This window comes from Delphinus delphis, chromosome 10 (genome assembly GCF_949987515.2).
Source record: "Delphinus delphis chromosome 10, mDelDel1.2, whole genome shotgun sequence".
Taxonomy (NCBI): domain Eukaryota; kingdom Metazoa; phylum Chordata; class Mammalia; order Artiodactyla; family Delphinidae; genus Delphinus; species Delphinus delphis.
This window is the reverse complement of record NC_082692.2, coordinates 18,328,826-18,473,004: the sequence shown is the minus strand read 5'-3', so window position 1 is coordinate 18,473,004 and position 144,179 is coordinate 18,328,826. Positions and strand designations below refer to the sequence as shown.

The 144,179-nt window shown below is 36.9% G+C and overlaps 1 long non-coding RNA gene across 1 annotated transcript; it reads right to left on the bottom strand.

The window, feature by feature from the left end:
• Positions 1-39,848: 39,848 nt before the first annotated feature.
• Positions 39,849-127,871, bottom strand: LOC132431796 (uncharacterized). The gene is made up of 4 exons (XR_009520797.1): positions 127,839-127,871; positions 120,644-120,802; positions 75,707-75,750; positions 39,849-39,889 (listed from the first exon to the last, which is right to left on the bottom strand). It is a non-coding gene; the product is annotated as an uncharacterized lncRNA (long non-coding RNA).
• Positions 127,872-144,179: the final 16,308 nt, after the last annotated feature.

Sequence of the window (144,179 nt, the reverse complement as noted above, 5' to 3'; positions counted from 1 at the left end):
GCACCGTCAGTTGTTACTTGCCTTCTTCATTTCTAATTCTATTGATTTGAGTCTTCTCCCTTTTTTTCTTGATGAGTCTGCCTAATGGTTTATCAATTTTGTTTATCTTCTCAAAGAACCAGCTTTTAGTTTTATTGGTCTTTGCTACTGTTTCCTTCATTTCTTTTTCTTTTTTCCTGATCTGGTATTTATGATTCCTTTCCTTCTGCTAACTTTGGGGGGTTTTTTATTCTTCTCTCTCTAGTTGCCTTAGGTGTAAGGTTTGGTTGATTATTTGAAATGTTTCTTGTTTCTTGAGGTAGGAATGTATTGCTATAAATTTTTGCTGCATCCCATAGGTTTTGGGTCATCGTGTTTTCATTGTCATTTGTTTCTAGGTATTTTTTGATTTCCTCTTTGATTTCTTCAGTTATCTGTTGGTTATTAAGTAGTTTAGCCTCCATGTGTTTGTATATTTTACAGATTTTTCCCTGTAATTGATATCTATTCTCATAGCATTGTGGTCTGAAAATATTTGATATGATTTCAATTTTATTAAATTTACCAAGGCTTGATTTGTGACCCAAGATATGATCTATCCTGGAGAATGTTCCATGAGCACTTGAGCAGAAAGTGGATTCTGTTGTTTTTGGATGGAATGTCCTATAAATATCAATTAAGTCTATCTAGATTAATGTATCATTTAAAGCTTGTATTTCCTCATTTATTTTCTTTTTGGATGATCTGTCCATTGGTGAAAGTAGGGTGTTAAAGTCACCTACTATGAATGTGTTACTTTTGATTTCCCCTTTTATGGCTGTCAGCATTTGCCTTATGTATTGAGGTGCTCCTATGTTCCTGTGTTGGGTGCATGAATATTTACAATTGTTATATCTTCTTCTTGGATTGATCCCTTGATCATTATGTAGTGTCCTTCTTTTTCTCTTGTAATAGTCTTTATTTCAAAGTCTATTTTGTCTGATATGAAAATTGCTACTCCAACTTTCTTTTGATTTCCATTTGCATGGAATATCTTTTTCCATCCCCTCACTTTCAGTCTGTATGTGTCCCTAGGTCTCAAGTGGGTCTCTTGTAGACAGCATATATACGGGTCTTGTTTTTGTATTCATTCAGCCAGTCTATGTGTTTTGGTTGGAGCATTTAATCCATTTACATTTAAGGTAATTATTGATATGTATGTTCCTATTACCATTTTCTTAATTGTTTTGTGTTTGTTATTGTAGGTCTTTTCCTTCTCTGTGTTTCCTGCCTAGAGAAGTTCCTTTAGCATTTGTTGTAAAGCTGGTTTGGTGGTGCTGAATTTTCTTAGCTTTTGCTTGTCTGTAAATGTTTTAATTTCTCCATTGCATCTGAATGAGATCCTTGCTGGGTAGAGTAATCTTGGTTGTATGTTTTTCCCTTTCATCACTTTAAATATGTCCTGGCACCCCCTTCAGGCTTGTAGAGTTTCTGCTGAAAGATAGGCTGTTATCCTTATGGGGATTCCCTTGTATGTTATTTTTTGTTTTTCCCTTGCTGCTTTTAATTTTTTTCTTTGTATTTAATTTTTGATAGTTTGATTAATATATGTCTTGGCATATTTCTCCTTGGATTTATCCTGTATGGGACTCTCTGTGCTTCCTGGGGTTGATTGACTATTTCCTTTCCCATATTGGGGAAGTTTTCAACTATAATTTCTTCAAATATTTTCTCAGTCCCTTTCTTTTCCTCTTCTTCTTCTGGGACCCCTATAATTCTAATATTAGTGTGTTTAGTGTTGTCCCAGCGGTCTCTAAGACTGTTCTCAATTCTTTCATTCTTTTTTCTTTATTCTGCTCTGCAGCAGTTATTTCCACTATTTTATCTTCCAGGTCACTTGTCTGTTCTTCTGCCTCAGTTATTCTGCTACTGATTACTTCTAGAGAATTTTTAATTTCATTTATTGTGTTGTGCATCATTTTTTGTTTGTTCTTTAGTTCTTCTAGGTCCTTGTTAAACGTTTCTTGTATTTTCTCCATTCTGCTTCCAAGATTTTGGATCATCTTTACTATCATTACTCTGAATTCTTTTTCAGGTAGACTGCCTATTTCCTCTTCATTTGTTTGGTCTGGTGGTTTTTTACCTTGCTCCTTCCTCTGCTATGTGTTTCTCTGTCTTCTCATTTTGCTTAACTCACTGTGTTTGGTGTCTCCTTTTTCAGGCTTTAGGTTCATAGTTCCCGTTGTTTCTGGTGTCTGCCCCCAGTGGCCAAGTTTTGTTCAGTGGGCTGTTTTGGCTTGCTGGTGGAGGGGACTAGTGCCTGTATTCTGGTCGATGAGGCTGGATCTTGTCTTTTTAGTGGGCAGGACTGTGTCCAGTGGTGTGTTTTGGGGTGTCTGTGGCCTTATGATTTTAGGCAGCATGTTTACTAAGGGGTGTGGTTGTGTTCCTGTCTTCCTAGTTGTTTGGCATAGGGCATCCAGCACTGTAGCTTGCCAGTCGTTGAGTGGAGCTCGGTCTTAGTGTTGAGATAGAGATCTCTGGGAGAGCTTTTGTTGTTTGATATTACGTGGAGCCAGGAGATCTCTGATGGACCAGTGTCCTGAACTGGGCTCTCCCACCTCAGAGGCAGAGGAGTGACACCCGGCCGGAGCACCAAGACCCTATCAGCCACACGGCTCAGAACAAAAGGGAGAAAAAAAGGAAGAAAGAAAGAAAAAAATGAAGTTATTAAAATAAGAGATAAAAAATAAGTATTAGGGCTTCCCTGGTGGTGCAGTGGTTGAGAGTCCGCCTACCGATGCAGGGGACATGGGTTCGTGCCCCGGTCCGGGAGGATCCCGCATGCCGTGGAGCAGCTGGGCCCGTGAGCCATGGCCGCTGGGCCTGCGCGTCCGGAGCCTGTGCTCCGCAACGGGAGAGGCCACAGCAGTGAGAGGCCCGTGTACCGCAAAAAAAAAAAAAAAAAAAAAAAAAAGTATTAAAAATTAAAAAAACTTAAAACGTAATAATAAAAACAAGAAGAGAGCAGCCAAATCAAATCCACCAATGATAACAAGCGCTAAAAACCATATAAAAAAAAAAAAAAAAGGACTGACAGAACCATAGGATAAATGGTAAAAACAAAGCTATACAGACAAATCACCTACACACTCACAAAAAAAGAAAAAGGAATAAAAAGTATCTATCTATATATATGGAAGAAGAGAACAAACAAATCAATAAACAAATCTACCAAAGATAATAAACTCTAAATACTAAACTAAGGTAAACATAAGACCAGAAGCAAATTAGATGCAGAAAGCAAACCTCGAGTCTACAGCTGCTCCCAAAGTCCACGTCCTCAATTTGGGATGACTCGTTGTCTATTGAGGTATTCCACAGATGCTAGGGTACATCAAGTTGCTTGTGGAGCTTTAATCCGCTGCTTCTGAGGCTGCTGGGAGAGATTTCCCTTTTTCTCTTTGTTCTCACAGCTCCCAGGGGCTCAGCTTTGGATTTGGCCCCACCTCTGCGTGTAGGTTGCCTGAGGGCGTCTGTTCTTCGCTCAGACAGGACGGGGTTAAAGGAGCCGCTGATTGCTGATTCGGGAGCTCTGGCTCACTCAGGCCGGGAGGAGGGAGGGGCACGGCGTGCGGGGCGGGCCTGCGGCGGCAGAGGCCGGCGTGACGTTGCACCAGCGTGAGGCGCGCCGTGCGTTCTCCCGGGGAAGTTGTCCGTGGATCCCGGGACCCTGGCAGTGGCGGGCTGCACAGGTTTCCCGGAAGCGGGGTGTGGATAGTGACCTGTGCTCGCACACAGGCTTGTTGGTGGCGGCAGCAGCAGCCTTAGCGTCTCATGCCCGTCTCTGGGGTCCGCGCTTTTAGCCGCGGCTCGCGCCCGTCTCTGGAGCTCCTTTAAGCAGCGCTCTTAATCCCCTCTCCTCGCGCACCAGGAAACAAAGAGGTAAGAAAAAGTCTCTTACCTCTTCGGCAGGTCCAGACTTTTCCCCGGACTCCCTCCCGGCTAGCCGTGGTGCACTAACCCCTTCAGGCTGTGTTCATGCCGCCAACCCTAGTCCTCTCCCTGCGCTCGGACCGAAGCCCGAGCCTCAGCTCTCAGCCCCGCCCGCCCCGGCGGGTGAGCAGACAAGCCTCTCGGGCTGGTGAGTGCCGGTCAGCACCGATCCTCTGTGCGGGAATCTGTTCGCTTTGTCCTCCGCACCTGTTGCTGTGCTTCTCTGTGGCTCCGAAGCTCCCCTCCTCCGCCACCCGCAGTCTCCGCCCGTGAAGGGGCTTCCTAGTGTGTAGAAATCTTTCGTCCTTCACAGCTCCTTCCCACTGGTGCAGGTCCCATCCCTATTCTTTTGTCTCTGTTTATTCTTTTTTCTTTTGCCCTACCCAGGTACGTGGGGGGGTTTCTTGCGTTTTGGGGGGTCTGAGGTCTTCTGCCAGTGTTCAGTAGGTGTTCTGTAGGAGTTGCTCCACATGTAGATATATATCTGATATATTTGTGGGGAGGAAGGTGATCTCCACATCTTAGCCCTCCACCATCTTGAAGGTCTCTCCCTGGCAATGTCCTTTCCACACTGTGATTATTCAAACCATCTGATTTTCCTTTACAATTCCAATCTGAACACAGCTGCATTTATTAAGTGTATTTGTCTCTAAACATGTGTACATGTGTTAGGGGCTATGGCATGGCGATGTGTTAGGGGATATGGTATGAGGAATAAGAAGTGTAGGCACTAAATAGCCCAATACACATGAAAACAGTAATAACAGAAAATATACTATTCCATAATCAGATTAAGTTTTGATGGATGTAAGCACATAACTGATGACGTTTTCGTAGAACAGCAGAAAATCATTTGTCCTGTTGGACTGTAATTATGAAGACTGGCAGTCAAAGTGGGACACACAGAACCACATGAGGCACTGAGCTATTGGTTCATAATTCTATCTTCATATAGCCAAGATTGCACTTATTAGCAAGAACAGATTTCCCTATTTATTTATGCATGTCCCCGAAAACACACTTTCTGCTGGTAGACAACAAACAACAGCTTCTGTTATAACAGACACTTTTGAGCTTTTATGAACACTTCTAATTATTTTTACTGTAAGGAAAGGTGAGTCCGAATACATAAATGATATGAAGAAACTGTGGGGAATGAACTATTTTCCTACTATTTCTATCTCAGTTGTGTAAGCATGCTCAAATAGGATGATATTAATGTATTTTCCGTGAGTTACAACATTGTATTCACTGCATCTTCAGAAAAAAATACAAAAAATTAGTTAGGAAGCAATGTTCTTGCCCATATGGAGATTAATTACTGAATTGGGCAGATTATGCAGGTAGGAAAAGGACAAAAACATTGTGGAAGATTTTTGACCAGACTTCCCACAATGAGAATACATTCTAAAGAAGAATAAGAACATTGTGAAGGGATTCAAAATGCAAAGTGTGCTAGTCACCTTCCCTGTGACTTTCTAGACATTTCTCTTTCAGTTCCCTCCCCTATTACAAAATGATGCTTAGGAGAAGAGAAGGAGAGCCACAGAAACCAGGGATTAAACAGAGTTTATTGGGACAGAGCCTCTTGTGTGAGTGTCAACAGCCTTTCTTCATGGCAGGCTTTACAGCAGCCCAGCTACACGTCCCTAGCTTGTCTGTAATAGCTCTTTTCCAGCACAGTTCCTCCTTTTTTATTTATACGCGAAGAGTTATGTCAGGAGCAGCTATGGCCAAAGGACCTAGGAATTCATTTCAACCTATCATGTTTTGCATTCTTTGACATCACATTTACAGTCCAAGGAAATCCATTTGCTTAACTGATTTTGGCGTTCCTGAATGGAGGCACAGATTTGACAACAAACCAGATTTAGAAGCACCATTTTAAAACACTCTGTATCTTGAAAAAAATATAAAAAGTGCATGGTAAGAGGAATAACAGACTCTCCAAACATGTTCACTTCTAATCCATGGAACATGTGCATATGATGGCAAAGAGACTTCGCAGATGTGATTAAGTGAAGAATCTTGAGATGGGGAGATTATCTTGCATCACCTGAGTATCCCCAATGTCTAATCACAGGAGTTCTTGAAAGTGAAGAACCTTTCCTGGCTGTGGTCAGAAGGACATGTAACGATAGAAGAATGTTCAAAGAGATGTTATGTTTTTGGCCTTAAAGATGGAGAAATGGAGCCACAAACCAAGGAATGTGGGGGGCCCTCCTGGGTGGCAAGGAAATATATTCTCCCCTAAAGCCTCCAGGAAAGAACATAGCCCTGCTGACACCTTGATTTTCAACTAGCAAGACCCAAGTCAAGAGTTCTAACCTATAGAACTGTAAGATAGTCCATTTTTGTTGTTTTAAGCCACCAAAGTATGATAATTTGTTACATCACCAATAGAAAACTAATAGAGCATCTAATAGAATGACCATCATATGTTATCAATGACAATTTCCAATGCCGTTCCATCAAGTCTTCTTTCATACATCTCCCTCCTGTAATATTCAGTGATGAAAAAATAACCCCACCTACCCACCTAACTTTCAGTCAGGGATTGTCCCATTTAAATTAGCCAGTGGATTATTTTTTTAACAGTACATCAGCTCCTGTTTTAAAGTTATAGCATTCTTCTTTCCCCAGATACTCCATCTCACCCCATCCCTTTTTAATGTTTCAGTTAGCACCAGGGATGGGAAGAGTAGTTGTCTCAAAAACTAAACTCAAATACTAACACTTACTTGAAAAGACACATACATTTCAAGTGCACATGGAATAGTCTCTAGAATAAACCATATACTTGGCCATAAAACAAGTGTCAATCTATTTAATAAGATGAAAGTTACACAAACACAAAAAATATGCTCTCTGATCACAATGGAATTAGAAATCAATAACAGAAAAGATATTTAGAAAATCATCTACTATTGGGTAATCAACTAATTCAATTTAAATAACCTATAAGACAAAGTAGAAATCACAGGGTAGTTAAGAAAAAACTTGAACCAAATAAAAATAGAGACTGTCATACAGAGTGAAGTAAGTCAGAAAGAGAAAAACAAATACGGTATATTAACGCACATATGTGGAATCTACAAAAATGGTATAGATGGTTTTATCTGCAAAGCAGAAATAGAAACAGACATAGAGAACAAACATGTGGACACCAAGGCGGGAAAGGGAGGGTGGGATGAATTGGGAGATTGGGATTGACATATATATACTATTGATACTATGTGTAAAATAGATAACTAATGAGAACTTACTGTATAGCTCAGGGAACTCTACTCAATGCTCTTTGGTGACCTAAATGGGAAGGAAATCCGAAAAAAGAGGGGAGAAATTTACATCATCAAATGTTTCCTGAGAACAGAAAATAATGATCTGAAGCTAATTACCTAAGAGATTACCTTAAGAAGGTAGAAATAAATGAACAAATTTAACTCAAAGCAAGCAGAATAGAGAAAATAATGAAGATTAAATGAGAAATTAATTAAATGAAAACTTCTGCTTTCTAGACTAAATAGAATAAATCAATGAGAGCAAAACTGATTTTTGAAAAAATCAGTGGAACTGACAAACTTCTGGCTAGACAAATCAAGAGAAAAAGAGAGGACAAAAATTACTAATATCGGAAGTGAAATGAAAGGTATCACTATAGATTCTACAGACATTAAAAGTCAATAAAGGAATATTATGAACAACATTATGAACAATTGAGACAATAAATACAATAATTTAGAAAAAACAAATTCTGTAAAAGAAACAAGCTATCAAATTTCATTCAAGAAGAAATTGGTGATCTGAATAGTCCTATAGTTACTAAAGGAATATAACTCATAATCCAAAGAAACCAATGCTGCCCACAAAAACTATGCAGGGGCGGCCGGCTTCACTAGAAGTTCCTCCCAGATATTTAAGGGAGAAACAACACTACACTGCACTTCTAAACAAACGCTTTCCCAAAAAAATAAAATAATGGAAGAAAATAGAACACTTCTCAAATTATTTAATGAGACAGAATTATTCTGACAAAATCAAATACATTGCAATAAAACTACAGATATCTCTCAGAAATAAAGAAAAATATTTTAAGAAAATACAGTTAAATTGCATGCAGAATATAAGATGATATAAAATGATAATATAATACATCATATAATACATCATATAATAAAATGATAATATAAAATGATCAGATGGAGTTTATCCCAGGAAAACAAAGTTTGTTCAATATTTGAAAAGTCAGCCAATGTAGTTCACCATATCAATAGACTAAAAGTAAAAATCATATGATTATTTCAATAAATATGCAAAAAGCCTTGATAAAATTCAATATCTATACTAGGAATAGGGAACTCCAGCAACCTTATAAAGGGTATCTATGAAAAAAATCTACAGCTAACTCCATTCCCAAAGGTGATAAATTGTATGTTTTCCACCAACAATTGAGAAAAAGGCAGAGATGTCCACTCCTACTATTTCTTTTTAACTTTGTACTGGGGGCCTAGCCAAGGCAATAAGAGAAGAAGATGAAATAAAATGTATACAGATTCTAAAGAGAAATAAAGCTGTATTTATTTGCAAATAACCTAATCATCTACTAAATAAAAGCTACTAGAACTTATAAGTAAGTTTAGCTCCTACTAGAACTTATAAGTAAGTTTAGCTATGTCACAGGATATAAGCTCTCTATATAAAAATCAACTGCAGTTCTATTTACTAGTAATGAAAAATTGGAAACTAAAATTAAACGCATTTATAATGGCATCACTACATGAAAATTTGGGGATACCTTTAAAAAATGTGTGATACATGTATCTTACAATTTTAAAGTATTACTGAGAGAAATTAAAGAAGATTCAAACCATTAAACACATAGACTGTGTTTACGGATTGGAAATCTCTGTATTGCTAAGATGACAATTCTCCCCATGGTAATATTTATATTCAAAAAAATACCAATCAACATCAACACATAATTTTTGCATAATTAATTGACAATTTGATTCCTAAAATTACTTGATAATACAAAGAACATAGAAGAGCCAAAATAATTTTTAACGAGGTCAATAAAACTAGATGCTTTGCACTACTTGATTTCAGGACTTATGATAAAGCTACTGTAATCAAGACCATATGGTATTGGCATAAGGATAGACACATAGATCAATGAAACTGAATAGTTCAAAAACAGACCCAAATGTACATGGTCATTTGATTTTTGGCAATGTTGCCCAATAAATCAATAGAGAAAGAGTAGCTTTTCAACAAATGGTGATGGAACAATTTAATATTCACACTTTATATTATATGCAAACAAGTCAAAATGGATCATAAAACTAAACATTAAATTCAAAACTATAAAACCTGGCATTTGTTTAGGCAAAATTTTCTTTTATAGCATAAACCAAAAGAGAGAAAATTTGATTTTATATATAGTGTAGAGAGTTTCATTATTTCCATATTTCCAGCATTGAAGAAGAGACAAATAACCAAATTAATTAAGATTTTAGAGAATATTGCATTTCAAAATAACCACTCATTTGGGATTTAATCATCAATCTCATGGTTTTTACTTTTATTTATAACTTCCTTCTTGACTAGATATAAACTCCTTGAGAGTCATCTTTGATACATCTTACTGATATGATTTATTAGGTGAAGGAATATATAAGTAGACTGCCTGGCATTTATCCATTTTTTTATTCCAGGATATCTCTCCGAAAAGCGTAGATCACTGAAAAGATAGGAAGATAGGGATGAAGTTCTTATCAACAGATAGGAGATATGGGGAAAAATGAGAGCACAGTGTTCTACCTCCTCTGCAACATTTTTTCCTTTTGAAACAGTGATGGTCTGGCACAAGCAATGCCCAAGTGATGCTTGGGCTCTGTTTGAACTACCTGGCTCCTTTCACTTCAGCAACCCAGGATTATAAAAGATACTCAAAGGAATACTGAAACGTTTCAAGATGGTGATGGTGACTTGTCTTTTTCTTCATATGCATATTGATCTCTTATAATTTTCCTTCTTCTGATTTCTGTCATAGTCCTTTAACATTATCTTCAAATACGAGTTGCTTACACAAAGAAATTTTGTCAGAGATCTTAGGACTGACAAAATGTCTTTGTATTAGCAATTGACTATTAACTCTGGATTTTACGACAATGGAGAGAACACCCAGTTAGAAAAAATAACTAGTATTTACTGAACTTCATGCAAAGCCATTTGTAAGCTTTATCTTGCTAGTAAAATACTGAAGATTTAAGTATTATTTCAATTTTAAAGATGAGGCAGTTGAGCCTCAGTAACATTAAAGGAACTTGACCAAACTCAAAAAGAAAATAGGCAGCAGAGTTTTTATTTAAATTAAGATCGGTCCGAGTTCAGAGGCTATGCTTCTTTTGCTACTTCAGCCTACATCTGGGAGGATCAGGAACCTGGACTGTCTTCTCTGGCTCTGCCAAAGAATAGGGGCAAAGATGGTGTGTTAGTCGTCTATTACTGAAGAACCACTCACCCCTGAGCAGCTTAAAATAGTAGTAAATATTGATAATCTCACATAGGTGTTGTGGATTAGAAATTAGGGAGCTGCTGGGTTAAATAATACTCAACGGGGTTTTCATTCATGGAGGTGACTCAGTGACAACACAGAGAGGCTAACTGAAAGAAGATTTATTACTTTGATTTCCCAAGAGAAGTGGGGTAAGTCATTCCATGCAGGGCTACATGGAGAAGCTCCAGATTTAGTTAGGAGGCAGTAACAGGACAAGGAGAAAGTATGGTATGAAGCCTTTATTGTATTTCCTGTGGGAAAGGCAGGGGATACGTTTAGGATTGACTAGTAGAATAATGTCAGTGGGCTCTGGACTGTAGAGGTAATCTCTAGTCGTCTGGTACCTAGCCCTGGGTTGATTTAGGACAGAGGAAATGTTGGCTTGGGGTTTGAGAGTTACATGAAGGAGGTAGTTAAAGGGGAGGGAATTAGGGGTATGGACTCAGGATTGCTTGGTTTGCATATGAAATGTGTTCGTGTTTGCAGGCATGTTGTTTAATATCGCTAGGAATTAGCTAGTTTCTCCCCAGCCAGCCAGGGCCCTCAAGATGCCAAAACATCAGAAAATGTGAAAAGCATGACTAATATAGCAGCCTAGCCTGGGTGGTTCTAGCTTAAGGTCTCTCATGAGGTTGAGCAGGGCTGCACACTTGACTGGCATTGGAGGATGCGCTTCCGAGATGGTTCACTCACATGATACAGTTATTGGCAGAAGACCTCAGTTCTCTTCTGTATTAGTTTTCTATTGCTGTAACAAATTACTACAGGCTTAATGGCTTAAATCAACACAAATTTATTATCTCATAGCTTCCATGGGTCAGGATTCAGGATACAGGTTAGATTGGGTCCTCTGCTTAGTTTCTCTTCTGAAGCTGAAATCAAGGTGTTGGCTGGGCTATGTTGTCATCTAGAGCTCAGGGTTTATCTCCAAGCACATCCAGGTTGTTTGCCAAATCGAGCTCCTATGGCTATAGCAATGAGGTTCCTGTCTTCTTGCTGGATGTCAGTCAGAGATCTCTCTGAGCTCCTACAGGCTGTTTTCAGGTCCTAGCCACATGGCCCTCTCACAACATGGCACTAACTTCTTCAAAGGCATCAGAAGAATCTCTCCACTGCCTGCTATGACAGGCTTAAATAACATGATATAATCATGGGAGTAACTACCCATTCACCTTTTCCATATTACATTTGGTCATGAGAGTAATATCCAAACATATTTCTATGTCTTGCCCACACTCAAGTGGATGGGATCGCACAGGATGTGTACACCGGGGGTGGGAAGCTTGGAGGCCATCTTGGAATTCTGCTCATCACATTCCATTGACTTTTCACTGACACAGACTAAGTGGCTGGCTTGTCCCAGAGTAAGCAATCCAGGACAGTAAGCACAGAGGAAGTCTCACTGCCATTTGTGACCTACGCTCAAAATTCCTGTACTGTTACTTCAGCCACATTCTATTCTTTCAGAAGGTAGTCACTAAGTTTGTTCTACTCTCCAGTAACAGAACAATTAGGCTCCATCTCTTGAGGGAAGCTTACAAAACATAAATTATGGATGTATTTCAGAACCACCACAGACGGCACTTAACATTTTTAGCTCTTTGTCTCATCATTTATGAAATGAAGGGTTTAAACCAGTTGGTTACTAAGAGTCTTGAAGTATATGTGTGTGCATGTTTATAGGTTTGTGTGTAAAGTAGCTTCATTCTTGTGCCTCCAGAAAGAATATTCACTGGTAAGGGGGTGACTCTTTCTAAGGAAAAATATATGTATTTTTAAATCCGTTGTCTTGAGTTCATATTAATGCTTTTTCCTTCAAAGTTAAGATTTTTTTTCTCATTTCTGTAATTGAATTAACAGATAAGAGCTCATATTAATGGTTTAAATGTGTGCATGTGGAGTGGAGAGGTTGTTACAACATACTTTGTGCCACATTTCAAACTGTCAAATTGTTGTTTTTCCTTTTTTTGTGGGAAGAGTTTTATAAATGACTTTTTCTTCTGAAATAATTGGTAGTGTAAATTTTGTCTATCTTTGTGAAAGAAAATGGGAAAAGAGAAAAAAAAATGTTTTAGTCATTCTGACTGCCCTAACGTACAGAGAAATGCAATAGTCCACGTCCAGTTTTCCCATCAAGAAATTTCTGTGGTTTATGGCATGTATTTCAGACCCATTACCTCATGGATTTAGTGGATCATGGATTAGCCAGCACGTATTTCAGGAACATTACCTCATGAAGAAAACATCTTTATTATAAGACACCCATGTTTCTGAAACATAATCTGACTTTGTAGTGGCTCCATGAGGCTGCCTAGAAATATACATTAATAAAAAACCTTAATCATTAAGACACCTGATCTTAGAAAAAACAGTTTCTTATGGAGGGCCAAATGAGCTAATACTATTTCTCTCTGACATTGTGTGAAATTAAATGGTGCTTTGCAATTCCAGAGTATATTTGCCAGAGGAAAATTTTCCATTGGAGAAAGCAATAGCCACTTTTTTCCTCCTTTGCAGAGTTTCTAAAGCAGCAGCAATCCAAAATGAACCTCAGAGATTATGGTCTCTTCAAGAGTCCATCTAACTATCACTTGATTTTAGCACTGTTTATTAAATAAGTTTAAATTACCAAGGATTTCCAGGTTCTTACGGGCTAACCAAAATTAAAGGGTAGAAGTCCAGGCACTTCCTCAGGGTGCCACCGTCTCAAGGATACTAAAAGTTATAGCGGCACAGAAATACCACAAGAAATATAATGGACTCAAGAAGAAATCTGGATGAAATATTCTGAAAATTTCACCTGAGGTAGAGGTAGAAGAGTTATAATCATGTTGCGATTATCTAATTTTTAAACAATTTACTATTTGCCAGGAACTGTACTAAATACTTTATTTACATTATCAAAATCTTCATCATCCTATGAAAAAACTACTATTGTTATGTGAAAATGGGAAAAAAAAAATAAAGGTAGGTCTAGAGAAGTCAAGTAATTTGCCCAAGGTTACCTGGTGGGAAGTGGCAGAATTGAGGTATCACTCAGAGAAGGTTGACTCCAAAACCTCTACTTTTACACATGGTACTAAGTCTGATGACTTCTATCGGCCAAAGCAAATTATGGTCAAGATCAAAGACAATAGGGCAGGTAAGCCATGGCAAGGGTGGGGAGCAAACAAAAGAATTGTGAACAAGCAACACCATTCACCATGGGCTTCATTAGCTTGCTTATGATGTTTAAGTGACTTTATGGGCCTTGCTTCCAGAACAGGCAGTCATTCTTCAAATGGCATATATTACCTATTTTCTCTTCCAAAACTGTAATTTTTTGTTTACTAGGGCTTCTCTTATTCATTCATTCATTTAGTGGTTATTTAGTTGGTTCATACAGGATGTATTTCGTCCATATGAAGCCATACCATTGACTGCCAGTCGGGCATTCTCTATCTATTCTCTATCAGTTTCTCCACCACACACACACACACAATTCCTCTTCTCACTCTAATGATCCAGTGACTATTTGGGCAGAGTGTGCAGTCTGCTTCTAATGCGAAGGCTGTTAATCTTATCATTTCAAAAGTTCAGAAAGTAAAGGCTTCTCTTTCCCGTAAGTAGGTCACACTAATGCCATCTTGTCTAAGAAGGCTTCCAGCTCCTCCTGAGTTCTGATGAATTGCCCCAGGCCCTTGAGCAAACTCTCCCTTAGCCCTCATCATACTGTACTGCATAGGCTCATTTTCTCACCTGTGTCCCCACCAAATTGTAAGTTCCCGAAGGGCAAGGACTTAATATATGCAGAATGTCTAGATTACTGTCCAGCACTCTTAAATAAATGTTAATTCTTCTTATTCTTATTGCTTCACAGTTATATCCCTAGCACCTAGCACATTTTTCTAGCACAAAGTGTGTGCTCAACATTTGCTTGTTGAACTGTTTCCTATTTGTGCCTTGAGACCAAGTGTGACTGATTTCCTTTTTTTAATGTGAAATCGGTGTTTTTATTTATTTATTGTCTTTCCCCCTCAGCCATATTAAGGTATTTCTGACATATGACATAGTGTATATTTAAGGTATACAGTGTGATGGTTTGATGCACATATATATTGTGAAATGATTGACACAATAAGGTTAGTTAACACATCCATCACATCACATAATTACAATTTCTAAGCAGGGTATAAGAACCAACAGTCTCATGGTCCACATTGGATCAGGACGTCACATATTGTATTATATCACATTTACCAACCACAAAAATCATGCTGATAAGTTTCATACTTCACAGATCAGAGAATAATAACTTCTTCAGGATTTGACAGCCTTGGATTGGAACCAAGGTGTACCCCCTAAATCTGAGCTTCTACCGAAGAGTCTACATACATATGATGGTTGTGAGAGTCAAGGCAGTCATAATAGTAAAAATAGGTGTGCATCACTCAATATGGGAACGTGAAAAAAGCTTTTCTCCTTGTTTATGATATGTAGCCTGCAGGACTTTTATTTTCTCTCCTTTATAATATTGGCATACTCCTGATTTTAAAATAAATAATCATAGGTATGAACTCCAAAGTTATTTCCAACCCTAAGATTGGGTAATCCCCAAACACTATTTACCAGGCAGGAGCTTTGCCAATTTGATTTTCTAGTAAAGACAGAAAATTCTATTGCAAATTCACCCTGAGGTTTATAACCAGTAACTACTGGCAAGATTTAGGGAGACAAGCACATAAAATACATGCTCCGCAGCAAAGCACCCTCTTGAATTGCCTCCATATTTCCTAGCAAATGTACAGAGGGCTTTTATACCTGAAGTATATAAAACTGCGAGCCCAACTCATATGGTTCAGCACACCAGCACATGTGTTAAGATGTATTACCTTTACCTTGTATCATGTTTGCAATTTCCCATTGGATTAACATTCATTTTCAAGAATCCAGAAAGAAAAATCTCTAATGCTTAGAGTGATTTTTTTTTAGCGTACTGATGAAATAAAAGCTAAATGTACAATATTTTTTAGCAATATCGCTGAAAAATAATCATAAATTAATTGTGAGGATTGTAGTTTAAAAACCTGCATTGTCTTCTTTTATGAGAGGGGGTGGGGGCAGAGAGACCAGGAGGGAAGGAAAAAGAAGGAAAGAAAACATAAACCTTGAGATTTGAGTTTCAAGCTTGGGCTGTAGTCATACAATCTCATGTATTATTTTTCCTTAGTAGAACCTTGATTATGTTTGAACAGATCTTTAATAGCTTATTCTTATGTTAAATAGGATTCTTTGTATATGTTTTAGGTTATGTTCTTTTACCCCAAACACAAAATTACTTCTGCTAGATAACTATGAATAACTTTAATGAAATGCTTCCTGTTGCAAAGATTTGAAGGTCTGACACTGAAGAAGCAGGGTTTTCCCTTTCCCACTGAAGTGACTTTTTCACTTCTTGGGCTCTCGAATGGATGTGGAGAGCATTGCGATAAATTCAGTCTTGCTACAGAGAGGCTACATGTGTATGTAAACTTCCTCACCTTTCCTTCCAGAGGCCCCTGGAGCAGATGTTTACCTATTGATTTATGCTCCGTTATATTTAGCTGTCACTTCACCCAGAATCCTCTGGAGAAAAAGTGGCAGTGGTTTAATGAAATACATGAATACTGCAGTGATGGGCAGGAAGTGAAGGCTTGTTTGAATCTCAACCTGTTATAGAAACGTAAAGTGTTTTTTTGTGTTAGGCATTACGTGAACAAAGTTGGAAGGTGGAATTAACGTTCAGAAGGGATTGTCTACGTGGATCCCTTCTGCCTTCCTCAACTCCCAATACACAGCCTTCCAGGGCACCCAGGAGGCCACAGACACCCACCGTGTTCTGACCCCCTTATGGAAACCTCCTCACAATTATGGCTTTCAGGTCAATCTGGGGTCTTGCTGCTTAAAAATGGTGGAAGCAAATTCTGTTGAGCATTCAATGGCTTCATTTTCCCCTTGACCCTTACCCTCCTTCCAAGAAAGCCAGTGCCTTTTAGCAACCAGCATTACAGGAGAGCACAGGGCTGAGCTACGTCTGGAGAAGCAGCCAGTTACCCATGGGCCATGGCAGAAAGTGTTCTGTCCCAACCTGTCCTTCACTCAGAACCATTGGGTTTGTGGAGATTTATGAAGTATCGTTTCATTTCATTTTCCATTCCAGTGGTTCTTCTTATACAGTACAAATTCTCCCTGGGATTAATTCTAATCTACCTGACCTTACAGAATAGGTTTCCCTTCAGATCGGAGAGACCCAGGCAGGATACAAATGCAGGCATTTGTTGTCTAGGAATTCTAGGTGAAAAAGAGAAAAAATTAAAGGGATAAAGGGAGTAAAAATGGGAGCCGGGAGCACCAAAGACACAATGGAAATGACTGCGTAGGACAAGCTCTTTTCTGTGATGTTGTGTCTCCATTCAGTTGCTCCAAACTCTTAATTCTTATTACTCTTGAACATCTCCCTATATGTGGACCTCTGCTCTCCACACATAATAGCATCCAAGAAAAAGCCCAACCTTTCTCCTTCATTCTTTATCTCAATGAACAAATAAAACTTTACTTATTCTGTTTCAGCATAAACTTTCTTTGCATTGTACAATATTATGGTAAACATTTATTGACATACATACTCACTTGGTTTTCATATAGTCCTTGCACATAGGAAGTATTCAGTCATTGTTAGTAAGACTGAATTACATTCAATTAAGCTTTGAAGCAATAACTCTTTTTTCCATTTTTCCATGCAAACTCTTCTCTTGGTTATGGAAACAAATAATTTCACGAGTCTGGGGAGGCTCCTTGGGCTCTGAGTGGCCCAGTATGACACTGAGAACTCAAGGTCAGATCTGGGAAAGACTCTTCTTACCTTGAGATAGAGTAGGCATTCTGTAAACACTGGATCAGGACTTTAACACACTGTTTGGCCTGGGCTGGTCACCTTTCTCAGCCATTGTCCTTCACTTTTGTCTCAGTTTTGTCCAGAAAGAAACATGCTTCCCAATATTCATTCATTCAGGTTGAATTCATTCAGTTTTGATTCTACAATCATTTATTGAAAGTTTACTGTACTCCAAGCTTTTGCTAGACACTTCACTATGCTAAAGCAATTTAATGGGATTAGCAGATGCAAACTATTATATATAGAATGGATAAACAAGGAGGTTCTACTATATAGCACAGGGAACTGTATTCAGTGTCCCATGATAGACCATAATGGAAAACAATATAAAGAAGAATGTATATATATGTATAACTGAATCACTTGGTTGTGCAGCAGAAATTAACACAACATTGTAAATCAACTATACTTCAATAAAATAAATTTTAAAATAAAGCAATTTAATCTTCACAAAACCACTCTGAGATAGGTATTATTATACCATTTTACATCTGTGAATACTGGAGTTCAGAGAGGTTATATGAGTTGCTCAAAATTAAGCATCTAATAAGTGAACCAACTTCAGACTCACATCCAGATCTGCTGATACCATGTCCAACATTCTTTTTACTTTAAATCACAAGTGCTCATCCAAACAGATCAGGTTGTGTCCAGTCTGATTTGAGTACTCCCACCTGCTTATCATTTTCCAAAAGTTTGGCATTAACGGTTTGGACTAAATCTATCAGCTCAGATTTGAAGTGCTGCTTACCACTCTCTGGACAAATCATTCTGACAAATGTGGTCTAGTTCCATGAATGGACTCCAACACACTCTTTTTAAGTTCTGACTATGTTAAGGTGTATCCCTGTTGAAAAGAAATCACAATACACTCAAGACATCAAAATATTACTACAGTATAATAAAACGTTTCAGGATACTTCTCTAAAAGAGAGAGGTACTGTGAGCCTGACTGAGGTAAAAGAAACATTTTATTTTATTTGAATCTATTTTTTAAGCTGATGTGTATGTCCTTGGAATGATGCTGATGTAGTGCTATCTTCACCTGCCTTATTGAATACTGATACCAGCCCAAGCATATCTTTATGTTTGTTTCTTTTGGGAAAAAAAAAAAAGCAAACCTCTTTTCCTATATCATTTGCAAATAAATTTACTTGAGACAGGGCAGAAACTAGAGCTGACTCTTAGACTTTTGACCCCGCATGAGAGAATAACACAGTATATTTAGTGAAGAAAATGGGTAGGGGAGCAGCAGTGGTAAAATACAGTGCTGACAGCTTGTCTTGATCAAGAATATTCTCCATGTGTGCCTTGCTGAAACGTTTCAAAGCGATTTTTTCCTCTATTCTGAAAGGTGTTAAGTATCTCAGAGTGCCAGAAACACATCATTCACAGCCAATTCTAGTGAATTTTCTGCCAATATTGCATTTCTTCCTTCCTGCCTTTAAGGTATGAGGCTAACTGAGAGTTAAGGAAGTTACACATCTCAAGACGGAAAGCTTGTATTTTATTTTTTTTTAACGTAGTTTATACGCCTTTAACAATTGCAAGAGTTCCCCATATACCTCTGGTTCTCATTGTTCACTTGTGAAGGCAAGCCGCTATAACTTCGGGAAGTGGTTTGATCACAGACATGCCCTACATCCATTTGGTAGACAATCAGAAGTCAGTGTTTGTGTTCTGTAGCCATTACAATTCCCACGGGTGGTTATTTATAGGAGTACAATAGAAGAATTTCAGGTGTTCTGTGAACAAATTAGGCATGTGAAATTAGCATTCAGAGGGGATAAAGCAACGCAAGAAGAGAGGCTGTATCTCTCTCACTCCACACCTCTTTCCAAAGCCCCAGAGAGTTCTGGGTTTTGAAAGATGAATAGGAGTTAATTACATTGAGAGGATGGAGTGGGGAAAAGCATAGAGAGGAAGATAGAGAAGGCAGAATAAGACACAGAAAGGCTCTCAAGCTCCCAGAACAAAGTAAACCTATGTCCTATGTGTAGCAACTTTGCCTAAGGGGAAGGAAAATTACACTATCCATGTTCCCTGTTACAACTGATTACCTTGCTTGACCTGCCTCTTCCTTCCAACTATGTTTCTTCAACAGTTTTTTGTTTTTGCTTTTGTGTTTCTTTGTTTTAGGAAAAGCTTCATGCTATGGCAAATAACACCCATCATGGTCTGCCCAGGTACAACCCTTTAGCCTCATCTGCTATCACCCCCTGTGTACTCCTCTCTCTCAGAATACTAAGTTACTTATAGCCACTTCCTCCCAACTCCCACACAGGTACACACCATGCTGCTCTGTATGCTCATTCCTTTGCTCATGCTGTCCCCTTGCTGCATCAGCCTCTGTCTAGAAAATGCCCTGTTGAGTTTTCAAATTCCTCCCCAGAGACCAAGTGCTCAGAGTAGTCTTTGGCAAACCTCAGAGTCTCAGACGTAATCTTTCCTGTTCATTGTGATTTTTACATATGCTTCTACTATTACAAATGCTTGTGAATATTGTGATTATAAATGTTTCCGTATCTTTTCTTGCACATGAGTGTGCCCTTCTGTATGTCAGGGGACCATGTTTGTTCACATGTTTACCTCTAGAGCCCAACATAGTCCTTGGTACAATAAAAATGTGGAACATTTTACCGTCTTAACTTATATTAAGTAGATCTTTACTGGGATAAATTTTAACTCTTGGGATCATATTTTTATGAAGATTTGGCTTCAACAGATTGTCACTGCACTTAGGATAAAGGGCCAAAGTCTCACTATCGTACAAAGGTCTGCCTGATGGGTGACCTTCCTTCTGCTCCGTGGTTCTCACTGTGCTTGTTCTTCATCCGTCTCCTTGGTCTATTAACTTCTATTCTTCCTTTAAAACTCATTAAATCACCACTTCCTCATTGATGCTTCCCCGCCATCCTCAAACAAGCCTATAACTTCTGGTAAATGCTTCCAAACACCCAGTAATTTTCCATAAACTATCCTATATAGCTCTTATCATAGTTATAATTTAACATTTATTTGCATAATTATTTCATACGTTTATGTTTTCCTGACTATGATCCATGAAGGTAAAAACTATATTTTTCTTTCATTTAAAAAATTATATTTTTTTAGAGCCTAGAACAATGCCTGGTACATAGTAGACACTCAATAAATATTTGTTGAATAAACAAATGATTGTTTTCATTTCCACATTTAAGTATCTTAAATAGTAAGTCAAGATGTATCCATTTTTTTCCTCTTTTGGGAAAATAATCTTCTACCCAGTAGAAACTTCAGATATTAGTCAACTCAAAGGCAAGAGAATGAATCAAATGGTCTATCCAATTGTATTATTTATTATTTTATCTGATTATTTTAAATGGGCTGTGGAGGCATATAATATGCAAATAAAAATGGCAGATGATAGAGATACAAAGGGTCAGGAAGGCCTACTCCCATCTTCATGTTACCACAGTTTTATGAGGAGGCAGAAAACATACTGATTTAATCACAATGTGATGAGGATTAATATGCGGATCGTAAAAGATGTAACAGGGATACAGAGGAAGGGGCAACTCAGGGCACACCAGGCTTAATGGATTAACCTCATCACACTTCTTGTTCCGCTTATAGTGGTCACCAAAAGAAGCTCAGGACTGTAGATCACCCCTCATCCCCTGAGATCTAATCCTATTACTCCAAACTTAGCCTTTTCTGACCACTTCTATCATTTCCCAAACTGTAAACTCAATTCACTGAGCTTCTGGAGCCCTAAGTCAGTCATGAGTAAAAATCCCATGTATCTTTCACCTCTTCTCTGAATATTCATTCCGTCTTCTTGCTCTAACTGATACCTGCCTCTTTACAAAGCTTCTTTCCCTACAGCCTTTTCAAAGCTTCTCATGGTTTGTGTCCCATGTCACTCGTACCTGTGGGGTCTACTGGTGGGACAGGTGTCTTCCTTGCTGCTTGTTGCCACTTTCAGACCATTTTCATTCTCTCTTCTATGCAGTCACTCATCTTGGACTCTCCTGCCATCAGACAATACCCACCATTCCCCTACTTTGCAGACATATACTCCCTCTCAAGTTACTATACTTCAATCCTTGAGAAGTTGAGCTCCTTTCTCATTATCTTTATGTCCCACGTCTTGCCATCATACTTGGTGAGTTAAATATCCAGAGGTGACTCTTTTAGGCTGGCCTTTCATTCTTTGACTTCCAGATATCTGTCCTTCACCACTCCCATCCATGCAGTCTCATGATCTTGCCTTGATTTTATCATGAATAATTGCAACTCCTTGTAATCTCAACCATGAACATCCCACTCAGTACACATGTGGTGACAAACTGGTGAGGAAGAAAGGAACAGGACTCTGTGTTCCCATAAGAAGGGTCCTAGACCTCCATGACCTGTCAGGGAGGTTCACCCCAAGAACAGTCCGTTTGAGCTGAAGGCTAAAGAATGTGTACGTGTTTATTAAGTAGAGAAGGAAAAAAATCTATGTAGGGAAGTAAGGGAGAGGGGTTGCAGAGGGAACTCCCCACGTAGAAGGAAGACTATGTGTCAAAGCCCTGGGGGTAAGAGAAAGCACATCTAAAGAGCAGCAAATAAAACAACAATAAACAAAGAGTCGTGCAGTGTGCAGAGCTGAGACGCAAAGCCCTTGAGGGAAGGATTTTCACATCTAAGTTGCTCCTGGCAATGAATGCCTAATATTCCATTACTACCATCTTTTCTATTGGTATCAGGACCTCTGGCCTATTCCTGGATATAGCGACCATGAACTTGACCCAAGTCACTGCTAGTTTATACAGTCATAAGATGCCCCTTTCCTCAAATAAAACATTTTTAAGTTAGTATATTATGGATCACCCTCAACAGCTCTGTGCTGGGGTCACTTTCAACCTTGGGGATAGCCACCATAAGTTCTCACAAATGATCTTACCTGATATCTTACCTGATATCTTACCTTGGATATCAGGGCAGACAAACGATGGGTGGTAGGATGCTTCTGCTGTACTCTCCCACTGTCCAGTGGAGACTGGGCTTTGGAGAGCGGTAGACAGATGCCAACAGGGAGCACTGAGAGTATGTGGCAGCACAGGGCACAGCCATGCCCCGGCAAGCACTAGTGTGTGTGTCTGAGCATCCTCTCCCATATGTGTGCATGACCATGAGGGCCAGCGTGGGTTTATGCAGAAGCAGCTTCTCTCCTTCCCTTCCAGGACTTGGTTGGGAGGCTCAGAATCCCCATGTCACACAAATCCCTCTATGTCTGCAAGGCGAATGGCTCTCTCTCGTGCAGTAGACGCGGGGAACACCCGTTTGTTGTGGCCTGGACTTGACTCTGGTCTCTGTCTTCATTCTCTGCTTTCTGTACTGAAGCTCCCTTCGTTTTGGCTCTTTGATAACTGCTGCCTTGATTTCGTGTCTGTTAGCTCTTTAATTCACTTTTGATCACTCTCCTTCCAACTGTAGAAGTTTTTAACACCACCACCCGGCTAACTGACCCAAAACAAAGTCTTTTGATCAGTCCTCCTCTTTGGGTGCCTGGCACACTAGGCTGAGTCATCTGTTTGACCAGAGAGACACCAATCAAGCAAATATATATTCATTTTTATGCCAATGTGAATAGCTTTGATTTTATCCTTCTTTGAAGCTGATGGTTAATATGATGTTTGAAGACATTTAGTTTGGTGTATAAGAAGTACTGTGACACTGTATTTTGATCAGTGTTCTTCAAACTCTTTTACTTCCTAGATATACATGTATGCAGTACACGAGTAAATTCCCATTGCCAGTTGCTGAAAATCATAAACTGCATTTTATGATTCCCTGAAAATGAAAAATGCATGGGTGTGTGAATGCTAACCCATACTTCATCATTTTCAACAGTAAAGCTTTTGCTGCAGAAGTTTTTCCTAGGCAGATCGGTAGAGTTTTAACTTTCTATTCAAGAATATTGATTTAACAGAGGGGCAGAGAGTTTGGCATCTTTTGTCAGCTCTTTCCACTTGAAGACTGATCAATCCCCCTGAGCCCAGCATGTCTGGACTTATTTATATAAGCAAACCCATTGTCAGAGGGTTGCAGCAGTAAATACAGTCTACTGTTTTGTTAATACAATTACTCTTGCCATCTCTACACAATCAAATTGAGCAGCAAGTTTAGATAATAACTGAAGTTTAAGAATATATCATTAAAAAGAATATATATATGTGTGTATAACTGAATCACTTTGCTGTACACATGAAGCTAACACAACATTGTAATCAACTATACTTCAATAAAAAAAAGAAGAAAAAAAGGATCTATCCTTACAAAGGACTTTTACCTAAATTATATACGATAGTATCATTGATCAACTTCATCTAAATGTTTGTCAAGCTGTACTTCACCTATTCTGATTTAAACTAAATGTGCTTTTAACAATATTTACCAGTCAGAGGTTCTAAAAAGAAAATTGACAGCATGAGAAAATGATTGTACTAAGATGTAAATCATACTATTTGATAATTTATGTTGTTTTGGTTTTCAGAATAGAAATAATTTTAATGAAATATTCATAAAGATTTCCCAGTTGATTCTTTGGGAAATGATTTGTTTCCAGAGTATTTTTTTTCTAGAGTTAAACCTATATACAAATAAAGATTCAGGAAAACAAACTAATATAATACACAATATGGAAAGGGACAAGTGTCTTAAAAATCCATTTGAATGGCTGAGTGATTCTGATAAGGCATACAAAGGGCTGCCGAATTTTTTTCTGTGTTCAGATTAAAAACAAGTTGGGAATGAACAGTGGCTCACCATTTACCATGAAGTGTATCAAAACAATAAGAAACTCAGACAAGTAATGAAACATCATACTGCTTAATTCACTTTCAGAAAAAAGATAAGCCACATTGGGAATTTTGCTCCTTGCTTGTGTATATCATGTTATATCACACAGTAAGAAATCTGCTGTGAATGCAATAACAGAGAAAGGCCACTTAAACCTATCTATTGTTGCAGGCATGTAACAAATGAACCTTTATTGTATCCTCCCTTCAAGCTGGTCCAGGAATAATAGTATATAGGAAGAGCGTGTCGATACTGATGGCACGTCATTTTTCTCCACTCAGAGTGGTAGGAGGGAAAATCTATTTCATAAATGTCTTTTAACAATATAGTAATTTTATATCATAAGCCTCTTAGGCCAGATTGTCCTAGCGTGACACAAATAGGAATTAGTTGGCAAGTATCCTGTGAATTTTGATTTCACAAAAAGCTGATCTGGATGAATCAAGACAAAAAGTGAATTTGCCCTAAGCGAACTGAAGTCTAGGTACATTTATGAAGAGACTTACCTTTTCATTCTTTTGCTTCAGGCCAGGCTGTCCTTTGTGGAAGGAAGACGGCTTTCAGCATGGCTGGGACTGGTTATCTGTGTGGCCTTCGGTGAGTTACTTACTTTTTTGAGACTCAGTTTCCTCATGAATGAGGAAATAACTATCTTACAAGATTGTTTTGAAGCTCAGACATATAACTTGTGATATTAATTTATGTTAATATACTAAAGGCACAAAATATTTAGATCTAGTAGCAAGTAAATATGAGAGAGATGAAACAGATATAGATAGATAGATGAATACATAAAGGAATAGAATCCAGAGGATGTAGCATTTTTGTTACTGAAATTTTAGATATTTGATTCAGTTTGGAGTTTCAACCACAACTTACATACACAACTCAAGGGTATGATTTTATTAATATACACACGTACAGTTTTCTGCTTCAAATTACCTACTTTTTCAACCCAGGTTTGCATATGTGAGATATCCTTCCTGGAAAGCACACCTATACTTCAGGAAAGATAAGAGGTTTTAAAGGCAGCCCTCCCTATGTGTCAATGAAAGGATAATTTTTAGCTAGTCATAACTCTGTTCAAAACCTGAGGATTAACGGGCAAAGCTGTCCAGTGCGAGGTATGGCTTACAGTTTGCAGGCATTTGTGCAGTTAACTCCTCAAGATATTTTTTTTTCTTACGACTTTATATTGATAGGGACTGGCTGAATGTCAGTAAGTTATGTGGCATCTACTGAGGCTGTGTAAACAGCCAAATTATCCATATTCATTATTTACACTTTAAACACCTTGAAAACTGACATTTGCATCGGCGTTTTTTCTCTGTCTTCCTTTCCCTTTATTTCTTTAACCTTCCTCGCTCCCCAATATCTCAAAAACTAAAACATGGTAATGCTGTCCCTTATTACTTCTCCAAGGGACAGCCAGTCAACACATTTGAGCAGCAGGAACTCAGCCCAAATTCAGTACGTGGAATTTACCAACCAATGTGACCTTTGGACCAAGTTACTGCCATACTCAACACAATCAAATGGTTTCTTGAGCAAGAGTTGACTGTATTTGCATCTCACCACTGCATGTTCAGTCCAGTGGAAGGGCATAACTCCAAGGTCTTGCCCTTTGAGATTGTACAGGCCCATGCACATGGACCAGACCTTACCTAGGTAATAAATGTCTAACATGCTAAAGACGTGGGACTTCCCAACACAAAATAGTGAGTGCAGTGGACAAAACCAAAGTCCACACAGGGCTTCTTTAACTATACCCTGAATTTACTGCAAGGGAGGAAAGTAATGAGTAATTTGCAATGAAAAAAAGGACATCCAGAATTTATCTTGGCCCATCACTAATTTTTACTACTGTTCAATACATCTTTTCTAAAAACAACGTGGGTTTTTGTTTAGCTGGTGGGGGATACATTAGGAAATGCAAGCCCCCCCTCTCAAGAAACATAGGATGCTTCTGAGTATAGACTTTACTCTGGAGCTTATGCAGATGCTAAATCTTAAATAACTACTTTAAGGCACTTTTATTTTATCAATCTGTCTTAGATTTAAATGCCAAGACATTTTCATTCTATGTTAAAGAAAACGAAATGAAATTATATGAACACAAGTTTGCTATGTTTTTCTATGCTCCTGATAGCCTATGCCCCCAAATATTTTCCACATGAAAGAAACACTGGCATCCTTCTTTACCTGAGAACATGCCATTGGATGAATTTGTGGAATTACTGAAAGTGTACTGTTCACCAAATTTTACTGTTTGTTCTAGAATTTAAACTTTACAAATAGAAATGTAAATCTTGTACAAAAATTACTATCCAGGATACAGATATGTGACTTTTGCCTCAACTCTGTAATTGCCCCTATTTCTTAGACTGTACGTCAATATCACTTTAAACATTAGTTTTTGGATGTCCTTCATAAAGAGCATCACACATTTAAAATATCTGAATCTTACGTACACACTGAATATAGGTCAATAACGAGTTAAGGAGAATGGGAGAAATGTACACTATGTAGTATCTGTAAGTAGTTTTAGAAATGTCAACTCCTCTGGAGGTCATAAAAGAGAATAACATAGTCTAAGCCATTGGGCATAACTATATCTTTCTTTGGATATGGAGGGAAAAAAGCCCTGACCATGAATCTATTTGATTTTATAGAACACTCAAAAATTGTCTTGACTGCTATAGAATTTTCAAAGGAAACTGACAATGGGTCTGCATTTGGATTTAAGAATGCTGGGATAGGTACTATCCTAGAATGCTAAAGAATGGTACCATCTAGGATGTTCTGACGTGGACTATAGATAGATTACTTACTACTCAGTATGACATTCTATCTTACTTGTTAAAGCCAGGTTTAATAAATTACTCATAGAACCATCCATGCTTTAATATTTGGTTAAACCCTCTCTGTTTAGACAAGCAGGAACATAAAGTTTGCTAAGCAATTTAATGAATGGCCCTCAATCATAAAAGGTCCAAATGTCACATCATCTCATGTGACATGACATGTCAGTCAACTGAAATGCAACTGGGAAGGCATTAAAGCTTTTTCAAAGATACTTAAAGAGCATTTTAATCTGTGTGGTAGTCTGGTTGGGACTCCTGGGGGATCACCAGTGAAACAAACAAGAAAACCACATGTAAAAGTGGATCAGCTATTTTTATCTCCACCAGAAATATTTATTTATTTATAGTGCTCTTCCCATGAATCAAGTTATCGATCATTCGCTCACACAAAGATGACCACTGGTAGCGCTGCCTAGCACAGTAATTGAACACAGATGTTCACTTTTCCTTTCCTCTTGGTTTGTGTGTGTGTGTGTGTGTGTGTGTTGCTCCATAATTAATTCTGTGAGACTCTTGACCTTTTACTTCATGTATAAAAAAATTCACAACACATTTAATAGGATAGAAGTTTTTCACTTTTACAACAGTGTTACTTGTTTGGAATCTCCCATACCCTCCTTGCCCACAGTATCATCTTTCTTTCCAATGCATTTTAAAGTCAGTAAATAAAAGGGAAACTCAATGTTCACAAAAGGGTCATTTTCAGGACGTATATAAATTTCCTCTTTTCTTTCACTTTGGGTATGTCATTTAGCAAGTGACTTGAGATTGGAGGATCTAGCTAAAATGCAACTCAGCTGTCCTAGTACTGCAAAAGGGAAATCTACCTTATCTAAAGTTGAGGAGGCAAAGAAAAGTCTCTAAATTTATTTATAAATAATGGAATTCAATTCTGTGTGTGTATGCGCCATTTCAACTCTGTAGTAGGTAGAAGAATGCGCTTCCCCCCCCTACAAAAGATGCTTATGTCCTATTCCCCAGAATCTACAGAAGACTTATAAGGTTTCAAGTAGAATTAAGATTTCCAATCACTGACCTTGAGATGGGAGATAATCCTACATTATCCAGGTGGGCCCAAGATAATGACAAGAGTACTTAACAGTGGAAGAGGGAGGCAGAAGAAGAGGTCAGAGTAATATGATGTGAGAAGAACCCAGCCCATCATTACTAGCATTGAAGGGGGCCAGAAGCCAAGGACTATGGGCATCCTCCAGAAGGTAGAAGCAGCCAGGAAATGGATTCTTCTCTAGAACCTCCAGAAAGGAATGCAGCCTTGATGATACCTCGATTTTAACCCCATGAGACTGATTTCAGACTTCTGACTTCCAGAACTATAAGATAATAAATTCATATTGCTTTAAGCCACTAAAGTTGTGATCCCTCACAGCAGCAGTAGGAAAATAATACAGCTTTCCAGTCATTCCATACTGTCACGTTTTTGTATAATTGTATCGTACTTTATTGGAACAGGGGGTCTCAAACACATTGTGGAGTGATATTGGGGTAATAGTGGAGAGAGAGGAAACAAAATCCTAAGTTAGCCCAGAAAATTTTCACGTCATTAAAGAACTGTCTCCCTAAACTCTAATTCAAACAAATATACACACCCCAATGTTCATTGCAGCCAAGACATGGAAGCAGCCTAAACATCCTTTGACAGAAGAATGGATAAAGAAGATGTGTGTGTATGTATGTGTGTGTGTATATATATATATATATATATATATATATATATATATATATATATATAATGGAATATTACTCAGCCATTAAAAAAAGAATGAAATAATGACATTTGCAGCAACATGGATGGACCTAGAGATTATCTAACTAAGTGAAGTAAGCCAGACAAAGACAAATAACATTTGATATGGCTTATATGTGTAATCTGAAAGAAAAGATGACATATATCAATTCACAGTACTATATATAAAATAGGTAATCAACAAGGACCTACTGTACAGCACCAGAAACTATACGCAATATTTTATAATAACCTATAAGGGAAAAGAATCTAGAAAAGAATATGTGTGTGTGTGTGTATATATATATATATATATATATATATATATATAAAAAACTGAATCACTGTGCTGTACATCTGAAACTAACACAACACTGTAAATCAACTATACTTCAAATAAATAAATAAATACGTTTTTTAAAAAAGAAGAGACACAAGTGAGATCTCTTGCTCTCTGTTGCCCATGTGAGGATACAGCAAGAAGGCAGCTGTCTATAAACCAAGAAGGCCCTCACCAGAACGTTCCATGCGGTTCCCTGATCACAAACTTCCCAGTCTCCAAAACTGTAGAAATAAATTTGTTGTTTAAGCCAAAAAAAAAAAAAAGAACTGCCTCCTTGAAATTTTTCTACTTCTATGCCCTTTGCAATGTTAGCTATTGCAACAGATTGGTATCATATAAAATATGATCTAACTTTAGTACAATCTAAAAAAAAATTTGAGTCTCATTTCAAAGGTCTTATTTTAATGTGATTTTCTTTTTGCAAAATAATGTACTTCAATATCCCATCTAACTAAAATAAGATTAAAAGCCATCCCAAACTCTTTGTTACAAATCCATCTACTGAATGTGCGTGTGTGTGTGTATCATCCAAATCTGCATTTATATGCCATAAGTCATTTTCCTGTTAACTCTCTCACACATAAATTTCTTTCCATTTTTATTTTAACCAATTTCTGAAACAGTAGAGATCACTCAGTTTCTATTTTCAAGTTAAACGACTTTGTACTGGATTCTGCATATGATTTACTGCTTTTAGTTTAAATATGTGAAGTCATAAGAGATGGTTTAGCCTCAAGATTTTGCATTTTAAGTCAATGATAGTCTAAATTCTAGGAAGGGAATTCAGAATTCACTGCCTTCTCTTTATGTAGACATCTACATTAGTGTTCTAGACTGATAGTGTCTTTTTTTCCCTTTTGCCTTTTCCAATTCTTCTGGGAAGACATTTTCATAGCACATTAAAATAACATGAAATTATGTTTCAAATACATTACACTGTATTTTGTTATGTCTAACCTAAGTCCCTCCTCCCTCCTGATTCTTTTCAAATTCGCTTCCTATTCTGGTCTTAATAGTAATATGTCACCTCTCTACATCTTCTGAATCATCTTCCTTTACATACTTGAAATTTTTTTTGGTAATCACCATACTCCAACAATAGTTTTGCCCTCTCCAGGCTTAACAGAGGCTAAAGTGCTTTCCTGAAAGATAAGGGAAAAAAATCAACAATTAATCACTTTCATTTTTCTACCTTGGTTGTACTCCATAGGTCAATCTTGGAACCAAAACAAGGTACTATACATTAATTCAATTGTGATCATTAATGAATTGAATGATATTAAGACATTCCAGTTAATGTCAAATTTCTTACATATCACTGTATTAAACACTCATTGTCAAATTTCTTATAACACCACATTAAATTTATCTTAATTCATGGCCTCCAAAGCCTGGTGTTTTAATCACAATTAAAATCAGAGTTTATTTCTACCCCCAAATGCTGTAGTTTATTTGCCTTCTATTAAAGAAGAAGTATCGTTATAGTCCAAAGACTACTAGACAGGGAAGAAGGAAACAAATTCTACACAAGACCCTTATCTTAGCTGGGCCTTAGTTTCTTCTGTAAAATTTAAAAATTTGAACTACACAGATTTATTGTCCCATGTTCCTCCAGCTCCTACCCCTTAGATATTTTTAGCTTAATTGATGTGCATTCATGGGACTCATAGAACAAAAATATCCCATGGCTTGCTGTGAAGTGCTACTTGATTTTTTTCTCACACAGGAAATTCCTCTTGTCAGTTAAAACTAATGAAATTAGTGAACGAATCCAAAAATCAGTTGTTCTCTAAGCTATCATCTTCTAATGATTTGACAAAATTTTCCAATATGTTTTTAGGGGTGGTAGTTGAGGTAGCAAGCCCCTAATTTCCAAAGCTATTGTTCGGGTAACTTAGAGATAGATTTTATTTTTTTTTAATTTTTGTCTTATATTGGAGTATAGTTGTACAACAATGTTGTGTTAGTTTCAGGTGTACAGCAAAGTGATTCAGTTATACATATATGTGTATCTATTCTTTTTCACAGTAAACTCTGCTCAATACTCTATAATAAACTAAATGGGAAAATAATTTGAAAGGGATAGATTTTAGATGTGTTAGTTCTTATATGGGGATATTTATCTGAAGTTCCAGAAGTTGCTCAAGAAGATATGGAATGCATATGTACAAATGTCCTAATTGCCAAATTATCTATACTTACAAAAAAAAAATGGAAATCAACCTACTGTCAGATAAAGTGAAATACTAGGCAGGTACTCCTTAAAATAATTTTCAGCAACTCTTAGGAATAAAAAAATATATTTAAGATACAATCTTAAAATGAACTAAAGTAAGATGGAAGTATCATTTTAACTGCGAATTTATAAACATATTAAATACATTTGCTGAATATGTAAAAAGAAAAAAACTAATGATTAAAGGGAAAAAATAATACTTTTCTAATTGCAAATTTGTCTTTACTCATGCTATATATTTGAAATTATTGTAGCTTATATCCTGGAGATACCTAAACAAATTTCTGAAGAACTATAATGAGAATATATTGCATAATATGAAAATAAGAAATCTCAGAAAATGTAGCTAAGCATACACAGCTTCTTCCTCTTCAGAATGCCCTCTTAGCTGTATTTTAGTTAGTAGAATACTTCTAAGTTTGGGGTAAATGAATATGTCATGAAATAATTTAAGTTCTATCCCTTTAATGTTTTTGATTATAATTTTTTCTTCCTTTTATATTCCTTTTATGTATATTTTGCAGTCTTTAGAGATGGGGATAGAATGGTAGTTTTCAAACAGTAGCTAATACAGTCTCCCAGTTATAACCCAGAACACAATTCCCTTCAAGGAAAGTTGTCTCTCTTGGCAACTGCACTCTCTTTCAAAGAGAAAACCCTGAAGGCTGAATAGGTGTAATTGAAGAGGAATGAAATGTTTTTAACTATTAAAATTTATTTCTGGCTTACAAGATTTAATTAAATGTTTTTGCACCTCTTCAATAATTTGTTCCCAACGTTCAGGTTGTCAGCATTTATTCTACTAGAAATTGGCAGCCCAACTGTCCCAAGGTGGGCAAACTGAAAACTTGTATATTCTTCTAGGTATTGGAGAATCGAAATATAAAGAGAACACACACACACACACACAGCTTCCTTTGACCAATGGTGGCTGTATATCCTTTGTTCTCTTCTAATACCTGATATATTAAGAGCTTCTTTTTTTGGGTTTGTTCTCAAATGCATTTGTCACAGAAAATTGGCCAATAAAATATATTAACATCCCTGTGATGAAGCAGCTACTGACAAATTCAGAAGACGTTCTTCCAGGAAATATAGTTGAGTAATTGAAAGATGTGATAATCTTTTCTCACTCCCAGTTTGCATGAAAATTGTTCCAGGAAAGGTGGGTTCAGGTGTAATCATGCCTGTCAGAGTCTTCCCATGGGAAGTGCGGATTCTTAGTGACATTCTGATACGTGGGGGGACATGGAGATGGATCGCAGTCAGACCTTGAACTTCAAATTAGTGGACAATGGCTCTGTGGAGATACCAACTAATTTTCTCCCTACAGGAACATTGTGCAGGCTGACAGGCCAAACGCATCCATTATTTTTAATTGGAGAGAAAAATGACACAGTTAGAGTGACATACCACATATCCACGGCGTAACTTTGTGATGGAGAGGAAACGTGCTAGCTAAGTGGACTTTCGTTTTGTATTCAGTTCCTTTTCACACCAGTGGGAAGAGGTGAGGGGAGAAATGTCTAAATGTCAGACAGTAAGTGAGGAGGAGACTGCTGTTTCTCCGCAGAGGTAATTAGGTGGACCTTTCTCAACCCTGGACCAGGGAGTGAAGGAAGGTGCCTTCCAGGTAACAGTGCCCTTTGTTCTGTTTTCAAGAGTTACAGACCAATGTATGTTCTCAAAAAAGGAACTTCCCCCTCTGTGATTAAATATTTATCACAGCAAGAAGCTAGTAGTCAGACCAAGAACTTCCAATTAGCCACAACAGAGGGTTATAAGTGACTACAGAACAAGTATCAATATTGTAAAAGGGAGGAGCAGGTCAGAGCAGTGAGGACGCAACTCTTTATTTCTCTCCATAAACCCATTACAAAGGATATTGTTTGTTGGTAAACATCAACACTCACTAATCTTCTGAACTATTAACAAGCTTTTGGTGGTGTGTGTCAATTAAAATATAACATGTATAAACTCTCTTGGTTTCCAGGTGGTCTTATGAGTAAAGTGCAAAAAAAAAAAGAAAGCCTTCTAAGATGAGACCCATCAATTTCAATGCTACAATATTTAGAGTTGTTCCTCACTAAGGAAGAAGTTGGCTTAATTTCCAGGCAAAGATAAGCTCCTTGAAGGTAGGTGTTATACTTTTTTATGGATTCCAGCAAGTACTCAGTGCCTAGATGAATGAGAGTTTTAAACATAAGTATAATGACAGCATTATAGTCAACCATCCTGAGTCAAAGAAAAGGCAATATTCATTTTCATGAAAACACCATCTTTACATTCTTCAAGGATACAAAAATAATAACAGGACAAAATGACCAGATAGTGCCCAGAAAAGAAAAGTACCGCAGAACCCCCCCCCCCGCCCCAGAACAGAACTGGCAATTTCAGAGTTAGAGTACAACTGCATTTACATGATGGAAAGTCACTAAAAACTTATATTTTAAGGGAGAAATCCAGATGTTTCACACCCCATCTGTCAAAAGTTTTAGAATTTAATTTTACAGTATAATTGCTTGGTACATGTAAGTAGGTCTATCTAGCATAAGTCACAGTGTATCGTCATCCGTAAACATGAGAATAATATACCCTACCTCACAGAGATAGTCTAAATAATAAAGATTATATGTGGTCACACTAGTACTGTGTCTGAAACATAGGCATTCATGAAGGTTCGTTTACTCTCCATTCTCCTTCCCATAGCACAGATCTTCTTGCTTGGATGTTTCATTTTACAAAACTATTTTTCTATAAAAATGAGTTACATTAATGATCTATTGATATTAGCCTGCCCGCTAATTGCCAAAAATCTGGCATGTCATCTTATTTGATAACTCAGCAAGTTTTTTTCTCAATTTTCTGGACTTTTCTATATAATATTGGGCCTAGCATGACCAATTCAGATATAAAAAGTCACATGTTAATAATAAAGTGATGATAATAATATCTAATTCATCTAGGTTCAGGCCCCAGTTCCAAATAACGGCCGACACTAGAATTGTGTTCTTCATTCTATTTCCCCATGTTGTAGTTCAGGGTTAATTTTGTTAAGTCTTGGGAAACAGTGATATGTCACACAGAGAAAACATGAAGTCTTAAGGAAGTTTATTTTATTTATTTTCATTTATAGTATGCTTCTCACAAGTTAGATGGTAACTCCCGGCTATGTTGTCAAACTATGCCCCCGCATGAAAAATTTCAACTTGGAACTATTATGTCTCTGGTTATTTATGTTAGAATAATCGAGTGTTATATACGTTACTAAATATGTAACTATCAGAATATATTAAATATATGTATTAAACATATTGCTAATTAACGCTAATCTATGCCAGTCAGTTATTAGTTATTCTTAGCTGTTAGGAATAGCCATTCCCTCAAGGTGAAGTCCCATGCACCAAGGGCAAAGTCTTCTCTAAAGTACAGACCAGTTTATATGACTCTTCTGTACCTGTTTACTAATAAATGTTACTACATTTGGTAAAATTTATAATAAGAGCTCCTTTCTTTAATAAGGCACTGCCCCTCCTTTTAACTCTGGAGTTTACCAGCATCTACCAAAAACATCAGATAAAATTTTTAAAAATGGATATTGGTCAGTCAAATTGACTTAGGTTAGTGTACAACAGAGACAAAGATATATTTCCTACTTCTTTTGCTTTTCTTACTCATCAACATTTTTTCCTGTTTATTTTGTGTAAAGAGCAGCACATATATTACAGTGATGAGGATTTTTCCTGTTTAAATGGCAATACAATGGTTAACACAGTTCCAACAAGCACCCCTGTTAATGTGCAGTTGGCAGTTTTGTTCATCAGCCAGTAAGTCAGTGAGTCAAGGAGGGGGCAGTGGAGCTTAACTGCCGCATTTGGTAAACAATTGGAGGAACAGTACATGTATTGTAGAATCTGAAATGTCTCGTTACCAGTCCTGTGTTCATGTGATTCTTGCCCTCCGCGCATGGAACTTCACCTTGAACAGTAGATGAGGCTGAAGTTGAGATGCCTTTCAAGAAAGAATGTACAATTTAAATAAATTTAAATAAAAAGTCTTGAAGTCACAATGCATTCCATTTAACTAACAAGTCACTATTGATTCCCCCCCCCAAATTTATATACATAGTATTTCATGGAGTGTATAAATTGAAACGGAACTGGACATATTTATCATTACGAAATGCTGCAGGTTGGAATAAAGCTCTAATATTTCACCTGTTTCCTGGTTATTTGAAAATGTGAAGGATTTGTATGAGTTACAAGATGAGCTCTCAGGATCTTCACTTAGGAACGAACCACAGTGACTGTCAGAAGATCATTTATAAGGCCCCCTCTCCTTCTGTTACTGCACTTGTCTGTTCTTTATAGTCATTGTATCTGAACAAAATGTTTAAGGTGGGTAGCATTGCTTGAATTTAGGGACGTCGTCAAAGTTATATGAACAAAAGAATAGCTGGAAGACCCTGATAGAATGTAAAATGTGGATGTGGAATTTGTTGTGTGTGTATGTGTTCTCTGAGTGGGTGGCCCCATAATAAGCCATGCAAGACCCGTGTTAAGCCGGCTCCCAGAGATCAATGCCATGACTGCAGTCATCCATCATCTCTAACTCAGGCAGGATGCAATCAATGGTAATCCATCTCTTTCCCATTGGATAATTGATTTTTTTAAAAATTTGTGGGATTGATCTTTTTTCATTTTAAGACACTGTCATTGCATAATACAGTAATTTTAAGGATTGAGGGGAAAAGGGTTTACTTGTTTCAATAAAATTCTAACGGCACTAGGTTTAATCATACTCTTACTCATGATTAGCCCTGGGAAAAATTATGAAGCTTGCATCTTGGGTATTTTCCTGTGTTCCCATTTTGGCTACTTCTCCCTCTTATGAAACCATGCATAACCCCTTTTAGATGCTTACTAAGTGTTCCATTTGTATCAATTAATTCACATTAAGTTATTTGCTATTAAAGATGTTCCCAATCCTGGCGACTCTCAATTTCCAGACCTGAAGCCTCTGATTTCTCTTTGCAAACTAATCTAGTCCTCAGCCAAAGACCCAAAGGGTACCTCCACAGAGACTGCCCTGCTCCCCACTTCTCCATTTTCTTTGCTACCATACTCCACAAATTCAGTGGCCCTCCACAGTCCTGACCTCAGATTTCTGCCCGCTTAACTTAGGTAGACTTAGCTTAGGTACCTTAGTTAGACTCCTGATTTCTGTGTGGGCCCCATCTTCTTGTGCCATGGTCGAGAAAGTTCCCCAAGACAGGAAGTCCTATATTAGTTAACTGTTTTTGAATAGCCATAGTAGCTGCCATGAGGTATAAAACTTTCTGCAAGGACAATGGGCTTTGATTTCCTTTAGCAGGAGGTTTTAAGGGAAAACCTTGTTTCCATTTTGGGGATGGAGATATATATATATAGCTCAGATACATATGCATAGACAGATTATATATCTCAGCTCTCTGTCTATAAATATCTCATATCTAAATTGCAATATTCTATTTGTAAGTAATTAGTAAAGTAAGGATAATGCAAGTATATCGGTTAGGATATCTTAAATTATCTCAAAGGTATCTCCTTCCTTAGCATAAAACAAAAATCCCAATGGTTATATTGATATAATCAAGCTAAACTCTGTTGGCTAGGGATATCAGATTACCCACAAATGATTTGGACAAACCTCTGGGGCCGAAGGGGGGCCCACTTCCTCTGTATGTACTCCCTGAATGAGAAATGACATCCGAAGGAGAGTTGAGGTACTGGACGTTGGCTTGGCAATGATGTTTAGTACAGAGAAGTGTGCACATCTTCACGCTGAAGAACTGAAGAAGTAGGAAGTGTTTTCCTGATCTAGAGATAAAGGAGCAAGCATATTATTGTTAGCTTATGTATTAAAAAAATAAGCATACTTACTGTACTTAACAGTAAATGTCATGTCATTAAATTGAATGCTTGAGTTGACATATATAAACACTCATTTACTACTACTATGAATCACAGAAGAGAAAGTAATTGTTAATTAAGATGACATTGTTATAGGTGTTACTGAATTCTTGCAAACACGTTTAATGCTTATATTATTATATAGACAATGGCATTTATGCCCTTCTTGTTAGGAAATCCATATTTTTTCTTCTTCAAGAAATTACTGCCCAAAATTGTGAATTCTATTTCTGTTTTAAACCTAGAAGTAGAAACACAGATTTATTAGGTTGCAGAACAAGAGATAGACATAGAGTACTGAGGCAAGATGATAAGAGTTGCAACATCAAGAAAAGAGACGTCAAACTTATTCCTAAGGCATGAAGCAAAGCTGGCAGCCAACAAATTACAGACCATTCTAGAGAGAAAACATAACTTTCTTGAGAGATGCAAAGGTGACACATAAGTAAACTTTGAACGTACTCATTATCAGAGTTTGATGTAAATAGAGGAAGGATTGTGACCTGGAAAATTACAGGATAAGCACAAACTTGGATAAAACAGTCATGGTCTTGGGACCCCACTGTTGTTTGAACAAATGATTTCATTCTCAATGTGCTACTCTGAATTGAATTAATTGAATTAAAACTGAATTGAATTTGTACAGTTTTCTAAGGTACGTTTGGCACGATCGTTCATAGATATGGACATATGTAAATGTACTCAGTGGCGAAAGTCATCCATAAAGAAGTTATTGAGCACCTATGAGCACACATCTCATGAGTACACTCAGTGGAGCCAATTAGTGCATCCTAGAGGAATACCACCACTGCTAATATCTTACAAATACCTACTAGATTCATTTAGGTTGACAGTCGCCCAGAAGGGTATGGATATTGAGGGTATGGATATTATTTCATAAGACAAATTATTCCAAAGTAATTATATTTTTAACGTTCCATTTCTGCCTTATTCTGAATACATTCAAGTACCTGCAGGATGCTGGAGAGCTGTAAGACACTCTCTAGTATATTGAGGAACAGAGCAAGATGGTGTTGATAGGCTCAGAAGCCATTTTATTAATGCCGGATCTACTCCTCCTCTAGCTTTCAACCCCCCTCTTCCGAAGTATTTGTGGTCTTCCTGTGAGAGTATCATAGTGCCTTTGTTTAGAAAACATTGTGTGTCATTTATTTCAATATTTAGATCTGCTTAGCTCTGTGGAAAATTCTCTAGGCACTCTCTAACTCCCTTCATAAATATTTAACATTAATTTTACCTCTATTCTCAAAAACTCTATGTTAGAATTCAGCAAAACCTAGCCTAAATTCTCCAGCTGCTGCCCTATACAGCTGCTTTTACCTCCATAGTTGTGTGATCATTTGAAATACAATCCTTGGGCTTCTGTTTAATTTAGAAAGCAAAAATAATTTTACTAATTATCTTATAAGGCTGTTGTACAGTTCAAAGAAGTTAATGCATAGAGAATTCAGAATATTACCAGTCATGTAATAAGCGCTCAACAGGGATTAACAAAGCAGTTATATTATTTATCATCCAAATGGAAATAACTTTGAGATTAAAGGGGTACAGTTCATAACATAGAGGGACAACAGGTAAACTGTAACCACGCAGAGCAAATGTGGATATATGGTCATCCTTTTTATTTGCTATACTTGTCTAAGAAACCATGTCCTTCAATGTAGCATTTATGATTCAGCACTCCCAATTCAACTTGTTTGAATCTATCTAACACCTATTTTCTTTCCCAGTATGAATGCCTATGAATGGTAGTCCTTCTAACTTGCTTGCCAATAAATAGTCACCTACTACTTAATGAAACCCGTATTACAGTGGGAGACTTCAGACAGGAGGTTTGAAGTAGCCATGGAAGAGATTGGGCATAGTCTGGGCCTCCAAGCCTGGATTTGAACATATTGAAATCCAGAATTTGAATTTATTGAAGGAAAAAAGCATTTGGACATATTGAAGGAAAAAAGAGGGCATTTCTAAGGAAACAATGCCTTGGAGTATGTACTGATAACAGTGCACATTGTATTACAGAGTAGACTGATAAAAGTAAGTTCTATGTTAGCAGGGGGATATGTTTTTCCAGGGGGGATATGTTTTTCCAGGTAAGGTGAAGTTTGATTACAAAGGGACTTAGTAATGAAACAAAGTTTGGGATTTAGTGCAACAAGGAACATATATTTTAGGTGTTTGGAGAACCGCATCATGACTGTGTTCTAGAAAGTTGCAACACTCTGCAAGAAGACAATGATTGAAACAAGAAGTCTGTTTCTTATTAAAAAGGCATTTTGTTACCTCAAATCTGGAATCAAGGGCACTGGAAATTATTCTTCTTTTGTGCATTTTCTCATAATCTACTTTAAATTAGTTTTTGCCCAATTATTTTGGGGTTATCCTTACTGCTTATTTTCATGTGTCCTGTTAACTGATACAGCACAAACGTTGTCCTTAGATTCTCAGCTCTGCACATTCATGTCAGGGAAGAGTGCTAGAAAACAAAGACGTTAATTTTATAAGTTCAGTGTAGCTATTTCTTCAATATTCAACTTAGGGAGAGAATTTTACACGAAAGTACTGTTTGAATATCCATCTGGTAAGTCTTTGGCATTATCTAATTTCTTTCCACTGTGCATGGCGCTGCTGAGACACCTCAGGGACTGTTTGTATAACATCGTTGCTACAGGCCATGGAAAATTCTGTGCACTGCTTTCCATACATGTTTGGTTACAGCTGGTTCTGGTTTGTGTGTTTTGGGGTTTTCCAATGCAATTACTGCCAACTTCATATATACCAAATGGATCTGCCTCTTTCTGTTTCAACTAAAGGCTTTTAAACCATAGTTTTAAATGTGAATACACTGATGAAAAAAAAACAAATGCCCAGATAGACTCAGAAAGACATAGGGAACCTCAGAGTAATGTTTTCCCAAGCAGAAACTACCAATAATAATAATAATAATAAGGAAAAGAAAAACAAATTCTTTTCCAAGTTCAGGGTTCTATTAGACTGTTTTTTGAGTACGTGTACTTTCGTCTCAAGTGTTTCATTGGAGGGAATAATTATATCCCTTTTCTGCGGAAAGAACTCTCCCACCAGGAGCATGATGTATTCTGCTCTGACCTGACAGATCTATCCGGTTCTGACTAGATCAGTATGGGCCTCAGTCTTGCAGTCACTGTGGCTTTCTTTCGATCTCAGTAATTCTCAGATTGACTTCCCATAAGTGCAGTGGGGAAGAACCAGTTATCCCACACGGCCACTGGCTTGTGATTACGTATACAATTATTACGAGAGGTGTGCAGCATAACCCCAGGGATGGCACTGAAAGAAGTGGCTTTTTTCATCATTATAGTCTTAATAGATAGGACTCCATCAACTGGCTTTTGAAATGAAGGTTTATATCACTTTATGGAAAAGATGTGCAAAATGCATGGGCACTGACAGAGAAAGTCTATGCTTTCCATGTATGCTAGCACGATATTCCATACATGACTCTATTCTTCCCTAGGTTGAAGAGATTGCTGACAGCAAGTGCAATGCTACTCACATGTATTGGCCCTTTCAATGCTTTTGAAAGAACACCTGCAGGCATAATGACAGATTTGTGCTTGGGACACATTCTGTACTGTTTTTCTTACATGCATGCATGTAGCACAAGCAAATGCTAAACAGTTACACATTACCAATCCAGTTAGCATGCCAATGATACTGTCTCTCTCTAGCAGGCATTAAACCTGCTCACCTCCAGATTTCCAAATAAATATACCAACTGACTATAAAAATAGAAAGAAAAAAACTTTGAAAAGAAAAAAGAAATCCAAATGCCAAGAAATTTAAAATATTTCTGCGGGATCCACTTTGTTCAAGACAGTGTTGAACTGAGAAGTGGGCTGTGGCTCTTCTTATGGGAAAAATCTGTGTAGCAGGGAAGCGAGAGGAGGAAAACTCAGGAGAAGGAGAATGCTACTGATATTTCTGAACAATGATTTTTGAAGGCTTGAAGTGTAAGTATGCGTGTGTGTGTGTGTGAGAGAGAGAGAGAAAGAGAGAGCGATGTCAGGAGAAGCTGTGTCCTGGGGACACGAGGAGGCGACTGTTCTGAGGAAGAATATCTGGGTCCCATCAGGGACTCTGGAAACTAATTCTGGTTCTAGATACATCAGGCCTGGAGGCTACGGAGGCACTTATCGCATGTTTACACCTGCCATGGCTCTTTATTTCAGGCAAACATAATGATTTTAGCAGGGCTGGCTGTGGATGAAGGAGGCCATGCCAGGGTAAGAAAGAAAAGAAAAAAAGACATGGCGCCAGTCCAGAGAAGAAACGTTTCCGCACAAGAAATAAAAATTGACAGCATGTGCTTTTCATTAGGCTCTCCCTTCCTCCCTCCCTGCCTCTCCACTTGCTGGATCACTGACCAGGTACAGGAAATACTGTGTTAATTCTAAACCTCACACTTCTCACATCATTTGGGACTGATTTAGGTTTTATGTAAAACCTAGCTCAAACCTTCCTAAGAAAACAAAATATTTTTGAAGTTGACTAAATACCTAATTCTGTGCATCTAAAAGCTTCTGAAGTTAACAAATATTAAGCTACTTGGAATCAGCTGATAATTTTTTTTAAAAGTTACATTTCACTTACATACAAAAAATAAATTCCATACAGGTTAAGACATTAAATACAGAAAAAACAATAAAACAGCAGGGGAAAATGGAGATTGATACTTAATTTGGGGGAGGAAAAAATCCTTTGTAAATATGAAAGTGAAAGGGTAGACCAATTGGCAAATATTGGTAGATAATAACTACATAATTGTAAATACCATAAATCATCTCAATATCTTTCTCCAAACTAGGAAATATTTGCTCATATCTGAAGAAAAAAATAATTGATCCCTTCAATATATAAAGAACTGGTCCAAGGTGAAAAACAGGAAATGCATGAGAAGAAATACTAATGGCCTCTAAACACACACACACACACACACACACACACACATTCTCCTAACATGTAATTAAAGAAACAAACTAGAAGTAAAAAGTATATCATTTCTTAAAGTGGCAAAGATATTTCCTAAATTTCAGTAGGGTTGGGCAGAGTGGTAAAGGAACACTTCTGATGGGTACCATTGGTATTATTCTATGGAAAACAATTTGATCCTATCATGGAGGTCATTACAAATGTGTACATTTACTCAGGTATGAGCACAAAATTTTTTGTAGCAGGACTTCACCAAGGCATTGTTTATATATAGAAAATTTATACCAGATGCTGATGGTCAGAGATTTTCTATTAAACATTGGTCAGAAATCCATAAGGAATATTTAATTATTAAGATCATTTCTTAACACAGGTTTTGATGGAATAAAATTATGCTCAAATTCTGAAATTAAAAAATCAGAATAAAAACAATTTTACACCAATTTTTTAAAAGAAGAAAAATATGAAAAATAAAATTGCACAAACCTTGCAGGGAAATAGAATAGTACTGTGTGTTAGTAATGATGACATTATAGATTACTCCTTTGATGTTAGACATACTTATTGAGGGTTTTTTGTCACTCAGAGTCTTTGGCACCATGATGTCCAGTGCACCAATGTGTCCAGGAGCCACAGGTGGTCACTGAGCATTGTAACGGTGACTAGTCAGAAGGAGATGTGCTGTGACTTAAAAATATATGCCAAAAAAAAAAAAAAAAAAAATGCCAATTCCAACGACAAAGCATAAAAAATGCAAAGTATCTCTTTCATAAAAGTAAATATTGACAATATTAAAATAACATTTTTTTACATGGCAGGTTAAATAAAATATATGATTACAATGAACTTCACCCACTTATTTCTTCTTTCCATCTGGCCATCTGAAAATGTACAGTGACTGGTGTGGCTTGCATTATAATTCTACTTGACAGCACTGTTAGAGAATTTGATGATGTTTTCTGCTCACCTGCCACCTCTATCCTATACCATCTCCAACATGTTGGCATTCAAAGTAGCTTTCGCCTAAGGGCAGGCTCTGCAGCTAAGGAGATAGACACAGGGTGTTGGACAGGCAAGGGTTTTTTAAAATTACTTTTGAGAAGTTGTTCCCCCCCCCCCACCTCAGTATTAGGAAACATTGTTTCATGGAGTTGCTCAAGTAGAAAATCCTGGAACAGAAGCATCACTCTGAATTTACCTCCACAGTGATTCATGACTTCATGAATTTTTACTTTTTAATATCTAGCTTGTCTGATGCTGGGCAAGTCAAATGCCTCTGGAACTCAGGGTTTTGGGGTTTTTTTTTCCTATCTCTAAAAAGAATTTTAAAAACTCCTCATTTGTAAAACAAAACAATGAAATTCACATAGTTGCTGTGAAAACTAAATGAGCAAAATGAATGTGGATGCTTAAAAGAGTGATTAGCATACAATTAAAAAAATTATATTGTGCTACCTCTTAAATTAAATTAAATATACTGATATACGTTGGGAACAGACTGAACATATTAAATAAACTGATCAAAAATTAAGAGTAGGGCTTCCCTGGTGGCACAGTAGTTGAGAGTCCGCCTGCCGAGGCAGGGGACACGCGTTCGTGCCCCGGTCTGGGAAGATCCCACGTGCCGCGGAGCGGCTGGGCCCGTGACCCATGGCCGCTGAGCCTGCGTGTCCGGAGCCCGTGCTCTGCAACGGGAGAGGCCACAATAGTGAGAGGCCCACGTAACACACACACACAAAAAAAACAGTTGAGTATATTTGTGGTATCAGAGCAATAGCCTAAGAGACTTTAACAGTTGCAGGCCAAGGAATTGGACTGCCTAGTTCCGAAACCAACTCTGGATCTTAACAACTTGCATCTTGAGCAAGGTATGTAAAGTCTGTGTTTCCTCTTCTGTGCGATGGGGTAATGCAACTCACAGGGGAGGTGGAAAAATGAAAACAATAAATGCACTTCAAATACTTAGGACAGTTCCTTGGACAGTTACATAGTTTAACAATTGTTAACTATTATTATCACCATGATGGGGAAGTTGCCAACAAATTCTGATACCTTCAGATAAAACAAAAAAAAAATCACAAAATATTTGCAAATATCATATACTCTGTGCCAAAAGTAAAATTCTTTTTGGGGATTAATGATCCTCATAGTGTTTCTGAAGGCAGGAAGTCAGTAGCCTAGAGCAGTATTTCTCATGGGTTACATTGTGCAGATAAATGCCCGGGGACCTTGTTAGAATGCAGACTCTGATTCAGTAAGTCTGGGTGGAGTCTGATTGAGATTCTGCATATTTAAATCAGCTCCCATGTGATGCTGAGGCTGCCTGTTTTCCCACTGCATTCAGAGTACCAGGGGCTAAAGCAATATTAATCTGCTTTGACAGCAAGAGTAATTGAGGTGCAAGATCACAGAACCGATATCAACGTAGGTGTATGAAAAAACAATCCTTTTTGTTTTTTACATAGACTATGAGCATAGGCATAGATTAGTTTCTTTCTCCTTTAATTGAATTCATCTCATTAAGTTTGACAGGGGTCAGGCAACATCCCCTTTATAGAGATTATGATTCTGAGCACAGACAATTTATGACAATTGCTCTGCGTTTCGTGACAAATATAAAGAATAAACAGGCCTTTCAAAATGTAGATATCTAGAATAAACAATTGTCCTAACACAATATTTTGAATGGTTCCTTCTGTATTGAGGTTTTAATAGGTACTAGTTATTTGGTTAAGAAAATTCCTTTTTTTTTTAAATACATCTTTATTGGAGTATAATTGCTTCACAATACTGTGAGCTTCTGTTGCACAGCAAAGCGAATCAGCCATATGCATACACGTCTCCATATCCCCTCCCTCTTGAGCCTCCCTCTCATCCTCCTTATTCCATCCTTTTAGGTGATCGCAAAACACTGAGCCCATCTCCTAAGCTGCTGCTTCCCACCAGCTAACTATTTTACATTCAGTAGTGTATACAGCTCGATGCTACTCTCATTTCGCTCCAGCTTCCCCTTCCACCCAATGTCCTCAAGTCCATTTTCTATGTCTACCTCTTTATTCCTGCCCTGCAACTAGGTTCATCAGTACCATTTTTTTTTTTTTTTTTTAGATTTCATATATATGTGTTAGCATACGGTATTTGTCTTTCTCTTTCTGACTTACTTCACTCTGTATGACACACTCTAGGTCCATCCACCTCACTACAAATAACTCAATTTCGTTTCTTTTTATGGCTGAGTAATATTCCATTGTATATATGTGCCACATCTTCTTTATCCATTCATCTGTCAATGGACATTTAGGTTGGTTGACGTCCTGGCTATTGTAAATAGAGCTGCAGTGAACACTGTGGTGTTAGTGTGCAAGTAATTCAAATTAAAAATAAGTACTAGATAGTAACTAGACAGTATCAGAGGCTCTTTAAGCATCTCCTTTAATCTTTTAATATGGGGAGTATAGATTATTCTAATGCTTAGCCTCCCTAGAATTCTTTGGAAAAACTCAACTTGTTCACAACATACGTACTGCTGAATTCACCTTGCCAGTATTTTGTGTGACCGACAAAGTACTTTTTTAGTTTTGATATCAAGGTTATAAAGACCTTATAAAATTATTTGGAGGTATTTTTCTCTCTCTGGATGAATCTGTACAGGATTACTCTACTGACTGTCATCTTTCTTGTCCTTTTCCCTTGACAGGAATTTCTTCAGTGTCCTAGAATACTCTGAAGTTCACAGACTTTTGTTAAATTCTCTACTTTCAGAAAATTTGCATTCCTAATAAATTTCAGTTACTAGTATGTGTCAGGTACAGTGAAACTTCATACCAAGGGTTGGCATGATCTCATGTCAATGAACACATATGAATGAACTTTTAGATAAATATACATTTTGTAAAGTAGTAAATTATAATCATAGAGTTTTATTTCTCATTATTGCATTGATTTTAATACCTGCATGATTGATCTCTGCCCTTGTGGATGTTACATGTCAGATCGCTTAAATATACCAGAGAAACCCTCACAGACGCAGAATTGTCATATCTCAAAAGGAAAAGGGGAGATAGCGGAGGGGAAGATGGCGGAAGAGTAAGACGCAATCACCTTCCTCCCCACAGATACACCAGAAATACATCTACACGTGGAACAACTCCTACAGAACTACTGAATGCTTGCAGAACACCTCAGACCTCCCAAAAGAGCCGTGTGGATGAAAGGCTCTTGGTGCTACAGCTAGGAGTCAGTGCTGTGCCTCTGAGGTGGGAGACCCAACTTCAAGACACTGGTCCACAAGAGACCTCCCAGCTTCACATAATATCAAACAGTGAAATTCTCCCAGAGATCTCCATCTCAACACCAGCACCCAGCTTCACTCAACGACCAGCAAGCTACAGTGCTGGACACCCTATGCCAAACAACTAGCAAAACAGGAACACAACCCCACCCATTAGCAGAGAGGCTGCCTAAAATCATAATAAGGCCACAGACACCCCAAAACACACCACCAGACGTGGACCTGCCCACCAGAAAGACAAGATCCAGCCTTATCCACCAGAACACAGGCATTAGTCTCCTCTACCAGGAAGCCTACACAACCCACTGAACCAACCTTAGCCACTGGGGACAGACATCAAAAACAATGGAAACTATGAACCTGCAGCCTGCAAAAAGGAAACCCCAAACACCGTAAGATAAGCAAAATGAGAAGACAGAAAAACACACAGCAGATGAAGGAGCAAGGTAAAAACCCACCTGACCTAACAAATGAAGAAGAAATAGGCAGTCTACCTGAAAAAGAATTCAGAATAATGATAGTAAAGATGATCCAAAATCTTGGAAATAGAATAGACAGAATGCAAGAAACATTTAACAAGGACCTAGAAGAACTAAAGATGAAACAAACAATGATGAACAACACAATAAATGAAATTAAAAATACTCTAGATGGGATCAATAGCAGAATAACTGAGGCAGAAGAACGGATAAGTGACCTGGAGGATAAAATAGTGGAAATAACTACTGCAGAGCAGAATAAAGAAAAAAGAATGAAAAGAACTGAGGACAGTCTCAGAGACCTCTGGGACAACATTAAACACACCAACATCTGAATTATAGGGGTTCCAGAAGAAGAAGAGAAAAAGAAAGGGACTGAGAAAATATTTGAAGAGGTTATAGTTGAAAACTTCCCTAATATGGGCAAGGAAATAGTTAATCAAGTCCAGGAAGCACAGAGTCTCCCATACAGGATAAATCCAAGGAGAAACACACCAAGACACATATTAAGCAAACTGTCAAAAATTAAATACAAAGAAAGCATATTAAAAGCAGCAAGGGAAAAACAACAAATAACACACAAGGGAATCCCCATAAGGTTAACAGCTGAACTTTCAGCAGAAACTCTGCAAGCCACAAGGGACTGGCAGGACGTATTTAAAGTGATGAAGGAGAAAAACCTGCAACCAAGATTACTCTACCCAGCAAGGATCTCATTCAGATTTGATGGAGAAATTAAAACCTTTACAGACAAGCAAAAGCTGAGGGAGTTCAGCACCACCAAACCAGCTCTACAAAAACTGCTAAAGGAAGTTCTCTGGGCAAGAAACACAAGAGAAGGAAAAGACCTACAATAACGAACCCAAAACAATTAAGACAATGGGAATAGGAACATACATATCGATAATTACCTTAAATGTAAATGGACTAAATGCTCCCACCAAAAGACGCAGATTGGCTGAATGGATACAAAAACAAGACCCATATATATGCTGTCTACAAGAGACCCACTTCAGACCTATGGACACATAAGACTGGAAGTGAGGGGATGGAAAAAGATATTCTATGCACATGGAAATCAAAAGAAAGCTGCAGTAGCAATTCTCCTATCAGACAAAAATAGACTTTAAAATAAGACTATTAGAAGAGACAAAGAAGGACACTACATAATGATCAAGGGATTGATCCAAGAAGAAGATATGACAATTGTAAATATGTATGCACCCAAGATAGGTGCATCTCAATACATAAGGCAAATACTAACAGCCATAAAAGGGGAAATCGACAGTAACACATACATAGTAGGGGACTTTAACACCCCACTTTCACCAATGGACAGGTCATCCAAAAAGAAAATAAATAAGGAAACACAAGCTTTAAATGATACATTAAACAAGATGGACTTAATTGATATTTATAGGCCACTCCATCCAAAAACAACAGAATACACATTTTTCTCAAGTGCTCATGGAACATTCTCCAGGAGAGATCATATCTTGGGTCACAAATCAAGCCTTGGTAAATCTAAGAAAATTTAAATTGTATCAAGTATCTTTTCCGACCATAACGCCATGAGACTAGATATCAGTTACAGGAAAAGATCTGTAAAAAATACAAACGCATAAAGGCTAAACAATACACTACTTAATAATGAAGTGATCACTGAAAAAAATCAGAGGAAATCAAAAAATACCTAGAAACAAATGACAATGGAGACACGAATACCCAAAACCTATGGGATGCAGCAAAAGCAGTTCTAAGAGGGAAGTTTACAGCAATACAATCCTAACACAAGAAACAAGAAAAACCTCAAATAAATGATCTAACCTTACACCTAAAGGAAGTAGAGAAAGAAGAACAAACAAAACTCAAAGTTAGCAGAAGGAAATAAATCATAAAGATCAGAGCAGAAATAAATGAAACAGAAGCAAAGAAAACAACAGCAAAGATCAATAAAACTAAAAGCTGGTTCTTTGAGAAGATAAATTGATAAACCATTAGCCAGACTCATCAAGAAAAAAAGGGAGAAGACTCAAATCAGTAGAATTAGAAATAAAAAAGGAGAAGTAACAACTGACACTGCAGAAATACAAAAGATCATGAGAGATTACTACAAGCAACTCTATGCCAATAAAATGGACAACCTGGAAGAAATGAACAAATTCTTAGAAATGCACAACCTGCCAAGACTGAATCAGGAAGAAATAGAAAATATGAACAGACCAATCACAAGCACTGAAATTGAAACTGTGATGAAAAATCTTCCAACAAACAAAAGCCCAGGACCAGATGGCTTCACAGGTGAATTCTATCAAACATTTAGAGAAGAGCTAACACCTATCCTTCTGAAACTCTTCCAAAATATAGCAGAGGGAGGAACACTCCCAAACTCATTCTACGAGGCCACCATCACCCTGATACCAAAACCAGACAAGGATGTCACAAAGAAAGAAAACTACAGGCCAATATCACTGATGAACATAGATGCAAAAATCCTCAACAAAATACTAGCAAACAGAATCCAACAGCACATTAAACGGATCACACACACCATGATCAAGTGGGGTTTATTCCAGGAATGCAAGGATTTTTTAATATACACAAATCAATCAACATGATACACCATATTAACAAATTGAAGATTAAAAAACCATATGATCACCTCAATAGATGTAGAGAAAGCTTTTGACAAAATTCAACACCCATTTATGATAAAAACCCTGAAGAAAGTAGGCATAGAGGGAACTTTCCTCAACATAATAAAGGCCATATATGACAAACCCAAGCCAATATCGTCCTCAATGGTGAAAAACTGAAAGCATTTCCACTAAGATCAGGAACAAGACAAGGTTGCCCACTCTCACCACTCTTATTCAACATAGTTTTGGAAGTTTTAGCCACAGCAATCAGAGAAGAAAAGGAAAGAAAAGGAATCCAAATTGGAAAAGAAGAAGTAAAGCTGTCACTGTTTGCAGATGACATGATACTATACATAGAGAATGCTAAAGATGCTACCAGAAAACTACTAGAGCTAATCAATGAATTTGGTAAAGTAGCAGGATACAAAATTAATGCACAGAAATCTCGGGCATTCCTATACTCTAATGATGAAAAATCTGAAAGTGAAATCAAGAAAACACTCCCATTTACCATTGCAACAAAAAGAATAAAGTATCTACGACTAAACCTACCTAAGGAGACAAAAGACCTGCATGCAGAAAATTATAAGACACTGATGAAAGAAATTAAAGATGATACAAATAGATGGAGAGATACACCATGTTCTTGGGTTGGAGGAATCAACATTGTGAAAATGACTCTACTGCAGAAAGCCATCTACAGATTCAATGCAATCCCTATCAAACTACCACTGGCATTTTTCACAGAAGTAGAACAAAAAATTTCACAATTTGTATGGAAACACAAAAGACCCCAAACAGCCAAAGCAATCTTGAGAACAAAAAACGGAGCTGGAGGAATCTGGCTCCCTGACTTCAGACTATACTACAAACCTAGAGTAATCAAGACAGTATGCTACTGGCACAAAAACAGAAAGACAGATCAATGGAACAAGATAGAAAGCCCAGAGATAAACCCACGCACCTACGGTCACCTTATCTTTGATAAAGGAGGCAGGAATGTACAGTGGAGAAAGGACAGCCTCTTCAATAAGTGGTGCTGGGAAAACTGGACAGGTACATGTAAAAGTATGAGATTAGGTCACTCCCTAACACCGTCCACAAAAATAAGCTCAAAATGGATTAAAGACCTAAATGTAAGGCCAGAAACTATCAAACTCTTAGAGGAAAACGTAGGCAGAACACTCTATGACATAAACCACAGCAAGATCCTTTTTGACCCACCTCCTAGAGAAATGGAAATAAAAACAAAAATAAACAATGAAACTTCAAAGCTTTTGCTGCTGTTGCACAGCAAAGGAAACCATAAACAAGACCAAAGGACAACCCTCAAGAATGGGAGTAAGTATTTGCAAATGAAGCAACTGACAAAGGATTAATCTCCAAAATTTATAAGCAGCTCATGCAGCTCAATAACAAAAAAGCAAACAACCCAATCCAAAACTGGGCAGAAGACCTAAATAGACATTTCTCCAAAGAAGATATACAGACTGCCAACAAACACATGAAAGAATGCTCAACATCATTAATCATTAGGGAAATGCAAATCAAAACTACAATGAGATATCATCTCACACCAGTCAGAATGGCCATCATCAAAAAATCTACAAACAATAAATGCTGGAGAAGGTGTGGAGAAAAGGGAACAGTCCTGCACTGCTGGTGGGAATGTGAATTGGTTCAGCCAGTATGGAGAACAGTATGGAGGTTCCTTAAAAAACTACAAATAGAACTACCATATGACCCAGCAATCCCACTACTGGGCATATACCCTGAGAAAACCATAATTCAAAAAGACTCATGTACCAAAATGTTCATTGCTGCTCTATTTACAATAGCCTGAAGATGGAAACAACCTAAGTGCCCATCATCGGATGAATGGATAAAGAAGATGTGGCACATATATACAATGAAATATTACTCAGCCGTAAAAAGAAACGAAATTGAGCTATTTGTAATGAGGTGGATAGACCTAGAGTCTGTCATACAGAGTGAAGTAAGTCAGAAAGAGTAAGACACATACTGTATGCTAACACATATATATGGAATTTAGGAGAAAAAAAATGTCATGAAGAACCTAGGGGTAAGACAGGAATAAAGACACAGACTTACTGGAGAACGGAGTAGAGGATATGGGGAGGGGGAAGGGTGAGCTGTGACAAAGCGAGAGAGAGGCATGGACATATATACACTACCAAACGTAAGTTAGATAGCTAGCAGGAAGCAGCCGCATAGCACAGGGATATCAGCTCGGTGCTTTGTGACCACCTGGAGGGGTGGGATAGGGAGGGTGGGAGGGAGGGAGATGCAAGAGGGAAGAGATATGGGAACATATGTATATGTATAACTGATTCACTTTGTTATAAAGCAGAAACTAACACACCATTGTAAAGCAATTATACCCCAATAAAGATGTTAAAAAAAAAATAGACTTATTGTGGTGGTGATCATTTATAATATCTACAAATATCTAATTATGTTGTACACCTGAAACTATAATGCTATGTCAATTATACCTCAATAATAAATAAATACTTTAAAAATTAAAGAATTCAGAAAAACATACCACTTTCAAAGGAAAATGGTCAAGAATGGCATTGGCCTGGTTGCTGAAAACAATAGAGAAACGCTTTCAAAAAAAAAAAAAAAGGATAAGGGAAGTCAGCTGCTGAAGGGAGAAATAACCCAGGATTCTCGGCTCCTGGACCTTTTATAACACTTATATTTGCCATTATTTATGAAATTGGCCATGTTCTACAGACTTGATGCTCATTAACAATCTTATTTAATCCTCACAATAACCCTGAAAGAAATGACTGTCATTCTCATCCTACCAGCTGAACTTCTGAACAGTAAGTTTCCTAGGATCAGGTAATGTACGAATGAAGGAGTCAGGTTTCCACCTCAGGTCTGGCTGACACCAAAATCCAGATACATTCCAAGGTGGCGTTCTCGCCCTTATAATTTTAGTTTCCAATTCAGTGCAGACAGCAGTTCAAGATTCTCCCAGAAGCCCAGGAATCTCTATCTTGTCCCAGATTCTGGAGAAAAGGATCATAAACTAGAATTTTTCATCAAGTCTCTTAATTCTTCATATCCATCTGCGCAGCCTCACAGTTCATCTTATAATCATTGTTCTTGATCACTTTAAACCCACAAACAAGTGAATAGATTGCTTAAAAGCAGGTCAGTTTGCTCATTCACTAATTCAAGTTCATGTTTGTTCATTTCGCACACATTTCTATCTAACAAATTCTCCATGTTTAAATCCTACAGTCTTCCCTCCTTTATCATACTTAAAATGTTGAAAGCTGAAAAACACATTTCTCTGAAATGAATAACAGCTACATATGAAATGACAAAAGAAGTTGCGCTAGAGAACTAAAATAATTTCAATATGTAAAACTCATTTAGAATATATGCTTGATCAAAATGAAAAAAGGTATTGGTTCTACCAAGAAAAATGGCTTTAAACACCACAAATATTTAACCTGCCTTCTCAGTATTATGTTTTCTAATTTCAAAAGCCACTGCATTTGTATTCCAGCTAATTTCCATACTATAAATGTCAGTCAACATAGGCAGATTATGCCTAAGAATGATTTAAAAAGAATCTTAACAAGAGTAAAAGTCATGTCCATATTTTCATTATGCATCTGAGCCTCCGGATTGTAAATATTCCCTCTGAGCTAATATTTTAGAATTCAAGGTCATATACAGAAGATTTTTTTCCTTGCTAATTAGAAAATAGATTACTCCACTTGAAATAATGTAGGTGGAAATTCTTCCCTGAGGAATTTATCTCTTTCAGATGTGTTTGATCATGTTCAATATTTTTTTTAACTATATTATATTTGCTTTTCCCCTCTCACCTACCAAATACGATGTATAGAATGCTTAAGGATTTGACTTATTATTCTGACATTACTAATAAAGTTATAGTAAAAAGAATGTACTAGAAGTCTTTCACCTGCATACAATTTTGCTTATTAGATTTGCTTATTTCACTTGTCAAATTTCACATCTAATGTTCCCTCTGTATATTTATAAAAATACTTTACTGCAGATGAGCCTAATCACTATGTAAATTAGGTAATTATTTGGTGAATATTAACGTTCTTTTCCATACAAAATAATACATATATTTTGAATCTTCTTTCCTTGCTTTTGGGAGGATATAGCAATTAAAATAGTTATTGAACCCTTATTTGCATGCAAATGAGGCAAGCACAGTAGCATATCAGGATGTGCAAAAGTATATTTAATTTTCAAGTTCAAACGTATCTCTTATTATTTAGACTACATCATTGTCAATGCAGTTTTCTTCTGGCATGTTAGAATCATGTATCATGAAAAGCTTTTCTGGTAACTACTTGCTAGCATACATGGGCCTTTAATCTTTCTGGATTCTCCTATGGCAAGACAAAATAAGGAAAAAATGAACATGTTGCTGAATTATATGAACAATAGATGGCATACAGTAGATATTTAATATTATATTGAATGGATGGTTTGAAAGGTAACTTAAAGTAATAATAAAGTAAGTATAAAGTAATTATAAAGAAATATGCTGATGTTTCTCCTACAAAAATAATCATAAAAATATTGTTGAACATAGAACTGTATCTGAAAGAAAATAATAGATATGTTCCTGGGTAAATTGTGAGACCATCAAATAAGCTAAGACTTTTCTGGTAAAAATGAAAACTGATGTTACTGATATGTCTAAAAAATATACATGATATAGAGACAATAAATAACTGTTTAGATTCCAAATGTTATAACTGCATAGGAATGAAGGTAACTCTTGATAGTTAAAGAAAACAGTTATGACAGGAAATAAACAAAAGTAGTACAATAGTAAATGAGTGATGATTTGAGAAATGTTATACCCCAAGGTATAGTGAATATAAATATATTCAAGATGGGTATAATTTTTAGATCTAACTTTCCATAATTAGCTACTAAGGGAAAGTTTCGGGTGTGTCCTTCAGTCTTTAAGGCTGATGGCGTGAACACACCCACACACATTCTGTAGCCGTAAATCAAACATCAAAATCTGGCTATTGAAGTTCATTGTCTGGATTTAGTGCAATATTCTTTAGATTCTTAGACTGAGACAAAAGAGTAAGCGTTAATAAAAAATAAAAATATGTTTCAAACTATAATTTTTTTTTGGAAATTGGGTGTGTGTTATGATTAACTCTCATTGTAATGGCAATTACTAAAAAGGATAAGAAATTATTTCCAATAATCAGTCATAGATGTGTCCTCTGTTTTGTGTCAAACTAAACATCTTATTCATTCATTCATTCTTTTACCTCTTACATCATTCTCTGGTCCTCTTCTGTGAATGGAATGCTTTTCTCTGACTTAGCTACTCTGGTCTTCCATATGACCTTATTTCTGCACCCTTTCTTAATTTCTGTGGCCAATCAAAGCCTGATTGATACCCCGCCTGTTCAGGTTAAATGTGTCTGTCTTTCCACCAGCTTCTGGAAGGCAGGGTTAAGTCCAAGCTCTGACTCTTTTTGCTCACTTTTTTGTAACCAGAGCCTGGCATACAGTCAGTGTTGATTGAATTAACTGCTGAATTTCAGTTTAAATCAATTGAAATCAGTTATGTTTAAGTTTGGTTCAAGAGGTTAATAGTTGTGTGATCCTAGCTAAGTCATATAACTACTTAATGTCTGTTTATTGCTTTGCAAATGATTATGAGGGGCAACAAAAATGCACAACTGAGAATAATATAGAGATGTTATTTTAATCCCGCAGTAGTAATGCACAATGTAAAGGTGGTTATGAAAGTGATCAAATGCAACTTACTTATTTTCGGTTGGTCTGTTTGTTACCTATTTTCCTTTTTGCTGCAGTGAATTTGAAATAGAGCCAATACCGTGCTTTTAGCTCTGCATAACTGCAGAATGTTCGAAATGGTCGTTAACATCAATGCAACCATACTTATTTCTTTCATGTATATAAGACTGTTTCACAGAAAAGAGTCAACAAATTGATACTACTAGTGTGCTGGTACAAACAAAAAGTTTCATCTCCTAGATGGGATATTGCCCAACAGCTCACTCTATAAAACCACAGTTGATGGTCTAATTATTGTGGAAGGACCATGGGCTTGTTAGACAAGTGCAAGGACAGCAGGGGATGCCTTGAAGCAGGATTCCCAAATTGAGAACCTGGAGAAGGACTGGTCTGTGCAAGAAAATAAAGTCTACGAAAGTTGGAGGTAATGAAAATCTTCAAGACTGTTGTTGGGTCTATCCCCAAAACTTCAGTTTTTCAGTTATAAAATATGTTTGGAAAGTTTAGAGACAAGAAAGAAAGAGCTAACCTGGGGCAAGCTGAAAGAATAGGGATGAAAAAGGAATGTTCTCTGAAACAACAAATGATAGCAGAAAATACCATATAGGAATGGAAATGATTTGGCCTGAATTGTGTCCCCTTCAAAATTCATATGTTGAAGCCCTAACCCCCAGTGTGACTGCACTTGGAGATAAGACCTTTAATGACATAATTCAGGTTAAATGAGATCATAAGGATGGAGCTCTAATCCAATAGGATTGATATCCTTATAAGAAAAGGAAGAGACAGCAGGACTATGACACACAGATGAAAGGCCATGTGAGGACACAGCAAGAAGGCAGCCATCTAGAAGCCAGGAAGAGAGGCTTCACCAGAAACCAACCCTGCCAACATCTTGATCTTGAACTTGTATCCTTCAGAACTTTGAGAAAATACATTTCTCTTGTTTAAACCACCCAGTCCCTGGTATTTTGTTATGGCAGCTGAAACAGACTAATATAGAAAAATACAATTTAAATTTTCTAAGTTTAAAAATGAAGAATTCATGTTTCTGGATAATGCACTAAGAATAACAACTTATTGTCAGGTGAAGGTAAGTAAATGAGGTAATACATTTCAAACCATTTTATATAACAGTAGAAAGAAAGAAAATATTGGCGTGCAAGAGGTTTATCAATTTTTTTTCCTCAAAATATTGAGCAGAGATATTTTTTCTGTTTTTCTATAGTCTTCCCTGATCTAACATACAGCTCAGTCTTTTCACAAAGTTTTTAGAGCCCCAGGATGCACTAAGTTGGTAATCAACAGATCTCAGGTCCCGTTTAGGCTTATGACAGAGTCAGAGAGATTGCGGTCATTATCATTTACCTTCTTGGGTCTCAGTTTCCTCATTTTGAAAGAAGTGGGATTAGATTAACATTACTAACGTGTGAATGAATTTTATTTCCACCCGACAACAAAAAAAAATCTATAATATAGTATATTTGAGGGAGGGTGGGCCATGCAATGTTGAATAGAATTCTCTATTGCAGAACTTCTCAAAGTATTTAAATGCTAATGTAGTTTACAAACCTCTAAGAAGAGGATACAGGATGCAGTATTCCTCAGTGTTCTTTTCTCAGACAACACTGGAAAGTGCTAAGATCTGTCCCAGGTCTCAGATTGTAAGGTCCTTTGACCCTGGTTAGGTTCACATAAAAAGCCTCCTCGCAGTTCTTTAGCTGCTCACTCTCTTAGAAAGAGGAAAAATGAAGGATCTTTTAGGAGGTTGACACCCCAGAAAATATATTTTAAGAGGATACAAGTATGCTGTACACCCCAGGGAATGTGTGATTTAAGGAAGAGTTGGTGGAGGATTTGAGATCTAGCCCCTAACTCCAGACACTACTCTTTCCAATATCAATAACTTTTCTGTTAGCCATGAGAAACGTCCCTATTTCAATTTATTAATTTTAACATTTCTTCTTTATAAGTATATAATGTGCTATTTCTTTTTATTCTGCTATTATTGTTCTTTAGCATGGAATAATATATTCAGGTAGACAATGAAACAGACTCCAAAATTATTTGGAAGGAAATGCAAGAAACAGTGGGCAAGTGACAGGTTATGAGTAGGACTTCATCAGACAGCTGTGGTACAGCCACAGTCCCCAAGCACCATGAACAATGTTCTATTGGAGGAATGATTACTGGCTTGCATCATTATTCTCATCCTGGAGGTATAATGTACAACAGTCAAGTGCTTCCTGAGGATTGATGCTGAGCAATATAATATAGCTCACTTCATTTAATCTACATTAAACGGAGCACAATTTACTAGGTTTTCTTATACTTTCTTTTCTTAGCCTTAGTAGAAATCGCCTCAGATGGACTCATTGACCGTCCATCATAAATCAGCCCTTTATTGGTGAAGAGGTGAGGTGGGTTAACAATGGATTTACTTGTAAATTGAGAAAGAGATAAATCTTTGCTCCCTCAAGGGTAGCAGTGTATTTATAGGTTGGAAGGCAGTACCACTTTCCAAAAAGCGCTTTATTGGAAGGTAAAGTCTTCAAGACCTTTGGTGTTTATGATCTCTGAAGCTTGTGTATCTGCAGAATTGTGGTAAAATACACTAATAAAGTAAAATAGGATGTTGCTTTATATTTGCCTGTGTTACCACTTGAAGTACTTGTACAGGTAGAATAGAGGCTCCATAAAATAAACTCATAAGCTGAAACTTAATTCTTTGGGGAAATCTGTCACTTTTATTTACAGGTCTATAAGCCTAGCAGATAAAAATAACTAAGAGAAAATACTGCAAATATACTTCATATCACTCTGCAATCAAAGTCCCTGTATGATCTGTAAGCATTTCCATCCCATAAACTGTCTGGCCATCATTGTTGACTTGAATGAGTGAAATTACCTCTTTGTTGCAATAATCCAAATCTACTTAGAGGATAAGAAAAACATGGGATAGGCTGAGTCTTTAAGCTGGTTTATGATTATATTATGACACACTGAAATGTTCTTCTTGACGGCAAAATGACAGAATTATTTTAGAAATTTGCAATATAGAAAGCAAATAAATTTGGGATATCAAATAATGATAGATATTTCAGAGCAATATTAAAGTCCACATTACATTAAAAAAAAATAACATGGAGAGTTTCTTCTAACAAGAATCAAGCACTTTATACATTTTGAAAGAACTGACTAAATCAGTTTTGGACATTCTGATCTATTTCCATTACATCTAAGTTAGCTTTTTGGATATCCTAAGGTATTTCTATTCTACCATAATGCATACAAACAAAAACAACTTTGGTAGAATATCAAGAATTTGAATATTAACTGATCATTAAATATGTAATATGTTCTGCACAAATACACTACACTGAGTCATTTATTCACATAGTAATGAGATGAGCTGTGATATCAGGTGGAAGATTGACAACATGCTCCATGCTGGCAACTCTCTAGAGGGTCTACTTGACATCTCAAACTTATCATTTAGAGCTGACTTCCTGATGTACATACACTCTTGGTTACCTACTCCATCCACAGACTTCCCATCTCAGCTGATGGCAGTTCCATCTTCCTAGTTGTTCAGGCCAAATACCTTGAAGTTACTCTTGACTTTGCTTTTTCGCTCACACACATATTCGATGTGTGTCAGCAAATTCTGTTTCACTTTTGAAACAGGATCATAATGTGCTGCCCCCTTGGTTCAGCCACTGTCATCTCTTACCTTAACTAGCATGGCTTTCTTCTTGGACTCTTTGCCCTCCTCCCTCACCCACAGATAGAGTAACGCTTTCAACGCAACAGATGAAGTGATCTTTATAAAGCCTAAGTCAGCTCGTGTCTCTCCTCTGCTTAAATTACCCTGGTGACCCCCCATGTCACTCAGAAGCAGCAGCCAGTGAACTATCACTTCTTTATCCCTCCAACCTCATCACCTACTACTCTTCCCTGATCCCTCTGATCCAGTCACTCTGGTGTTCTTGTTCTAGGTCATGTACTTTCTGGCATTTTGCACTAGGTTTTCCTTTTTCCCTCAAATATCTAAATGGTTAAATCCCTCAATCTTTGCTCAACTGTTACTTCTTAATGTGGTCCATGCTGATAATCATATTTTAATTACTGTTTATCTTCATGCCAGATTTCTCATTTATTGCTCTTTTAATCTTTGCATAATAATTACCACTTTCAAACATGTTATCCTCATTTATTTATCCTTTACTTATTATGTTTACTGTTCATTAGCTTTTTCTTCTCATTAGAACGTAAGCCTCTTGAAGGCTCAGATTTCTTTTCCCCCCTCCGCAGGTTGGAGGAGCTTCACTTGTGTTAAGTATTTAAAACTGCCCTTTGCATATGGTAGGGGTTCAATATATTCTTATTGAAAGATAAAATGAATACTGAAACTATTTAAATCTAAGAGCTGTGCTCCAAAAACAATTGATTTTTTTGACCACTATCTTGCTATAACCAGGTTCAATCCAAAAAATGCCATATACCTCTAAAAGAAAAGTCAGAGGTTTGGATTTCTGAAGATGTTCACAAACGTAGGCTCATTAAAATATTATAAAGGATCAAAAATTGATATGGTCTCATAAAGACAATGAAATCCCCAAAGGTGTACACAGATCCATGTAATGTAAAGGTGCAACCAGAAGAGAGTTCATGTCTTCTGACTCCTGGTTCTTCTGACGATTCCATCACACTGGTGAGGTAGCATTCACAATGTGGTTGTCCTGATCTGTGTTTCTGGGAGTTTTTGTGCAGGTCTGAACCTCAGTTGAGATTAGTTTCTAATCTACACATCTTCCTAGAGCTCGATAATAACAAATAGCATTACACTCCACCCAAACCTTTTCAAGCCAGAAGTCCAGCTAATCCTGTTTTCTTCTTTTATCCATGTATGCTCTCCCCCACAACCAGGAAAACATTTAAATGGTAAAAAAGTCCTATTAGTATTTTCTAAATTTTTGATTGCACTCACCAATTCCACTCTCTTTGCTAGTTCCCTAATTCAGAAAAGAGGCATCTCTCTCCTAGCTTTATGGAAAGAATACACATCCTTTTTTCTTCCTTCCTGTTACAATAAAGGGGCCCGTGTATTTTTCCAATCCAAGGTGACTTCCTCTGTGGACAATATGGATTCCTCTCTTCCCTTCCTCTCAAGTACATTTTGCTGTGGTATATCCCTTCCTCCCTTTGGTATCCTCTTCCTTTCAACTGATCTTCCCCACTGGCTTTGAAACAGGTGTCAATCCCTTTTTTTACTACAAACTAAAATAAAGTCAAACAGCCACCTTTTTCTAAACTACTTCCTTTTCCATTTACTACCATATCTCCTTTCTGGAAAAAGTTGTTATGCACCATCTGTGTCTTCATTTTATCACTTTTTGCTCTTTTCTCAACCATCTCCAATCAGGCTTTTACCCTCATCACTTCTCCATATGGCTCCTGCTATATCATTACACAATTTATATGTCAAAAATCAAACAGATATTCTCCATTTTTTAACTTACTGGATTTTTCTTTAAAATTTTGTTAAATATTGAATAAAAAATATGTATTAATATGTATGAAAGATATTTAATAGCAATATACCCAACACAGAGTTTATGAAACACAATTCTACCATGATATTTGAAGTCCCCATTGTGTCTCTCCTTAGATGCATTATCAAAAAAAAATTAAAGCAGATAACCTAATAATTTTTTTTTTATAAAGGCTTACTTTCACTGGTCAATTGTAAGGAATTTCTGATTTCTGGTGATTACGTTTTTCTACTAAGCAATCTTACAGCGTTCTTATTTTTAAGGTACTTGTATCAATAATATATTCATCCTGTTTTTTTTTGAATTTAATAATACTTCGTGTTGCAAAAGCCTCAAAATATATTTATTGACTGCTATTATGTGACTAGTATTTAAAAAAATCCATCTAGTTAACTTGCTTCAGCTGAGCTGAATGAACCTGTCCTCAGACTAGATGACAAATAAGAAGCTTAATAAATGAAGGAGCCTGCCCTCAGGAAGACAATTCCTATTCCTCCTATTTTAAAATACAGTTTTCTCTGATGAGACTAACATTCTAGCTTAATTTCATTTCAAAACCATTAACATTCTATTCTGTCTGTATGTTGCCAAACATCTGGGGTGAAAATTGGGGGGAAAAAAACTCATTCATATTTTCCCCTTGAATCCAGAAAGAAGATTAGCACTTTAAAAATAAAATTGCCAAATAAAATTCACAACATTCAACCATATATTTGGCAGGGTTTGTAGATACCGCTGCCATGGAAACAAATAGCAAGACAATGCAAAAAAATATATGTAATTCCCTGTATTAGTCAGCTTTTACTAGGTTATTCTATAGTAAAAAATGTTATTTCTGTGGTAATAAAGACCCTGAAAATTCAATACCGTACAACAACAATAGTTTATTTCTTGACCACAATATATATTCACCATGGGTTAGCTGAGATCCTGCTCCCAAAATTCTTCATTCTGAATACATAAGGCTCGACCTCTACCAAGTTATGTTGGCTTCACGGAAAAAAGAAAAGAAAAAAGAAGAAGCACACAATTGCTCTTAAGACTTTTGGTAGAAAGTGATATATGTCAGGTTCATTCACATTTCACTGGCCAAAGCCAGTCTGACATCCACGTCTCAGGGAGCTATACTTCTCTCACAAGAAGGGAAAGAACGTAATGGGGAACAATAACAAAATCTGACACACATCACCCAGTGTAGAAGATTATGATTATTACTTCATGGACACAAAAAAATTTGAAGTCAGTTTTTTCCCTGGAGGCTGAATCAAAAAAGTGGGTTCAACTAGCAGTGCTGCTGGTAATATTTAGCTCATTTTTAGCAAGTAATGTTTGTTTACTCTGTGCTGGGCACAGTGCTAGTGCATTCCATTTAGTATCAGTCCTGGTAGAATGATATTCCTATTTTTTGGTGAGGACACTGAGACTTTAAGACTTAATTTCCAAGTCAGTTGTCTATCATTTATTTTCTGTATTTTCTTAAGAGTCTGAGATTATACCCAGGCAGCCTATTTTTCTTAACCCCTCTGAAACTTAGCAGGTCATAAAGACAAAAAAATAAAGGAATTGAACAAGGTGATTTCTAAGTTATCTTTGGTTCTAAAAATCTATATTGCTGTCACACTGATAGCTTTTCAAATGAATGAATTTGGAATTTACAAGGTAAATATATCTTTGACTAATTATAAAAACACAAGCTATCTCTTCTGAATCTGCTCTGATGCCCAGAAATAAACGCAGTAGGCCCGGTGAGAAAACAGCAGTGGTTTACCAAGTCTAGAGCATCTTTCATACATTTCACTCATGGGCACATTTCTAGGCAAAAAAGTGGAACTAAATAAATCTTTACGGAATAGAGTGAGAATATGAATTAATAAATGAATTCATGATGGAATGTATCCCTTTCATGTCCCATATCTATTTCTTTAATTCAGTAGTTATTGGTAAAATAACCACTATTTAACAACTTCATTGTTTTTTCTGGTTTTAGGAGTCTATATTATATTCAGCCTCCTAGGCCAAACTAATACTATTCAACACCAAAATATGTTCAGAGAAGAAATGAATTATCAGATATGGGAGGTTTGCCAAATACATATATAATTACTCTTTCCTTATATCCAAATACATATATACCAATGTGCTATATTTAGTACCATAAAACACCAAAATATATTGAAGGATTAACAGCCATTAATAGCAATATCACCAAAGTAGTTATTCTTTATCATTTTCTAGCAAATAACTGAGCACTAACAGGCTCAGAAATAGGTCTGAAAAAGAGAATCTTTCAGAAAAGTTATGCCCAAATAGCTGTAATTATTGGAAAACCAAGAATCAGGTGACAGAAATGTATAAAAGTAAATTAAAAGCTTTATCTATAAGGAAGTTCGATATAAAACATATATAAAATTTAAAGAAATATCAATATTTCTTTAATATTTCATATAAATTATATATATTTATACCTAATTTTTATATTTTATGTATCCAATCTGTATTACCTATGTTGTATTATACATAGAAAAATATAAAATATACATAATAGGAAGAAATAAATGGAAAATGTAGTTAAAGAAATTATATCTATTTACAATAGCATCCAAGGATAACAAACATCTAGGAATCTAACAATTGTTTTGAAATGCTTCTACAGGGGCTTCCCTGGTGGCGCAGTGGTTGAGAGTCCGCCTGCCGATGCAGGGGACACGGGTTCGTGCCCCGGTCTGGGAGGATCCCACATGCCGCGGAGCGGCTGGGCACGTGGGCCATGGCCGCTGAGCCTGCGCTCCGCAACGGGAGAGGCCACAGCAGTGAGAGGCCCAAGTAACGCAAAAAAAAAAAAAAAAAAGAAAGAAAGAAATGCTTCTACAAATAAAATAAAATATATGAAGATATACAGAGAGATAAATAATATTTAAGAAGAGGACAATATGTTTAATAGTTTGGTCCTTCTGAAAGTCAATGAAATGCAAATCAAGACCAAAATGCAATGCCATTTTATGCCAGGCCAACTGGTAAAAATTAAAAGTGTGACAATACAACCCTCAGTTAACGTAATACTCAACTGTGAAAGCTGAAAGCTTTTCTGAAGAACTGAATAGACATTTTTCCAAAGAAGACATACAGATAGCCAAAAGGCACACGAAAAGATGTTCAGTATCGCTAATCATCAGAGAAATGCAAATCATAATCACAATGAGATATCGCATCACACCTGTCAGAATGGCTGTCATCAGAAAGTCTACAAATAACTAATGTTGGTGAGGGTGTGGGGAAAAGGGAACCTTCGTACACTGTTGGCACTACAGTAAATTGGTGCAGCCACTGTGGAAAACAGTATGCAGGTTCCCCAAAAGACTAAAAATAGAACTATCATATGATCCAGCAATTCCACTCATGGGAACATATCCAAAGAAAACAAAAAAAACTAATTCAGAAAGGTATATGCACTCTGATGTTCAAAGCGGCATCATTTACGATAACCAAGATGTGGAAGCAACCTAAGTGTCCATTGACAAATGAATGGACAAAGAAGATGAAAAACAATGAATTTCATCCACTTATATATGCCACTGTGGTACATCTATGATACAGAATACCATTCACTAGTAAAAATGAATGGACTATTGATTGACACACACAACATCCTGGATGAATATCCAAATAATTATTTTGCATTAGAAGAGTCAATCTCAAAAAGTAATGGACAGTTTATGTACATATAATCTTTTTTTTAAAAACATTTTGTTGGAGTGTAATTGCTTTACAATGTTGTGCCAGTTTCTGCTGTATAACAAAGTGAAAAATATGTATACATATATCCCCATATCCCCTCCCTCTTGCATCTCCCTCCCACCTTCCCTATCCCACCCCTCTAGGTGGTCACAAAGCACCGAGCTGATCTCCCTGTGCGAAGCTGCTGCTTCCCACTAGCTATCTATTTTACATTTGGTAGTGTATATATGTCAGTGCTACTCTCTCACTTTGTCCCTGCTTACCCTTCCCCCTCCCCGTCTCCTCAAGTCCATTCTCTACATCTGTGTCTTTATTCCTGACCTGTCCCTAGGTTCATCAGAACTTTTTCTTTTTTTAGATTCCATATATATGTGTTAGCATATGGTATTTGTTTTTCTATTTCTGACATCACTCTGTATGACAGACTCTACGTCCATCCACCTCACTACAGATAACTCAATTTCATTTCTTTTTATGGTGGAGTAATATTCCATTTTATATATGTGCCACATCTTTACCTATTCATCTGTCGATGGACACTTAGGTGGCTTCCATGTCCTGGCTACTGTAAATAGTGCTGCAATGAGCACTGTGGTACATGTCTCTTTTGGAATTATGGTTTTCTCGGGGTATATGCCCAGTAGTGGGATTGCTGGGTCATATGGTAGTTCTATTTGTAGTTTTTAAGGAAACTCCATACTGTTCTCCATAGTGGCTGTATCAATTTACATTCCCACCAACAGTGCAACAGGGTTCCCTTTTCCCCATACCCTCTCCAGCATTTATTGTTTGTAGATTTATTCTGACCAGTGTGAGGTAATACCTCATGGTAGTTTTGATTTGCATTTCTCTAATGATTAGTGATGTTGAGCCTCCTTTCATGTGTTTGTTGGAAATCTGTATATCTTCTTCGGAGAAATGTCTATTTAGATCTTCTGCCCATTTTTGGATTGGGTTGTTTCTTTTTTGATATTGAACTGCATGAGCTGCTTGTATATTTTGGGGATTAATCCTTTGTCAGCTGCTTCATTTGCAAATATTTTCTCCCATCCTGAGGGCTGTCTTTTCGTCTTGTTTATGGTTTCCTTTGCTGTGCAAAAGCTCTTAAGTTTCATTAGGTTCCATTTGTTTATTTTTGTTTTTATTTCCATTTCTCTAGGAAGTGGGTCAAAAAGGATCTTGCTGTGATTTATGTCAAAGAGTGTTCTTCCTATGTTTTCCTCTATGAGTTTTATAGTGTCTGGCCTTACATTTAGGTCTTTAATCCATTCTGAGTTTATTTTTGTGTATGGTGTTAGGAAGTGTTCTGATTTCATTCTATGTACATATAACCTTGAAATGAAAAAAATTACAGAAAGAGAAAAGATTAGTGGGTTCCAGTGGTTAAAGAAGAGGCAGATGAGAAATGGTTGTGGCTGTAAAAGGGCAAAATGAGGCTTCCTTGTGCTGATGGAAATGTTCTGTATCTTAAGTATGTTAATATCTGTATCTTGGCTGTAATCGTGTGTTATAATTTTACAAAGTGTTACTGTTGAAGGAAATAAGGTAAAGAGTATAGAATATCTCTCTCTGTTATTTCTTATAAGTGCATGTGAACCTACAACTATCTCAAAAATTTTAATTTAAAACAGCTGTATTCAAATTAAATAAAAAGTAAATGGTATAATTATCCCAATTAAAAGGAAGATATTGTTAGCTTAGATAATATAGTGAGACTCAACACATGGTACCTATAAGAAACCCAGTTTAAATATAAAGACAGAAATGAGTTAATGTTTTGTTGTTTTTTTTTTTTTGCGGTACGCGGGCCTCTCACTGTTGTGGCCTCTCCCGTTGCGGAGCACAGGCTCCAGACGCACAGGCTCCGGACGCGCAGGCTCAGAGGCCATGGCTCACGGGCCTAGCTGCTCCACGGCATGTGGGATATTCCCAGACTGGGGCACGAACCCGTGTCCCCTGCATCAGCAGGCGGTCTCTCAACCACTGTGCCACCAGGGAAGCCCTGAGTTAATGTTTTAAAATGGAAAAATGTATGTCATCCTAACTCTAATCAAAGAAAGCTGAAGGTGTTACATTAACATCAGACAAAGTAGACTTAAGAAAGAAGAATATTATCAGAAATAAATTCATTTCATAATGATCAAGAAGTCAGTTCATCAAGAAGACATAAAAGTTATCAATGCTTATGTAACTAATAACAGACCTTCAACTATATAAAGCAAAAGCCAATAGAAATGCAAGGAGAAATAGAAAAATCCATAAATACAATAACATCACAATACACTTCTTTCAATAGGTGATTGAGCAAGTTGATAGAAAACCAGTAAGGATGTAGAAACTTGAATGATACTCTCAACCCAATTTACTTAATTATTAACTTTAGAATATTCTACTTGATGATAGAAAAATACACATTATTTTCAAGTGAACACTGAATATTTATCAAAAAGAACTTATCTTGGACCATAAAACATGTCTTAAAATATCTCGCATGATTCGAATTATACAAAGTATTTTCGTTAACCACAGTGGGATCATATTAGAAATCAATAAGAGAAGGAGAGTGAAGTGCTTCCTACATAATTAGAAACTAAACAATACAGTTCTAAATAACTCATATGTCAAAGAAGGAATGAAAAGGGAAAGTAGAAAGTATTTTGAATTCAATGAAAATAAAGATACAATACATCAAAATATGATATGCCACTAAGGCAATGCTTAAGGGAAAATTTTATGGTACAAAACGCCTATACTAGGAAAAAAGAGGTGTCAAAACAATTATTTCAGTTTCCACCTTAAGCAAGTAGAATAGAAGCAAACTGAACCTAAAGTTAGCAGGAGTGATGAAAAATACAGATCAGAACAAAAATCAATAAAAACAAACAAACAAAAACCTCTTGAGAAAATGGAGAAAATGGATAAACTTCTAGCCAGATTGATAAGGGAAAAAATTAAAAATTACCAATATTAGGAATGAGAAAAGTGCCACTACTAAGATTCTACAGATAATAAAAGAATAATAAGGGAATAGTATGAACAATTTAATGCAAATAAACTTGACAATTTAGAAAAATGGACAAATTTTTGAAAAATGTAAACTATCAAAGCACATTCAAGAAGAAAGAGGTAACCTGAACAGCCCTGTATCTATCAAAGAAATTGGAGATGTAGCTAAACCTTCCCACAGAAAATTCCAGGCCCATATGGACCCAACATTGTTTTATCAAATATTTAAAGAAAAAAATAACATTAGCAAAACCAGAGATATTACAAGAAAACTACAGTTTTTATTTTTAGCAAAATTATTAGCAAGATTTTTGCAAATGGAATCATAGAGAAAGAGGGAGAGAGAGAAAGAGAATAATATACCAATATCAAGTGGAATTTACCCCAGGAATGCAGGGTTGATTTAACATTTGAAAATTAATCAATATAATTCTCATATTAATAGACTCAAAAAGAAAACCCATCTGACTATCTCAATAGAGGAAGGAAAACCATTTCACAAAATCTAACATCCATTTCTGATTAAAAAAACAAACTCTCAGAAAACTAGGAGTATAAGGAATTTCTTCAACCTGAAAAAGGATATCTAAGAAAAACCCATAGCTAACATCATACTTAATGGAGAAATTTTAAATGCCTTCTCCCTAAGATCAGGAACACTAATAAAAAAAATCAGAACTTGAATTTTTAAGAAACACCATTTAAAATAGCAAAAACTATTAAATACTTAGGAATAAGTCTGGAAACAAAGCACATATCTGAAAAGAGGTTAACATCCAAAGTGTATAAAGAATTCATACAACTCAATAGCAAAAAACAAACAAACAAAAAACCCCAAAAACCCAAAACAAAAAACAAATAATCTGGTTACAAATAGGCAAAGGACCTGAATAGACATTTTTCCAAAAAAGATATTCAAATGACCAAGAGACACATGAAAGAGTTTTTCAACATCACTGATCATCAGGGAAATGCAAAACCGCAAAGTGATTCCACCTCGCACTTGTTAGAATGACTATTATCAAAAAGATAAGAGATAACAAGTGCTGGTGAGGATGTAGAGAAAGGAGAACTCTTGTACACTGTTGGTAGGGATGTCAGTTGGTGCAGTCACTATGGAAAAAAGTATAGAGTGTCCTCAAAAAATTAATAGTAGAACTACCATATGATCCAATAATTCCACTTCTGGCTATACATCCAAAGAAATAAAGTCACTGTCTTAAAGAGATATCTGCTCCCCCATGTTTACTGCAGCATTATATACAATAGCCAAGTGTCCGTCAATGGATGAATAGATAAAGCAAATACGGTATACACATATAATGAAATATTACTCAGCCATCAAAAGAAGGAAATCCTGCCATTTGTGACAGCATGAATGAATCTTGAGAATATTATGCTAGGTAAAATAAATTAGACAATAAAAGATAAATACTATATGATCTCACACGTGAAATCTAAAAAAACCAAACTTACAGAAACAGAGAACAGATTGGTGGCTGCAAGAAGTTGGGTTTGGGGAGTAATGGGTGATGGTGGTCAAAAGATACCAATATCTAGTTATAAGATAAATAAATTCTGGGGATGTAATGCACAGCTTGGTGACTAGAGATAACACTGTATTGTGCATTTGAAAGGTGCTAAGAGAGTAGCAGGTCTTAAAGTTCTCATCACAAGAAAAAAATTGTGATTATTTGAGGCGATGGATATTAAGTAAACCTACTATGGTAATCATTTTACAACATATACATATTAAATCATTATTTTGTATACATTAAAGTTATACAATGTTATAGGTCAATTGCATCTAAATAAACCTTGGGGGGGGGGGAAATGTGCAGTTTATTTTATGTCCATTACATCTCAATAAAGCTGTGGAAAAAATGAAAGTAAGAAAAGGTAAAAATATATTTGGGAGGATGCTTACCCCAGCAGAGACAGTTAGATGTATGCATTGTGAGAAGACCTTAAGGTTAACTGCATTTTATTGGTAAGATCCTAGTTTTTGTGTTAAGTGGTGTGTTCATGGGTGCTTCTTATATTATTAAAAATAATATAATGATTAGAAAATACCAGGACGGAATGATTCAATGATGAGATTACATTTTAAAACAATGGTTGTAATGTTTAATCTGATTCTCTCCATGTCCCCCTAAAAGATAATAATAATTATTATTTCCAGTCTATTCAAATGTTGTTAAAACTTCACTGTAAATTAAAGCAAGAAATTAAGTTCCACATTATCTTGGAGTAGAAGACTATTTTTAATTCTATTTTAAGTTTTGATCTAGAGGGAAATAATAATCCACTCAGTTTCCTCAAGGATATGCTTTTAAGTATTTTGGCAGTTACACTCTGGGATATTTTTGTGTTTAAAAATGGTCAAGTCTGGTACAAGGAGAATGTCACATGAAAAATCACTTTTTAAAATGGGTTGCAGGATGCTGTATCTCACCTATGACCTATGCCATTTCTTTGTGCATTCAGACATGAAACTTAACAATCTAGACTGCAAAGAGTAGCTTTAATGCCCTGACTTTTGGGAAAGGTGGAAAGATATTAGCCTTATATTGCCTTATTTTTTCTTGTGGTGAAGGGTGGAGTGATGTGTAGATGTGTGATGTTTTTCCGAGGTTTCTGGCAAGTGTCACACCTCTGACCATGATCTCAACTGGGGAGCTTGAGCCAAATATTCCCCCATTGGTTTTTCTCCTCTAATATATGGGCTTGTAGCAGACCTTAAATCATGGTTTGGTAATGTATTTAAAGTTATGACTTTAATGGTCCTGAAATGCTCAGTTTTTGCTAGAAAGATAATGAAATAAACTAATAGCTATGAATTCTTCAAAACAGATGTTGGTGGAGGGCTTTTCTCATTGCACAAATCCAGGCAGAAATTCACCTAGATTACAATCTGGAAGATGGCCCTGGAGTTGTATAACCATTCAGCCTTTAATGGTTAGAGAAAAGCTTAAGATATATCAGAAGTCAGTATGTAACCTTTTATGCTGATTACTAAATTTTACTCTCCAGGAGTAAAATTAATTGGTAGTTAGTCAAGAGATCATTACATGAGTTTTCTGATTTTATGAATCTTTATATTTGGCATTTTTAGTAAAATGATTTGGTAAAATTATTTCCTAACAAGTTTTGAACACATAAAAGTAACCTACTGTTCATAATTTTGAAAATACTCAAAATCTTGCACAAGAAATCTTGGAAATAAATTGCCATTTTGTATCCATCAGTGTTGCCACTTCTTTCCACCATTTTTCAAATAACAATTGACAACCTATGTTTCCAAAACAAACAAATAAAACAAAAAAATCCCAGCAGCTGAGAACAGAGCTATGAAATGGGGCACAAGAGGTTTTCAACACTCTCCAACCTTGCCTGCTCCCTCCTTGTACCATGTATATCCATTTATCAGATGGCCTTCTAGGGGGAAGAGTGCCTTGATCTTTACAAAAGTCACAGAAAAATATTAGTGGAGCAGATACAGTCTCCTCTGATACAACTGGCCCTGTGCCATATTTGACATTCCTCTGTATGTCTAATGCCTCATTACATTTTTAATTATTTCATTGGGATAAGCAAGGAAATGCTTACTTCTAGAGGCAGAATTACTATATATAATCAAATTTATAGTTTTTATGGCATTAGCTTTATGTTGCCCAATTGCCCATCGGAAAAGTTATACTTCATTGATGGTAAGTGAAAAATCAGTTGTCTTTAACTCTAACCAGCACCGTGCCTTGTCATTTTTGCCACTTCTATTTGATTTCTATAAAATAAAACCCAGAGATGTAGGTTACTAGGTAGCTTGGTCATGTGTCTTCCACTACAACTTCCATGAAAAACTCTCTAATTGACTAGCATTTGAATATGAAGTTCAGTATTACGTATCAAAGTGTAATGGAAATATTTACCCAGAGTGTTCTAACACTAAGCAGAAATTCTGACTCTAGGAGATCAAGAATTCAGCTCCTGTGCTTCCCTGGTGGTACAGTGGTTGAGAGTCCGCCTGCCGATGCAGGGGACATGGGTTTGTGCCCCGGTCCGGGAAGATCCCACGTGCCGCGGAGCGGCTGGGCCCGTGAGCCATGGCCACTGAGCCTGCGCGTCCGGAGCCTGTGCTCCGCAATGGGAGAGGCCACAACAGTGAGAGGCCCGCGTACCGCAAAAAAAAAAAAAAAAAAAAAAAAAGAATTCAGCTCCTTTCTTTCTTTGTCAGCTTGAATTCTCTTATTCTTTAACATGATAACTTCTACTTTCCTTCAGAAATAATTTTCAGTATTGACTGATATGGCATAAGTGAATCTGCATTACTTATAGGAAATCTGATAGTATGTGCTCCACCTACTAATCTGATAGCAATACGCAGTGCCCCGCAGTGACGGAAACTCATCAGCATATTGCAGAGAAACTGGTGTTAAAATTCAGCAAGTCTAATAAAAATTCATTAGATTAAATAATAAAAATGAAAATAATATTCAGTAAGAAACTAAACCTTAGTCTTCAAACTTCTCAGCAAGATTGATAAATTAGAATGACATGAGTAGGGAAGAAGCCACAGAAAAGAATGACATTAGCTAGATTCCCTTTCCACTAGAATTTTCACTTAAAAAATATTCAGTGAAAAATTTATGCACATGTACACAGGCATATCTGCCTGTGTACACACACACATACTTTCTCAAAACTCCAAATATTGTCTGCATAAGTTTTTTATCTTTTGTTTGACAAAACATATATCCATCTTTTTTCAGTGCAGTCCTAAGTCTTGGGTAGCTTATATACTTGATAAGCATTTTAGATAGGGATGGCTTAAATATTTATATATGTCCATACCATTTATTCTCCCATGTATTTAACATAAATCTTATTTTTGAAATTAATTCCTTTTGCTCCAGCTACCTTTTTTTTTTTTCCTGTGACGTCTAGTTTTTTCAACAACTAGTTTTACTAATCAATTCTGCAAATTCTATTATCAGTTAAATTGCTAAGTAAGGTACTATGGATGATTGGCTCAAAAGTATCAGAAATATCACTATGATCAGAAAGTATGGCTCTAATTATATTCTTGACAGTCCAATCTTTATGTAAGAAAGGCTGTACCATATCTTCTATGATACAGGACCTTGCAGTATTTACCAAACAATTTAGGTGGATGGACGAGAAGGAGTTTAATTCAGAAATATCCATAAACAGGCAAATTTTCCCTCTTCATTTCTCATATTTCTAAAGGGTTCATTATTATTAGAATTAAAGCAAGGATACACCTTGCAATTTCTCTGGTTCCTTGGGTATTTATGGCTATATGGGTATACATGGCTATAGCATTCGTATTGCCCCAGAGGGACTTTGTTTCTCAGGTTCCATTTATTGATAGAAACTTGGGAAAAAGATAACTAGGCAACTATACTCATTTAGAGAATTAGGTAATCGGCCACCAAAGTTCAAATATTCTTGGATTGTTCGCATTTCTTGTGTTTTAAGAAATAATGATCAGTGTTCCATTTCTGGTACAACCAAGAACTCTTCTACAGGATCTAATCCTACTGCAGATAAGAATTACAAACTCTGGGCAATTTTTTAAAATAAATAATGATGCTAAAAGTGAACAACAGCAGACAAATTCTGGAGTAAAATTTTGGAAAAAAGGGGTAGCTCATATGATTTTTATGTCTAAGGCTTTTTGTCAACGTTAGCTGCATACATAGCAGCTAAAATTTTGATAGAAAACCTAGGAATTTTGTGCCTTGAAGAGCCAGAGAACAGAATTTGAGGCAACTAACAGCTATTTAAAAGTGAGAGGGCACAGATGTAGAGAACAAATATATGGACACCAAGTGGGGAAAGTGGCAGGGGGGTGGGTGGTGGTGGGATGAATTGAGAGATTGGGATTGACATATATACACTCATAGGTATAAAACATCACTAAGAAGAACTTGCTGTATAAAACTAAATTAAATTAAATTAAAAAAAAAAGTGAAAGGGATTCAATAAAGTTGAGAACTAGAGAAATAAATCCCTATATTTTGTGTGTAAACTCTGCCTAAATTAGTTTCACTCCTGAACTACACATGCTTCTGATAGCCCTCAGATAAGGATAAAGAGACAAAACTAAACTGAGATTTGAGATACAAAATTAGGAATTGAATTCCTAGAAGTAAATCACCTGCTAAAATAACAAAATTTTAAATGTTTTCAAGTGAATAAAACAGAGTCCTCAGCCTTCACAGCATATCAATGCTCAAAATGCAATCCAAAATTACTCTGCATATGAAGAACCAAAAAGATTTGACCCATTTTGAATAGAAAAGAATCCTGAGATAGTCCATGTTACAATTAGCAGACAAGTATTTTTAATAGCAATTATAAAAATATTCAAGGATATAACTGAAAGTATGCTCACAGTGAAATAGAAGAGAAATAGAAACTATAAAAGGAAACAGATGGGCATTATTTACATGAAAAATACAATATCTGAAAATTTTAAAAAAGAAACCCAACAAATAATATGGATGAGAGAAAGTCAGTGAACTTGGAGAGAAAAAAAACAGAGAAAAATTGAAAAAAAACAAAGCCTCAAGAGTATGTGGAACTAAATCAAAAGATCTAACATATATGTAATTGGAGTCCCAGCAGAAGACAAGAGAGAGAATTGAGCAGACAACGTATTTGCAGAAATAATATCCATTATTGTCTTCATTTGGTGAAATATATAAATTTAAAGAGGAATGAAGTTTTGCAAACATCAAGCAAGATAATTATGAAGAAAACCATGCCCAAGGCACATCATAGTCAAAACACTAAATGCTAAATATAGACAAAATCTTGAAAGGAGACAAAGAAAAACAACACGTTACCTACAGAGGAACAATAACATGGATTTCTCCTCAGAAAATATACAGGTGAGGAAGCAGTGAACCAACATCTTGAAAGTTATTAAAGAAAAAAATGAATTCTATATGCCAAAAAATTATCCTTTAAGAATAAATGTGAAATGAAACCATTTTTAAATAAAGAAGAAAAATTAAGATAATTTATATCCAGCAGCCCAGCATTACAAGAAATGCTAAAGGAATTCTTCAGAACAGTTTAAAAAAAAACATTACTACATTGTCCTGTGGGGCTTATATTTTCATGTGTATGTGATATATACGACAACTATAGCATAAAAGATGGCTGCACAATTTCTCCATTTTACATAAAATGGTATAGTAACATTAAGTAGAATGAAAAATAAAGAATGTTTACTGTAATATTTACAGCAACCACTAAAAATAATGTAAAAAGTCAAGCCAAAAAAGCTGATACATTAAAATTAAATTCTAATGATTCTTAAATAATCCAAAAAAATGCAGGAAAGGAAGAACAAAAAAGTAGAAGTAACAGAAAACAAATAGCCAAGGATATATATAAATCACAACTATGTCAATAATTACATTAACTATTAATGGACTAAGCACTCTAATTAAAAGTCAATGATTATCAGAATGGATAAAGAAACAAGATTCAACTATCTGTTATCTACACGAGTTTCCCTTTAAATATAAAGACATAGATAAGTTGAAAGCAAATGGATGGGAAAAGGTTATGCCATGCTTACAGTATGCCTAAGAAGGTCAGAGTGGCTATGTTATCATCAGATGATCTAATTTTTAAGAGAAAAGTATTTCTAGAGGTAAACAGGGAAATTCTTATAGATAACAGATAATTGTTCATGTGCTTAATAACAGAACTTCAAAACATATGGAGAAATTAACAGAATTAAAGAGACAATTTCACACTTACCATTAGAGATTTTAACACCATTCTCTCAGGAATTAATAGAACACCTAAACAAAAACAAAAATCAATAGGTTGTTTTAGTAACAGTGTCACCCACCTTGCCCTAACTGATATTTATAGAACACTGCACTCAACAACTAGAGAAACATATTATTTTCACGAGCACTTAGTATGTTCACCAAGACGGAAATTATGCAAGAAAATAAAGCAAATCCCGATTAATTTAATTAAATCATGCAGAGTATGTTCTCTGGCCACAAGGGGTGTAATTATAAATCAAAAACCATAAAATATCTAGGAGAACCACAAATCTTTTCAAATTAAACAAGACACTTCTAAATAACCCATGGGTCAGAAAAGAAAGCAAAAATTAAATTTAGTAGTATTTCAAACTGAATGATAATGACTAAGCATATCAAAATTTGTGGTATACAGCTTAATCAGTGCTAAAGGAAGTTACAGTTTAAAATGCTTATATTAGAGAGGAAATAATAATCACTCTATATCAGAGATAAAGGAGAACTCCAACAGAATGAGATGAATTTTAAAACTAGTATTTGATTGAAGTAAGAAATCTAGAAAGACCAGATTCCACGTGGTGGAAATCAAGACAGCATCTGAACCCTATGGCCAAAATTCAAACAAGGGTATAAAATTGATCCAGGCCTCCTTTACCTGCAGCATACTTGCCACGATCATAAGAGATATATCTGTATATATCATACTTGCCATGGTCATAAGAGATATATCAGATATATCATAGGATACTAAAAGGATTTTAGTATTCTCTTTATCTTTTTCATTTTTTTCTCCTTTGGAGGTCAGTGTTAGTGACCCTGGGAACCACTGCAAGAAAAGGCTGTAACCAAAGAAACAAAATCTCAAGAAGAATAAATCAGAAGCTGCTTTTAGACTTGATTTTTCTGACTTGGAAATCTTATTTCTGTAATATTTATTTGCTCAAGTAATACGTGTTGACAATTTTGTAAATTTTATTACCGGATGGTCTTTTCATAAATGAGTATTTTTTGTATTCCTCATTTGCTTATATTCTAAGAAATTAGCATGTAAAAAAATAAAATGGGGCTAACTGGGAGAGGGTAAGGTGGATCATAGTTAACAGTTCCTTTAATAGTAGGCTTATTTTATATTTGCTCTAAATGTTTTACATGTATTACTTAATCATTACACACACACACACACACACACACACACACACACACACACAGAAAGCCTGTAATACTATAAAGTTAGGTAATATAAGCCTCCTAATTTTACACATGAGGAAACTGAGGAAGAGATTTAAAAGTGACTTGCCCAAGAATACATAAATATTAGACAGTACCATTGAAATTTGCTCTCGGACAGTTTAGTTCAGAGACCATATTTTAACCACTATAATATTATATTAAAGGGATGACTGTCCTAAGTTTTGACGTTCTGTGAAGAGCAAGACAGTAACATTCAACTATTGGCCTCAATAAACCGAACCAATAAACCAGATCTCAAATTCCTCTGTTTAGAAAATCTCTGTTTTAAGTCTTGGGATGAGTGACCCCACCCTCTACATTGATTTCTTTCCCACCAAAAAGAATTGAGTTATTTCAGTAAATGGTTATTAAATACCTGAGTGCATAAAATTCTATCATTCTCAAAACAATAATCAGTATATCATTTATCTAGATTTTTCATTTGATTGCTTAACTATTTTGCATTTCTGATTTTGCATTCATACACAGAAGAGTGAACCATGGTAATATAAATATAAAGAGTCTTCTTGTAATGGACTCACAAAAATTTTGTGGGAAAGGAAGCTGAAGATATTAGACACAAATTATGGTTTAAAAATCATTGGTTAATTTATTCTGTTAATCCTATAGTTCTAAATAAAAGTTTCAATATATAAAGCACAATGATAATAATGCAAATGGAAATACAAGAAGCATTTCTAACAGTGACATTGAACAATATGCATTATTGTATTCATGACCAGCATGAATCTTTTTAGTGCTTATTTCATACTGATTCTTACTGTGAACAGAGAAAAGTCTGCCAGAAGCAGATGAAGACAAATTACAGAAGCACATATATTTAAATGCCAAAGCCTACTGCAAAGTTATTTTCCCGAAGTGAAAATCTATAACACCTTACAATGTATGCAGTTTTAAACTGTCTTTGTTTTAATATGACATAGTGGATTATTTTGACCCATGTGTTCCATTACATCCAATTGCCTTTGATATTCAGATTGCAAGATTTCACTTAGGACTATTTGACCTTATACTATTTTATGTTCTCAAATATACTTATACATACTGAATAATGGTAAACTATATAGTTTGATATTTAAAAAATGTTTTTTTTCTGTCATAACCCCCTCCAGAATCTTATTAACCATAGCAGACCTTCTTTGCTTTTTTGTATATAATTGTTCATATGCTTTTGAAGCAACTTCTTCTGCTACACAGCATTCAAAAGCATGCGGCCAAATAAGTGATAGGCAAATATTTTGGAAATTGCTTGTTAAGGTTGGGGGAAGTCCCTGATTAACAAAAGAACTTTCCAAGACATTCCAGTAGCCAAGTTCAATTTCAAGTAAAGTGATTGAAGTGCCCAAAATACCAAAACATTTCTTTGCTGATACTGTCTGTTCTGTCTTAGAGTGGGATTTACCTGCTACTTTTTCTGTTATCAGTATCCACCCATCTTCCCTCCCATTTCCTCTCTGGGCAGTTTGCTGGCCCAGCTCAATTAAAGGACAAATCCATTGCAGTCTGCAGTGTAGGAATTATAATGAAGTCAGCTGTCAAACTCCTATCTCGCAGCTGCCCCTCTGTGGGTAATCTGATGGCCACTTGTCAGCTGTTTCACCCAGTCAAACACAGACAAAGGGTCTCTGATGGCCTGCTTTATTCTAATCAATCTACACAGAGGCAGATGTTGAAATCCCAGCAGGAAAAGGTGTAATTTGATTTAGCATTCAGAACTGCCTTCTCCTATTGATAGATCCCATCTCTCTGAACTCGATATCCTTTTGCAACTATGGGGCAGGTAATTTTGTGTTTATTTATTTTCCTCATTCTGTCATTAAAAATAATGCTTTAGAATGTTATTTCAGAGTGTAGGACATTGCCCAATGAAACACAACAGAATACCATAAATTAACTGGTCTCTCAAGGTGGAAGGAATCTAAGTGACTTAGGTTTTGAAGGAGATGTCTCTAATTTTCTCAATTTTCTAAAGTGAGCCAGAAGAACCAGTGAGCTATTCATTCACTTTTGCATGGTTCTCTATTCTCTGTCAACCAGAGTTGATATTAGAAAGAAAAAAATAGACTTTTTTCTTAGAATAATTAGGCAGAAAACATAAAGCAAGGCTGTATTAAGAGAAATAAAAATAATACCAATTATCATCTGATTAATACCAATTATCTGTTTTCCATTCTCCAACCACAAAGATTGTAGTGAAGTTACCTGTTTTCTTAATGAAGGATTTCTCTTTTTTAAACAATAACTTAAATCAACATACACACTATTAATTGTACCCAAACTTTAAAAAATGTGTGATTTTGATTATGCAATTACTACCTCTGTCACTCTCTGTCTACAGCCATTGTATTTCCTGACTTCTCGAATAAGATACACATATCTAGGAAAATCTAGCTTCACACAAAATGGTTTGTCTTTTTAGTACGGAATATCTACAATTTCCATTTCTTTTTTTTTAAACTTTTTATTTTATATTGGAGTATAGCTGATTAACAATGTTGTGATAGTTTCAGGTGCACGGCAAAGCGACTCAGCCATACATGTACATGTAACCATTCTTCCCCAGACTCCCTACAATTTCCATTTCTAATGCCTTTCTTAAGGTGGTGAATTCTTCTTAATGTTACTAAAATATTGACTGCATGCAAGTAATTATTTATTAAAGACATGATAAAATAGACTGGGGAAGCCAGGCCATTTATCTTAATATCTGCTTTAAAATGGGAATAGGAATATTTGTGATTTCATATTTGTGTTCTTTTATATTGAGAATGAATGCCTTCCCTAACGCAAGCCCTGCTATTAATTTATTAAATCAACTTCACTTCAAGCATTTTGTTTAATTTTTTATTTTTTTGCGGTACGTGGGCCTCTCACTGTTGTGGCCTCTCCCGTTGCGGAGCACAGGCTCCGGACGCGCAGGCTCAGCGGCCATGGCTCACGGGCCCAGCCGCTCCGCGACATGTGGGATCTTCCCGGACCGGGGCACAAACCAGTGTCCCCCGCATCGGCAGGCGGACTCTCAACCACTGCACCACCAGGGAAGCCCTAGATTAATTTTGACTCAAGTTGTCAAAATGTAAACTTTATTTTTATTAGGTCTTTAAAAGTCAACATAATATTGAAATTCTGATGTACAAAAGGAGTATGTATTTTTCGCACATATCAAGTTGCTGAAAGACATTTTTCAGTGACTTGGTATTAACTGTGCAGTGGTTTTTATAATTGTTTAAAACATCAGTATCTAAGAACAGAATAATATTCTAGAATGAAGCTCAGCCCCAAGTATTTCAATTGCTGATACTGAAAGAAATACACAGAGATACTGTAAAATTGTAAGAAAATAGGGCCAAATCTTTGGTGACAAAACATTCAATGACATTCAATAAGAAAAATCACAGCTAGTACTAGACAAAATGAGCTACTCCAGAAAGCAGTGTGATTTCCAAATTTGGAATTCAATACTACAGGTCTTCTCATATTAAAATAGTTTCAACTAATGCTTTACTATGTTTGAAGATCAAGATGGTGTGTACGTGTATGTGTTTACATCAAACTTTAAGAATGACAAAAGTTTGATGTCAAAAGAGAAAATGAGAATGTAAGCATTCTGCCATTCCTGGTAAAATAACTATCTGTCTGGCCCTGAGCACAGTTCTGAGGTTGCTTTGTTCTAAGAGAAGAGTAGGCTGTCATAAAATAAGAATGAAAACTTATGACTGCCTTTGGGTTTGTGTATGAAAATGGTGGTGGCAGGATGAGGGAAGGGGCTCTGGTCCCATAATTTTTGTGTATTATCCTAACCTTGGGAAAAAAAAGGAGATTCTTTGAGATAACTGCCCCCTGAAACACACACAAAATTATATAACGCCTTTGCTTTGGAAAATTTATATATTTAAAAAATATCTAGGCAGCTCAGCTTTCTTCTATGTGCATGGTTCTCAAGGTTTGTTTGGGACTCCAGGGAATTCTCAAGATCCTTTTAGGGTGCCTGTGAGGTCAAAACTATTTTCGTAGCAACACTAAAGTGCTATTAGTCCTTGTCACTCTAATTTCCCATGAGTAACAGGAGGAGTTTTCTAGATAGCTAATGAAATGTACACTGTGTATTCTGTTTTTTAAATTCTTCAGTTTTAATTTCGAATATAGTACATACCAGTGGATATAACCCAAACAAACAAAAGCTGTTTGGTATTCTCGATAATGTTGAAGAGTACTGCTAGGGACTGAATTGTGTCCCCCCCTCATAATTCATATGTTGCAGCTTAACGAGCTTTCTTTCTACACACACACACACACACACACACACACACACACACACACCCCCCCCCAAGGAAAGGCCATGTGAGGTCACAAGGAGAAAAAGCCCATCTACAAACCAAAAGAAAGCCCTCACCAGAACCTAACCATGCTGGCACCCTGACCTCGGACTTCCAGTCTACAGAAATGTGAGAAAATACATTGCTGTTGTTTAAGCCACCAAGTCTGAGGTATTTTGTTATGACATCCTGAGCAGACTAAGTGTAAAGTGGTCTTGAAACCCAAAATCCTGAGAACTGCTGATCTATATTAATAAAGATATGATATTGGAGCCCCCTCTAGGCTCAAAGGAGAAAACCCAAATCCATGACTTTCGTTGCAATTATGTCTTTGAACAAAATGGGTAACATGTTGTGCTGACAAGTGTTTTAAAATGCTGGAGTCCTTTTGCCATAACAATGTTGTTATGAGAGAAATACTTAATACTTCCCCACTACTTTAAAATTCTTGACTCTGTATTCAAAGCCCTATGCTTTGGGCCCTCTATCTACTCAGTCAACAGTATCTTCCACTTTCCCTCAGCATTAAACCTCTTCTTTTTAGAAAGTAAATCTCAAATTCCCTTGGGTACACATTGCTCATACTAGTCTCTGTCCTTGTCTCATACAATATTCTCACTGTCTGTGTCAGATCTTATCTTTTCAATTTGAAGAACTTTCTTCACTACCATCCATTATGTGGATAATCACAAGTTTTATTCTGAGGAACTCAGGAGTCACAGCACTAAGCATGGAAAGGAGATATCATCTTCCATATTTCAAGAGGATCATATAGACACTATTTTGGGCAAAAAAGAATCTGAGAAGGTGCATCTTTTTCACCAATTTACTATGTATCATACATAGCTTTAAAGTACTACTCCTTGAAATCTAAAACATGTTCTCAAAAGTACACAGGCACAATTGGGAAAGATTTTTAAAATATATGCTTTTCCCTTTTGCATATATGTCAATTATCTCCACAATAAAGCTTATACCATCCCTCTGCTTGCAGTGGTGAGAATAAGGCTATGCAAAGTAAGGTATTCAAATTTGCAGTAAAATAATGAAATTGAATCCCAGAATTCATAAAGGCCAAAAAAAGACTGTCCAAATTGTTTTATTTCCTCTGTGTTATTACACTGTGAGGATAATTTTGTTGCGCCGTTGTTACATAACCTAGGTTCTCCCATGATTTCGTTCACAGTATATCACTGGACTTACTTGAGGATTCAGTGAAGAAAGCCTGACCATGGCTTACCATAATGATGAATTTGATACTGGTAAACACTCATTTTAAAAAAGCATTCAGTTAATAAATGCAAATTTTAGAACATCTCACTTCACTTCATTTTTTCTAGATTTTAATTCCTTGTCTATTATGTGTTGCAGACATCTCTGAGACAGAGGCCCAAGGTTGAAGTTAAAAGCAAATTTTTACTTTGTCGTGATTATGGGGGTGGAAATAGAGGGGATACCAAGAAATTTGTTTTATCTGGATAATAAGGTCTTTCACTAGAGGATGTGACATCACATACACACACACACATACATACACAATTAAAGGTGAATTTTGCTGCTGTTTAAATGGTATCATGCAAATGGATCAACTAAATATATTCATTTCAATTTAATTTATCCAGAAATAAAGTAATCCTGAAAAAATTGAGTAGATCATTTCTCCCATCAGAATGGACACCTATACAAGGTTGGATAAAATAATAACTAACTTTATGATATGCTTTCTAATGCAAGAATTTCAAGATGTTTTCATCATTTCCCTTATTTAATCCTAACAAGAATCTGATGCTTTACGAGGCTAAGCCCAAGGACTGGGTTCAAATCTCAGCTCTTCTACTTACTGGGCCAGTAATCTTAGACAAGAGTATTTAACTTCTCAATGCCTCAATTTTATTTTCTATAAAGTAGGATAATAATGATAATAACCCTGACTTCATTGTGTAGTTGAGAATATTAAATAAATTACTATATCTAAAGAGCTTAAAGCACTACCTAGCTCACAGTAACCTCGATAAGAACATTAGCTCTTATTTTCTCATTTTACTAATAAGAATTTGAGCCTTGAAGGGGTTAATTAACTTATCAAAGTCTGCAACTGGTAAATAAATAAATCCTGGAGATCTAATACACAATACAGTGATTACAGACAACAAAACTCTTTTATAAACGTTAAACTTACTAAGAGACTGGATCCTAATTGTGCCTACCACTAGAAGAAATGATAATTATTGATGCAATAAAGGTGTTAGCTAATACTATAATGGTAATCAGATTGCAATAGAAAAGTATCAAATCAATATGTTGTACACCTTAAACCTGTACAATGTTACATGCCAATGTTACATGCCAATACCTCAATAAAAATACTAAACTCATGTGCTTGAATTGGAATTCAAATCCAGACAGTCTAATTCCACAATTCATGTTTATTCTCTGACACCTCTATTCTAAAGAGCCTTCCCCAGAAGTGAAACAGAAAGAGAGGAAAAGTTAGAAAAGCGCTCTTACTTAAGGAGTCATCAGAAAGAGTCAAAAACAAAATTCAGCCACAGGTGTGTGACATTTCACTCTCTCAAGAATTCAGTGAGTCAAAGCAAGTATTATTCTTCTCATCTCACAGATCATGAAACTGAAACTAAAAATTATTCACAACTTGCTGAATGTCAAATGTTAATGGATAAATCTCACCTAAAACCTGATGGGAAATTCAGGACTATAAATACGTCAATAAACTTTTTTCTGTGAAGGACCAGGAAACAAACATTTTAGAATTCCCAAGCCAGGACAGACAGTCTCTGTTGCAACTACCCAACTCTGAGTTTATAGCACCAAAAACAGCCATACATAATATATAAAATAAATAGGCATGGGTGTATTCCAATAAAGTTCTATTTACAAAAATAGGCAGCATGCAAGATTTGACCTTCAGGTTGCAGTGTGCTGACGTCTTATCTAGAAAATGATTGATGTTAATTCCTTACCAACCGTGACATATAATAAGTTCTCATTCAGTACATGTGAATGGACATATTAAGGTTACGTAAAATGTGATGAGAATAGCCTTATTGTATACTTGGTGAATATTTATTGAACACCTACTACGTGACAGGCACTTTTCTAGGTGGTGAGAAAAAAAATGGTAAAAAGATGACAAGGTTCCTGTTCTGGTGGAATTCATAATATGAACGCTCCTATTAGATCAATAAGTAAATTAAACACACGCAGGCTAATTACAAAGCAGAATAAATGAGTGCTATGGAGGAAGTAAACATAATGATGTATTAGAGAATAACTGAGTGGGTGGGGGAGTTTTGCAGATGGGGTATTTTGGGTATTGTAGTGAGGGAAATACTCTGTAAGGAGGTCAACTGTGAGCTGAGACAAGAAGACCAAGTACCACAGGAAGAACCTTCTAGGCAACTTAATCCTTGGCAGAAAAAACCCTTGGTATGCTCAAGTTACAGAAAGTAAGTCTGTGTGAGTGGAGAGCAGGAAAAGTGGTGAGAGAAATACAAGATACATGGGAAAAGGAATATTACTAAGTGCCATGTTGGAACTTTGTGTTTTATTCTACGGACATGAGAAGTCATCAAAGAGATTTCAGTCGGAGACCAGTATGTTCTGAATCTTGTTAAAAGCTCACTGTGGTTTCTTAAGAATAATGGCTGGAGGGAAGGTCATGGTCAGATATGGATGACCAATAGTAGGATTTGCAGAAGCCTAGGTGAGACAGGAGGATGGCATGGACTGGAGTATAAGAAGAGTGGACAAACCTGAGACTTATTTAGGAGGTAAATTTCACTTTCTAAAGGGATTCATGGGAAATCTTTTGGATAGAGAAAGTCAGCAAAAGGTGGTGTTATTTACTGAAGTGAGGCAGGAAATACTTAGGGAGGTTATAGATGCAAGAGTTTAGTTTGGTAAATGGTAAGTTTGTGATGATTATTGGACATCCAAATAGAGTTGCCCAATAAACAGTTGGGAAATTGAGTCTGAAACTCAGGGAAGAGGTCAGAGCTGGAAATAGAGATTTAGAAGTAAGAAGTCTTTTCAGATAATATTCAAAGCCACGAGGCAGGAGGGAACATAGAACAATAAAGAGGATCTATTCCAGAGCCCTGGGGACAGTACAACAATTAAGTAATATTTGCGGGGGGGGGGGGGGCTCTGGTTCAAATGGCGATATACGAGGGTCCTGGGTTCACTCCTTCCACAGATGTACCAAATCTGCAGCTACATTTGCAACAACTTCCTCTGAAAATAAAATCTAAAAACAGTCTGAGCAATTTCTACGCAACAGGCAAAGGAGAGAAGGCCCACCTCCAGGGTGATAAGAGAGTTGGGGACACGATCTCGCCATAAACCTCATCCCTCCACAGACACTCAAAATCCGGAGGAAACTCAAAACCTGCAGCTTCTCCCTAAGGAGCGAAGGGTTTGAACCCCACACTGGGCATCCCAACTTTTAAGACCCGAACCTGAGACACAAACCCTCAAAACATCTAGCTTTGGAAACCAATGAGGCTTGTGTCCACAAGACTATAGCAAACTGAGAAATGACTTGTTTGTGGCTTCACCCATCCCAGGACCCAGCACAGAGGCAGCTGCTCCAGAGGTGTCCAGACTTGGTGTGAATAAGGCTCACGTGCTAATCTTAAACCATCGGCAGAGGGTAGGCATCTAATTTAGCCCATGTCTGGGACCTGCTGGCTGGTGGGCACCATCTTCATGGCCTCCCTCTGCCGTGCTTCAAGGCACCATCATTTCCCAGAGGGGAGCTTTTACAAGTGTCTGGTGCACAGGTTTCCTGAGGCTACCACTCGGGGGACGCCCTTGATGACCTGGCTCTGTAGGCAGGAGTGTGGGGCGGAGGGCTTGCAATCCTGAGGTCCACAAACTGTAACAGTCAGAGAAACAGGTCTTGGCCAACTACCACCTCCAGGGCACTGCACAGAGAGCAGAGTGAAACACACCCCCAGTCTTTCTGTGAAAGAGGCCTCTTTGCATGGCACATGTCTAGGGATCTACAGAAGTGCTCTCAGGGAGCGGAGGCTGGGAGATGCAGCCTCTGAGCTCTCCCCCACTTTGCTCCATTTAGCCAGTATCTCCCAGAAAGGAGCTTACACCCTTGTCCGGCTCCTCCATGTTTGCAGCTGCTGCCAGGGAAGAGCCCCATACTGTCTCGCTCTGGTGGCCAGTGCGCTTTGCACTCATGGGTCCCACAGGACCGTAACCAATGGAGAAAGGGTTCTTAAATGGCTACCCTCCAGGGCCCAGCAAGAAGCGACAGACCCAAGAACTCAGTCTTTCTGTGAAAACAGCCCAGTAGCTTACCAGAGCTGCAGCCTGAGGGGCAGGCTTCTAATTAAACACAAGTTGCAGGGCTGACTGTAGTCCTTTCCAGAGATCTCAGGGCAGGAACTATCTTTGTTTTCTCCCCCAGACACACTCCAGAGCACCAGTATCTCCTGGAGGGGAGCTTTTTCGTGCATCCGGTAGCCCAGGTTTTGTGGCCACCACCCAGGGGACACCTCCAGATCAGGAGGCTCTGGTGGCCAGCACGGCTCACGCTTGCAGTCCCACAAGACTGTTTATATTTGCATACTTTACGAGTTGCTGCCTGAGGGTCTGGCAGCTCCAGAGACAACCAGGGCAAGGTTGGACCACCAGGTTCATCTCCTACAGGAGGCCATTCCTCCAAGACTGGGAGACATGCTTATTTTGTCTAATACATAAAAACCAACACAGAGAGTCAAAAAAAATGAAGAACCAGAGGAATATGTTCCAGAGGAAAGATCGAGATAAAGCCTCAGGAAAAAAAAAAAAAAAACATAATGAAACAGGAATAAGTAATCTAAGAAATATTTTGAGAAAAGACATTAGCTAAGGAGATGGAGAAGGAGATGCTGGAGAGGTAAGAGGGAAGCCAAGAAAGAATGCTTTCATGAAAGACAAAGACAGAAGTGTGTCATGAAAAAGGAATCAGCTCCTATGACAAAAGCTGCTGAGAGGCCGTGCCCAATAAGCATAATGAAATATATAGTTCAATTACGAACCTTAATGGTCTTTGATATCCTTGAGAAGAACACTGGTATAGTGGCCGTTGGAAAGTATGGGAGAGAGAATGGAAGATAAGGAAGTGAATTCAGAAATTCTCTGTAAATAGGGAATTGGCATTTGAAAGGAGGATGCTACAGTCAAGGTTGGTTTGTTTACTTTATGATGGGAAACGCTGGAGCATGTGTGTATGATGATGAGAATGATCCAGTAGAGAAAGGAACATTAATGACACAGATGAGTGGATCCCGGGGCAGAGACTATATAGAAATAATGGTACGGCATATAGAATAAGCTACATTTAGAACACAGCATACAAGTTTTTTGTTTTTTTTTTTTAAAGCTATTTTGAAGTTTATATTTCAAAATTTGGGATGAGTGAGAGAAACAGAAGAAAAAAGGTTGATTTGTACAATATTTTAAAATAAATACTATTAAGGTTCAAACCGTGGGCTAATGGAGTTCTAACCAAGAGAGTAACAGCCTTACATGCTTGAATGAGAAAATAAAAATAATTTGTTACTAACATAACACATACTGCCACATTGTATTACCTGCCAAGTAATTTTTCAAGGTACTATAAAATCAATTTGTTTCCTAAGTAAGCTAGACATCATCTTCCTTCACAAACACAATGGTGTTCATACATTTATATATTTTTTTATATCATGGCATAGACAAACACAGGTCACATCTATATTTGAATTAGGACAGATCTGTGGAAAATATTCAGAGCCACTTAAATGCTTCATAAGGAGGACATTATGCCAATATAAATTACAATTATGGAGATGATCAATATTTATGTTGCCTCTGCCAATCGCCTGACTACATTCTGTGGCATTCGGGCTTATTTGTAAGAATTGCTGTCTGCAGCAGGCTACTGAGTGAATCACAATCATAATATCATGACATTAATGCAGGCTGAGTGATGATCGGTTTTCACTTCAGTGATGATAGAGCTGTGGATGGCCCAGTTTCAACAAGCAGGGGAAACTCATTATCTTTATTTATCAGATGTCGTATGTTGTTGTCACCTTTCTATGTGAAAACTCTGCTTTCCAGGTGAATTGGATAAGAAGACAATTGAAAATTTGACAGGTAAGGTCTTTTTTGTTGTTGCTATTGCTGTTGTTTTATTTCTAACTAACTAGGTAAGATACTGTTTGAGTTTTTATTTGTTCAAAAACCTATTTCAACTTGTTTGGTATAAAATCAGACCAGATATATTTTTAATATTGCTGACATCTGCCCTAAGAATGTGAAGGTGAGAAAGATCCAGAACCCAAGGTGGCGCCACCCTGTAGCCCTGGAGATGACACAGAAGTAGGGTCTAAAGAAGAAATCAGGTAGGGACTTGCACTAAGCCTAAATGGATGAAATCAGGCTTTCAGAGCCTCAGGGCAAACCAACCACAAGCATATTTACTTGTTAAAGTTATGGAGTTAGGAGTGCTGATCGGGAAATCACTGAGAACATTTTTTCCCTCAGGCTCTTCCCTCACACCTAGGTTGAAAATCCATCTATTGCTGGTAGCTGAAAGGACAGTGTATCCCATGCATACAGACATAACGTAGTGGAGAAAAAGCACAGGATTTAGCATCATAACACATAGATTTGAAAATCAGCTGCAGCTTTATTAGATGTGTGACATTGTATGTTGGATGTGGTCGCTCAATTTCTTCATGATTAAGAATCTCGGTTTCCTCATAATTAAGATGGGTATCATCATTATGCATTAGCATAAAGGTATACACCTAAGAGATAATGAGGGTTCAGGTCCCAGACCACCACAATAAAGCAAATATCGTAATAGTCACGCCAATATTTTGGTTTCCCAGGCATATTAAAATTATGCTTACACTGTAGTGTAGTGTACATACCTTAATTAAAAATGCTAACCATCATCTGAGTGCATCAATTTTTTTGCAAAGGTAATATCAAAGGTCAGTGATCATCATAACAAATGTAATAATGAAAAAGTTTGACATATGAATATTAGCAACATGTGACACGTGACATGAAGTGAACAAATGCTGCTGGGAAAATGGCACCATTAGACTTGCTTGGCTCAGAGTTGCCACAAACCTTCAGTTTGTAAAAAAAAAACCACCTGTCTGTGAAGCCCGATAAAGTGAAGTGCAATAAAACGAGCTATGCCTGTACTTTCTAGAACCGTTTAGGTTATAGATACACGCATTCTGCTTTCAAGTTTCAGCCCTGTCACAGACACACTGCCTCACCTTGGGAGAGTCTCTTGATGTCTCTGAATTTTAGGCTATTCAGTGTAAAAAGAGGATGAATATCACCTTGCTCACACAGCTGCTGTTGTTGCAAAGGGCATAAAGAAAATAATGGATGCAAATTGCTGAGCTTTATATCTTCTAGATACTTAAATCCTCAATAAATGTTCAGCATTCATTTTCCCCCCAATTCTACACATTTCTACCAGTCTAGAAGCTACCAATATAACCAGTATTTTCTCAAGCTTCTGAAGTAAACTCAATGAGATACTATAAAGTACTTTGATTAGAACATGAGGGAAGTGGGTATAGCTCCCACATACACAGAATGAGCTGGTACAAACAGTGTATATGTGTTTTAAAAATAAATAAAATTTTCATGTCCATCAGCAGACGAATGGATAAAGATATGGTATATACACATACAATGGAATATTACTCAGCCTCATTAAGAATAAAATCTTGCCATTTGCAAGGACATGGGTGGAGGGTACTATATATAGTGAAATAAATCAGACAAAAACAAATACTGGATGTCTTCACTTATTTGTGGGATCTAAAAAACAAATGAACAAATATAACAAACAGAAACAGACTCACAGATACAGAGAACAAACTAGTGATTACCAGAAGGGAGAGGGTCGGGGGGAGGGGCAAAATAGGTGAAGGAGATTAAGAGGTACAAACTACCAGGTATAAAATGTAATAAGTAAGTTATAAGGATGTGATGTACAGCACAGGGACTATGTCAATATTTTATAATAACTTTGGGGTATAATCTGTAAAAATATCAAATTACTATATTGTACACTTTTAAAATGAATATTGTAAGCTAACTATACTTCAATAAAAATAATAAATACAATTTTAAAAGGAATAAATTATATTTTTCTTACTTTTTAAATAATACATATTCGCTGTTGAAAAGCTTTGTCTTATCCATTTGGGTTTTGTTGTTTTGCATTATCTCTACTAATTTTCTGAGCTTAGCATTTTTATTCCCCCATTATTGAGTTTTTTCCCAACATTTGCCATTACAGTAAATATTATTGAGCATAAATTTCTATATATATATAGATAGATTATACATATACATCTATATATATACATCTGTTAAGGATGAATTCCTACAATGGACATATTAGATCAAATATATAAATACTTTGAACATCATCAATCTGCCTTTTAGAGAAATGCCAGTATTGCTCCCCTACTAACCTCAGTGTATCTTTCAAGTTCAGACACAGACCTCCAGGGTCAGCTGTAGTCTAAATGTCCAGAACAAAGGGGAGAAAAAGTGGAATAGATGTATGTTAAATCACCTTTCCCTTTACTATCACTTCAGATTAATTTTAGCCATATTTTGTATACATAGATATGGGTTTTCTTCCATGTGATCCTGTTCACTTAAGTTTTGCTTGTCCGTTAGGGGATCATTGTTTCAGAAGAGTTGTTAGAAGTGTTGGTGAGAGATACTATCACATCTCTGCACCAGCCATAACTACTCCAACTTAAGGTCTTAATCAAGAGTCTCTGGGAAGCCTTCCCTAGATAGTGGGCCAGTTGCCCCTCCCCAGTGTTCTCATGGAACCCTGGTTTACCCTACCATTTATACTGTTCTACAATGGTTTTCAGGGTTGGATTTTTCTAGCAGTAGGTAAGCTTTGAGAAGGCAGACACTATGCCTTTCTTGTTCACTGTTTTATCTCCAGCGTCTGTAGAATGACTGTAGAATGAAGGACAGAATAAATGAGTATCTGCATTCATGCAGAATGAATACGTGAGGTTATATTTAAACACCTTTCATGTTTGGAAATGTGGAACTGCAGATGTTAATAACTTGAAAGTCATACAGATAGTTAAGTGGTGATAGTCATTTGACAAGAGTGAATATATAATTACTTTTCATTGGAAAAATAAAATTATTTGACATATAATTTCAATTCAAATTTGAGAGGAAAAATGTCCCTTTCTATAAAAAAAGAAAAAATAAATAAAATCTAGTTATATCTGATGCTTTCTTCAGCTATCTGGTTCATACTTCCTAAAATCTTCTTGGAAAAATATTAAATACCTGAATGCTGCTAGCTTCAACTTAGGTTCCTTAAAGAAATACCAAAATTTGTATTCTTTACATCAATTCCTACATCTCTATTATTAATTATTATGGAGTGCAACCTAAATGCCCATCGACAGATGAATGGATAAAGATGTGGTACATATATACAATGGAATATTACGCAGCCATATAAAGGAATGAAATTGGGTCATTTGTAGACATGTGGATGGGCCTAGAGACTGTCATACAGAGTGAAGTAACTCAGAAAGAGAAAAACAAATATCATATATTAACGCATATATGTGGAACCCAGAAAAATGGTACAGATGAACCAGTTTGCAGGGCAGAAATAGAGACACAGATGTAGAGAACAAACATATGAACACCAAGGGGGAAAAGTGGGTGGGTTGGTGTGTGGGGGGGTGGGATGAAGTTGGAATTGACGTGTATACATTAATATGTACAAAATAGATAACTAATAAGAACTTGCTGTATAAAAAATACATAAAATAAAATTTTTAAAAATTGTTATGGAAGACTCAAATCAATAGAATTAGCAATGAAAAAGGAGAGGTAACAACTGACACTGCAGAAATAAAAGAGATCATGAGAGATTACTACAAGCAACTCTATGCCAATAAAATGGACAATCTGGAAGAAATGGACAAATTCTTAGAAATGCACAACCTGTCAAGACTGAATCAGGAAGAAATAGAAAATATGAACAGACCAATCACAAGCACTGAAATTGAAACTGTGATTAAAAATCTTCCAACAAACAAAAGCCCAGGACCAGATGGCTTCACAGGCGAATTCTATCAAACATTTAGAGAAGACCTAACACCTATCCTTCTCAAACTCTTCCAAAATATAGCAGAGGGAGGAACACTCCCAAACTCCTTCTACGAGGCCACCATCACCTTGATACCAAAACCAGACAAGGATGTCACAAAGAAAGAAAACTACAGGCCAATATCACTGATGAACATAGATGCAAAAATCCTCAACAAAATACTAGCAAACAGAATCCAACAGCACATTAAAAGGATCATACACCATGATCAAGTGGGGTTTATTCCAGGAATGCAAGGATTCTTCAATATACGCAAATCTATCAATGTGATAAACCATATTAACAAATTGAAGGAGAAAAACCATATGATCATCTCAATAGATGCAGAGAAAGCTTTTGAAAAAATTCAACACCCATTTATGATAAAAACCCTGAAGAAAGTAGGCATAGAGGGAACTTTTCCTCAACATAATAAAGGCCATATATGACAAGCCCACAGCAAACATCATCCTCAATGGTGAAAAACTGAAAGCATTTCCACTAAGATCAGGAACAAGACAAGGTTGCCCACTCTCACCACTCTTATTCAACACAGTTTTGGAAGTTTTAGCCACAGCAATCAGAGAAGAAAAGGAAATAAAAGGAATCCAAATCGGAAAAGAAGTAAAGCTGTCACTGTTTGCAGATGACATGATCCTATACATAGAGAATCCTAAAGATGCTACCAGAAAACTACTAGAGCTAATCAATGAATGTGGTAAAGTGGCAGGATACAAAATTAATGCACAGAAATCTCTGGCATTCCTATATACTAATGATGAAAAATCTGAAAGTGAAATCAAGAAAACACTTCCATTTACCACTGCAACAAAAAGAATAAAATATCTAGGAATAAACCTACCTAAGGAGACAAAAGACCTGTATGCAAAAAATTATAAGACACTGATGAAAGAAATTAAAGATGATACAAATAGATGGAGAGATATACCATGTTCTTGGATTGGAAGAATCAACATTGTGAAAATGACTCTACTACCCAAAGCAATCTATAGATTCAATGCAATCCCTATCAAACTACCACTGGCATTTTTCACAGAACTAGAACAAAAAATTTTGCAATTTGTATGGAAACACAAAAGACCCCGAATAGCCAAAGCAATCTTGAGAACGAAAAAAGGAACTGGAGGAATCAGGCTCCCTGACCTCAGACTGTACTACAAAGCTACAGTTATCAAGACGGTATGGTACAGTTATCAAGACGGTATGGTACTGGCACAAAAACAGAAAGATCAATGGAACAGGATAGAAAGCCCAGAGATAAACCCATGCACATATGGACACCTTATCTTTGATAAAGGTGGTAGGGATGTACAGTGGAGAAAGGACAGCCTCTTCAATAAGTGGTGCTGGGAAAACTGGACAGGTACATGTAAAAGTATGAGATTAGATCACTCCCTAACACCATACACAAAAATAAGATCAAAATGGATTAAAGACCTAAATGTAAGGCCAGAAACTATCAAACTCTTAGAGGAAAACATAGGCAGAACACTCTATGACATAAATCACAGCAAGATCCTTTCTGACCCACCTCCTAGAGTAATGGAGATAAAAACAAAAATAAACAAATGGGACCTAATGAAACTTCAAAGCTTTTGCACAGCAAAGGAAACCATAAACAAGACCAAAAGACAACCCTCAGAATGGGAGAAAATATTTGCAAATGAAGCAACCGACAAAGGATTAATCTCCAAAATTTACAAGCAGCTCATGCAGCTCAATATCAAAAAAACAAACAACCCAATCCAAAAATGGGCAGAAGACCTAAACAGACATTTCTCCAAAGAAGATATACAGACTGCCAACAAACACATGAAAGAATGCTCAACATCATTAATCATTAGAGAAATGCAAATCAAAACTACAGTGAGGTATCATCTCACACCAGTCAGAATGGCCATCATCAAAAATCTACAAACAATAAATGCTGGAGAGGGTGTGGAGAAAAGGGAACACTCTTGCACTGCTGGTGGGAATGTGAATTGGTTCAGCCACTATGGAGAACAGTATGGAGGTTCCTTAAAAAACTACAAATAGAACTACCATATGACCCAGCAATCCCACTACTGGGCATATACCCTGAGAAAACCATAATTCAAAAAGAGTCATGTACCAAAATGTTCACTGCAGCTCTATTTACAATAGCCCGGAGATGGAAACAACCTAAGTGCCCATCATCGAATGAATGGATAAAGAAGATGTGGCACATATATACAATGGAATATTACTCAGCCATAAAAAGAAACGAAATTGAGCTATTTGTAATGAGATGGATAGACCTAGTCTGTCATACAGAGTGAAGTAAGTCAGAAAGAAAAAGACAAATACCGTATGCTAACACATATATATGGAATTTAAGAAAAAACAAATGTCATGAAGAAGCTAGGGGTAAGGCAGGAATAAAGACGCAGACCTCCTAGAGAACGGACTTGAGGTTATGGGGAGGGGGAAGGGTGAGCTGTGACAGGGCGAGAGAGAGTCATGGACATATACACACTAATGTAGTAAGGTAGATAGCTAGTGGGAAGCAGCCGCATGGCACAGGGATATTGGCTTGGTGCTTTGTGACAGCCTGGAGGGGTGGGATAGGGAGGGTGGGAGGGAGACGCAAGAGGGAAGACATATGGGAACATATGTTTATGTATGACTGATTCACTTTGTTATAAAGCAGAAACTAACACACCATTGTAAAGCAATTATACCCCAATAAAGATGTTAAAAAAAATTTTAAAAATTGTTATGGAAGAGCCTGACTTCTCTAAATGGTTTGTATTTGTATGTACCATGGACTTTTATTTTTGTTTAGTTTGGTGATTTCAAAAAGGGAAATAATGATTTTTTTTGAATTTTATGTTATTTATTTTTTTATACAGCAAGTTCTTATTAGTCAACCATTTTATACACATAAGTGTATACATGTCAATCCCAATCTCCCAAATCATCACACCACCACCACCCCCTGCCACTTTCCCCCCTTGGTGTCCTCACGGTTGTTCTCTACATCTGTGTCTCAATTACTGCCCTGCAAACCAGTTCATCTGTACCATTTTTCTAGGTTCCACGTATATGTGTTAATATACAACATTTGTTTTTCTCTTTCTGACTTACTTCGCTCTGTATGACAGTCTCTAGATCCATCCACGTCTCTACAAATGACCCAATTTCGTTCCTTTATATGGCTGAGTAATATTCCATTGTATGTATGTACTACATCTTTTTTTTTTTTTTTTTTTTTTTTACCACATCTTCTTTATCCATTTGTCTGTCGATGGGCATTTAGGTTGCTTCCATGACCTGGCTATTGTAAATACTGCTGCAATGAACACTGGGGTGCATGTGTCTTTCTGAATTATGGTTTTCTCTGGGTATATGCCCAGGAGTGGGATTGCTGGGTCATATGGTAGTTCTATTTTTAGTTTCTTAAGAAACCTCCATACTGTTCTCCATAGTGGCTGTATCAATTTACATTCCCACCAACAGTACAAGAGGGTTCCCTTTTCTCCAGACCCTCTCCAGCATTTGTTTGTACATTTTCTGATGATGCTCATTCTAACTGGTGTGAGGCGATACCTCATTGTAGTTTTGATTTGCATTTCTCTAATGATTAGTGATGTTGAGCAGACTTTCATGTGCTTCTTGGCCATCTGTATGCCTTCTATTTAGGTCTTCTGCCCATTTTTTGATTGGGTTGTTTTTTTTTCATACTGAGCTGCATGAGCTGTTTATATATTTTGGAGATTAACCCTTTCTCCGTTAATTCATTTGCAAATATTTTCTCCCATTCTGAGGGCTGTCTTTTCACCTTGTTTATGGTTTCCTTTGCTGTGCAAAAGCTTTTAAGTTTCATTAGGTCCCATTTGTTTATTTTTGTTTTTATTTCCATTACTCTAGGAGGTGGGTCAAAAAAGATCTTGCTGTGATTTATGTCAAAGAGTGTTCTGCCTATGTTTTCCTCTAAGAGTTTTATAGTGTCCGGTCTTACATTTAGGTCTCTAATCCATTTTGAGTTTATTTTTGTGTATGGTGTTAGGGAGTGTTCTACTTTCATTCTTTTACATGTAGCTGTCCAGTTTTCCCAGCACCACTTATTGAAGAGACTGTCTTTTCTCCACTGTATATCCTTGCCTCCTTTGTCATAGATTAGTTGACCATGGTTGCATGGGTTTATCTCTGGGCTTTCTATCTTGTTCCATTGATCTATATTTCTGTCTTTGTGCCAGTACCATATTGTCTTGATTACTGTAGCTTTGTAGTATAGTATAGTCTGAAGTCAGGGAGTATGATTCCTCCAGCTCCATTTTTTTCCCTCAAGACTGCTTTGGCTATTCAGGGTCTTTTGTGTCTCCATACAAATTTTAAGATTGTTTGTTCTAGTTCTGTAAAAAATGCCACTGGTAATTTGATAGGGATTGCATTGAATCTGTAGATTGCTTTGGGTAGTATAGTCATTTTCACAATATTGATTCTTCCAATCCAAGAACATGGTATATCTCTCCATTTGTTGGTATCATCTTTAATTTCTTTCATCAGTGTCTTATAGTTTTCTGCATACAGGTCTTTTGTCCCCCTAGGTAGGTTTATTCCTAGGTATTTTATTCTTTTTGTTGCAGTGGTAAATGGGAGTGTTTCCTTAATTTCCCTTTCTGATTTTTCATCATTAGTGTATAGGAATGCAAGAGATTTCAGTGCATTAATTTTGTATCCTGCAACTTTACCAAATTCATTGGTTAGCTCTAGTAGTTTTCTGGTGGCATCTTTATGATTCTCTATGGATAGTATCGTGTCATCTGCAAACAGTGACAGTTTTACTTCTTCTTTTCCAATTTGTATTCCTTTTATTTCTTTTTCTTCTCTAATTGCCATGGCTAGGACTTCCAAAACTCTGCTGAATAACAGTGGTGAGAGCGGACGTCCTTGTCTTGTTCCTGATCTTAGAGGAAATGCTCTCAGGTTTTCCACCATTGAGGATGATGTTTGCTGTGGGTTTGTCATATATGGCTTTTATTATGTTGAGGTAGGTTCCCTCTATGCCCACTTTCTGGAGAGTTTTTATCATAAATGGGTGCTAAATTTTGTCAAAAACGTTTTCTGCATCTATTGAGATGATCATATGGTTTTTATTCTTCAATTTGTTAATATGGTGTATCACATTGATTGATTTGCATATATTGAATGCAAATATATGCATTCAATATATGCAATATATTGCATCCCCGGGATAAATCCCACTTGATCGTGGTGTATGATCCTCTTAATGTGTTGTTGGATTCTGTTTGCTAGTATTTTGTTGATATTCTTAAAGAGACTCAGAAATCATGATTTTCTAAGCTCTCTATAATTACTTTATACATTTAAAGTTTATTTTTTTCTGAGAATGACTGAAAAAAATAAAAACAAACTAAACCTATAAAAGAGACTCCACATTCAATCTGTACTTTGATTCTTTAAAAGAGCAAGAAGGGAAATGTTTCTAAGCTCAAGGACTGTGAGTTTGTTAAAAGAAATTGTTTTGTTGGTTGAGCAATTAAAGTAAATACAGACACTTTTAACGAAAAGTTGTAAAACTGATAAATATCTGACAAAACAAAAAAGCTAAGCAAAATAAACTTCTGTGTTTAGCAAAGCACTGAGTGGAACTGGCTTACTCTTGTAGTTATTGTAGAAGATTGGACATTGACATTTCACAGCAGGGAAGAACAATGAGGAAATTACTGAACTCAGGTTTGATTTGCCCTTGTAGTCTAACCTGAGATTCTTTGCCGTGGTTGGGCCAGATAATGCTGAAAACTTTTGACTCAATACCTCTTATTAGAAATCCAAATATAACTGTGAAACGAATTTCCTCATTTTCAAGGTCATTAGTGGAGTCGGATTGCTTCCTTTCACCTCATAATGTTAACAACAGTCAATAAGAAGTGTGAAAAGTATTCAATGATTAAAACTGCCAAAAGTTTACTGCTAAATTTATGATCATTCTAAGGCTCTCCTTTGTAGATGATGAAATTATTGTAAGGATAACATGGATAATTTAGGAAAAGTTGAAATATGAGTATTTAGAAAAAGAACATGATAAGTGAAAACTTTTTCTGTGATTATAATGGTGAATTTTAAAAATCCACATTGCCTTTTTCACCTTTTTATTTCAGCTGTGATGGCAGTAGGGGAAACCAAGACCCAGGTAACCCAAGACAGTTCCAGTCAAACATAAAATAGAGCAGGATCAAGAACAGAGACAGCCACAAAGGAAGAGAGATGCTGAAAACAGGAAAAACTGTAGAAATGGAATTCAAGATTTAATTTACAGGTCAACAGGAGGCTTGATCTGTACTTTAAATTCTCTAAAATACTGAATCAACTACTTTAACGGGGGGGGGGGCGGGGAGGGATGCATTTGTTATTTACTTTTTAATTACACAAACAACTCATAGTGACAAAAAAACTAGAACATACAGATAAGCATAAATCAGAAAATTGGTATCACCTGTTTCACATTTTGCAGTATAGACTTCTTTTATATAAAATGTATTTCAATATTTTTGCACAAAAGTGAGATAGTACTCTGGATATTGTTTTTTAACTTTCTTTTCCTTGTAATTAAAATACTTCTTTCTCTACTTCTTTCTGAGTCAATACATGTACTTCTATAATAATATTCCTAACAGCTTTATAGAATTAAATTATGCTTTTATGTTGTCATTTAAATTCAATTATTTACCGTTGTTTCTAATGTTTTGCTGCTACAAACAAAGCTGTGATGAAGATTTGTGTACTTGGGGTCTGTACAATCCTATTTTAGGAAAAAAATTCTTCCACGTAGAATTGTTAGGTAAAAAGTTCTAATTATTATTATTTTTTTTACTGCTGATGATACTGTATTCCAAGTTGTTTTGCAGAAAGGTGGAGGTAATCTACACTCCTGCAAAAACATGTATTAGCACAATTATCTTCACTCCCATCTCCAAAACCTAAGCACACTGGGCATGCAGCATTTTTTAAATTTCCAATTTGATATACATGTGATCTTTCAGGGATTTAACCTGCAATGTTTGACTTCTAGTGAATTTGAACATGTGAATGTTTTTTAAATACACAATCATAACATATTAATTTGTATGCTACCTCCTCCTAAGACTGGTGATCAGCCCAGTCATGTTGTTATCATGGTAATAACTGAGGTACAAGAAAGCAAGAAAAACACTCAAGACTTCTTGAGGTCTAGGCTGAGCATTACCAAACCATCAGGTCTGTGTCATTCTATTTGGGAGGGCATGTCATATGCCTAAAATCAAAGCCTACTCACAAAGGGAGGTCATCAAGACATTTCTGGGCAGAAGACACGTACTGGGAAAGAAGAATTAGAGCTAACAATCTCATCTACCCCATTAATTGTACTGGTTATGTGTTTCATGGAGTTCGGTGCTCTTATCACTATCCTTTTGAACAGATCCCGCACACAAATTGGAGGTAGGAAATCCACATATCACCAGGGGCCAGAAGTGGCAGAAGCTATGAAGCACTTTGGAAGCAGTAGTGCCCACAGTCAGCTGAAATGTCAGGTCTGTCAAAGGGCAAATTGAACTTAATTTTTTTTTCAATGTTATTTCTTATTTAAATTTATAATAGCTTAAATATATTCTTTTTTTAAAAAACATCTTTATTGGAGTATAATTACTTTATAATGGTGTGTTAGTTTCTGCTTTATAACAAAGTGAATCAGCTATACGTATACATATACCCCCATATCTCCTCCACGAACCCTATGCTGCCCAAATTAAACATCTCTGTGGGTGGATTTGATTTGGTCCCTAGTTTGAGACCCTGATCAAACTAAATACCTTATTTTACTATACCCAAATATGCCTACAGTGGTGTTTCTTGGCAGACACAATGGTAGAATTCACTTGTTTTTACCCAAAATTCAGTGACTTTTCTTAAGTACTTTATTAAAATGTAGCAAAATTTACTGTATGCCTTTTGCAAATACAGTGAAAATTGACACTAATACAAGAGTCATCACCTCTTGGATTCCAACATATTTTAACATGTTCTTTGATAAGAATCCAGCACACAATGTAATTTTTTAAAAAAATCACTGAAACTTGTAGTGTCTCCTCTTAGCGACTTGGAAGCAAGTATAAGTAAAACTCCCCATCTGGGATCAGATTAGATTCAAGGGGCAAGTGGTGCTGATTCCCATCAAAGACCCCCGTAGACATTTCATTCTTCTCTCAATCTCCCTAGGGCTTATGTGTGGAGAGTTTCCTTTTCTCCTTATTTGTTTGCTGCCATTATTTTCTGGCCCACATTTGTGACTTTCCAGCTGACTCTCATCCCTGGGATATACTGTAGAACAGTTAGGATTTTTCAGTCCAGCCAATTGGATGAAATCTCAGCTTTCATCTACTTAATGCTCTCCTAGGACCTTTCCAAAACAGGAGGGGATCTAAAGCTTATTTTTAACTTTTGCTAGTTCATTAAACACCAGGAAAAGAAAAAGTCAAGATAAAACCAAATATATAAACCAAAAAATGTATAGAATTATAGGGATAAGTTAAAAAATATTCTGTCAGTTATCCATAGGTCTTGCTGACAAGCTTGATAAAGACATGGGAAACAAGACTATTAACAACCTTAACTCTTTTTGTTTGTTTATTGTCTTCTTTCTTAACAACTTTATTAAGATACAACTTACGTACCATAAAATTCAACTATTTCATCAAGGAAGAAATGATAGAAAAATTTAAATACTTGGACATTGTTATACAGTTTGAAATGGCAAAGGTTAGAAATCACCTACCTACCTGTCAATAAGGGACTGGTTGTCTAATTATGGAATATAAAACAAAATGTGATACTAGAAACAGCTCTCTATGTAAGTAATGTTCTAATTATAAATCTGGTGGCAGGTTTTTAGGTAGATTTAAAGGTATTAACTTAATTCCTTGGAAAGAAATGGAATCCATAACTGTTAACTTGATCTGCGTGACCATGCTTTATAGTTAAAATGACTTTTATCTAACTGAAGAGAGATTATACTTTACAGATTTTTCTGGCAAATTTTAAACAGAGATTTCCAAACTAAGAAATAAAAATAATTTTGACAACTGATTTAATACAGAATTGCAATTAAAACATTTTTTTGATTACTCAAAGATGAGAGCTAAATAATATCTCTATGTAGAACTATATAACTAACTGGAATACTTATCCTACTGTATTAGCCATCAAGGTAACTATCATATAAAAGACCTTTCATGCTTATTGAATAAATCATAAGAACTCATTAGAATTAGGTTATTAGAACACTAAAATCCTGACAGCATGATCCACAGATACAAAAGCACTTCAAGTCAGTTGTTTTTTTTAAGAGAGGATTTACATTTTATAACAGTGAAGAGCTTCCTCTGCTTATATGTGGAGATTTATTGGCATATATAAGCAATCCCAGTACCCCTGGCTTAAAACATGATTTACATATACAGAGACCTTGTGTCCCATATCTCTGTCTCACTTTGGGATCACTGTAGGACTGTGTATGATTTCACAGTAATTATGAAAAGTGAGCATAAATATTCAATGCTGCATTCTTTATACGTGTGTGTGTGTGTGTGTGTGTGTGTGTGTATATATATATATATATTTTATCTCAGAGAAGGCAGAAATTCCTAAAAAACATTCTTATGTTTAATTAGCTTCTAAATTACTTTATGTTCCATACTCTTTTGGACTGCAAGCCTACTGACCCAGAAACTATTAGGAAAAGTGTACAGTTATCACTGGGGGTGAAATAATATGTTCTGAGTGTGTCTAATTTGTCAATGGCTGGCTTTCTTTTATACCTATCAACATGTACAACCATCATGCAAACCAAACAGCTGCTCACTACTTACTTACTTATCGCTTTTGCCCCTTTAAGAGCAGATTGTGAAATTTAGCAAAATTTAAGGTATCAATTCAGTTTAGTAGAACATTTATGTAACTGTAGAATATCTGTGTAAGTATCAGTACTGTTTAAGGTTATTTTAAACAAGAGTAAGACACAGAATAGACTTCTAATACAATGGCTTTATAAATGTAGCAGCAGAAAGAGAGTCTACACCACCACACAATATAATCTTGATTATGCTATATTCAAGCAAAGCAGATTTCCTTAATCACCTGGCATTTCAGGGAAGCCAGAAGGAGCAGGGTAGCTTTTGAAAGCTGACAAAACCATGAGGTCCAAAGACTGGACAGTGAAAAACAGACAGCATTTGATTGGTCTGTTTTCATCAAATAATGATGTATTGATGAAGGTTATCAAAGATAACTACATAGCTGAAAGAAGAGTGCTGTGGTTTGAAACCACTTATTTGAAAAGATTAAGACACCACAATATATATTAGGAGACTTATAGCCATTGAACTTCACGGAAATAATCTATAAATGGAAAATTGTGGCTTGCTATATGTTAATGCAAAAAGAATGATAGCACATAAAACCAGAAGCAGGAGAGTCAACATTGCAGCCTGGAAATAGTGACTAAGAATTTATCCAAATTTCTCCATGTGGCAGTGAGTCGAATATTACATATCAGTGAGTTAATAGGTGTTTTCTACCTTGGGGTATGGCCATTTCTAGTATTTCATGCATTCCCACTGGCTATAATGTGTTAACTCAGATATGTATTTTTTTCTTTCTTTCCTTTCCTCCTTTTTTTGTTTGCCTTTTTTTTTTTTCCTTTTTGGAAGGTAAATTGATTTACTTCTTAGGCACCACTTTCTCCTTCCCCAAATTTGTACACACAATTAAAAAGAAAGAATTTGTTAGTTAGAAGGTGACTGTCTACATAAAATGTGACTATCAATCATAAATTCCTATATGTGTATTATCCATGCTGTGCTAAGATTTTGCATGTTTAAAAAATCTAAGAATTGACCCCTCTATATGAATATACCAGATCCCTACCCCTCCAATATTGCCTAGCCTAAGAATCCATTCAGAAGTCAAATAAGGCTTTTTTAAAAAGCATAATACATGCAGTGCCTGATTATATTCTTCAGGATAGATGAATGAAAGAATAAACATGCTATTTTATAAGCTCCTTGAGGAACAATACCATGTCTAATATCCCTTTAAGAGCAGACTGTGATATTTAGAAAGTTTAAGGTTATCAGTTCAATTAAGTGGATCATCTATGTAACTGGGGAACATTTGTGTAAGTATTAGCACTGTTTATCGGTTAAAAAACATTCTGGTTCACAGCTGCATTTTACATACCCAGTATAGTGTCAGACATTAAGTAGGCTCATGATAAATATCAATAAATTTACCAATCATTAATTTGTTTCTGACAACAGAAAATGATAATATGCTAAAATTAATTGGGATTATGTTTTAAAATACTAGATATTTAAATTTTCCCTTAAATGATATACCTTTGCTTATGTCAGACAAGTATAAAGTAAAATATGTGTGAGTGAAAAAAGAAAGAGATGGAAAGACAAAGTAAATATTGATGATGTGCTAAATATACATGAGGTTCATGAAATAATATGCATGAAGTCTTAAATCAGAACCCATTGGTGATACTCATACTGACCTTAAGTGTCCTCTTTTTGAGACACCCAAGTAAAAAGCCATGGCAGCTCAGCAGGTCATTGGCAAACTACAGCTATGGGCTATGACTAGATGTATCTGCTCGTGAGGTCTGTCTCTGATAGGTCAAGTTTTTGTGTTGGCCCCCCAAATAATAACCATTTCTTTTTGGTGGTGAGAATATTTAAGCAACTTTCAACATCTTAGCTACTTTCAAGCATATAATGTAGATTTGCTATCTATAATGGCAATGCTGTGCATTAAATCTTTAGAACTTATTCATCTTCTAACTGGAAGTTTGTACTCTGACACACATCTCCCCATTTCCCCCATCTCCCAGCCCCTGGTAACCACCATTCTAACTCCCTGCTTCTACAAGTTTGGCTTTTTTAGATTCCACATATAAGTGCTATCATGTAATATTTCACTTTCTTTGTCTGACTTTCACTTAGCATAATGACCTTATACATAGAAAATCCTAAAGACTCAACCAAAAACTCTTAAAACTAGTAAAGTAATTCAGTAAAATTGCAGGATAGAAAAATCAACATATAGAAATCAGCTGTGTTTCTCTATTTGAATAACAAAATATCTGAAAAGGAAATAAAGAAAACAGGCCATTCACATTAGCATCAAAAACAACAAAGTTCTCAAGAATACATTTAACCAAGTTGGTAAAGGATCTCAAGAATACATTTAACCAAGTAGATAAAGGATAGATCCTATACCATCCCTATCAAAATTCTAGTGGCATTTTTAACAAAAATAGAAAAGAAAATCTTAAAATTTGTGTGAAATCACAAAAAACCCCAAATAGTTAAAGCAATTTCGAGAAAGAAGCAAAAAGCTGGAAACATTATACTTTTTGATTACAAAGCTCTAGCAATCAAAACAGTATGGTACTGACATAAAAGACATATAGACCAATGGAACAGAACTGAGAGCCCAGAAATAAATCCCCACGTATACAGTCAACTAATATTTGACAGAGGAACCAAGAATACTCAATAGGGAAAGGATAGTCTCTTCAATAAACGGTGTTAGAAAACTGAATAACCACATGAAGAAAAATGAAATTGGACCCCTATCTTATACCACTCACAAAAATTAACTTGAAATGGATTAAAGACTTAAGTGTAAGATCTGAAACTACAAAACTCCTAGAAGAAACATAGAGAAAATGTTCACTAAAGAATGTGCCATACATGGGATTAAGAAGAAAAGGGTATATGACACATCAATCTGTGTGGTCATGTGTGAGCTGACATGGTAAATTCGAACCCAGATGAGTCCTAGACACTCCCAGTGCTGGAATCAGTAGATCATAAAGAGGATCAGGGAAAGAAGGCTGAAAGAAAGCCTTCGAGGTACTTAGAACTTTCAGCTAAGGAGGTTGCTGAGACATACACACTCCCTGGCAATACCAGCTTCACAGATTATAGGGTGACCACAGCTGAACTCAAAAAGCCAAGGATGTCTCAGAAAAGCCAAAGGAGACTACTCTTAACACAGCAGGTGGAGCTAGAGAGTAAAGAAAACTCTTCAGTTGTCCAAAATGGTGGTAGCAGGTTGCAAAGCAGGAAGGGATACCCCACAGTTGAGGAAGAAAAGGACTCATCTTTGGAACAACACAGGCAGCTCTCCATAATTTCAGTGAGGCCTAAACCCTAAGCCAAGCCTACTCTTAAAACATTTGAATCCAGTGTTGAACCAAATTAAACTGGAATTTTAATAAAGCCCAGACCTCAACAACCAAGTATATTGACTCAGTTTCTACTCTAGCAAACTGACAGAGAAGTGGTGTGTTCTTTCTGGAGATAGATATTATTTACCATATCTTTATAAAAACATTCAGCAAATAATTAAAATCAAAAACAAATAAATAAAAAAATCAAAAGATACACAAGAAAAGAAATTGTCAATGGAAAGAGCATAAGGAAAGGCATAGCTCTTAGAACTATCAGACTTTTAAACTGTTAAAGTGGAAAATGAACAATAGTATAAAGGGATGATAATTAGCAAAGACATGGAAACTATGAAAAAGAATCCAAAGAAATGAAAAGTAAATTATGAGAAATAAAAAATTCAGTTTATTAGTTTAAGAGAAGACTGTACATGGCAAAGGATAGGGAAACATGAAGAAAGATCAAAAGGAAATACCCAGCCTGAAACAAAAAGAGAAAAAGATTTAAGAATATGAAGATGAAGAAGAAGGAGAAGAAGAGTAACCAAGTTCTGGAAAAATATCAGTTTTTCATATGCACAGTTGGAGTCCCAGAAGGAAACAGCAAGAAGAAGGGGACAGAAATAGTTAAAGAGATAATGACTGAGAACATTCCAAATATTAAGCCATATATCAAGAAGTTCAGTAAACACCATAGGAGATAAAAGAATCAGATCAAATTGCTGAAAACCAAATATAAAAAAAAAAAAAATCTTAAAAGCAGCCAAAGTAAAAGATTCAAGACAGAGAAACAACAATATGAATGCTTGCTGACCACTCCAGGAAAAAATGGAGGTCAGAAAGACAACTGATTAACATTTTTAAAGTACTGAAAGTGGAAAAAAAAAAATCTTAGAGATTTATATTGATCAAAAATATTGTTCTCGGCTTCCCTGGTGGCACAGTGGTTGAGAGTCCGCCTGCCGATGCCGGGGACACGGGTTCGTGCCCCGGTCCGGGAAGATCCCGGAGCCGCTGGGCCCGTGAGCCATGGCCGCTGAGCCTGCGCGTCCGGAGCCTGTGCTCCGCAACGGGAGAGGCCACAACAATGAGAGGCCCCCGTACCGCAAAAAAAAAAAAAAAATTCTTCTTTAATGACAGTGAAATAAATGCTTTCTTAAGCAGCCAAAGCTGAGAAAATGATGTCCAACAGACCTATATGACGATTTATGACAAAAGCATCTCTTTGGGCTGGAGGAAAATAAATACAGGGGGGACCCTAGCCCTTCAGGAATAAATGGTGGACACCAGAAAGGATAAATATCTGATAAAACAGAAGTGGTCTGTTTTCACTACACATGTTAAATACCATTGTGTATGTGAGTAGAAATATAATTTCTTTAAAAGACTATTGACTATTTATGGTAAAAATCATCATAATGTACTGCGTGTGGTTTATAGCATATGCGCATATACTCCTTACATATTTGTGATATTCCCGAATGATTTAAGACCTTATGTGTATAATCATGTTGCCAAATTTCACATTCATGCAATAAATTTTGATGTTGCTTTCTGCTAGGTGATGAGCAATGTGCATCTTGTAGAAATAGTAATACATCAGCAGTGGACACATATTCCTCTACGTGACACCAGTGTCCTTCAACAAAGTGATCCTCCACCAGAAAACACCAAAAAATTCCCTTTGCATTAAATTAGGTGTTTCCCAACAAAAATGGACATAGCCTCTAAGTTGTTGCTTCTAGCTTCTTATCCTTGCTCGAGATTTCATTTACTTGACATATTCTAGAGCTTTTATAGATCCAGGGACAAATGAAAGATCATTCAATGATTCCACTTGTCACTTGGGAGACTGTGACATGAATTCACCTTTGAAAAGGCCAGAGGCCCCAGGCCCACCTTTATTATGTGCTCCATAGATCTACACTTTGGTTTTGACTTGGAAATCATCTTTGTGAAATCCTGGTTTGGGGTTTAATGTCTAGAAGAGAAAGTAACCACTAGCCCCCCCGCCCCTTTTTTAGTTTATTAAAACTAATATTTATTTCTGACTGATGCTACCAAGTGCAAATTGCTCAAGTAAAATATAACTCCTCTATATAAGGAGAAGAACAGATAAGATTACCCTAAAACAACAGTCCAAAAAAAAAATCATATAAAATTAGATTAACTACTGAAGAAAATGCTATCAAAACAAAAATTAGATAATAGGTGTTTTGAAAGTATGTTGTAGATAAAACTAAAATGCTTCCTAAATTGTGGGATGGGCCAAGGGTGCCTCCTTGAATGGATCATGTCAACATAAAATGTAGCTAATAAAAAACAATATAAAGGAAATTATACATAATGAGTACATTTTTATGATAGAGGAAAACAGTGTCTGATAAGGAAGATAGAAAAAGAGGATTGTGTACACAGAATTTCTCAGTATCCTTTCAAAACAGTCCCGAGATGCTGTTCAGAGATTTTAGCCTCAGTGATATGTTTGCTTATTTAGATTGAAACACAGTTGAAGACACTAACTTGACAAATAATGTTAGCTTCATCCAGATAGTCTCTTAAAAATACTCAAAATTTATGCACATTTTGGGCTCTTCAAATAACCAGAAATTATTATTCCATCACATTTAGTTCCCAGGATAAAATTTTAAAATTCTGGTTTATATGATCCAGTCTGGAATTAAATGTGATTAGTTCATATGAATTTCCTTCCAAAATCCTATGATATATTGGCAAAATAATGTTCCTAAATCTATAAAATTAAAGAAGTCCTACATTTTCATTGACTCTGCCAAGAAGCCTGTAAGGTGAACTTGAAACGAACTCTGCGTGTGTGTGTGGCAGGTGTGTGGGGTGTATGAGTGTGTATCTGCCTCTCTGTCTCTGTCTCTGTCTTCCCCTGTCTCATTTTCCCAATCTGCCAAATACCCGACTGGTAATTACAGTGGTGATGATGAAGTTGTAATGAATCACAATTGAGCGTATAACTTCGAATAGACAGACTACTTCATTTTGTGTAACAACAATCTCTACTTTTAGAAGAATGTACTTAAAGGGCTATAGTAAACCTAATGTCTTGTTTTGGATGTAACTGATGAGAGGACCAGTCAAATGTTACAATCAGTTTGAAAGAGAATCCAATGGACCACAATTATAAAGATCTAACAGGAATGCTGAAATGAACTTACAAATAGATACAAAGGTTTTTCTGTAAGGAGGAGGGAAATCAATTGTCCCTGCTCTGGACAGAATTCATTTGCAAATGGAAGGTAATTATTTGCATTGCTAAGAGTTATCTGCAGCTTAGAGAGCTGGAAAACAGTTCAAACACAGTGAAAAGTGCAAACCCCTCAACACATAGTTTTCTGCTGAAGATACCCAGTAATCATTCTGATCCATTTCAGAGTTCCTCACATTTTTTTCTGATACTCTCAAAGATCAATCACCTCCTTAACTTCTCCATATTGGTTATACAAGATGATAATAGAGACAAGAACAGGGAAAACATACAAAGAGGGAAGATGAAGCCTGATGAGACCATCAGTGTTGGTGGAATGAGTGAAGGGAGTGGGCAAAAGAAGCCTTCTAAGTTCCAATCAGTATATTTCTCTTTCCCAATCCATATATCCATCTTTCTCTCCCCGTACCAGTAACTCAGTATAGCTCTCACAAAACAAAGATAAGTGAATAGGGAAAATTCGTAGAGACTAAAAAAGGCTATAATTCTGCTTTTCCAAAATGACTGCAGTTCAGGAAATGGCATCAAGACAGGAAAAAAAAAAAAGACTAATTAGGTAATTAAACAACATGGCAAATAATTTTGAAGCATAAAAACAGTAGGATATCTCACCAATCACAGAATGCCAACACATGCCTAATGCAGTTTTCCAGACTGACAATGAAACAGAGATTCTTTCTGGCAACGATTCTTCATGTCAAGATGGCGCAATGACACTGGAGGAAAAAGAACCCTGACATATTTCTCAAGCCCCTTTCTTCCTCTCCCTACATTCCCAGACTAAGCAATTCCTAGGTATTTTTCTTTCTTTCTTTTTTTTTTTTTTTTGTAGCTTGATTAATCGGAATAAGGGAAGAGGAGGGACATAATACGCACAAGTATTAATAAATATCTTAGATGTCAACCCCAGGCTACTTACATATCTGGTAATAATGTGACGAAATTACCTAAGTGGAACTTTCAATCCCTAAGATTTTGAATTTTCCACATTCTCTCTCACGAGGTAAGGTCAGACACTGAAATGTATACTATTCTGAAAATTAGAAGACTGTTTTCTAATCCAGACTGTGCCACAAAGCCACATGGCATGGCTGACCCTGTTTCTTATTCTTTAAAATAAGCCAGTTGGATTTTTTTATAAAGTCTCTTCCATCTTTCAAACCTAGTTATAGAAGGACATTCTATTTCACATTGTCCTGAGAATGTCACCAAAGTTTTTTTTAAGTGAATATATCAAGGATAAGTCTAAGAAAAATAAATTATAAGCAATATGAAGAAATACCTTGAGAATTCTAGAAATAAATAGAAGTTGCTTTTTCTAATTGAATGCATCTAAATTCATGGAATATTATATTTGTGTGTATGTATGTTTGTATTGTGTGTTTATGAGGTGGATTTTATTTGATCAATTTAGCCTCTTTGTATGATATAGTTTCAATGAATGTATGTTTCAATTTTATGTATTACAAACATAAAATTATATCATTAGTATTGAAATGGCAGAAATCTCCAGTGCCATAATCAGTGAGGACATATTTAAAACAAAGCAGTAAACGCTGCCATCAGTACAATAAAAGCAGTATCAAATGAGTTTGAAGACTATAAGATTAACATAATTTGCATAAAATGTGAACGTGTGAATTATTCCTATATAGATACCATACTCAGCAGCCAAAAACAAAAAGTATTTATTACCAAAATATACCTTCTCATAATCTGTGGCACTCTATATTAACAGAAGGGTTAGATTAGACTAAACTAGCCAGAAATACAAGGTACTTTAATATTAGTTCTCAATGAAAAAACTTCTCAAAAGAGTAGATGTATTTTCTGATAATCCTCTTCTATCACTAAATTGTTTTATGCTGCCTTTTTTTTTTTTTTTGCGGTACATGGGCATCTCACTGTTGTGGCCTCTCCTGTTACGGAGCACAGGCTCCGGACGCGCAGGCTCAGCGGCCATGGCTCACGTGCCCAGCCGCTCCGTGGCATGTGGGATCCTCCCGGACCGGGGCACGAACCCGTGTCCCCTGCATCGGCAGGCGGACTCTCAACCACTGCGCCTCCAGGGAAGCCCTATGCTGCTTTTTAAAACATTTTTATTTTGAAATGATTATACACTCACAGGAGTTGCAAAAATTTCAGAGAAGCTCCTCGTGCCCATCACCCAGCTTCCCCCAATGATGACATAGAAAACTAAAATGCATAATCAATTCAGGAAATTGATTGGCACAGCAAAATTAACTGGTCTCCAGCAGTTACTCAGATTGTACCCGTTTTTGCATGCCCTCAAATTTTGTGTATCTTTTTGCATTAATTTTTACTTTCAGACATGGTCCACCAACTTTTCCTTTTACTCTGTGCTAATCTGAAATCCTAATGGTTAAAAATTTATTTTCATTTCCACACTGTGAATAATCAGTGTGCTTTATGGACTTAAAATGAACACCTAGGCATAGAGTCAGCTATCTGGGAAGGAATGGCTAATATTTAGCTTACCAAAGTAGATTCCTGAGATATTATAACTATCTGTGCTATATCTGGTGAGGGACTCAAGCGTTAAATTAAATCCCATTTCACATTAGAGACCATTAAGATATTCATTGATTTAGGGGATGTTTATTGAAACAGCTTATTCTGAGGAAACACAATAGACAATACAAGGCATGAAAATATGCATAAAAGCAGTTCCCCAGCCATCCAGGGACTTGTATTATGTGGCAGGGAAACATGATTTTGGGGAAAAAAAAAACCCAGCAGAGATTGAGAAATAGCCCAGATGAGAGAGAGGTATGAAGGAATGGCCTTATGTTTGCAGAGAGTTTGACAATCTTCCCCAGCCAAGACCAAGAAGTTTGGAATTATAAATCTAGCTTAATATCTCGACCCAAGTACTCTCTGGTCATCCACTCTTGACTTGCAATCCCATCTACATTAATTTTATTATAGCGATTTAAAAACCTACTCCAACGTTTTAGTTTTATTGGTTAGTATTCCCTTCAAGAATACTAAAGATCAGAACAAGGATAAATGCTGCAATGAAACTTTTTTGTTGTTTTCTTCTTTGGTTGGTTGGTTCATTTCTCACAAAATGCACACAGCCATGCAACAGCAGAGCTGATACTTCATGGGGAGCACTAACTTTGCATCTACCTTTGTGTACCCCAAGTTCCAACCTTTAGTTGGTATGACTGAACATGCTCCCAAACTTAAAACCAGCAGAAACAATAAGCACAGGCTCTACAGAAACAAAGGAAAATTCACATTTTTCTTAAACTACTAGCTGCTGCTTAAAGTTTTACTTGGCTCAAAGAGCTTGCTTACACTAAAGAATATAGCAGTGACTATTCTGCACAGTATCATTATTAACTTAGTTTTAACCAGAAGTGTAACTAATGGCACATCTAAGAAGAAAGGAATGAGTTAAATTCCAGCTTAGCAGAGTAGATAAATGTTTGGGCTCTGGAATCAGATCTCCCGGCTTAAAATCTTTAAAAGGTCCTAGGCAAGTTACGTAACCTCGCTGAGCCTCAGTAAAAATGGGAGAAATAGTAATGCATATTTTATGGTAGGCTTGGTGCCCTAATGAGTAAATCTCAACTGTCAGTGGCTTAACCAATTAAAACAGTGTATCTTGTTCCCTGTATGGTCTAATGAATATCCCCAGTTGGATGGCTCTTCTGCAAATGGGCTCCTTTTATTTTGTGGTGTTATCTTCTTTAGTATGTAGAGCCCAAAGATGCCACCCTGTGCATTTGCATGTGTGCACGTGCACATGTGTATGTTGAGGAAAGGGGAGGGAGCATCACCATTTCAGCCAGCCAGAAATAGAAAAGAGCATGGAGGACTGTGCATGGAAGGTGTACATGGTTCTAGACCGGAAATAGAACATTTCACAGCTGTTCACGTTACATTGGTCTAAAGTCAGCCACAAAGCCATAAGCAACTACAAGATAGAGTACAAAATGTAGTCAGAAACCAAGAAATCAGGCTCTGGTGAATATCTAGTAGCTCTGCCAGAATTCTGTACCTCAAGTGTTCTTGCAACATTTAACATAGAGTAAAACTTGTAAAATCCGTGGAACTTTGCCTTGCAATGCAGTAATTATGAACCAGTTTTTGCATTAATACTACTTTTTCATTATCTCTAGTGTTAACGTTCACAATTAATTCTAAAACATGAGGCTTCTACAAACAAGCTGGCCAATCAGTTACTACTCAGGAGAACAAGAAGCCTGCATCCTTGGAAATTCAATTATCAAGGTATTCATTCAGTGGCTTAGCTCTTAGTGTTTTAGGGAGAGCTATACACCCAGATCAATTCAAAGAAGATACCACATATTTAAATATTTATATGAAAAAATAGCCAGAGTAATGTGAACCTTTCAACTCAACAGAATGGAGTCTCCATTGCTCTTGTTATCTCTGCTCTCAGATCCTAAATTATTTCCCTTAATTGATAGCACGTAAATTAGATATGATATGTCATTCATTGGCATTTCATCAGAACTGCTTTGTGATTTGGGGGATATCTTTATTGCCTCTTCAATGTTTTATTAATTTTTATAAAGTTATTTGAGGCTTTGTTTTTCTGTCATATCTCTATTTTGAGTCTAGCATTTTGAGGGCAGCAACTATCTAGTTTTTCACATCTATGAGAAGAGACACTAGGTTTTGGTAGGTGCCTAGTATCTCTGGGAGAATTTTGAGGGCAGGATTTTATTTTATTTTATTTTTATTCTATTCTATTCTATTTTATATCTAACACATTGCATTAAATGTTGCAGGTGCCTTCTAAGTGCTTGCTTATTTGATTCTTTGTAGCCCTGCCGCATCATGGTCAAGGACAGACTTCTAGTCTGACTACCATATGGTAACCTGTGGAACACTGGGCAAGTTACCTACATTTTCTAAGGCTCAATGTCTTCCACTATGAGTGGAGGAAATAGTGGTACCTACCTGTGAATTTGAGGGTAAGTATAAAGTGAGATAAAAACTGAGCAGGTGGTAACTGCTCTTAATATTACTTCTTCTTCTCTCTTTCTTCTCCTTCTTCTCCTTATTATTATTATTATTATTATTATTATTATTATTATTATTATTATTATTTTAGTAGTAGTAGTAGTAAATGGCTGAGGGTTCTTGGAAAAAGTAGGATGATGAATAAAAACAGACAGGAGGAAAAGAGTTGACACCAGAATTAAATATCTCAAGAATACCTGAATCACCAGAGCTGATAAAATAAGTCCAGCAGCAGATAAGGCAAACCATCACTTTTTATCTTTCCAGAATCCTTTCACTTCCAAGATGCTAGATCACTGTTAAAGCACACTGGAAAACTGTTAGTGGGCAGGCTAACAACCAGATTTTAGAAGAGTTAGGATGATTAATTACCCTTACCCTAGAGAAAGATACAGAGCACAGAGGGAAGAAGCACTTCTTTTCTTAACCTGGTTTTAAATAAGCCCATGGAAAAAACGGGCAACACCTCTATTTGTGCTATTGTTTTGGTAGAGGTGATGATTATTTATCAGTATTATCTCAGGATGTGAAATAGATCTTATATAAGTAACCTGACTGAATCACACAGTCCTTTGACATCCTAACTTGTTCTTGTTGACAACCTGCAGGGTGAGTGCCCATTAGAAGTCTGAGTATTACTGAATTAGTAAAAAGCATTAAAACCAGCAGAAGAGTCCTTAGCCCACTTGGGATAGCTGAGAAGATGAGTAAAGTTTTCACTCTAAGCGTCAAGGCTCCTTAAACTTCAACATTAAAGGCAGCCCTGAAAGGAATAATGCTTTCCTTCCTCCTGCTTCCCTCAAACTGTTTTCCCCCATGGCATAATTTTTGACCTTGTAAAATTCGGCAAAAGCGCTGTGAGCAAGGCTATAGCTTGTTCTGGAGTAGAAGTAAAGAGATGTGAAAGCTGGTCATGGTCTGTTTGACAGGGCAGGTCTAGGATGGGGGGCTGTTCCTTTTCATAACTTGTTTCTTAGGCATCTTCTGAGGCTCACTTTTCACACTGACTTGAAAATCCACAAAGAAGCCTTTTTTGACTAATTTATGTTAAAAAAAAATTAAGACACAAATATGTTGAATAAAGGTAAAGAAGAAAAACATGAGAACAGTGTTGCTTCCTTATGTATTTGGACCTTCCTGAATGTCATGCTTCTCTTGAAATACCAAAGCCTAGTTTCTACCTCATTCCTACAGCCCAGGTATAGGTTCTCTATAAGTTTACCTTAGGAATCAGAGGCCTGCTTTTTTGTTATAATTGCTTATAGAGCATGAGAGGAGATGAGCAATATTTGCCCCTGCTGGCCTCATGAACAGAGAAAGGGAACTGGCTCCCACCGAGCCTAATCACGCAGGTTTAAAGGGTTTGGCTCAGGCGGTGCCAAGGTGAAGGAGGGACAGGCCAGTTAAATGCTGGTCATTTTCCACTGTCTTCAGGGGAAAGGTCCCAGTGCCAGTCTCTGCAAAGGCTGGAAGACCCTGAGACAGATCTGCCCTGAAATCCAGCCAAAAAGAAAGCAAGATATGGTATCTATCCCTTTCTGAATCTGTTTATATCTGTGTTTCAGCCATCCCGGTATGCCTGGCTAATAATGCCCCCATTTGTATATCACCTGTATCTGTCCCTGTTTCTCCAGCGCCCATCCAAATAGCCTCAGGGCATTCCGAAAGCACCAGATCCTGCTAAGACGTAAATAATTAATCTCTCTTCACAGATTTCCATTTTAATTGATTTTCTTTACTGAAAAAATGCCCAAGGAGTGGTAAACAAAATGGGGAGGTTAAAGGACATCACATGGGGTGGCTCTGGGGACGCTGCTGAACAAAGGACCCTTCTCAATAATACCAATACTTCTGTACCTTTTTCATCCCAGCAAGCAGATAATGAAAACCCATATATTCACTAAGAGAAAAAAAGAAAAAAGAAAAGAAACAAGTTCTTATCTCTTCCTCAAGTGGAATTTTCCCTACAGGAAATGTCTGATTGTCTGATCTCATGGATGACATTTAAATAGGTGACACTTTGAGAATCCAAGGACAGCAACTATAATCAAGTCCAAACCCTACAAATTACAGAGAAGAAAACTGAGACCCTAGGAGGCAAGACCCAAAGTCAAGGGCAGTGAAAGAACTATAAATAAGCTCCGGATCACCAGACTCACAGATGCACGTTCTTCCCATCACACCATGCTTCCGTACAGGCTGGATTTCATTCTGTAAGAGGCAGAGGATCACCGTTGGAAAAACCAAGGTGTGAAATCCAGGTCAGCCATTGTGCAAGCTGCTTCATCTTGAAAGCCTCGCTTCCTTAAAAGAAGTTCAGAGACCAGCAGTACTACTAGCATCACCTGAGGGCTTGTTAGAGCTCTAGGATTCAGGCGCTCACCGCAAACCAACCTACTGGGAAACCTCATTTTAGCCAGACCCCCAGGAGATTGGCATGCACAACAAAGTTTGAAAAATATGACTTAAAATCAGTGATTCTCATTTCTGGATTCTCATTAGAATCACCTGGGAACTTTTTTTTTTTTTAATACTGATTCCTGGGCTTCACCCCAGAGGTTCTCAGTGATGATGCTTGGGCATCAGCTATAACTCATTTTACAGGGTTATCAGGTGAATTCAATTATATAACTAGTATGGAGGCATCCACGTGCACTAGCTACCAGCCCTTCCCACCCATAGGTTCTGTTAAAGATTACAAGGGCTAACGTTTACAAAGCACTTGATATATACCCAGCATAAACTATGTGCTCAAAAAGTGTTATTTCTTTTTTCTTTTTCTCCTCCTCTTCCCCTTTTCTTTCTCCTTCTTTATAGCATCATGTATAAGTTAGAGCAAGCATTCCACCTTGGAAATGTCAAAAATTTTGCTACTTGTTTACTCAGTCATTTTTTTGAATAAATAAAATTTAATGAGTTCATGGGATGTTCCTGGCGCTGTTCTATGCACTGGCCAAACAACCAAAAACCCTCATACACCATAAGCTCTATGAAAACAGAAACTTTGTTACTTTGTTTCTGTTTCCACTACACACCCAGCCCTGTGTTGCTCAGTCCAATGCCTGCTTTATTACAGGAAGCAGAACAAATAAATGTTGAAATACATATCCCAGAAAAGCAGTAAGTACTGCAGTCAACTATTTGGGGAGAGGGGGGACAAAATCTTTTTCTTTGAATATCTACAATAAAGGAAGGGTTAAATGATTTCTTCTTAGTTCAATTTTTTAAATTTTGAAAATCTATTATGTTCCTCTTGAAATCAATGATAGATGACATTGTCAAATTATCATCTCCCCCCACCCCCCCCCCAAAAAAACAGTATTCAGAGTATTTAAGTAAGAAATCATAACTGGAGTCTAAGCAGTCTCTGGTCAGACACACTACTGATTGAATTGTCCCCCATCTCTATCCTGTGGATGAGAAGAACAGAACAGTAAAGATACAGGAAGGACTGCTTCAGGGAGATTACAATCAAGGATTTATATTTTAATATCTCCACACTTTGTCTGATCAGAAGATTATTATTCATTGTTTCTAACTGCTCCATTTCTGGATCTGTTCGTAAATACACATCACAGGAACATTTTCCAAAGCTCTGTCACAGGATTATCTCCATTTTTTGTGCTTTTCCATGTAAAAGCCCCCAAAGGAATTGTCAGCAACTCAAAATAATGATTATGTAAATGAAAAAAAAAATCCTGCTTTTAAACCAAAGAAGGGCAAAGCTATTTAGAGCAAGAATCTCCGCCGCGCACCAGGCAGGGCTTAGCGGCCCTCCTTTCCTCCCCGCTCCTCTCTCTTCTAAAATCCAGGGGACATTCTCTCCAGGGCACACCCACTGCACCCTGTAGTAGATTAAGGGCCAATTGCCAATCAGTACATTCACCCTTTATCATAAAATTCAAACTCTTCTCCATTTTCTGGCACTTGTGTCAGGCCACTGAACGTTTGTTTCATCTTTTGTGGCTGAATACACATTTTGGTTGGAAGACAAAAAAGCCCTCCTGATAGTACAATAAACACACACACACACACACACACACACACACACACACAGGCAGAAAAAAAATTTTCTATCTCCATTGAGCTTAACAATCAGCAGGGCCCAAATTACCTCTTATTAACATTTATTTTACAAAAGAGGCAGGGTATAATTTGGTGATAGATTCAGATTTGGAGAGGAGCTATAATCAGCCTCCTGAAGGGCTCTGCCTGAAGTACACGGTTGCTATTTTTTGTAATTATATTTCTCGGCCCTCCCCCCGCCCCCTCCCCAGTCTGGAGAGTCTTTCACTCCCATCTCTGGTGCTTGGATTTCTCCCTCCCCCACAATCCCCTTCTTTCTCTCCTCAGCAGCCCCCCTTCTCTTTCCCTTTCTCTCTTTAGGCCTTTTTGAATAATGCAGGCTCTTTCAATAGCCCAGGCAGGCTTGAAGATTAGGAAGCCTGTTTGTGGAGATGGGGGCTGGCTGAATGGGAGCAAGAGGCCCCACTCCCCTGGCAAACAAGGCCCTGGGAACCAGTCCAACTGTGGAGAGCATGTGCTGGGGGGGCTGAATAGGCAAGCAGCAGGCTGGCCCATATGTCAGCCTGTGCCACAAAGACACCCCTGCATATCTAGCATGACAAACAGGATTACCGAAGACAATTAATCTGGCACGCTTTATCAAAATCAAGCACTGACCCCCGACCTCTCCCCTCGGTCTGCGGCAGATGCCACGCTCCAATTCAATAGACCTTGAGTGTTCCCTTTTTCACTTCTGAAAAGAATCCAAGGCCTGAATAAGCCTGGCATGGACTAATTGCAACCACTGTGTGATGGTGACGGTCCTAATCAAAGAGGACGAGTCTACCTTTTCTCCCACTTTTAATGGACACGCTGGCCAGAGCTCCCTGTCTTAGGCAGAAAGCAAAAGAAACGTATCAATTTTACTTTTCTTCTTTTCCTCTGCTGCCTGCAGCTCAATGGGGCTGGGAGAAAGGGACAGAGAAGCAGGTAGCTGCTCTTCTGTTGCTTATTGCCTGATGTTTGGGAGTTCATTCTAGTGGGAGAAGGCCCGCCAGTGGCTGAAGATCAGAATGGTCTTCATGAATTTGTTCATCCTTCCCTGGTACTTTATGGGAGAGATACTAATACAGCAAAAGAGTCACGGGGCTTCCAGAATCACAAAATCTCAAATCTTGACTCCATCTAGTCCATTGTGTTATTTAATCCAATTTATCTAAATTTCCACATCTGCACTCTTTTTTGACCCTGGTAAGAGAAACCCCGAATTTGTTTCTGTTAAGGATATTCACAAAATTGCTTAGATCAATTTATAAATGAGAGCCCTTTGTAGGAAGAAAATATTTGTTATTCTACTTGAAGCTTTTAAGGTTTGAGAGACCAATGAAAGAAAGGAAGCCTTTGGCCATATCTTCTCCTACTGGTAAGGGGCTGTGGGAGAATATGGAGGTCAATTAAGCATAGATGACATTTAAACATTTCTCTGTTCCCCACAATTCTTTACCCAGAAATCGGCGCAAATCCTCTAAGTATGCAGAAGCAGGAAACAGGTTAACTCACATGAGTTGGTTTGACCTTGGTGACCTGTTGGTTACACACCTGAATACTTTCTCAGTTCTGATTCCACACGTTTTTCTCTAGTAATAAATGAGAAACTACTGCATGATGTAATGCAGCTTTTCTTAAAGCCGCAGGCTCAGACTACTTGTGTCATGATCACCTAGAAAATCCATTAAAAACACAGATTGTTTGACTTCATGGTGAGACAGGAGGGAAGGGGGCAGGTCACAACCTTTAAAAGAATGACACAGGGCTTCCCTGGTGGCGCAGTGGTTGAGAGACCGCCTGCCGATGCAAGGGAAGCGGGTTCGTGCCCCGGTCCGGGAAGATCCCACCACATGCCGCGGAGCGGCTGGGCCCGTGAGCCATGGCCGCTGAGCCTGCGCGTGTGGAGCCTGTGCTCCGCAGCGGGAGAGGCCACAACAGTGAGAGGTCCGCGTACCGCAAAAAAAAAAAAAAAAAAGAATGACACAGCCATTAAACATACAACAAAAATGGGTTAGAACCAGTTAGGCCCAAGATGTCAGAAAATTTGACTTCCAGTAGACCTTGAGCCTTATTATACACTCATTGTAATACATTAGCTAAATGACACACCCACCAAAGCCATGAAAGTTCCAAGGCTGACTATACAAGGCCAAAAAGTGTGCGTTGGCTTAATTCCTGGAAATCCCCACCCCTTCCCCTACATAGCTCATATGAAATTACCCGGCCCACAAAAGCTAACCACCCCCCGCAGCCGGGGGTGGCGTGGCGCTGAACCGCCTCCGTCCTACGGGGTGTGTATCCCTCTAAATAAACTCGCTTTCACCGTTGGGTGCTCTTGAATTCCTTCCTGAGTGAAGCCTAGGACTCTCGCTTGGTAACCCGTCCCAGGGACTCACCCAACACCTGGGGTGCGACGGTTCTCTCGCTCCTCCTTCTAATGCAACACTGGGACCTAATGCCTCTGGGACTCTCGGCTTGAGCCCATGTCTGCCTTTTCACCACATTCCCTAGATGACTTTTGTGCACACAAACGTGAAGTAAAAATCAGAATAGAGGCTGGGACCCACCTTCCTCTGAGGAAACAGCCGACATCCAGCTCAGCAAAACTGCGTTAAGGACGTTTCCCGGAAAGTATCCACTTAAATGGCAGGAGCTCGAGCTTTCGTTTCTTCTCGTAGTGACTCAGCACATTGTAGCCAATCAGCCACGGCCATAATCCGCTGACCCTAACCAATGAGAATTAAGCTCTTTGAATGTCCCCTTTTAGGCTTGTAAACTTTACTGTTACCTTTCTGAGATGAGCTCCTTACCGCTCTGTTTTGAAGGCGTCTGTTTGCAAGCACGTTGATTCTTACTCTATAAAATACTCATATCAGATAAGATCTCTGAATTTTCAGTTGGCACTAATATCTGAGAATTGATGTCGGAGAAAAAGATAAGAAGGTCAGCTAGTCTCTTGGTTCTAGGTATATTTGAAGCTAAACTAGCTCTGTCATCATGGTTGAGTCATCCACAATACTTCAGTTTCTTCATCCATAATGAAGAATTGGGTATTGGATCAAGATTTCCCCTGCCCAATCTAGCTTTGAAACACGTTGTTTCTCTTAATCTGATTTTCTATGAGTTCCTTCTGTATCTGCCTGTCTTCCTAGCTCCCTTTCAGTCATATAATTTAGATGCTGTGCAAGATCGCTAAGAAGGTACTAGAGCTACAGGCTGTATGATTTCGGGCACAGTTGCTGTGTGATTTTCTTTCTGGGCTAGTCAGTAAAATTGAGTGGAAATGATTAAAGCTTAACTATCAAGAGAAGACAGATTGTTGTTAAACAATATTTGAATAAAATCAGAGCACCAGGAAGTAGTGCTTGTATTAACTCAACTTGAAGAAACTGAAGATGAAGAACATTTTTCTAAAAGGTATGGGAGTCCAGGTATAAAAGTGGGCAGGGAATTGTTGTCACCTCAGGTCCATCTGAGTTTTCCTAAGTCCTTGCCCAGTATAGGTGCCTGACTCTTGGGCATTAAACCTTGAAAAGTACTGGGGCTCTACCCTCAAGGAATTTCTCTGCTGATGTCATTTCAACCGAGGCTGGTGGGAGATTACTACTATCTGTATGCATGTTCACTGTAGGATTACATAGCCCCCTTGCACTGACGTTCATTTTTCTTGAGCACAGAATTCTCCCTTAAAAAATATGAAAATCTGTTTTACTGCATTTATATTGGAAAATATTTGCAAGTAAGTTATTAATTAGTTTAGGGACTTGCAAGGTCGAAGATCAGTAAGATTGTCTCCAACTAATGTTAAGCATCTAGTATATATAAGACCCCTAACATATAGAAAAGCATTTCTAGAAAAATGATGCATAAGTGAGGTAAAAGAAGAACATAAAAAAATATATTTATTTTAGAAGGAAAAAGTGATTTTTTTTTCTATAAGTCTTCAGAAAGAAATAATATATATCTGTTTGTTTTTTGTCTTGTGACAAGAGGCATAAAACTAGAAAGAAAGATAGATACATCAATAGATAGATAATTTCAGACTGAAGAGAAGATTTGAGTGTAACCATTAAGCACAGGGTTCTTAGTCAATAAAAATTTGGTCAGTAAGCACTTAACTAGACAGTTCTGGCCTGTAGAAAATAGTTCTAAAACTATTTTCCATTCCTGACTTTCCAGCTTTACTAAACAATTCTGGTATTTGGATGATATAAAGAGACCCAAATCACCCAGACCTAAGTGTATACACATGGATGGAGGTGGTCATGTGCTAGTTATTAAAATGATCCTGGGCAAAGCTAATTTTGCTGGACTGAGTGACTGAGATAAAACGAAGTCCCGCCCTCACTTTGTCGAGAGAAGTTAGGGATGGGATTTCAGGCTGGCAGAGCTCCAGATGGAAGGAATCACTGTATGGTGTCCGTGATTGCTACAGGGTTCTTGTCCTGGGGTAAACAATAGCTTAATGCCGATAAAGCAAGAGGAGATTGTCCTTGATAAGCCAGCTGCTCCAGGCTCAGCTTACTGGGGTCAGGCGCATAGTATCTCTTTCATACAACCTCTCAGTTTGGAGACAAATTCAGATGCTGGCGCTATTCCCTCGTTTACAAATCTAGGATCCTGTCCATGCTGTGTTTCATTTCTCATGAGTGTTTCAGCAGAAAATGCACCTGAGTATAAACCTAAAGCCCTTGCAACATCTGGAAAACCTTGGAGTAACCCACTACCACTTGAGAGATGGAAAATATCCCTACCCGCACCCCCTTTATCTTCCCTCTTTAGAATCTTTAAAGGGCAAGCCCCACACCCCTACCCCATGAATGTGGAGATAAACTGCTGCTTAGATAATTCACTGTCAAAAATACTGAGCACACTTTAGTGGGATGGCAGTCGTAATGGTCTTTTCAAGTGCTGCAGCACGAAAGCTGAGCCTATCAAGACTTTTTGGCAGGCTTTTCGTTTAACTTGTCATGTTATATATTGCAGAGGTGCAATTCGGGATCAGTATAAATCAGCTTAGAGGACTCAGGGAAGCTGTGGGAAAGAGTTGCATCAGCAACACTTGGGCTAAACAGGAGGTGGCAGCATTTTAACATCATCAGGCACACGCACGTCCAGCACACACACACTTGCCATGATCCTTGGGTTCTTCTCTACATTCCTGATGGGTAGTTTACCGCTTCATGCTTATTGCATCAAGGAAGCAGAACAAAGTGAGGTTTCTTTGGAGTGATTGCACTGGACACTCAGAGGCTCAATTGGCAAAACTTACAGCAAATAGGAAACCATGGCACTGGGCTGAAAACATGTATAGTAGTGTCAGAAAGTTGCCTATTTTTCATTCTTAGTGAAAACCCCAGTGTTAGAGGTACATAATATATCAAATTAAGCCTAGAAAGGGATAGACAGTTTCCATTTTCTCTGTTTCCAAGAGAACTTTATGGAACTAACTTATAACAATGGGAAAACCCTGAGAATAAGAAAATTGTGGTCCAGTATGGATTCCACTGTGAACCCTTAGGTTATAAGGAAAGCCAAAGAGCTTATGTTTAACGTCTGACTCCCTAGGTTAACTCCTAGCTCCACTACTAGCTAGCTTATGACCTAGGGCAAATCTCCAAGCCTCAGTTTCTTCATTTTTAAACTGGGGTAATAAATGCACCTCTGTGATAGGTTGTGATGATTTGTGAGATCATATATGTAATCCCAGTGCGTGGTTCATACCAGGTGTTCAATAAATGTTATCTTTATGATTATTACTATTACTATTTTTACATTATTATTCTCAAAAATGTTGCATACATTATCTAATTTTATTTTTACAGTGATTCAACTCCTTCTTTTAGGTAACCTTACAGCACAGTAAGGAGAGAGCCAGAAAAGAAATTAATTGCATTTTAATCTCAATCATAATTTGCTACGAATAAAGACAATGTTGGTTTGTTATGGGCACACAGAGCTCTTCTGCCTTATGGGTAGTAAAAGAAATGCTGGAATACAGGACTCCTGTGAAACCCAAAGGATGACAAAAATCAACTCAAAGGATGAGCCCTTCACAAGAGAAACCCTGCTTAATTTTATACAAAGCCAGGCAGTTGACTATATTTTCTAGTCAACCGTATCCCCCATCCATTAGCTCCTTATCTGAGAGAATGCTTCTCCTGAAATTAATCTGACCTAAATTTGTCATACATGTTCTCTAGTGAAGGTAATTATCAATACACTATTTAAAAGAATGACCTTCCAGGGAGAACAAACCAACATTGGCCAAAAAGGCTCAAGTAACACTGCCTGCTAAGAAGTGGGGTGTTTTACTTATGACTTTTGTTTTTGGTAAAATGTCTGAAGTCTCATAATTGTCTCATAGTAACAACTGCCACCATTTAGGATATTTTTTTGGTATAGTACATGTAAGATTACACCACGCATGAGAAACCAAGCTTCATGTATGACCTCAGCTATCATGAAGATCATCGTGACTATTTCATCTCATCCCCCAGATGTCTTTTAATTGCCACATCTAAAGCAATGCTATAGCTGTATGTTACAGATTTGAATCTGTTCTTTTGTTCTAATGGCAATATCTGCTAGAGTTCCACTAATTCAGATGTGGAAAAAAAAAATCTGTCCTTCTAAGGTTGTCGAAATAGAAGGTAGTAACAGAATGGGTTTGTGAGAAAAACTCTTTCTCAACAACGCAGCTATTTATGATAAACATCTGAGCTGCCTCTCTTCCTCTCTTTGTAGTAGACCCTTGGCATTTAAGAAATACCTGCCCCAAGAGTTTTGCACATCCGAAAATTTAGAAATATATTTATGGCATGATTCCGTAAGTACTATCATGAATCAGTGATGACTAACATGACAGAGACACTCACTGTTTACTGAATGTCCATATGCTTCCTCCACATTTTTCAACCACCTTAAAGTTAGGATGATGTGAATACATTATCTGGCCGACGGGCCATAATTGGAACTCATGTGTGTCTCTAATGGGCGGGATAATTTAAGAACTACATTGAAATTCTCCTTTCTCTTTCACTGTCGTAGAGAAAAAGATCACAGAACCTGCAGGAGGGAAACAGCCTGGATCCCTGAGTCACTGAAAATAGCTTCCCTACGGAGCTACTAACTAACCCCACATAAGCATTGTGTGCATGATCAATAAACTTTGTGTTTGTTCCTACTTCAAAGCTAGCGTATCCCGACGTATAACTAGCATATAATCCTAGCGTATAACTACCAAGAAAATAGAAAATAGAAAAATAAAAAGCGTAATCTCCACAACATTTCATAGTAAACAGCACAAGTTCATAATCTTGTTTCTGAGATCACACCTCTACATCTACTGATGTCATTTCAGCCAAACTCTTGGGATGCCCAGGGCTCTTTCAGATCTGACTGATGCATGGAGAAAACCTGGACAGTAAATCTCAACTCTATGCATGTTTTTCAAGCTAGATAATTTAAACTGACTTTCTATTACACTTCTCTCAACGTCATTAAGAATCACCAGTATAGGTTAACTGGAGGAATATTACTTTAAATTGAGAATAGAGATAACCCTGAGAAGTGGGTCATTGATGGTCAACAAAGTTTATTTACTACTAAATGAACTTTTTCCATCAGCCTTGTAATGTACACATATTCCAAAGATGTGGTCTGAATCTTTGTGACTTTACCTTTACACCCTACCCAATGCCTGTTTTTGCTTGGCTTGAAAATATCTCAACTTTCTTATAATTCTAACTCAGGTATAATCTAATGTTATGTATCAGATGCATGGGATTATCTGTTCTCTAATTTCTTCCATCCTATCAGTCAGGGTCCAATCAGGAAACAGAAACCGCGCTTGTTGTCAATATAAGAATTGTTAACTGGGTATAAAGTTGTTTAATAGAGAATTCAAAAGGTAAGAAAAGAATACTAGGTATAACAGAGGTCGTATTTCAGGAAGTAGCCTCCATCCCTAGGGCTAGGGAACAGAAGGAAGAGGCCGGAATTATTACAACACAGAAGCTACGAGAAGACCAATGGGGTGGAATCACTTCCTCGGAGGAGGGGGAGGCACTGCTGATTTGAGCCAGTGTCCCTGAGCTTAGAGGAAGGGCCAGAGGACTGGGACCCAGACTTTCTCCCCTCTGAGGAGGGGGCACTGGCTGGCTCATGCTGCTCGGAGGTGAGGGTGGGGGCTATGAGGCTGCTTCTACAAGAGTCGTAAAAACTCTTGCGGATTCAGTTGCTATTACCGTCAGGAACTGCTGCTGCTGGAGTGAAGCAGCCTTGCTGGGCTGACGCAGGGACAAGAAACAGGTGAAAACAAAGCAGAGCACCAGCAGGAAACAAACATGATGGGCAAGTGCCTTCTCCCAACTTGTTATGTGGACACCTCCTGTTGCCTCCTCCCGACAAAGCCTATAGGGAGCTAGATAGCCAAGCAGAAATGATTTTAGAATCCCATTTCCATTATGAAAAGATAGAAAGGTAGGACTTCCCTGGTGGCGCAGTGGTTGAGAGTCCGCCTGCCAATGCAGGGGACACGGGTTTGTGCCCTGGTACGGGAAGATCCCACATGCCGTGGAGCGACTGGGCCCGTGAGCCATGGCCGCTGAGCCTGCGCGTCCGGAGCCTGTGCTCCGCAAAGGGAGAGGCCACAGCAGTGAGATGCCCGCGTAAAGCAAAAAAAAAAAAAAAAAAAAAAAAGGTAGATTTGGTGCTGTGAAACAATAACTAGAATTTGACAGATATTTTCCTGTAGAATTTATTTCCTAATTTACTTTGGAAATAATTGTCTCTCAGCAATTAAAAAAAAATTGATTCTGACAATTATTTTTCCTTCCTCACATATACACTAGCCGTATTAAAAAATTTCTAAATTCTATGCTTTGATTCAATTTTCTTTTTACAATAGAAATAGTACCAGTATTAGAAATAATAAATCCTAGCCTAAGAATAAGAAAACCTGGGTCCTAATCGTCTACTCATTATGTGATCACTGGAAAATTATGTAACGTGTCTGAGAGTTAATTACCTCATGAGGATATTATTAAATTATAAAAATATAACGTGACATAATTATTTATCTTCTGTACTGTGACAGTCATGAGAATATACCTAGTAGACCACAACGACAGTTGTAGACACACAACGGCAGATGCTCTGCTCTGAAATCCATCACAGCATTTGCACTGAGGCCATACTGCCCATGGGTTGCTCCAGACTGAAGATTGTGCCTAAGTTATAACACTAAGGTTGGCCTGTTTCTGGGAGATAAGGGACTTCTATGACAGCCTGCTTGATCTCAAGGACTCTCCAGCAACCTGATTGAATTTTCCTTAGACTAGATGGTAATCTAGGATGCTTCCACTCAACCTCCCTTTTCTCTCTCCTTCACTGGTGATTAAACTTGCATGGTGGCCTGATGTCTCTTCCAAGTTTACTAGCTTCCTCTCCATTTTCTCTCATAGGCTTTTCCCCTAATGCAACCCTTGAATGTCTAATCCCATCTTGACATTTGCTTTGCAACCTTGTTTGTGTTTCTTAACTTGTGATCCATAAACTGTGTGGACCAGAAGCACCTGGAGTACATGGTTGAAATGCATTTCTCCAGATCTCACATGAGAGTCCCTCAGTCAGAATTTTCTGAGGTTGGGGAAAGCTTTCTGTATTTTTAAGTAGTTCCCAAGGTTATCATTATTAATGTTAAATTTTTAATTATACTGCCATACCAACATCTCTTTCAACACTGTAATGATTACACACCCTTCTTTTCTTGCTTGTATGATTTCTGACAAGAATTCCACTGTAATTCTTATCCTTGTTCCTGTAGAGATAGGGTATTGTCTTTTCCTCTCCCTTACTTTTTTTTTTTTTGTCTTTGGTTTTCTGCAGTTTTTTTTTTTTTTTTTTGCGGTACGCGGGCCTCTCACTGTTGTGGTCTCTCCTGTTGCGGAGCACAGGCTCCGGATGCGCAGGCTCAGCGACCATGGCTCACGGGCCCAGCCACTCCGTGACATGTGGGATCTTCCCGGACCGGGGCACGAACCCGTGTCCGCTGCATCGGCAGGCGGACTCTCAGCCACTGCGCCACCAGGGAAGCCCTGCAATTTGAATATGATTTGCTTAGACATGAGGGATTTCATCACTGCTATTCGGGATTTATCCTGCTTATTGTTTCCTAAGCTTCCTGAATATGTGTTTTGATGACAGTCAGTAATTTTGGAAAGTCCTTGGCCATTTCTTCTGCTTTACCCTTTCTTTCTTCTCCGTCTGTTGTTGCCATTATGTCTATGTTACACCTTTTGAAATTGTCCCACAGTTCTTAGACATTCTGTTTTTTGCTTTTTTAATTATTTTTTTTCTCTGCATTTCTGACTAGGAAGTTTCTATTGACCTGTCATCAAGTACAGTGATTCTTTCTTTAGCTATGTCTAGACAACTGATGAACACATCAAAGACACTCTTCATTTCAATCACAGTGTTTTTGACTTCTAGCATTTCCTTTTCAGTCTTTCTTAGAACTTTCATCTCTCTGCTTCCATTACCTATCTTTTCTTTCATATTGACTACTTTTTCCATTAAACCCTTTAACCTGTTTATCATACCTGTTTCAAAATCCTGGCCTGATAATTCCAAAATCTCTGTCATACCTAAGTATGTTGACCGCTGTGTCTCTTTATATTGTGTTTCTTTCTTGCCATTTGGAATGTCATAATTTCCTGTCAAAAGCTAGACATGTTATATCAAGTAATAGGAACTGAAATAAATAGGCCTTTAGTTTGAGGATTTTTGTTAATCTGGCAATGAATTGTGCTGTGTTTAATGTTTGCTGTAGATGCCAGAGGCTTTAAATTCCTCTAGTGTCCTTGTTTTTTTGTCTTCCCTCTTTATTTCAGGCTTCCATAAGTGCTGCTTCTCAGAGAGAGCCAGTGTTTTACAGTTCTTTCAGTGGAATCCATTTTATTAAGTTGGGATTGTGTTAGTGTGGCGGGAAAGTGAGGAGGGGGTATATTCTATAATCTTGGATTAAATCTGTGAATTTTCATGGGCCTGTGTCTCAGGGCCATGTCCTTCACAAACATTTACATCCCTCTGCCTCCTACTCACTATCCTGGCTGCAACATTGTCAGTTGATTTTCTGAACAGTTGATTCTGGTTTTTGTTTTCCCCTTAGTTGAGACAAGAAGGCTGGAAGGAGGCTGATGTGGAAGAAATTTTCTTCCTCCTGCTGAGATAAAGCTGTGGCAAAATCCTTTCTCCTGAAGAATGGGCTTTTGTTACAGAGAAGGCTCCAGGTGTACTTTACAATGTTGACTCATCCCCTTCCCCTGCCAGAGCTACAGGGGATGTTCCCTGTACCTTCCTAGAAATAAAGCCCATGCAAATGTGGACCACCCCCGAAGACTGCAGCCCTCCAGGAGTTCAAACTCTAAGTCAACATTCAGCAGTTCATCCAAATTACCATGTAAGTGTTCCTACCAGTTTATGGCTCCAACAGCTTCTGCTCCAGGTAAGAAAATCTCAGCTGTACCTCTGGATGAACTTCCCTCTCTTCCTAGATATTAAGATAGTGGTTCTCAAATGGGTTTAAGAAAAATCATTGATTTTCACTTTGTTTAGCTTTTTCTTGTTGTGAGGTTGAGAATGATGATTTCTAGGATATTAACATGCTGGAGGTGAAACCAAAGGTCATAGCCAACATCTGTGATTTCAAAAATCAACAAATATGGATTCAGTAGCTACAAAAAAATTACCATAGGTGGTAGAGTAATGAACTAAGGACCATATCTCTGTCATCAACTTCACAGGAAATATGAGACACCCACCACCTTCAGATAGCTAAGATTATCCTATATCCTCAGGTCCAAATTGTTCTTTTCCCACCAGCACTCTGGTCTCATGACCTTGGAATATATGACATTACAACTCACATTAAGGCAAATCTATGAGGGCAAGAGATCTACTTAGTTTGAAACTCTAGAAAAGTTTCAGGTCTGGGCTGCTGCTTTATCTGAAGTGTAGCTTCTTGTAAAACTTTCCGCAACACTCTGTGTTAATTCTTAGTGTAGCATTTATTACATATACATTTCTGTCTTACCACTAACCAGTAAGTGCCTTGAGGAAAGGAACTCATTTTATTTAGATATGTATCTGCAGAATATGGAAAATTCTGTAAAATAGAGGAAGCCCAATAAGTATTTAATAAATAAATAAATCCAAGGATATTATTATGAGGAAGTTTCTATTTGTAAATTACTAAGCATGCTTTGACCACATCTCCTTGACAGAGAGCCTTTCTAATGAAAATACAGACATAAGATAATTACAGGCAAGAATAATTTTCAAATTCAATATTAATTTAAAATTTGTAGGGTATGAAATAATGGTAATCAGCACCTCCATGCTAACTAAGCATTTCCATATAAGTTAAGGAATCTGCTTACCATCTTCTTCAAGACCTTGATTGTCAACAATTTTTAATTGTTACTTTTCTTGGTACTCATATTTTGATCATGCAAACCTTATGTATTTTTCATTTAATTATGTTCTGTCATTGGTAATTGATTAAGCATAGACTAATAACAATCCTCTTTTAGTTGCTGGTGATAAAACAAGAAAAAAATATATGGTCTCTTGCTTTTAACTAACCTTAATATTGGCAGTACAGGAAGGCTAGAAAAAGGAGAGATAAGATGGAAAAGGTGTTGCAGGAAAAGTTTCATAGAAGAGGTGATGTGAGTTGACATTTTGAAAAATGTGAATGTTATTGAAACAAAATGTACATACAGAAAAGTGCACAAATAATACATGCACAGCTCAGTGAATATGTATAGAAAATGGAAACCAGCATAACAGACATACAGAGCAAAAAAAGCAAAATGGAACTATAACCTCAAAACCCTGCCTGTTCTTTTCAATCACTACACTCCTAAAATTTACGATTATCCTGATTTCTGTTACCATAGATTAGTGTTTTCTATTTTGAAATTTATAAAAAAGAAATCATAGACATTTTTTTAAGGTAAGTCCGGCAGTTATAAGATAAAAAGAGCGGGAAATTCCAATCACAGATACTAGCCTGAAAGGAGATATAAGTGTCAGAAATCTGTTTCATCCAATGGTTGCATCACAATTCTGTGCCTACTCTGGGTCTCTCCTTATATGTGGAAGGCTGAGGTACTTATTCTTAGCTAGCTCTCTGCTCCGTCCACTCTCTCTTCTGTTTTGGAGACTTCTCTCTAGAACTGAAGTAAAAATCTTTCCCTCCCCTTCCTCTGGTTGTTTTCTATATACATTGTATTTATTCTATAACAACATCAGCATTTTTCATCTTGAATTGTAACTTCCTATAGGGCAGGGCTGCAGTTATTTAAACTGATTTTTTTTTTTCGCTGTACCCTGCAGCTTGGGGGATCTTAGTTCCCCAACCAGGGATCAAACCTGGGCCCTTGGCAGTGAAAGCGTGGAGTTCTAACCACTGGACCACCAGGGAATTCCCCCCAATTTTTTTTTTTTAATTTAAACTGATTTAAAGAATTTAGTAAATTACAGGCCCACGAGGGTACTTTAATATTAATAATATATTTTCAATCACATGATAACTTCATATAAAAAAGTATAAATGGTGAACTAAGGATACAGCAAAAATCTCAGTGTGATGTGTGTGTCCTTGTATCTGATGAGAGTCACAGTTACAGAACATTTAAAAGTTATTTTCATGAAATTGAACTACTATCTTACATTATACACAAAAATTAACTCAAAATGAATGCTGAACTTTAAGACCTGAAACCATAAAACTCCTAGAAGAAAACATAGACAGTGAGCTCCTTCACATAGGTCTTGGCAGTGATTTTTTAATTACACCAAAACCAAAGGCAACAAAAGCAAAAACAAACAAGTGAAACTATGTAAAACTGAAAAGCTTCTGCACAGCAAAGGAAACCATCAGCAAAATGAAAAGGCAATCTACTGCATGGGAAATATATTTGTAAGTCATATATCTGATCAGGGGTTAACATCCAAAATATATACTCATACAACTCAATAGCGAAACAAATAAACAAACAAACAAATTTAACTAAAAAATGGGCAGAAGTTCTGAATAGATATTTTTCCAAAGAAAATATACAGATGGCCAACAGGTACATGAAAAGATGCTTAGCATCACTAATCATCAGGGAAATGCAAATCAAAACCACAGTGAGATATAGCCTCACACCTTAGAATGATTATTATCAAAAAGACAAGACAATTGTTAGTGAGGATGTGAAGAAAAGGGAACCCTTGTGCACTGTTTGTGGGGATGTAAATGGTGGAGCCATTACGGAAAACAGTATGGAGTTTCCTCAAAAAAATAAAAATTGAACAACTACATGATCTAGCAATTCCACTTTGGGGTATTTATCCAAAGAAAAGGAAATCACTATTTTGAAAATACATCTGCACCCCATGTTCATTCAATGTGCAATAGCCAAGACATGGAATTATGGAAACAACCTAAGAGTCAATCAATCAGTGTATGAATGGATAAAGAAATGTTATATATATTCGTAAAATTATAAAATGGAAATTATTCAGTCATAAAAAATAACGAAATCTTGTCGTTTGCAACAACATGGATGGACCTTGAGGGCATTGTGCTAAGTGAAATTCTCAGACAGAGAAAGACAAATATAGTATGATCTCATTTATATGTGGAATCTAAAACAGAAAAACAAATTTTTAAAAAAACCAAGCTCATTGATACAGAGAACAGATTGGTGGTTGTCAGAGGCTGGGGGTTGGGGGTTGGGAGAAGTGGGTTAAGGGGGTCAAAAGGCATAAATTTCCAATTATAAGATGAATAAGTCATGGGGATGTAATGTACATCATGGTGACTATAGTTAATAATACTGTATTGCATATTTGAACATTACTAGGAGAGTTCACCTTAAAAGTTCTCATCCTCACAGGAAAAAATTTTTCGTAACTATGTAAAAAAAAATTACTAGAAGATAAAATTCCGTCAACTGAAAAGTGAACCAAAATAAATTACTTTGAAAAGGAAAAAAAAAATTCCTAGAACTGTATAATAAGCATCTATTTTTCTAAGGACATAACTTTTATCCTGCGGGCCTCTCACTGTTGTGGTCTCTCCCGTTGCGGAGCACAGGCTCCGGACGCGCAGGCTCAGCGGCCATGGCTCACGTGCCCAGCCGCTCCGCGGCATGTGGGATCTTCCCGGACCGGGGCATGAACCCACGTCCCCTGCATCGGCAGGCGGACTCTCAACCACTGCGCCACCAGGGAAGCCCTATCCTTTCACCTTTGCTTCAGTTATATTTATGGTGCTTACATTTTTACTCAGGGCTCCATTTTTCCTTTTCTGTGATACACTTTCCCATAATATTTACTAGTTTAAGTGAATACCGGAAGCAATGGACCATCATATACTTCAGACTCTGCAAGGCCCTTAAATTAGTCAGAAATCCTTTCCCTCTCTCTTCCTAAAGGAATTAGGTGATTTCTATGCATTTTCTGACCACTGATCTTGGCTGTGCAAAAATGCCTATTAAAAGGTCCATATTGTGTTATAGTATATTTAATTTAGCCGAGGAAATAGAGATCATGCTTATCCCATTTTAAAAGGCCTAGCTCAATGAAAGGGTTGGGTTCTTGTTTATTATTACTTCCTATCTCAGCTTCTAAGTCTGAATCCAGCACTGTGATGTGTTACAGTATTGTGGTGGTGATTTCATTATCTGCATGCTAAAGAGCTACTTGGGGGTGACAATAAATATTTTCATGACTAGTGATCATCATAATAATTAATATTTATTGAGTACATGCATGGCCCTGGCTCCATTCTAACTGCCTTATGAATTCATTTAACATTCACAGCAACCCTATGAAGTGGGTATTACTGTCATCCTCATTTTATACATAAAGAACCTGAAGTACAGCAATGCTGACAGGCCAGGTTTTAAGTGGTAGAACTGGAACTCAAACTCAGGCAGTCTGACTCTCAAGCCTGTGTTGTCTACATCGAGGTCGTGATCAATGTGTAGGATTGGAGACTGTCAGCTAGAAACCATATTTAATTTTTGAAAAATCAAATTTATCTTGAAGTAAATACTACCTATAATTTCTTCTTGAGCTGCTATCATGTACCCCTACTACGCCAACAGAAGAGAGGTTCCCTGGTATCTGAGAACAAAGCAACAAGGCCAGTGCCCCAGTGCTAAACTTTGATGTAAAAAAGAAAAAAAAAAGAAATTATTGCTGTGATCATACCAAGAAGCAGAGAATGACATAGGAGCACAAATCAATAAAGGGCAGCTGAATAGAAGAGGCAGCTGTTTGGTCAGGCTTTGAAATATTGGAAGGACTGAAATAGGCAAAGGAGAAAGGGAGGGAGCATTTCAAAAAGATAAACACTGATGAACAACAGTGTGGTGAGGATAATAATACCCAAAGGGTCCCCACAGCCTTGGCACTGAGCAGGAAGGGGAAATAAAGATGAATATGTACGAGACAACAGGTAAAATGCAAGACGAAACATCAAAAGCGTCAATCCCTTATTGTAAAAGTGTAAAGTTTTCTTTTGTATAGATAGGAAATTATAACATGTTTAGAGCTTGAGAAGAATATATCTAGCTAGCACTGCTCATAGCCCTTCATGAGTCAAGGGTCACCCCTAAGAACCCTAGAAGATGTTCTCAAAACCATATAGATATCTGTTTCTAAGGGTTTTTTTTCCAATATTTTTTTCAAATTTTGTGGCCCCTGACTTTTCTATGTTGCATATTGAACTTTATAAATCTATTTAGAATTCATTTATAATGAAGGTACCCTAGAGCCCTAAATTTTACAACTTGCAGATTGTGGAATAACCAGGCTTTTTTTTCCCCTTTATTCTTTTCTTCCCCCTCCTCCCTCATTGGCTGACACTAGCGATGACAAGACTTTCTTCAATAAGAACTTTTATTTTTGGTGGAGTTGAGTAGGGGGCTAGGGACTAGAGAGATGATGAGAGGTGCAAAGCCTTCAAATAGCTGAATAGACCATTGCTTGTAGGGCTTCCTCAAATGAAAGCATGCCTGTCTTCATTAGCTATTCCAGCTTCTACGAAGATTGGCAGCAGGGCGAAGAAAGATTGCCTATGGAGGGGTATTGATGACCTGCTTAGCGCAGCAGATAGAAAGAGGGATGCCTGTGGTGTAGTTACACCTGCAATGTGGAGATAAAGCTAGACCTAGGACAGGTTTCAGACAACAACCTAATTGGAAAGGACTAGACAAGTCTGCTTACCTGGTATTTAAATCCTTGACCTGTCTAGGAAAAAAAAAATTCTCAGAAAAGAAATCTGTAATATACTGTTTATAGTAATAATATTAATATATGATTATTCAACCTACAGCTTCCTGATATAACAGAAAGAAGTTCCAACATGAATTTCAAATATCCCTTCTTCACAAAGAAAAAAAATTGACATCATTCAATTTGGGTGAAAATCTCCCTTCTCTTTTCCTCCTTTCTTTTCATCTAATATTAATATTGTCTCAACCCAATGCCCCAAGACCTCCTTATCATGGTCATTTAAGTTTAAAAGATGAAATGGATTTTTTTTAACTTTTTTAAAGATTGAGATACAGTTGATGTACAATATTATATGTTACAGGTGTACAACATAGTGATTCACAATTTTTAAAGGATATACTCCATTTATAATTATTATAAAATATTGGTTATATTCCTGTGTTGTCCAATAGATCCTTGTAGCTTATTTATTATTATTTATTATATTATTTATGTAGCTTTTAAGCAAAATAACGAGGATTAAACCTGATCACTCTCCAGGTCCATCTAACTCTCATCAACCTAAGATTTTAACCTTTTCTAAAATTTTCTCTACTGCTGACGGAAATAGATTTGGCTGATTTAGCTGTACTTCTGGGGGAAGCCAGCAGGGATCTTGCAAGGGGTTAACCAAGGTCTGACTACTGAGTTGATAGACAGCACTCAGTAAATTTCATGTTAAATATCAAGACTTCTCAAATGTTACTCATAATTTCTTTATTCACATTATAATAAACAGACTCAGCACTCCAAAAAAAATTACTCCCTCAAAAACACTCAGGATTATGTATGCTGTTTATAATAATTCTTTTTGTTGTTGTTGTTTTGTCAGAAAAAAATAAAGCAATTGGACTGCTAGTTTTTAATGATCTGGAGAGACACAGAGTTCAGGACTGTATTTGGCAACTCCTGGATAAGAATCATTAAATATTTAACAAGCACTTAAGATATAGCAAAAAGTAGAATTAAACAAGTCTGACTATAACCATCAGAAGACCATGAAAAATATGAACAGAGAAGTGACTGAAGAAAAACACAACCTTTGCCCTAGTTGGAAACCACCGCATAATTTAAAAGTGGGCATTGGAGACATAAACACTTTTTCAGTAAAGACTAAAGGCAGCTGCAAAAATAATCACACTCTTTATAAGCCAGAATTCAAAGAAGATGTCAGTTTCTCTTGTCTTTGCCAGGGGAAGAGCACATCCACCCTCTCATCAGGCCAGCGCAGCCCAGCCCACTTCACAGACTGGGGCTGGTGGGGGCTGGAGGAGGGAGGCAGCTCTGGGCAGCTGCAGACTAGATGGAAGAAAACACAGCACGTTCGACATCCTCATTCAGAAATGTAATCCAGTTCACACTGAAAAAGTTTCCTATGGTCAGTCCTCATCTATATTCCTGTAAAATTACAAACTCAACTATTCATTCTGTCCTTTAAGCTACTTGTGGCAGTAGAAACTTATTCTGGGTGCTTTTCACTCAGTCTATGTTTTTCATGAACTTTTAATAAGTAGAACTAAGTAAACTTGGTTTCTTTGTGTTGATGTTTATTAAAAAAGAAATGGAAAGCAACAGGCTTATCTGACTGATAGGAAGTCATAGCTGAAGACACTAGAAATTGTAAGAGTTTAAGCAAGCAGATCAGAAATGAAATGAAGACGGCAAGGGCGTCATCACACAGAAGCTCTTATTTCTCATGCGTCTGTGGGTTATTTGAAGGAGTTCTGTTAATCTCAGCTGGATCACTAAATTGTCTATGCAGCGGCCAGTAGCTGCCTGGTCTGGGTTGGTGCCTCTGGGCAACTCTTCTTCAAGCCACAGGTCTCTAAATTGGCAAGGTCATTCTGCCCCTTTGTTATTCATCTTCCTTGGGCAAGTGGGCTGCCTAGAGTATGTTCTTCAGATAGTGATTGGAAGAGGTAAAATAGGGCAGGTACAACTAAACAATAAACATTTGAAGTCCCTACTTGGGTTATGACTGCTTACATTCTATTAGCCAAAGCAATGTATTGGATTGGCCAAAAGTTTGTTCGGGTTTTTCTGTAAGATGTTATGGAATGGGGGCTTCCCTGGTGGCGCAGTGGTTGAGAGTCCGCCTGCCGATGCAGGGGACACGGGTTCGTGCCCCGGTCCGGGAAGATCCCACATGCCGCGGAGCGGCTGTGCCCGTGAGCCATGGCCGCTGAGCCTGCGCGTCCGGAGCCTGTTGCTCCGCAACGGGAGAGGCCACAACAGTGAGAGGCCCACGTACCAAAAAAAAAAAAAAGATGTTATGGAATGGCTGAACCCAAAGGCAAGGAGCAGGGAAGTATATCCCTTCATCAAAGTGAAGGGAAGGAAGGGCATGAATAATTTTGAACAGTAATTTAACCTAACCCAGCTATAATTATCACATACATCTTTAAAGTGAATTCCTGGTTTTTTGTGGGTTTTTTTTTTTTTTTTTTTTGTCTCATTCTGCCTTACAAAAGGAACTTTGGAACCATAGAGCGCCTACGATTGAATCTTGCCCGTAGTCTAATAAGATTTGGAATTTTGAAGCTGGAAGAGATAAATACACTTTTATTAATCACATGTATTTGCTGTAGTTTGATTGATTGATCTGTTTGTCATAGAAGAAGAAAACGTGCTTTGACATTATCACTAGACCAGCAGTCATGATTCATTTATTATCATTGTTAGTTGCTACCAAATATTAAACTAATTTGCATTTTGGGGAGAGAAGGAGAGATTTATATGAAGTACCAATAATATTTTTTTCCCTTAGATAAATCTGACATTCAGGGCTTCCCTGGTGGTGCAGTGGTTGAGAGTCCGCCTGCTGATGCAGGGGATGCGGGTTCCTGCCCTGGTCCGGGAAGATCCCACATGCCGCAGAGCGGCTAGGCCCATGAGCCATGGCTGCTGAGCCTGTGCGTCTGGAGCCTGTGCTCCGCAATGGGAGAGGCCACAACAGTGGCCTCACACACACAAAAAAAATCTGACATTCATTTCAGTTCCTTTTAAAATAAGAACACCTTTCACATATTGCAATGTGTTACCTTCCATGTCATAAAAGCAATGTGAGATGGTTTTAGAGTTGCAAGAATCAAAGTCTTTAAACTCCAATTTGCATACTTGAAAAATCAGTAGAGTATAACAAGAAAAGGGAATTCAGCAACCTTTAAAAGAAGTATGGGATGAAATAAATGATCGCAACTCCTATGAAGGAAAGGGGAGTATTTTCCTTAATTAAGCCAAATTCAGGCTTCCAGAGGAATGAGTCTATCTGCACTCAGAATAGCTTATACTATAATTATTTTTATGCTAAAAAATTAGTTCATCTCCTGATTTTTGACAAAATTTTCACAGTTGCAGTCATTGTAATGAATTAAATAATGTGTAATGATATACTATTTTAGATATCCTACTAATAAGGAAACATTTGGCCAATTTCAGCCAATATATAACTAAATCCATTCAGCAATCCACCAGACAGGATTTTATGGAAGTATCTCATCTGAACTCGTATCAATACTTATTCATAAGATGCATGTGAAATGTCAAAGGATAATGCCAGGTACGAATTCTTTAAATAAAGATGATACTATTCCTAAAGGAATTTTCTAGCCCATCACTTCTCCCTTTTTTTATGCAATGGATCCAAAATGTAGTTTCTAATATCTGTGATAATATAATTCAGTTCCAAGTAAGTCATAATTTAACATTATTTATAATTGACTTTATATGCTTATATTTATATAAAATTTATAAATAATCATTTTCAAAAAAATAAATATATTAATATATAACAGGTTTTGGTTTTGCTTTGGTCTTTCTGTTTTAGAAACTTTGGGAGAAGAGTGATTATGTTATTGACAATGAGATATCAAAACAAATTGGGACATCTGGAAAAAAATGGCAGCCTTCTAAATGTTAGAAGCATGCATATTTTTATAAGACCTATTGGATTTTAATGATATCACTGTAGATTCAAATCATAGAAACAGCCACCATACATAGAGCTGAGAGGTTACAATTCATAAAATTAGAGTAATTCCCTAGTTGACTTTTTCTACTGTCTTTTCCCTTTAATTTTGTAAAACATGTTTGTTTTTACAAATCACCTCTGACTTTTTTGTTTCCTTCACCTGAATCATGATTATTATTGATGCCAGCAGGATTACAAGGATGTGATGTGTATACCTAGTCAAACTCACTTCTGACCTTTAACTTATGTATATTTGGGGGTCCCTTTCTAATTAAAAGTATTCAGTTGATTTTTTTAATGGATCCTCCTGGATTATACTGACATGAATAGTTTTTGTGTTAAAAACTGGTAATTACAGGGCAGTTTTTCTGTATACATACATCTTTAAAGTCTACTGCTCTTGAGGTGGGCCAAATCCCACAGGATTCTGAAGATTTCAGTCCCTAAGCTCCTGGAGCTCAACGATGCATGCTTTACCTGAAGAAGAAAACCCAAGCAGATTCCTCCTCAGTCTGCTTTGTACATGTGATAAAAGAACACTGAAACAAAATAACTTTTAGAGGGTATGTTGGTGAATGGAGAGAGAAGGCAACTGACAAAGGGGAAGAAAGAAACAAAGTGGAGACACTAAAATAATTATATATCTGTCAATTCCTTTTTTCTCCTGTTAAACACTCACCTATTTTTTTCCCCTGTGAAAAGTTCATTTAAAGCTCTCTCCCTCCAGATATATGAAAAAACTCACAATGCATTCAATAGTATAATACAAATCCAGAATGTTTTCAAATTTCCCTCTTTTGTGGGTTTTGAGATTGACAGCTCTATAATTAGGGATAACAAAGAAGAAGGGAATTAATAAGATTCTAATACAGGGCCCCAGTCAGAAATCTGGAGTGGGGAATAAAGGGAAAAAGGAAATCAAGAAGTGTAAATCATATAATCTTATTGTAGACTGGAAAGCTAGGTATTCAGATTTTATACAACTACTTATTTGTTTAGACTTTATACAACTAGTTAGATGTTCAAATTTTATACAAAAACTAGTAGGTCATAGGAATATTAAAATTGATTCTCAGACTCCAATGTATATTTATTGATTTGAAATAAAATTTTGGTTAAATATTCTACCAAATACTTGGTACATTAAGATGTCTCCGTTGCTAAATAGTCTCCTGGATACCAGCTAAACTAAAATATAGCTCTCATCACCAGAACAAAAGCCTTGCGGACTGTAACACAAGCATCCTGCTCTATTTTGGGAGGGAGGTATTGACCATTTTTCTTTTAAACAAAAATTACTGGCTTTCCTTCTGGGGAGCTCTTGTTCTTCAGGGCATGCTCTTTCATTCTTAACTTGTTTGTTTGGTTAAATCAAACCATCCGATGTTCTACAGGATATAAAAAGTCATGTAGAATATGTTTATGTCTTCTAAGTTTTTACAGTATCTGCCATAGTTGTGTTGTATTGTATTGTGTTGTATTTACATCTACTTGTTTTATTTACTTATTTACACCCTCTTCTCTTAGATGTCTCTGCTTTAGAATAATAGATTTCCAGATTTAATCTTCTATTCAGCAAGTAAACCAGTGGTGATAATAGCACTAAAAATTATTTAGATGTTTATTTAGTCATTCAGAAATCATTTGTCAAAATGTAAATTGTGTGGGGCATCTCTTCAGCAAATAACTTTGAGGAAGCATATGCAAAACTAAAATGAATGGTCATCAGGAAACTTGGGTTTTAGTTATCAACTCTGACACTTTTTACACATCCTTACCAATTCATGTCAAATATCTGTTGACAATTAAAATGTCAATCATTAAGATACTAAAAATTTAGTGGGGAAAATTAGCAGCCAAGAACCTAGTAATATGACGTAAGCTCCAATAACTCTAAGAGATGTGTATATAGGTAACGGGCCATGGAGAAGACAGATATGAAAACCATTACTAACTCTATCTAGAATGATTAGGAAAAGTATCAGAGAGGAAATACCTTTAGCCCAGAATTCTGTAAGACAGAAATTCCTCAGCTGATTAAAATTAAAAGGGGTACTGCCTTCATGCAGAGGCATCGGCCTGGTCAAGGGCAAGATGGACATGGAAGTACAAGGTAAGAGGTCAGAGGGGCTGATACCTGGGGTCTAAATACAGATGCGGTTGCAGAGGAAGGTATCCCAAAAGATACGGTGCTATCAGCGAAGATGACACTGGGAAAGCCTTGCCTAATGGGAAAGGCTTCAGCATGGAGGCCAGTGGTTTTCAAACATTAGTGTCATAAATGTGTGCTTAGAGCTATACGTAGCTTCAGGATTTAGGAAAGATATTTTTATTTTGCTTTGTGTTATCATTATTTCTTTAAATCCTTGTTTCTTCGTTATGTATTTATAGCTTTTATGGGAGGCTACCCCCTCAAATTTTTAAGAAGTAGTAAACACTAAAACATTAATGAACCATTAATGCACGGTTCCCTTCTAAGAAGCTTCAGTAGCACCTCTGCTATTTTCTCTGGCCTCATAAAGTTATGAGAGAAAAGTACTTACTTGTTTTCTTGCTGATAGCTATACAGGAGCTCTGGCTAAGGAGTAAATCAATTAAGTTGCATTGGCAATCGGTAAATTAAAATAAGAGTTAGGATTGGATTATTGACTTGTTAAGGATCTGTGACCTAGTCTTCATTAAAGAATAATAAATTAAGCATCTAAGTGTTCAGTTCACATAGATTGTTCAAATGAAACAAGTTTCCTGTCCAACTCAGTACATAAAACCATAAGAGGTCAAAATTTTCACCACTAGTCTTTTAGTTATTGTAAGTCAAGCTAAGTGTATTTATTGCTAATAGCATGTATTTTTTAAAGTAGAATTTTTTTCCTGCCTCAATTACTTCTATTGTTTTTTTATTGAATTCCTTTCTTTGTATCAATTTCTCATTTGCAGGCTGCACCATTCTAAACCTTATTTAATTTACTTTTCAAATTACCTCCTGTACTTTGTTTTTTCTTTTTTTCTTTTCTTCTTCTTTTAACTCTGGGTAGTTCTTTCTGCCCCCTTTATCTTCTGTGTGTATGATTTTTGTTTTGTTTTGTGTTTTGATGTTTGGTCTTCTGAGAATTTTTAACTTCTTTTTTTCAGTCTATGCCTGAATAATTCTTTTCTTTGTAGCACATTAAAAAAAAAATTCATTTACCTCTTTGATCTCTTGCTGCTTTCTGTCATCTTCAACATTCAAACTGGCCCTACCTGATTTTCATTTAAAATATTTTTGTGTTTATTGCTTCTCATTCTTTAGTCCCTCATTTTCTCTCTAATTTAGCAACACATTGACTTAAATGATTTATTTTATTATCCTGACTCTAACTATGAGTATTTAGAAAATGTATAAGCTGAGTTTTAGAGGTAGCTTTATTACCACACTTTCAAGTCAAGGACCTCTAAGAGTTAGCTATGTGGTCATTGCTTTTCTCCCTCATCAACAGATCATGAGTTTATATTAAAGCTACTTTGAGGAGACGCAATCAATACTAATCCCAATAAATAAGATGTGAATTACCAGAATTTAATAGAAACCAATTGTGATTTTGAATGGCTCAGGGATATTTGCTCGCTACTTGATAAGGTTACATAATGGAAAATAATGTAGCTAAGACATTTTATTATTTCCCTTAGCTGAGTACACAAAATTACCTTGAATCAGTCCGTCTCAGAAATCAATTTCCCATAAATACAGATGGAAGACCAACACTGCATTCAGACTATAAATTTGTACACAGAAATGAGGATCTTCTAAGGTTCTATCGATCAATCAATTAAAGTGAAGGTGAACATTTCAAAATTTTTTGAAATGAAAGAGAATTTGTTGAAAAAGAGGGAATTTGACACATGGTTAGAATCTTTGTCAAGGGGCCTAAAAGCTAAAGTTTATAAGCAGATTATTGCTACCTACAGCCATAAAGTACTTCATAGAATAAAATCCTACTGCATCCTAGTGAATAATATATTTTTACCTAAAAACATTGTACACATTTCTCTGATACCCCAACTCCTAAAATATATGACATTTTTATTTAAAAGGTTGAATTAATCTTCATCATATCCTAAGAAGTGAGTAGAGAGAGTATCATCATCCCCATTTTGAAGTCTGAGAAAAAGTACAGCTAATGATTATTCAAATTATTTTGAGTGTATATAGATTTTCCTTACATTAATTCAAGAGTGTCAACAAGCCCATTTTCAACATTGGATTTCAGAAATTTCATTTTCTTACAGACATAAAGCTGCTCGAGCAAAATATTTGCAAATCATAAAACTCTACTTGATTTCTCTCTTTGCAGAGCTGTTAAAAATAATAATCTATTCCAATAAATGTTAAAGATAAGGCCAGGAAATACAACTAAATAAAAATACAGTTGTAAAAGTGATATACCTGGTAATCACAAGCGTAATCCCCCTGTTGCTGAAATATCATTCCTAGCTCTTAATTCGGTTATATGTATTACTATATGATTCATAAAACCCCCTCAAGCTTTTATAGATCTTTTAACACACACATCCTTTGAATAGTAATAGGAATGGTTAATTTCTTTTTTAATGTTTGTTTTTTGAGATCAGATTTTATAATATGCTATAATAGACCCATATTTAGGGTCTAACATCAGACATGTAATATTTATCATTGTTTTCCATTTACTTTATGATCTTTTTCCCTTGGGATGTTTTACTTACCAATATAGAAGCAAAGTTTTCAGACAAATCATAAGGAGCTTGTTTAGTTCTTTCTATTACTTTTCCCTTGC